This window comes from Chenopodium quinoa, unplaced genomic scaffold (genome assembly GCF_001683475.1).
Source record: "Chenopodium quinoa cultivar QQ74 unplaced genomic scaffold, ASM168347v1, whole genome shotgun sequence".
Lineage (NCBI taxonomy): Eukaryota > Viridiplantae > Streptophyta > Magnoliopsida > Caryophyllales > Amaranthaceae > Chenopodium > Chenopodium quinoa.
The window spans coordinates 4,289,856-4,434,034 of record NW_018743920.1 but is presented as its reverse complement, the minus strand read 5'-3'; the positions used below and the strand labels follow the sequence as shown (position 1 = coordinate 4,434,034).

The 144,179-nt window shown below is 34.3% G+C and overlaps 12 protein-coding genes across 20 annotated transcripts; 4 read left to right on the top strand and 8 right to left on the bottom strand.

Annotated features, from left to right (window-relative positions):
* Positions 1–4,545: 4,545 nt before the first annotated feature.
* On the bottom strand, positions 4,546–6,607 carry LOC110688048 (trihelix transcription factor ASIL2-like). Its single transcript, XM_021864724.1, has one exon. It carries the CDS (start codon positions 6,275–6,277, stop codon positions 4,775–4,777), a length of 1,503 nt encoding a protein of 500 aa, XP_021720416.1. The 5' UTR covers positions 6,278–6,607; the 3' UTR covers positions 4,546–4,774.
* A 6,695-nt stretch (positions 6,608–13,302) lies between these two features.
* LOC110688047 (dormancy-associated protein homolog 4-like) lies at positions 13,303–15,773 on the bottom strand. Of its 2 annotated transcripts, none has more exons than XM_021864723.1 (3): positions 15,266–15,773; positions 14,620–14,716; positions 13,303–13,830 (listed from the first exon to the last, which is right to left on the bottom strand). In XM_021864723.1, the coding sequence occupies exons 1-3, from the start codon at positions 15,555–15,557 to the stop codon at positions 13,803–13,805; spliced, it is 417 nt and encodes a 138-aa protein (XP_021720415.1). In that variant the 5' UTR covers positions 15,558–15,773; the 3' UTR covers positions 13,303–13,802. The 2 variants fall into 2 exon arrangements, with proteins under 2 accessions (XP_021720415.1, XP_021720414.1); XM_021864722.1 differs by having other exon boundaries at positions 14,620–14,719; positions 15,266–15,767.
* A 5,650-nt stretch (positions 15,774–21,423) lies between these two features.
* Positions 21,424–26,483, bottom strand: LOC110688045 (dnaJ homolog subfamily B member 7-like). Of its 6 annotated transcripts, none has more exons than XM_021864721.1 (7): positions 26,038–26,479; positions 25,752–25,845; positions 24,918–24,991; positions 23,497–23,553; positions 22,537–22,776; positions 22,304–22,344; positions 21,424–21,873 (listed from the first exon to the last, which is right to left on the bottom strand). In XM_021864721.1, coding segments are annotated over exons 1-7 (615 nt in total). In that variant the 5' UTR covers positions 26,146–26,479; the 3' UTR covers positions 21,424–21,872. The 6 variants fall into 6 exon arrangements, 5 of the variants coding, with proteins under 5 accessions (XP_021720413.1, XP_021720411.1, XP_021720408.1 ...); XM_021864720.1 differs by having other exon boundaries at positions 21,751–21,869; positions 26,038–26,478; XM_021864719.1 differs by lacking the exon at positions 22,304–22,344 and having other exon boundaries at positions 26,038–26,472.
* A 24,388-nt stretch (positions 26,484–50,871) lies between these two features.
* On the bottom strand, positions 50,872–51,249 carry LOC110688538 (auxin-responsive protein SAUR41-like). The gene has a single exon (XM_021865309.1). The coding sequence runs from the start codon at positions 51,247–51,249 to the stop codon at positions 50,872–50,874; it is 378 nt and encodes a 125-aa protein (XP_021721001.1).
* Positions 51,250–60,294: 9,045 nt separating this feature from the next.
* LOC110688044 (17.4 kDa class III heat shock protein-like) lies at positions 60,295–62,018 on the top strand. Of its 2 annotated transcripts, none has more exons than XM_021864714.1 (3): positions 60,295–60,425; positions 61,171–61,402; positions 61,517–62,018. In XM_021864714.1, the coding sequence occupies exons 2-3, from the start codon at positions 61,202–61,204 to the stop codon at positions 61,769–61,771; spliced, it is 456 nt and encodes a 151-aa protein (XP_021720406.1). In that variant the 5' UTR covers positions 60,295–60,425; positions 61,171–61,201; the 3' UTR covers positions 61,772–62,018. The 2 variants fall into 2 exon arrangements, with proteins under 2 accessions (XP_021720406.1, XP_021720407.1); XM_021864715.1 differs by having other exon boundaries at positions 60,298–60,425; positions 61,179–61,402.
* Positions 62,019–62,096: 78 nt separating this feature from the next.
* LOC110688042 (CCAAT/enhancer-binding protein zeta-like) lies at positions 62,097–74,986 on the bottom strand. Of its 2 annotated transcripts, XM_021864712.1 has the most exons (18): positions 73,839–74,986; positions 73,436–73,572; positions 72,126–72,872; positions 71,808–71,883; positions 70,880–70,999; positions 69,863–69,938; positions 69,622–69,690; positions 69,413–69,493; positions 68,059–68,130; positions 67,622–67,714; positions 67,271–67,411; positions 66,597–66,680; positions 66,295–66,438; positions 64,581–64,670; positions 64,232–64,314; positions 63,755–64,135; positions 63,290–63,512; positions 62,097–63,080 (listed from the first exon to the last, which is right to left on the bottom strand). In XM_021864712.1, exons 3-18 carry the CDS (start codon positions 72,862–72,864, stop codon positions 62,364–62,366), a joined length of 3,189 nt encoding a protein of 1,062 aa, XP_021720404.1. In that variant the 5' UTR covers positions 72,865–72,872; positions 73,436–73,572; positions 73,839–74,986; the 3' UTR covers positions 62,097–62,363. The 2 variants fall into 2 exon arrangements, with proteins under 2 accessions (XP_021720404.1, XP_021720403.1); XM_021864711.1 differs by having other exon boundaries at positions 73,436–74,986.
* Positions 74,987–76,676: 1,690 nt separating this feature from the next.
* LOC110688043 (40S ribosomal protein SA-like) lies at positions 76,677–78,945 on the top strand. Its single transcript, XM_021864713.1, has 5 exons — positions 76,677–76,928; positions 77,402–77,664; positions 77,785–77,982; positions 78,084–78,297; positions 78,552–78,945. Exons 1-5 carry the CDS (start codon positions 76,802–76,804, stop codon positions 78,638–78,640), a joined length of 891 nt encoding a protein of 296 aa, XP_021720405.1. The 5' UTR covers positions 76,677–76,801; the 3' UTR covers positions 78,641–78,945.
* A 736-nt stretch (positions 78,946–79,681) lies between these two features.
* On the bottom strand, positions 79,682–86,466 carry LOC110687616 (phosphoinositide phosphatase SAC2-like). The gene is made up of 13 exons (XM_021864255.1): positions 86,209–86,466; positions 85,480–85,663; positions 85,209–85,374; positions 84,895–85,114; positions 84,678–84,754; positions 83,540–83,727; positions 83,366–83,463; positions 83,142–83,275; positions 82,645–82,773; positions 82,089–82,353; positions 81,475–81,596; positions 81,262–81,381; positions 79,682–80,870 (listed from the first exon to the last, which is right to left on the bottom strand). Exons 1-13 carry the CDS (start codon positions 86,389–86,391, stop codon positions 80,741–80,743), a joined length of 2,016 nt encoding a protein of 671 aa, XP_021719947.1. The 5' UTR covers positions 86,392–86,466; the 3' UTR covers positions 79,682–80,740.
* Positions 86,467–89,697: 3,231 nt separating this feature from the next.
* On the bottom strand, positions 89,698–98,455 carry LOC110688041 (phosphoinositide phosphatase SAC2-like). The gene is made up of 15 exons (XM_021864710.1): positions 97,818–98,455; positions 96,902–97,106; positions 96,653–96,818; positions 95,820–96,042; positions 95,346–95,422; positions 94,675–94,862; positions 94,501–94,598; positions 94,262–94,395; positions 93,722–94,139; positions 92,817–92,938; positions 92,590–92,703; positions 91,638–91,826; positions 90,801–90,977; positions 90,495–90,561; positions 89,698–90,261 (listed from the first exon to the last, which is right to left on the bottom strand). The coding sequence occupies exons 1-15, from the start codon at positions 98,022–98,024 to the stop codon at positions 90,178–90,180; spliced, it is 2,469 nt and encodes an 822-aa protein (XP_021720402.1). The 5' UTR covers positions 98,025–98,455; the 3' UTR covers positions 89,698–90,177.
* A 19,069-nt stretch (positions 98,456–117,524) lies between these two features.
* LOC110688039 (berberine bridge enzyme-like 3) lies at positions 117,525–119,436 on the top strand. The gene has a single exon (XM_021864709.1). The coding sequence runs from the start codon at positions 117,561–117,563 to the stop codon at positions 119,136–119,138; it is 1,578 nt and encodes a 525-aa protein (XP_021720401.1). The 5' UTR covers positions 117,525–117,560; the 3' UTR covers positions 119,139–119,436.
* A 1,174-nt stretch (positions 119,437–120,610) lies between these two features.
* Positions 120,611–122,227, top strand: LOC110688537 (berberine bridge enzyme-like 14). Its single transcript, XM_021865308.1, has one exon. It carries the CDS (start codon positions 120,611–120,613, stop codon positions 122,225–122,227), a length of 1,617 nt encoding a protein of 538 aa, XP_021721000.1.
* Positions 122,228–136,142: 13,915 nt separating this feature from the next.
* LOC110688038 (GDSL esterase/lipase 2-like) lies at positions 136,143–140,779 on the bottom strand. The gene is made up of 5 exons (XM_021864708.1): positions 140,217–140,779; positions 139,997–140,118; positions 139,015–139,248; positions 137,796–138,048; positions 136,143–136,784 (listed from the first exon to the last, which is right to left on the bottom strand). The coding sequence occupies exons 1-5, from the start codon at positions 140,443–140,445 to the stop codon at positions 136,552–136,554; spliced, it is 1,071 nt and encodes a 356-aa protein (XP_021720400.1). The 5' UTR covers positions 140,446–140,779; the 3' UTR covers positions 136,143–136,551.
* Positions 140,780–144,179: the final 3,400 nt, after the last annotated feature.

The following is a 144,179-nucleotide window of genomic DNA, read 5'->3' as shown; positions in this document are numbered from 1 at the left end:
ACCCTTTAATTAGTACCCACTTACCATATTATACTTTATTCAACATTGATCCTTTACACTTCCCTTAAAATAATGTTTCCTAACCAAAAACAATGAAGTATATATTTAGCATCATTCAATTCTCTAATGTAAGTATATACTTCTTCCGTTTTTTTTTAGACGACACAATTTGACTTTTGCACTATTCACAAACAACACTTTGACTAGTTTTTGTGATTTGTAGCTATGATAAAATATAATCATGTGTGATCTTGTTTGAATCGTCATAATGTATATTTTATTAATATTCACTTTTTATAATTTTACAATGTTGATAATGGAAGATATAAATCGTTAAAATTATGCGTTGACAAAAGTGATAAAAGAAACGTGTCATCTAATTAGGAACGGAGAAAGTACGATAATTTGGTAAGTTAGAAGTTCACACAATGCACCTCTTCAATTATTAATTTCTAAGAATACCGCAATTGCGACTAATACTTGTCATGTTATTTTTCCTTGTTGAGGACCCATCAACATTATATTTCAAAGTATTAGGATAGGAGGTGGTATTAGTCCAATTATTGCCTTGCAATTTCTTGATTCGTTGCCTACTTCAAAGACACATCTTCAGGAATCTAGGCTGTGCATATTTTCTACATCCAAACCTTTGATCCAAAACCCAAGTCAAAGTTTCTTTATGATTCGTAAGCCAAATTTACGTCTCATTTGTTTCTATGTTCACAATGTATGAAGTATGTATTAGGTACTTACAAATATACAATTTTACATTTTTCTATAGCAAGCATAACACATAATAAATACATAATACAAGTAGGAATCTGTCATAGCCTAGCTCGATCCTTGGCTAAGTTACACCTTCATCATTTGGGAGCTGGCAAACAATAATTTAATGCGTGATTAGTTTCATTAGCGTCTTTAGTGATAATGACCTATGATATATGCACAAAAATTGTCCCAAAATCTTACTGTTTTTAATATCCGAATAGATCAATTTGATTAGTTTAATGTCCTTGTCCTAGAATTCAAACAATGAGCTTGAACCTCAACCCTCACGGTTTTTTTTTTTTATCCAATATTTACAGTTAAGACACTTTGAAAGTGAGGGGGGAGGGTAAGGAATTCTCACCCTCAAAGTGACCTTAATACGAAATAGTTAAAAAAAGAAAATTGTAAAAGTTAATTGGAATAGAAGGATAATTTAAGTAAGACCCTGTTTTTTTGAGCTGTTGTGGTCTGCTATGTTGTGCTGAGTATAAATCTGCTATGCTTTGCTCTGCTGACACCTACTCTGTTGTATTTTGCTTAGAAGCTCAAAAAAACATAGTCTAAATCAATTCAAGCATTTTTGTGTTGCGCTTAATTAGTAAGTTAAGCAATGGTGACAAACTGGCAATACAATGCATTGGTCGAGTTGGGTAGAATAAGAAATAGAATTTGACTCTCAACCATTGGTCGGTAGCAGGAGACATAAATGGTTTGAGACCTTTTGTCGCAAAATTAGGAAGATAGGTGAAGATTAAACTAAATTATAAATTCCATCAACAGCTACGAGTACAATATAAGTAAAACGAACACTGTGTGAACTAACAAAATTTGGCGCCACAAATTTAACACATTTTCTTTGACAGTCCATTTTTTAGAGATCATATGTTAGAAGGTTACTATATGTAGAAAGTGGGGAGATCATCCCCTTTGTTCGTCTACTTATGTCTTTTTATACTGTATTTAGATGTATATTTTATAGTATCAAATTTAACCTATCAATGGTTCCAAATGTATTACAGTTGGAAATGTCATTTAAAAATCTCACTATTTAATAAACGGATTAGAGGAATGATTTATATAGATATATACAGTGTAGTTTCCTATCTATTGTTGGCATGCATTTAAAATTATAATGTTTATACACCCGAAATCCATAACCTTAGATGCCTATCAAGTACGTATTAGGCCATGTTATTTTGAGTTTCTGAGCATAACATAATAGAGCAGATCAGATTTCAACAAAGCAGAGTAGGTGTCAGTACAGTAGAGTATAGCAGAGTAGGTGTTAGCATAGCAGATTAATACTTAACAGAGCAGGGCTCAGCAAAGCAGTGCAGAGTAGCATACCACATCAGCTCAAATGAACAGGGCCTAGTGTATCACCATTATCTAATCCACCATTCAATTCATGATCTCCATCTTTGTTTGTTTATCTGTATTTCCTTTAAGCTTATGATACTTTTGTGTTTGTCCATACTTTTGACTACTATGAGGAACCTTCATTTTAATTACATTCAATATATTCGGGTTTTCACCAAATAATTGTTATCAACTCCATCCAACCAAAAATTAATGAAATAACAATAGCTCAAGAGGACTAACAAAAGTGTACAAAGACTACTCGTATTAGAATAGGCATAACGTATAATGAGCCACTACACATACAATCTTGAACTCATACAATCACACGTAATTTAGAGCATTAGCAAATCCGAACCGCAATTACTTTAATAAACCACTTACACTATGTTTAGATAGAGAGAAATGGAGGGAAAGGAGGAGAAGAGAAAAGAAATGCATCATCCTTTGTTTGGATACCTATTGTAAGGAGAGAAGGGAAGGTAATGGGAAGGATCCATTTTCCTTCCCCTTTTAATAAAACAAATCTTTCTACTGTTGGAGAGATTTCGAGGGAAAATGGAAGGTCACCTCCTCCCTGCCCTCCCTCTTTTTCCTTTCCCCCCTTTCCTTTCATTAGTGTTATCCAAACATAGTGTTAATCAAGCCCTTTCTCGTCCCTACTCCCTATATAAAATAATCCCATCAGTCTTAGAAGGTTTCTTTGAATGGCTAGTAATATTATAAAAATACAAGAGGCCTTTGATTATTTGACAATATTTGAATGTACCCTCCCCCTAATTGAAATATAAAGATTAAATAATTCAGATTAGACATTTAGACCTTAGTATTAGTAGGCAAATGTACATAGTTAAAGAAGAAATCAGACAAGATTTGTTGAAATTAAGAATGGCCCAAGTCCATGCTTTTGGGCTCCACATACGCTTTTCATCCCATAACTAAGCTCATCCAACAAGAAAATCAATTGCCTTAAGTGTTTTTATTTTATTTATTTATTATTTATTTTTTATAACTCAGATCATTAGATCAGAAGGTCAGAACTAAATTAATTGATGGGATATTTACTTGATAATTAACAAGAACCAAAACCAATCTAGAATTACAAGCGTCAACTCTTATTTTTAGTATGAGCAGGGCCTAAATTTAATATACTCCATGCCAAATAAACTGTATTCCGAAATAGCATATCATATTCTAATTCAGTTTGGGACTTTGGGCGGTAAAAATGTCAAGCTGATGGTGCGGGTGCGAGTGCGAGTGCGGATGAGTCCCCCACACCCACCTAAAATTTCTATACCAGCCAGTCGGCCACCTACCCCAGTTTGGGGTACACTTTCAAATTTATAGTTCTAAGTTAAAATTTCCCACTCTCTCTAATGACGGACAAAGGGAGTATTATTTTGGATTTTTGGAATATACACAAACACAAGCTATCTCTAATTCAGTAGTAGTACTTCTATGTTTTCCTCATTCTGGTAATAAGCAGAAATTCATATATAATAGATAAGATGACCAGCTTCGAGGGAAATCACATTCAATAATTTCAAATAATTCAGTCCCTCAACACAAACACAGTTTGTTAAAAACAAAACCCAGTGGACCAGATACAGATGTAGGACTGTATGTTGAGAAAGCAGTGGCCAAAACAAGCAGTTTTCATAAAGCAAGTTAAATGAATCAAATTCCCCTGAAAAGAGAACAGAATCAGTAATACAGAAGAGCAAAGACATTCTTCTAACTTCTAACCATCTTCCTCACATAATTTCAACATATTTTCCTAGTCCAGGGCACTAAATGCAACCTTACTAATCACAAAGACTTACCATATCATCCAGGGTGCTAAATGCAACCTCACTTTACTAATCGCAAAGACTATAATGGTTAACAAATGCTGCTTTCCATCAACTCTTAATCAAGTTTCTGACTTATCAATGCACTTACCATAAAATTCGGGCACTAAATGCAACCTCACTTTACTAATGGCAAAGACTAAATAAATAATACAGTGCTTAACAAATGTTGTTTCTGCTTTCCAGCAACTCTAATTGTACTTTCTGACTTATTAATGCAGTTTTTGCTTACCATATCAATTGGGGCGGGTGCCGGGTGCTAAATTGCTAATGCAACCTTACTTTACTAATCGAAAAGTCTTAATGATGCATAACAAATGCTGCTTTCCAGCAGCTCTTCCTCAAGATTCTAACTAACCAATGCACTTACCATAACATTCAGGGTGCTAAATGCAACCGCGCTTTACTAATGCAAAGACTAAGTAATGCTTAACAAATGCTACTTTCCAGCAACTCTTCCTCAAGTTTCAGACTTTCTAATGCATTTACCATATCATTCAGCTCATAAATTAATAAGTTACTGTAGTAAACAACATTCATAGATTTAATTCTCTAAAAAGCTAACAGATAGACAATAAACTAGAGTTTCTCATATAAAAATCATCAATTACAAAATACTTTAACCCCCCTTTTAATTTTCAAATCAAATGATTATATCAATCAGAGCAAATAAATCTTTTCCCACCAAATAAAAACTTAAACTTTGATCATCTTTAGCCCATCAACAAACTACTAATATAAAGAGATGTGATCTAACCTGTCCTCTGCTTTTCTCTACATCTACCAACAATGAACTACTAATTACTACTATCACTATTAGCATGATTCATATGATTCTCATGGAGATGATTCATATGATTACTTTCGCCGCCTCCAACACCGCCACCACTTCCACCACCAGCACCACCACCTCTACTATCACTATTATTACTACCATTATTATTCCCATTCAATTGCGAAAGCTCGAGTTGAGTCTTCATCATAAACTTCATCCTCTGCAACTCCAATTCCTTAGCAAACTTCATCCTTTGCATCTCCATCTCCACAATGTGCTGCAATTTTGCGCTCTCAGCCGCCTCATACGCCTCCCCGAACTTCATAATCGCCCTCGTTAAATCCCTCACCGAGCTCCCCCACACCCTCACAGCCTCTTTCTTATCCCTGCCCTTACCCTTTGCCTTCCCCCTTTCGCCTCCCCTGTTACCATCCATCCTCGGCCGCTTCCTTCGATCAAACCCCGTCCTCTCCGGTGGTAAACTATCCCCTGAATCATGCGACCATTCCTCCGGATCAGAATCGGATTCAACCGGAGGCGGTACCCTCCTAAACTGTTGCTGATGCTTTTGTATTTGCTCTAATTGTTGTAACCTATTAACATTACTAGTAGCACCAGAAGCAGGAGTATTGATGTTATTATTATTATATCTCATCTGTGGAATTCCACTAGGAGGCGTAAATTGAAGACTCTGTCTCAATTGCTGCTGCTGCTGCAATTGGTGCTGCCGGTGTTGCTGCTGCAGTTGTTGCTGCCGTAATTGCGGATTGGGAGACTGTAAATGGGGCGGGGTCTGTAGGTAGTGGGGCGGGAAGGGGAGCGGTAGGGGTTGCTGATGTTGTCTAACCCCTACCGGAATTCCAACGGGGACCGGCTTCCCGTGGGGAGGCGGTCCGCCGGTGGAGACTGTCGCAGTCGTTAGTGGCCCCAAACCCGAACCCGGCCCCTTAGCGGAGTTTGGGGTTGCAGCGGCAGGACCAATAAGCCGATCAAGGCGGTCAAAGAACGGCCAGCGGCTAGGGCCACAGCCGCTGGCAACCTTCTGTTTCTCAGCCTTGTACTTCTTCTTGACCGTATCGATTCGATTCTTGCACTGTATATCCGTCTTGGGAACCTTGGTGAAATCCTCCCTGCTACTAACAATATCCGCCACTTCTTTCCAATGTTTCTGCTTCAGATTCCCTCTGCTTAACTCCATGTACCTCTCCCCCCACGCGTCGATCAACACCGATGTCGCTCCTTCGCTCCAACAATCCTCTCTCCCTCCTCCTCCTCCTCCACCACTACCACCGCTTCCGCCGCCGGGAGCAACGATTGCGAGCGGCCGAGGGAATTGCTGGATCGGAAGCGCGAGAGTAAGCGAACTCTGCGACAATTGAGGCGGCGGTTGCGGAGTTGAAGACGGTGTCGTTGACGGAGGTTCCGCCGCAACGGTGACGGTGATTTGACCGGACGGCGGTGAAGGCGGTGAATGAGGTTCGCTCCCAATCGACGTGTGGGACCGGGTTTCGTCATCTTCGTCCATGGATCTGGTGGTGAAGAAAACAGGAGAGAGAAAATTAGGGTTTTTTTTAGAGAGAGAAAGAAAGATGTTGTTGGTTTGATTGATTGAATTGAAATTGCCGTTTAGGGTGACGGAAAAGGAAAGGAGGGTAAGGGGGAATTTGACGGCGTGTGTTCGTCAAGACATAGGTAACCGAGGAAGGACACGTGGCAGGAAAGAGTCGGAGAATTTGGTGGGGTAATGTAGGTTTGGAGACTTGGAAGTGCCGGTTAATCGGTCATCGGAGTCATTAATAAGAGTCATTTTGCCGGCTTTTAGGTAGATGGATGGATGTGTGAGAGGGTATTTGGTTTTAGCTTTTGCCTGTTTTGATGGAGTTTTTGTTGGTTTTTTTTTTTTTTAACTATAGTTTAATTACGTTAATACCCTTGTGTTAATGTGGTTTTAATAATGTTGATTAAGGGAAAAGGAAGGTGATTTGTGGTTAACAGGATTGGAAATTGGAGAAAAGATGATTTTGTCTTTTTACTCTTTTATTCAACTTTGGATTAGTATTGAGTATTCTTGATTTTAATATACCAAGACACCAATAGCGGACTACTATATTTGCTTTTATATTTTATACTATGGGGTTAATGTCTTAAATTTCACATGGATGGGTTTTTAGTTGTCAGCTTTAAAGATTGTAGCTTTTTATCAATACTTGTACATAAGTAGAGGTGTTAAAAACTAACTTAATTGGTTACAAAAAACTCGATTTGAATTTGACTCTTAATCTCTTAAGGACACAATAATTTAACATGACTCAACTTTGAAATAGATTTAGCCCAACCCAACTTGAGTACTCGAATAGACACCTCTATATACAAGTATAAAAAAGAAGGGTATAATGGTTGATCAAGTGTGAGGGGGTTGATAATGCAAATTGCAAACATTCATATACCGAGTGTAAGGCAATTCCTTGTCATCTACTAACAAAGGTACATTTTAAAAAAAAAAGAAAAAAAAAAAAGGTAGTGTTTAAATCTGAAGTGTTAAGGCATAACATAAACTCTTTGGTCCATGGAAAAAATTGTCTCACAATCTCGCATTAGAAAATAGATTGAAAAGTATTGTAATAAGTATATATTACGTATTTTTAAATATTCTCAATGTATCATTTTAATTCATTATGACAAGGGCTTACCTCGTAGCCCAATACTTTGAACTACACTAAGGGGACGTTTGGTTGGGGGGTTTCAAGAAACGCAATGGGAATCAACTGCCATAATTCCCTTTAATGTTGTTTGGTTATCTAATTTAATCATTCTCTTTCCCCTTTGATTACCCAATTTTCTTCCGTCATGATTCCCCAACCTTGGGGAATCATCCATTACCCCAAAATCCTCTACCCCCAACAACCATAACCAACTTTGACCACCGTTAAAACACACACCACCACCTGACTTGATCTACTAGCAACCTCCCACTGCCACAACCGCCCCACCCGACGACCCCACCGTAGCCGTCACCACCACCGGCGACCACCACAACCACCTTCAAACGCCCCCAAAACTCAAATGCTCCATGAAACCACTTTGAAATTACCATGATACCACCACAACCATTAATCAAAACCACCACAACCACCCGAAGCCCCACCACCACCAGAAAAAACCACATACAACCTCCCAATTACTACTAATTTTAAAATTAAAAAAATTATAAGTGAAAAAATTACGTTTTTACATCATCAAATATGGCTTTAGATGGTCAAATACACCCATAAAAGCTCCAGATCTAGAGTTTTTAAGGGTGAATTTGATCTTTAAAACCTTAAATTTTACATTTTATGGTGGAGGTAATAGAATAAGATGAGAGAGAATGTCGGTTGTGGGGCCTTAGAGGGGCAGCGTGAAGGTGGCGGCGTGAAAAGTGGCGGTGACAACAGGGAAGGGGTTCGAAAGCGGCGTCAAGATGGAGTGGGTGGTGCTCCATTAATATGAGGGAGAAGTTTTTTTGAAAAGTTGGTGGAAGATGTAACTTATTACTTATGTAACCCAAACAACATACTACAACAAAGGGTATCATTTCCTTTCCCCCTCAATCCCTTTCTTAATTCCATTCTGTTTACCCCTTCTTAACCAAACGACCCCTAAGTCACTAACCGTTTGTAGCGATTTCAATTTGTTTGCGGTTATGCAATTCATGGTTTGATTTCAATTGCAAATAATAATAATTTACAAAGGTCAAATAACACATACTTCGTACTATGTAACATGTCACAAGTTGTATTGACTTTCAACTAGGGCCGTTCATCGGTTCAAGACCGGACGGGTCGAAGAATTGAATTTCAAGAACCGAAGATCGGACCGAAAAAATCGATTCAAAACTCGGACCGAAAAAATCGGTCAAGAAGACCGGTTAGGATCGATTTTAGAATTTTTATAAAAAAATTCCTAAATTTTAAATAATTTATGGAAAATTCGAAAAAATATAAAGGAAAAACAATATATTAACGTTTTTTTATATGTTTAGTATAAAAAAGCTCATATGACTAAAGTTTCAAACCTTGTTAAGGATAATCTTAATTATTATTAAAGGTTTTATGTATAATTTTAAGCAAAAGTTTTTATAGGTTTTTGGACCGGACCGGAAAAATAAATTTCTCGACCCGGAGACCGTCCCGATTAATTTGGTCCGATCCGGTCCATTTTTTCGGTCCGAACCAATTTTTGAACACCCCTACTTTCAACTATGTCCCACTACTCGTAAATCACAAACCAAATTTTATTACACATTTATATGAGCTATGTACTCCTTATTAAGTTATACTCCCTCCATTTTATAATTAGAAGCCTATTTTCCATTTTTCACTAGAATTAAGGAAATTGGTTAGGAGTACAAATATGTATGTGTGGTTAGAGAGAGATAGAGAGAGAAAAAGTGGTTGAGAATTATTAAAGAGATGGAGTGAGAAATTGTTGAAAATTGATGCCAAAAGTACAAAAAACAAAAAGAAAAAGGATGACAAATCATCAAAAAGAGGGTATTATTGTCAAAAAGTACTATTTATAAATAGAAACATACTTCTAATTTTGAACACCCAAAAAAGGAAAATAGACTTCTAAATATGAAATGGAGGGAATAGCAATTAAAAAAAATAAAATTATCAGCTATCAAATCGAACCTCGAACACCCCTATGGGCTACGGCCCTGTCGTGTGGTAGATGGATATAATAAATATAAAGCCTTGGGCAGCATTCAACATTTCAACCCATGAAAGAAGAAGAGTCAATTAGACTAAAAATCAATAATAATGCATAGTACTCTTGTAAAACAGCAGCAACTACTCATACCAAACGAGGTAAAACAATTGGATGAAAATTATTCTGTTTGAGAAATAAGTCCACCAATTTAACTAACTAATGTCGGAATTACTTGAACTACTACCAAGAAAATGAGTTAGAAACATATAAGTGTTCAACTTAAAACTTAAAATGTTACTTTTAGAACAGAAAAGTACTGCTGAATTATTAGGTTGCCAGCGTATATAACATCAGCAAACTTCTCAACCTTATCTTCAGAATTTCTCACATTTTTCCAATATCTTTATCAGCCATATATTCTGAAAAAATTAATTAAATTTCCAAAATACCGTCTATTATCATGAAAATACCTAGTGACATACATTCAAAAGTAGACTCTTTAATCCATTACAAAGGTGTTGAGAAACCTAGCTTATGAAAACTACGTAGTTTAATTCTCCCAAAAAATACAGTACCAAATCAACAACATTGTAAATTTTGTGAAAGTTCCTAGTGTATTTTAATTTTTAAAGAAGAAGAAAACATGAGACATGCTTTACATATGAATCCTGCTATTATTCCCTTATTGACTGTTTCTTGGAGCTTTTTATACAAAGACAAATTTACAAGTTTATAAGACCACTCTCAATAGTGAGCAAAAAAAATGTTCACTCACTATTTCTCTACCCACTTTCGCTCTCAACAAATCTGTTTTGCCCATGGGCAATTTTTTTTTCACAATTTCTCTCCCGATGGTGAGCAAAAAAAATGCTTGCCCACTACTCTCTCTCTCTCTCTTACTTTTTCAATACCCCACCATTACTTTCTCTCTTCTACACAACACTTCTTTATTTATTAATTTCATCTATATTTTAATAATATTACTCCAAATAAATAAAAACTAGTCTAAATTTGTGTAACTTATTTTTTTTTTATTTGTGTCGTTTTTATCGTTATAATAAAGAATATGGAGGATTTATAGTATTTCTGAAATTATACCAAAATATACCAAAATGCATGTCTATTTATAGAGAATTAAATTTTATGACCGTTGGTAATTTTAATTTTTAATAAATATTTATTTCAGAATTTGCATTACAAAAAATATAACCATTGCAAATTGTGGGGCCACCAGAGCACTATTCATCCTTTATTTTGCTCATCTCATGGGCAAAATAACAAATGCCCATGGGCATTTTCACTTTTGCTCACCATTGCAAGACTACTTCTACCAAAATGCCCATGAGCATTTTATTTTGCCCACCATTGTAAGTGCTCTAAGGATTGCCAATCAGCTAAAATACAAGTAACCCTGACAAAAGTAACCTCTGACAGAGTAACCCCTTCGACCAAGTAACCCCAGACCTAGGAACCCCTAAATGGACCATCAATTCCATCGCTAAAGCAGCCACCAAACCACCAATTCCAACCACCACAACAATCAAACATCTCCCCACGACCAGTCGCCCGCCTCCAACCACAAACACGACCAGTTCAGCCACTATAATTCACCAAATCGCCACCAGTTGCTCGGATTTGCTTGAATATAGGGGGTTTTGCCTCACAATTGCATTTTTTTCAATAATTACCAACAAAATTGTGAAAATTAAAAATTGAAAGAATTGAAGAAGATGAAAGTGCAAAGGAAAGAGGTAAGAGAGAGAAAGCTTGAATGGTGAAAGATTTTTTTGAAAAAAAAAATAATTAAATAAAATTGTGGCTTGGATGAGGACCAAGAACAGAAATGTTCACTTGGAGAAGAAGAAAAGAGGAGAGAGAAGATTGGTGTGTGTGGCCAGCCACATATGAAAGTTTGTGTATGAAGTATATGGACTTGTGTGAGGTATTGGATCGTAAGGGATGGAGGAGGAAGATTTTTGTGGACGATTACACGGAATAATCATTTTTGGTTCATGTAACTGACCCCATCTATGGGATTAAGGCTTTGATTGATTGATATAAGGATTGGCTAAAACAATTTTCATAATTAGGGGTGTTCAAAAATCGGTTCGGGCTGAAAAAATGACTCGGACCAGACCAGACCGGACCGAATTAACCGGTGTAGTTTATGGGTCTAGAAATTTATGTCTTCGGTCCGATCCAGTCCAAAACCCCATAAAAACTGGTCTTGGACCGGACCAAATTTTTCCTTAAATTTATGCATAAAATCTTAGATAATGGTTAAAATTATTCTTAATAACCTTTGAAAACTTTAATTATATGAGCTTTTTAGTACTTAACATACAAAAAAAAGACGCTAAAGTAGAGTTTTTCCTATACTTTTTTTCGAGTTTTTCATAATATAATTAAAAATTTAGTATTTTTTAAATAAAATTCTAAAATCGACCCAAAGCAATCCGGTCCGGTTTTCGGTTCTTGAAATTAAAAAATTCGGTCACGGTCCGGTCCAACCTTGGACCGATGACAGCCCTATTCATAACCATCAACCTTTTTCAGTAAGCCTTAGGGTTTGGGCCTAGCCCACTTATTTTCATTTCAATGAGGCAAATTGGGCTGATTTGGGCTTAACACACTTATTTTCAATTTTTGAATTAGTTTTATTTCACATCCTGCTTTATTTCTAAATCAAATTCCAATTTTTTTTTTTTCAAATCGGGTCAAAATATGAACGTCTAGTTGTGACCCTTTCGTAATTCATGTCTACCTATTATATCGATTTAATTAAAGCCCAGTCAACAACTTGATCGTTTGAGATAAGGCATCTAGTAACTAGATTATCTTATTTCTTCATGAAAAATTAAAAAAGTAACTAAGATTATCTTCAACTTGACAACATGGATGTGACACTTTTGAGCTAATCATAAACTCTTCCAGCAAAAAAAATCTTCAAACATGTAACCATTTAGCAAGAAATCCAAATTTATTCAATAAACCTTGAAAAACCCCGCTTGGTTGTCAAAATTTCAACGTAATACTTGAACAAGTGATTTGCGTTTCATAATTGGCTAGAAGAGGATCAATGTAAAACTAGAGTTATGATATCTCCTATGGTTTCCCAAAAAAAAAAAAAAAGATATCTCTTATTTTTATTTTATTTTTGACAATGAGAACTTCATAAAGAAAGAACAAATTACAACCTAAGAGCTACAATACTAAAAACAACCAAACGCCTAGCTAAACACACACACCAAAAGAAAAACCTTGTGTAATGTAGTTGAGCGATACACCCAAACAAACCCACATACGGGGAATGCCACTTACCAGTATATAAAACCCGAAGTGAATGAATAAACCATAGAAGCCTTGCAACATACCAAATACCACTGGACAACACAAAGGTTTTTACAAAAACCTTAAACCTTTTCCTGGACCAATATCTCCTATCTTTGTTTAAAAGAATAGTTTTGATTATATAAAGACGAACAAAACAACAGGTATAAATAACCAAATATAATTCCAATCAAATTTGATATAATTTAGATAGTTGTGCTTATTACTCGTGGTGTATTGATTTGTGCGCTCTGGTTGTGAGTTTTGTGACGAATTCACATGTTCTGTCATAAAAGGGATGTGATTTAGACATGTTTTTAATGAGTTGTCGTTAAATGGTTAATTTTTGTACAGATAGATAATTTCCACAACAATTCACACCTTTATAGTTTATACGTCATCTTATATTCTTTAAGTACATTGTGTTGTTGGAAAGAATTTCTGAAAATCAAGTTGTAAAATCTTAATATCTACCAAGAACAAACTTTTTTTTGACAGGATGATAAAATAAAAGGAGTTGAGATAAAATTGTGAAAATAAGTGGGCTTCCATTAGAATTGAAGAAAGGTGCAGAAGATGTTACAACATTTTTACAATACCTAAAGCTAAGGAAATAAAGAGACAAATATGTACAAAACTACAAATTATAAATCTAAAACGGGGTCCATAAAATATATACATTGGCCCCCAAAGAAAAATTTACAAAAAGAAAAAAAAAATCCAAAAAAAAAAGGGGCACATTTCTTCTTTTCCTATCAGAAGCCCAAAAGCCAAATGGTTGAAAAAACCCTAAAGTGTCAACCATCTTTTTATTGACCCTTGTATTAGTAGGGAAACTCCATCTTTTTATGAAGATTAAACTTCATACTGCATTAGTACCCCAGTTAATTGTATCGTAGTATTATACGCACCATATATAAAGTGATTATATATCGTACGTATATTAAACTATATAATACTTCTTATAGAAGGGATGTCCAACCAGCAAAAAAGAAAAATGTCACTCTGCAGGGTCTAGGCCATTGTTGTTAACGGTCCAAAGCACTTATCATGATCCTGTACCACATCATCACAATATAATTTATTAATTTATGAAAGAAAATGTTCAAAATACATACTCCGTACTTGGTAATACCATTATACGTACCAATTTTATTACGAGTAATTAGCAGTGCATATATTCATATGTTTAGTATAGCTTTGTTCTTTCTGTAATTCTAAGCACTCCACATTTTTATGTCGGTATGATGATTTATTATCTCTTATCTTCACCTTATAATTACACTTTAGAAACTTAGTCTATATCTTTCATTTTGCTACGACATATTAGATAGTTACACCGGTCACTTCAATACCTTATTAGTATCAAATCGCGTAAAAATAAATTAGAGTTTAATTTCATACTAGATCAAACCATGTATTATCGTTTCCATCTACTCCATATTTATTAAGAAACATCGATCTTTAATCGTTTACTCCAACATACAGTACTAACAAATAAGAAACCTAAGCTACACCTATCGCCTACTAGCTATAAGTATTTTATTGTAACATACATATGTATTGTTTGGTTTGTTTGGTACATATAAATAAAATTATCATGTTTGCGTCATGTCACGAGATTAGATCCGAGATGTAGACTAACCTAATCCATTCTTCTAATTAACTCATTAATTATTTATAACAAATACGTATGCATATCAATATTTTTTTCATTACGAAATTTAATAAGAGGGGACATAAGTCTAGATTACTAACGAATATATCAAACAAGCAAATAAATAAATTAATTATAGTGAGTAAAACAAAAAAAAAACAAAGATGTAAAAGAGATAGAGATCGAACCAGTCATAAACAGGGCTAGTCGGCTCAGCATGTTCCGACGGTTCAAACGTCGGTTTTTTCCTCATCATCCGTCGCTTCATATCCGGACTCTTTCCCGCTGCTGTGGTATACATGCAACACATCATGCATGAATTATATATAGCTTCAATACATATATATAATTTTTACCACAGCCTAAAATTAATATTCCTTTTTCAATATTTATGCTACAATTAAAATCAAATATTTAGGCAGTGAATGAAATAGTCAACACATTAAATATTTTCCAAAATAATTGTATATATATGATGTTTGTAAAAGTATTATTTTATTATTGTAATGAAAATTACATCGAACATGAATCATTATCCTGCTGAGATCGATCTACCTATACGTTTAATCGGACACGTTTATCGATTAATGAAGCATATTTGATTTCATAGAAAAAATTGTGTTGCATTGTAATAGGAGTACACTAAAATTAAAATAAATTCGTAATCTATTTTTGCTAAATAAGTTGTAAGAATTGTATTTGTTAGTTTTAAAAATTAATTAATGTAGATATCTTACAATTTTTTATTAAATAATAAATAAATTTTAAATAAATAAAAGAGTAAAACAATAAATAATAATAAAAACAATAAATGTAGGAAGAGTGAGGACTTACGTGAAAAAGGGGAGGAGGGACCACTAGAGGTAGAAGAAGGAGAAGAAGCAGCAAATCCAGGTTCAACCGTGAGACTCTTGGTACGAAGGATGGTAATGCTACGAGAAACGGGAACCGTCTGATCATGATCATCGCGACGATCATGATCTTGATAACGAGTAGTATTAGTAACAATCGGATGATCGGGTGATCGTGCGGCTGATAATGATTTATACTTCCGGAGTTTACCTAAACCCTTATCGGGTGCAGGTCCGGCTAATGTTTCATCCCATAGTCTATCTAGGAATCCCATCTTATTTTAATAGCGCGATTTTAAGAGGAATAATTTATTTTCTCTAAGAAAAGTTACAAAATGTAGGGAGAGTTTGGGACAAATTAAATTTGGGGGGATGTTTGGTTATTAATTTTGGAGTGAGAAATTTTTAGAAAAGTGTTAGAATGAAGAGTGAGAAAGGGGTTTTATAGAAGGATAAAGGGTATTGAGGGGGGTAGTGGATAAGATTTAGTTGGATAAAGAAACTCCTATTTGTAAGGAATAATAAAGAATCAAGAGCCATCTAAATATTTAGGTAAGTATGATGTGGAGAGGTAATATAATCTTTTTTTTGTGTGATTCATTCTAGTCCAATTATTAGTATGACACCTAGATGAGTTTTATTTTATGGTAAATATATGATATCTTCTTTTGACTAGTTATGTAATAGCGTGTTATCTTTACTATGTGACAGCGTGTTATCTTTACCTAAAATTAATACTCGATGGATTTTATATGGGGTTTAAAATATTTGACATGAGTCATTCTTGTAAATTGTTTAAGATAAATTAGCTCAAATGTACATTTTAATAAAGAAAAAATCATTCTTGTAAATCGTTTAAGATAAGTTATCTTATATTCGCATTTTAATAATAAAAGAAAAATTAGTTTAGGTGTAACATTTTCACCTTTCATATGCATATTGTTGCATTGACTATAAAAAGACAAAATGCGATGTCACTGTATAATACGTAATATAAGAAAGAAGACTAAGAAACTATCTTAATAGCTTTTTAATTTAAAAAAAAAAAGTTAATTTTTGATTCATATTCATTTGCACAATATTAGTGTTTAGCCCTTTTTTAGACAAACATCAACCACAGTATTACAAATCTACAATTAACACTCACTCATATGATGTTTCAGGGGGAAAAAGAAAAAAAAAAGTGAGAATGTACAAACATATAAGTGTAACGTAAATTTTGGGGACAAAAGGAGGGCAATTCGTAAATAGTCATATTTTGTATTTCATTCAAACCAAGCATAATGACATGGTCAAAACTAACAAAATATCTTCATTGATCATAACATTCATAAGATTAAAAACTTTATTATATAATAAATCTTATATCAACATACGCATTTATATAATACCACGAATATTAACTAAATTGATCACATATATTATTTTAATTTAATTTCATTAATTAAATCACATACAGATATGAATTCCGAATTGATGAAATTAAAATTTTAAATGTTTGATGCATTCTACTCGTATTATTTTAAGATGGTAACACTATTGTACACTTTGTAGTACAAGTATTACGAGAACATAATATACTCCGTCTAATAATAATAGTAATAATAATAATAAGACAAGTATGATATTATCTTGTACAGTGGTGTTAAGTGAGTGACTAGGACAAATGAAAGGGAGCATAGCATAATGATAAAAACGAGCAAGTTGGAACTATTTTATTTTACGAAAAGTCATTAAGATGACACCTACCCCCATTTTTTAGGATAAGATCGAAATGAATTGGTTAGCTCCATTTCTTTACTGATTCATCTACGATCTTCCAATTGTAAATGTCGACATTTCTTATTTGGACCCACCAAATGCTTTAAGGTACGTACATACATACGGTGTACTCATTTCCTCATACATACTTTTTTATATAAGTACAAAACTTTCCCTATAAATTAAATTTCAAGTGTATAACAAAGAAAAATACAAATTATTAAAGAAATCGTATTGTGTTTTTTTTAAAGAGGATGAAAAGTACAATACAAATTTTATTACTCATCATAAATTTTATATATTTACTCTCTTATGAAGTACGGAGTATCTTATGATTCTAAGTATTCCATGACTCCATGTAAAATACTCATTAATTCGGTCTCCATGTTTCTAAAATTTTATATAAAATTGTCTTAATTAATTTGGATTTTTGCATTGATTAACACTATAGTACTATGTCTTATATTCAACTATTTTGAATTTTTGATGAAATGATAATGATAAGTTAATTTCTTTGTAGCGGCCGGACCAGTGCTTGCTCAACTCTCCCCGCTTACTCACACTCATGTTACAAATGCGTAGTAATACTCAATGCAAAAATGGAATTATACTTGATCAAGCCAAACTTAATACGTAGTTGTTAAAAAAAAAAAAAAAAAAAAAAGGAAAGGATTAGCCCTTCTCGCGAGGGGTGACTATTACTATACTCACTATTTAAAAGATACCGGTTATAGAATCAAACCAACAACAAGAGACAATTCATAATTTATCCTCCATATCTGCAAAATGAAACTCGTAAAATTTCTACTTCAATTCATAATTTCAAACAACCTCTCAACCATATCTTAAATTTCGAGTGCATGCAATGGAAGACCCTACCAACACCTAACTTGGTTAATAGCCGCCACCAAAATAGAAATGTAGTATCATTACATTAAGATATACTATCAAGTAGGTTGCATTTGTCAACTTTTGGAAAGACGAATTCCTGAACGCATCAACTCTTCAAAATAATTAACTTTTGTCTTTTGAGAAAGTTATGAATGTAGGGTTTCCTCTGTTGTATTGTATTTTCCATTATTGTAGTGTTAACGTTCATTTTATTTTGTTTTGCTTTATCTAGGTCGCTGATTTCTATATTTGTTTTTTTTTATTTTTTTTTTATTGTGTTTTAGAGTATGTATAACATTAATAACTATAATTATTTGTAGGCAATAATAAATATATAGTGACAATGATCGGTAAGGCAGTAAACATGTCTAGCTAAATTTAGAGATTATTAGATTTATTACCCTTACAACTAATAAGAATATATGATAGACATGCATGCATAACAATACTCATGATGTTGAATTAATATGTAAGTTTCATCAAAATGTTCATGGTTTAATTTAATGTAATTCAATCCTAAAAGTAAATTTCTACTCTGTAACATATTCTATTATCACTTAGAAATTATTGAAATAATAAAAATCACTTCAATTTGTATTTAATATTGATAGAGTATAAAACATATATCTGGGCCTCAACCATCAGCTTAAACTTTTGATTGAATTGGTCCTCTAACATAGTATTAGAGCATTCATGAGCCTCAACCATAAGTTTAACCTTTTGGTTGAATTGATCTTCTAACAAATATGATTGGCCATTTTTTTTTAATTACAAAATTATACATGAATTCATTATCATTACCATATTGTCTATCAAATTAGTCGCGATAGATATATCCATGGGCCAGCGAGTGGGGCTTGGGGTGGGTGAAGTGCTAATTAATCAGTTGAGCTCCTGTCACTTCCACGGAGGTCATCATCAGATAAATCTTAAATTCTTTGCTTGCAGTGCTCTTTATGTTGACTATTAAAGCTTATACTCCATAGTTGTTACTATGGAGTATCTTACTAAGGTTTCCACTAGGCTAAAGAGTCAAGGTTAAGAGCAGGCTAAGTATAATTTACTCAGACAGTGTTGCTTTCAACATTGACCTAATTTCACTGAAGTTGATTGTAAGATAAAGCAATGAAACTAACGATTATGAGAATATAATATCCATGATTATTGTTTGTTGGATTAAACACAACCAAAGAACATTGGGCCGAGTAGGACAAGCATGATATGCTATTTTACATGTTGGGCCATTGATTGTGCTAGGTCACATATTTTGAGAGGAGCCGTGATAATCCGCTACCCGATCCAACAATAACAAAGATTTTTATAAACTGAAAGCAATTTTGTTAAAACGATAACATTTGAATCAAACCCACAAAATCCCAGAAAACAAAATCCATATAAACTCAGATCAGGTATGCAACAATTGTATACAAATCAACAATAACAGAAAAAAAATAACAACTACAATATTCAAATCAACAATAGCTATCACCGACAAACAATTTGCGCCGTCATCTTCAACCCCAAATATCTAAATTCAACTTATCTACAAAAGCTTGCAAATTCAAGCGAAGGGAGATAGATCCGAGCTTTACGCTTAATTTCGCTTTACATGGGATCCCGCCTCTCCTCGAGATCTCCGCTTAGTTTTTCTTTGGTGGTTTCCGATGGTTGACTTATGGGTTTCATGAATTTGAGCTTAGTAATGATTTTATGGATTTGGAGTTTAGTAATGGTTCATGGTTTTCCGGTGGAATCCTTAAAACACCCCTACCTAGATGCTAGATGCTATATGTTCATAGTATCATATCAATATATCATTAAAATATACAAACAATTTATGTATCTGAAAATATGTACATCACCCATTCTAGGTCTCCTCTTGTACCTTAATACTCCGTTTTTGTTCCCTCAATTAGATTACTCGGTAGTAATTAAGTACAATTAAAATTGGGCCTGAACTTATCATCTATTTACTGTTTTACTATCAATGTAACGTCTACTTTAAGAAACAATTATTGGGCTCAAACCATGACCCTTTTATACCTATGGGCTCAAAATATGGTCCAATTTTCTTGAAAGTTGTTTCTACAGATATAATTTCATTTTAGATACCAAGTATTAAGACTTATTCAATGCCTATTGCAAGAAGCCGAGAATATCTCATAGGTCAATTCGGATCGGGTTAGTGGACTAGACTCTTTGGAAAAACTTAGTATTCGTACCATCATATATTTGTATTAGAATTATTAATGGTCGCAGGTTCCAAGTTCTGCTATACCCAAAGCATCTAATTAGAAATTTTTTTAGACATTCAGGTAATTTTTCAAGATACAGCTTACAGAAACTTTGGACAAAAATCTGGCGAGTGCCCAATTTGTGAAAATTAGAACGTGCTTAAAAACAATTCCAACTTGCCAATTAAAATAAAAAGGTGTATGAGTTGAAGTACAACTTGCAACCCCTTTATTAAAAAAACAAAGTACAAGTTGAGCAACTCTCAACAATTTGGAGACAGAATATATTGTTTGCCACACCAGTGATCATCAAGATCTTCATTACTTTATTCCATTTAACAGAACAAACATGTTATAGCACATTTTTTATACTACTACTAGTAGTAGTAAAAAAAGTTATAATTAGGTAACCTTGACTCTTACCTGAATAAGAACTAAAAAGTGAGAGATGATCATATGGATTATAGAGTACTCGATTATGACACCGTGTTGGCATGTAATTTGACACAAATTTCACAATTGTTAATATATTGAAACTGACACCGTGTTGGCATGTAATTTGACACAAATTTCACAATTGTTAATATATTGAAACTCAATTATTCAAAAAACTAACGATATACTGATACATTACGGAATACTCCGTAACATTTAATTTTGTTCATGGTTAAAGATACTAATATGAGTAGAACTTAATATAATATTGTTATACGTCTCATCAGATTTACGTTGAAATTAGAAAGTGACTTCATAAAAAGGGCAAAGAGAGGAAAAAAAGGTGACAAATATAGAAAGTGACAAAGGAGCATAAATAACACAAGGGGCCTTCATTCACGTGCTGTAGGACCAATTTCTCATTCGGTCACTTCCAACAGAAAAAAAAAAGGCTCAAATCTTTACATTCCATGTTTCTTTGCATTTAAATGATAAAGTTGTTTATTAAGTCAAGGTGGTTGCAAGCTTGCAATTATTGATTTTCATGATATTTTTGGCTCTTTCATGAGTGTTTTAGTAATCAATCTAATCATAATACTTGTTGCACTTTCTAAACTTAGCTTGTCACTCTCATTACAACAAGTAATACTCTCCCGTCCAATTTAGTTGCCAAGAGAGAATATATTATCCTCGAGACTGGTCTTGCTGTTTATAGCTCAACTGCTATATCGAAATGGAGTTTCAAACGAAATTTTAAGCATCGCAACTTATGAATCACCACTTGATAGTTGATATTAGGATAGAACATTAATAAGTAGGCTTTTTGAAGCATTGGAATAGCACTATTTGCTCGTGATTCATATTTAGTTATGTAATAGATTCTAGTACAGGAATAACAACGTCGCATAATGAGATGTTGGTAATGGCTTAAATAAGTAACTCTCCTTACCACTCTAAATCACATGATGACATACAAAACATAAGAATGCCAAAATTTTGGACCCTTTTTTCCATGAAATGGTATCAAAACCTCTATAGACACATCTCTTGATGCCAATTTCCTAAACTGAAATTCACCAGTAATTTGAATCAAGTGGAAATGCCGGAGTAATCATTTGAAGAAACATCATGGCCAGGTGCAATCTTTTGTTTCCTACCATATCGTCTTCTACTATTATCACGATTGCTGCTACAATTACTACCACCGCCTCCTTGAGTTCTTGCGATTGTTCCCTTTATCCTTCTCGAGTCTCCCCTGCAATCCATCTGTCTTCACGAAACCATCCATAAAAACACAAGAGAGGATTAAAATTAAGCTAAATGTCACAAAGTAACAGTTAAAACCTTAAAACCCAAGATTATCAAGGTAAGAAAACATGTGTAATACTAATACCATCTATTGACATAAATGGAGTGGATGACTATGAGCTAACTAGAAGTCAGCACTCCTCACTTTGCATAATATTGGGTCTATACACATAGATGTGTTTAACGAACATCTACCTAGAAGACGGGCTAATTGCCCAAGAATTAGGCAACATGAGGCAAAATGTCGATAGTCCCTTAACTAACTCACCCAAATTTAACTACACTTTGCTCCTTGGAATTGTCTAGGACATTTTGCCTCTGGTTAGTTGCCTAAATTGTAAGTCACTTGGAAATTTTCAATTACCTAGTTCCTCTATAAGTATTTTACTCACCAGAATGAAGTAATGATTTTCCAGGTATCATCCAATCCATCCTGAAACAAAAACAGCTCTCCGAACAATCAAGTTGAACCGTTCAAAACCCCAAAAGAAAAAATAAAAAAGTTCAGTCATTTCACTACCCAAAATAATATCGACTCTAATCAATGACCTTAGGGGCTCTAGTATATCATACTAAGAAGGGTAACCACTCGAAGAAGGAAATATTTTGTGATGCTTGTACTTACCCCTAAACAGAAACTCTCAAAGTTGATATCATTGAAGGATGAAGATGCGTCTGTTCTATTCATTCCTACTGAATTCCTCTTGTTATTGATGCATGAACCTTCAATAGAACTGCCATACGAAGATGAGCCAGAAGAGTTCATCCCCTGAGATGAGGTTGAAGCGAATGCATCACAACTGTCCCTCTGAAACATATCTTCAAATAACTCCTGTAATTGTTCAAAGCTTTCTTCGCCATTTTCCTGTCAATTTCATAACCAAAAAGAATCACTTCTCCTACATAAATTGCTGTTTGTCATTAAGAAAAAATTATTAAAAGTGCATATTGGAGAATTTAATTTCATAGTTTCTCAAAGGCATCAACAAACATTGATGTTCAACATTATGCAGCCACCATTTAGGAATGAAATCCATAGAGACTAGCCCTACACAGCAAGTTGTCTGATAAAAGCGGCATCAGTTGTCAGAGCAGCTTCAAGTGTAGACATTGCAGTATGCGTCACTAATATTACTGGACCACAAAACTGAAACATCTATTACAGTAGTGAACTTACTAGATGTCAGTCCTTGTTAAAGGGGACACCGAATCTTTAATGGAGGCCGGCCTAGATACTACTTGCCTATTATGACCCAAATCAGAAAATAACTCCAGATGTGAACAAGAAACTGAGATGTGTATCTTATCCACAACCACAAAAGTAGTAAAGGAGAAAAAAAAGGCGCAAATTAATTATTAACCAGAACAAAACATATTATCAGGTGTTGAACCCACTGAGAGCCAGGGAGGGGGGGGGGGGGGGAGTGGCTGAATGCATATAAGCAAATATTTATGATATAAATGTGAATACAGTGGAGCATATAATTCTATGACCAAAAAGCTGGCAGTGACAAAGTAAAAAAATGGCAATGATTAAACTTAACGAATGTTTTGTAATGGAAAACGATTAGACTCAGAAACTCACACAGGGTTTGTGTTCGCTCATCATGGTTACCATCTCATTCAGAAAGTCGCCCATTCCCTGCAATTAAGCCAATGTCAAGACTCAGGAGCTCATCTAAAAACATGAAAGACTCATATCATGCAGGTGTTCAATCATAGCTTAATTAGATCCCTAAAAAGTTATATGAGGTTATGGCGGATTTGTGGCACTTGATTAACTTGTCATAAGATCATATCATTACAACGACATAATAAAGGTTGCATGTAGGATCACCCTAAGGCTAGCCCTAGAGACCTACAAGCACTACTCAGTAGACATGAAGGGGTTAGTAGTGAGTGATAAATGCATTCCTTAAATTTACAAGGACACGCTCTTGCTCACTCATCTAATTAAGGAACGACGTTAATGCACAAAACATCAACCATTTGGTAAGGTCCATGACCATTCAAGTTCCAGCCCATCTTCGACATTCTGGACATCATAAAGTCAGAAATGAACTATATACAAACAGAGAGAAACAGAGAACAAACAGAAAAAAGAATGCAGGGTCAAATATCCCCTTATTTTGGGAAAGCTGGTGGCCGCGCCCATCACATCAAGGTGACAAGATTCGAACCTATGGCCCTCTGTACCCAAAACAGATGCGCTGACCAGACTGCGCTACACCTCGTTTCACCCTCCGAAGCATATAGATCTACCCGATGGATCAAGACTCGAACCAAACTTGCTCATCCTTTTTGGACCCTTCGCCCGCTTAGGTGGACATCTGAGAAGGTATACTACCTTACGTAGCAGGACGCGAGGCAAGGCAGTCCACAACTGATAGTTCTTAAAACAATTGAGTGACACAATCACAAAGTATAGAAATCAATTTACTCCCTCTTCTCAAACCCCATCTCAACCTATATTCAACTTTTTGAGCTTAAATTATATAAATTTAATAATTGTTTAAATGACTAACATGTTCACCATGAACCATAATATACAATTTATACAGTTTATATCATTATATGTAAAGTGCAGGAGATCATAAAGCAAGACCAGCTGGTTCCGCAATATGGTATTAAGTAACTAACAGTTAGGTGAACTCTGGCTGAGGATCTCCCTTCCCGACCCTGACTTAAAGCTCGGAATTTGCCATATATAGCAATTATTGAGAAAAATCTTCAATAGGTACCATGAGCTTATTAATTCAATAATTCCCAACACATACTAGTGTTCTGCAAACGACACAAATTTAGATACCGGGGTCTAATCTTCCCAAATTTGGGCTACAACACAAGTGAACGATGTAATAATGTGACATTCATAGCTAATTGGCATCAATCATGAAACTTAATAAATCATTCCATATTTTCTTTCATCCACCAAATTATTAAACCATAATCCATACATAGAAACTAGAAAGCAAGAATAGCAATCAAGGACAAAAGAGGACTCACATTATTGTTTTCGTCATCATCATTGTCGTAAACTCCAACGTCATACAAAAACCTTTTAGTCTCATCGGATAGAACTGTTCCAAAGCACAAAAAAACACCCATAAAGTAAGCTCAAGCTGCATATTCCTGCCCCCAACATGTCCCTATTTTTTCAAGGTCCAGAAATTATTGCACGATCCAAAATCACCGTATCATATTGCTAATTTGGCTCCATATTATTGCCCCCAAAATTGTCCCTTGCTATATTTTTGAGGTCTAGAAATAATTACGTGATCCAAATCACCGTATAATTACTGATTTAAAATATGCATAATCGTAAACTATATTCTCAAACTATATCAAATAACGAACACAAGGGTACAATTCCATCTATAAATAAAAGGTGCACAAGGTAATTTTCCTACTCATACAATCCTAACACATACATGTACTATAGTTACACACTAGTGCACCTAACTTCAAATATATCACTCGTAACTTCGTAAGTCACATTTGATTTTAATGGTCAACATAAACTTCATAAAGATCAATCTACCAAACAAATAGCGATCTAAGTGAATTGATCGAAAGAATTCATATACGAAGTACCTAATATATGAAGTATTACTAGGATATTTACTACCGCGATTAATTTATTAAAAATAATCGAGTAACAGTGCAAATCATTAGTCACGGGTACAAGGTTGTATAGTTGTATTAATGAAACATTTGAGGTCACCAAATGAAAAACTATTTTTTTTTTTTTAATAAAAATAGCCGAATCACTAACCAACCCACCAACAAATATAATACTGTAATTTTTTTTAAAAGTTGGGAAATAAACAGTGAAATTACCAGAATAAGCCTCTTGAATAGCTTGAAATTTCTTATTCGCTTCTTCCACAAACTTTGAATTTCCGGACGCAGAACAACGATCCGGATGCCATCTCTACCAATATCAATCCACAAAACAAAATTAAAACCCGGGAATTTTATTAATTCAAATCAAGTTCCGCCAAAGTAATAATACTTCCCGAACTAACAAAAACATAATAAAACATCCCGCAATATCACAAGATGAGCTACCGTATTACCCGCCAAACCCGTAGACAAAAGGTAGAAAATAAGACATCAATCTAACCTTAGCAAGCTTCTTGTAAGCATTTTTGAGGTCAGTTGGCGAGCATTCCTTCTCTAAACCAAGTATCTTATAAAAATCAACGCTATTTCTTTCTCCTCCATCTGCCATTGTTAAGATTTTTTTTTTTTTTTTATTGTGACTAATAAATTGTACTAGCAGAATTTATATATTGTCGACAAATTGGATTGAATTTGGCCAAATAATATAAAAAAAAGGCCAAATAATAAAAATAGAATAATTAAGTTGGAAAATGTCGGAAGTAACTACATATTTTTTGGGCACGGAAGTTTAGGGAAGAGAGAGGAGAGAGAAAGAAGGAGAAGATGATCTCCTTCTCTAAACTTGCTGAAACACAAGAACACTCCAGAAACCGCCACTTTATATACTTTTTAAATTCTCAAAATTAAAATTAAAATAAAAAAATTATGATAAGAAAAATGTTGGGTTTTTTATTTATTTTTTAAATTACCTCTTTTTTTAAGGAAGAATGAAGGGTTGGGATTGAAAGATGAGAGGAGATATTTTAATTTTTATGGTGGGATTTCTTTGTTAAATTGCAAGTTGAGATTTTTCTTTGTGTATAAAAAAATGTAATAATTAATTAGGGGTATATCCAGAAGGTTCTGTTTCAACTGTTTTGGGTGAGCTAATGGTGGTCCTAAATTAACTTTGGAAAACTTTTAATTTCCCATTTACGTTTCTGTTGCTTTCCCTAAAATACAAAAAACGTTTCTATTGCTATTTTTAGTTGGTAGGTCCAACTTATTAGTATAAATAATCTTTGCAAATGTAAATTGCTAAGATTTCTCATATGTATATGATCTTATGAAAATCATACATATGAAATACGTGTACATTAGGTACTTTTTTAAACCACAATTGAGTATCTAAAAGATATTAGAATGAAACACGTAAAAATACTAATGGCGAGATTATTATTACACGTAAAAATACTAATAATCTTTGCATTATGTAAATTGCTAAGATTTCTCTTATGATCTTATGAAAATCATACATATGAAGTAAGTGTGCATAGGTAACTTTTTTTAACCCACAATTGAGTATCTAAATGATATTAGAATGAAACATGTAAAAATACTAATGGCGTGTGTAATGTAATTTTAGAATAAAACACCAATCATACATTTTGAGCTAAAGTTCGCAGTATGTTTACTTTTTTTTTAAGTAAGGAGCAGGATCATTTTGGAATATAACACTTCTCACAGATAATTTGAGTCGAACTTCATGAAGATTTAGAGACTATAAGGAGTGGAAGTTTGTAAAACATTTTCTATGGAGGAAAAAAATTAATAATCATTGGCTATTTTTCTTTAATATTAATTCATATATTACTCCGTCTGTAAAAGTGATTGAATGAATTATAAACATGTTTATCGATTTTGTACTTTCACAAAAAATCTTTAATCAATCAAACCGATACACTAATGTGACAAATAATTAATCAAGGAAAACACTTTGTAATATGATATTTGTATGTATATCACTACTATTTCAATTAATCAATCAAAGTGTCCATGAGAAAATTATCAACACGTATCGACACGTTCTTTTTGGAAAAGAAAAAAAAAACACAAATAGGGATACGGTGGTTATATAAAAGCCTTAAAATCCAAATAAAGCATGGGATATGGGCCTTGAACTTATAACCAAAAGTAGTGATCTGAGTTTTTGGGTGCTATAAAACAATATCAACCTTCAAAACTTTGATATTTTTGTGACAATATTCAAATATATACCTTTCATTTGTGGTCCAATAATATACAGTTCGTATATATAAATAGTATGGAACTTTAATTTACTTGTATATATATAGATTAATATAGTCCACGTGATTTTCAGCAACACATCATAGCTATCATACAAAGGAAGGTGCTCGAAAAATATACCCTTCCACTCTAAGATCTTAATCTTAGGGTGATCCCAAATCTAATGGTTGCTAAGTGAACACACATACAAGAAAGATGGACCTTATATGTAAATCCGGGGTTAGAAGAATATATGGACTAAAGTTCGGGATTTATGGTAATCTTTGAAGGTTTGCAGCAACTATAAAGTTTAGATTTATTTATCCGTGAGATTGTTCTTATTACATGTCGAATTATGATAATTTTTGTAGTTAAATTATTAACGAGGTGTAATACTCTCCAATCAAAATACGTCACGGGTAATGTTGTAAGTATATCTGTGGGTGTGGTGTTTTTGTCTTACAAGCTGTACACAACAACCAAGCCCAAAATAAATTTTGTGTTGTTTGATGAGTACCACACTCTAAAGAATAAGATATTTCTAATTGTTGGTTTGTTAATTTAGCATTGAGTATTAGATGTAATTGTATAATCTCGGTTTCTAGTAATGAGATAGTGAGAACAAGTCACTTTAAAAGTTCTAAGGCACCTACTCGCAAGCTGAGGGAAAGAAGAGCCTTTTTTCCTGTTAAATACAGCAAGATGCATAATCCACCATTATCCTATCTTAAAAGCAAGTTGTTGAGTGAAGGAAATTTGCTTGGTGAAGGATCAACCTCAAGGCAAGGCTCTAGAAGACGAAGCTCATCCTCATTAGATAACCATTGTCAAATTATCCATGGTATGAATTTAAGATGTTATGTGTAGGGGGAGTGTATGTAAGGAAGGATGTTCTAGTATGAGCATTGATCAAAGCTCAGTTGGCCAAGTGGTAGTTGTAGTGTCATATATGTCATATATGAGAAAATTAAAATCTTTGATCTTTAAATAAGTTACAAGTTGTAATTAATTAAGTAATAATACTCCTAAGAAGGTACTGATATAGTTGTAATCAACTCATAAAGTAGATATTTAGAGCTATTTAGCAACAGCTTGCACAAATTGACCTTAAAAAATTCCTTTTATTATTTTGATTATCAATGGAATTTACCAAATTGACCTTGTGAGGATAAAATGGTCTTGAATAACGGCTGAGTTTGAGGATCAAGTGGATGAAGAAGCTGACAGCAGTATACTTTGGTTGTAAGGGGTTGTATCCAATTTTTGAGTCAGATTTTGTTTGCGACATCTTGTAAGTTTAGATCAACCTAATTAGATTTGACATGTCCTTTTGATTGAAATACTTGTACTCTTCTCCAACTGTCGATTGTAAGATTAACCCACTTGCTAAAAACGTCTTTACATATTGATTACATACTCCATCATTTTCATAGAGGTATGGGGTAATAGTTTAGGGATGGATAAATAGTTTCTCTTTGTTTGAATTTTGAAGTTAGTACTCCGTATTCATTTTAGACATTTTAAAAAAGTTATTTTTGTTGGGGTGTTCATCTCAAGTCCCACATGAAAAGATTAAGGAAGTGAAAAGCTCCTTATAAATGAGCGGCACACTCCATTAGTATGAGACTTTTTGGGAAGATGTCCAAAAACAAACCCGTGCGGGTTAGGTCCTAAGCGGATAATATTATACTAATGTGGAGTGGAGCGTGCATGCGGCCCAGCAAGGTGGGTGACCAGGGCCCGATAAATGGTATCAAAGTCGGACGGTTCGGTCCCGGGTAGGTGGCTACCGTGGAGTATGTGGGGTGTTCCTCGTGTGTCCTTGAAGTTTGGTTATATGTGCCCTATAACTCGTGTGTTTAAGTTGTGCTCTATGTGTCGGAAGTCCTCTTGATGGTGTTCAAGCTGGTGGGACCAGGGGTTGTCCTGTAACCGGTGGGGCTACCCTTGTAACTCGTGGTTGGAACGGGTGGACATGGTCTGATGGTTTGCGAACCATGGTAGCTTATGGTGTAATCAGGCGGCGGGTTCTGATGGTGTATCAGCGGTACTGAAAAAGGGGCGAGTAACAGATCAAAGTTTATTGTTCGAAGGAAGGCCATGAGTGGTGATGTTGTCCTTGATTTGAGGGAAGGATTGTTGGGAATTTCATCCCAAGTCCCACAAGGAAGAAATAGCAAGGTAAGGAGCTATATACATTGTGTATATAGCGAATGCTCAATACACTAGTGCAAGGTCTTTTGGGAAGGAGTCCAAAAATAAAATTGTGCGTGCTTGGCCTAAAGCAAACAATATTGTACTAGTGTGTGTATGAGTATGCATCGGCGGCCCGACAAGTTTATTTTAAAATGCTAGATTTACAGAGTATTACACTCTTACCATTTTAATATATGAAACAAAATCTTGTTTTCACCCAACTCAATAACTGTTGTTTCGGGGTTTTTGATGTGTCCTGCGGGAGAGTTACAATTCCAAGAATGCCCTTCGACCGCCTGTACCTGCAAAACCATGAAGACTCCGGTTGGGTGGAGCTCCGCCTCCGACGATCAAGTTAGTGATGTACGGGAGGAAGAAAGTGCGTAAAAGAGTAATTACTTCTCGCGTAATGGGAGAATTCCGCAATTAAGATTGCTCGGTTTTGGTGTGAGTGTATTTATGATTGTATTGAATGCCCTTTTGAATCCCCTATTAATGAGGATTCTCCCACTATTTATAGTGGGGAGCATTGGTTCCCATTTAGGGTTCCTAGGACACGTGTCAGCAGGGGATTGGAGCCCTGCTGACCAACGGCAAGGTGCCACGTGTCGCTCAGCCATTGGGCCACGTGGCTGGGGTAATTTTACCCCAAACATTTGCCCCTCTCAGGTGCTGACGTGGCAAGGTGCCACGTGGCACCTGAGAAGTGAGCTGGCGATTTTTTTTTTTTTTTTGAAGCCCCTTCAAATTCTAACTGAAGAGGGAAAAGCAGAAGGGGAAGAGTCGCGCCCCTTCACCTTCCGGGACAACCCCTATAAATAGGGGAGGAAGCACACGAGAGCTCATTTACAAACTTCGTGAATTTTCTTGAATTTTGAGAGCATCCGGCATTTGAGAGCATCCGGTACTTGAAATTCAGAGCACACGGAGACTTGATAGTTTTAAGAGCAGCCGGTTTTCAGACCGCCTGTGCAATAGCATGCAAGAAAAAGTTTTTCGAGAGGGTACCTCAGAGAACCCAGCCGGTATTCAAACCGTCTGTGTCTTCGCAAGCATCCCCAAGAAATTTCTTGAGGTTTTCAACACTCTGCTCTAGGTACCGTCTCTATTCCTTCTCGCTTTTCCATGTATTTCCGTTTGCGTCTTTTGCTTGCATTTTTGTTTACAAGTCCCATAGGTAGATGGACCCTTTATACCCATACCCGGACCATAGTTGTGAACTCAGCCGGTCAATTAGTACGGCTGAGTCTAGAACTGGATCTGCCGCCTCTGATCTTTGGAATTTCCCCTTTTCAACGCCTGTATCGACCGACTCTGTGTCTGTGCAGGACACCATGGCTAGAATTAGGGGGACAGCTATGGACCCCAATTACAGAGGCGGAGACTCAAACGAGTTATTGCCTGAAAATCAAGGCCTAGACGGGGAGGTTAGAGAACCATCCGGCGGTACCCCCTCCACCCCAAGCGATAGCATTCTAGGCTCCTACAACGAGGAGACCTCTCCGGCTGAGGAGGCTGAGCAGCCAGAAGCTGCCAATGATGCTCCCAACTCCCCATCCGGCTCTGATGACGGTCGGGTTGAAAGCAGTAGCTCCAGCTACTTAACCGTGTCAGAAGATAGCGAGGAGGCGGAGAGGCCTTCGTGGCAAAGCCAAAACGACCCTCTCATGATCGCCGTCTCCTTGAATGACCGCGCCCTCATGCGGTCTTCTCTACAAGACTTTATCACTAGGCGGCCGCTTGGTGAAGGATACAAGATGACCGTGCCGGGGGAGTTCGGGACGGTTGTATGGGAAGATGACCAACCTAACGCTAACGGTTGGTTTGGATGCTACGAGGCGGCTTTCCTAGCCGGTGTCCGCTTCCCCCTTCACAACACAATCAGGGCCATACTTAGGGGGTATGGCCTAGGCGTTTGGCAACTCACCCCGAATTCTTGGGTGAATAAATTAGGGTACATCGCCGCCTGCGAAATGCAGGGTCTCAACCCCGGCTGGGAGGCGTTTGCCCATATGCACTATCTGAGCCGGAGCCCAGGTAGCTGGAGGGCCCGGTACACCTTGACAACTCACCCCCAATACATGATGACCTTGGACAAGCCGTCTAAATGGTCGGACTGGAAGAACCGATTCTACCTGGTCAAGGCCCCGTCTGAGGAGGAAAACAAGGAGTACCGGACCTACAACCGGAAACCAGAGCTTATGGGGCAGAAGTGTCGGCTGCCCCCAGTTCCTGATAATGATAGGAGGGCCATTCTGGACTCCGGATTTTTTGAGTTGACCTCTACCTCTCTCTCAACCGGAGAGATAATAAGGGTACCCAAGAACTGGGTGCCCAAACACGAATTTTTCAAGGACGAGTGCTTCTTGTCCGCCTGTGGGCTTAGCAGAATGTTTAAGACTAAAGGTTACGAACCCTAGCCGGTTAATTCGATGCCGGCTGACCTTTTTCTCTTGATTGTAATACAAGATTCATATTTCTAACCGGGTGTGTTTTCGTTTTGCAGAAGAAGCTAAGAAGATGCTACCCACCGCCAAGACACCCGCAAAAAAGGCTTCAGATATCCGAAAGGAGAATCTGGAGAAGAAACTTGCCGCTCAGGCGGCTAAAAAGGTTAGCCCGCCTGACCTTCTCTATATGTTGGCTTTGATGTTGTTTTAGCTAGTTATTCATCTAACCGTTTGTGGTCTTGTTTCAGGATGGGGGTGTTATTCCCCGCTCTTTGCAGAAACAGATCCGGCAAAGGCCGTCTGTTGAAGAGCCTGCACTCAAGGTGCAGAAAACCACTTCTACCGCCCGGCCTACAACCGGCGGTAAATCAATAAAGACCCCAGGCGGGTCAAACTCTGAACCGGCCTTGAAAGGGGTCGTTCCAATAAGGACCGCACCCGGTCCATCTTCTGCTGGAGGCCAAACGGCTTCCCAAAAAGGTACAAACTCCTTCAACCTCACGTTGCTCGACCTACCCATGCGGGTAAAGTCATACTCCTCGTCGCAGCCGGGGGATTCTCCGATCATCCGGCTGTCCGTAGGTGGAGCATACGCGGCATTCTCACCGTCTGTTTCTGGCGCAGATAACTCACCACGCTGGCCGGACGCTGCTCAATACGCCCGGGCCATGCTGAAAGCCGTCCCTCGGGGCGAGAAGGAGGCGATTCCTGGAATCAATACCTTCAATGCCGACCGGGTGATGGTCGACCTGGCCGATGTAAGTCATTGAGTACCCACCCGGCATTTAATTTGTAACATACCCATCCGGTCTTTCAACTAATACCGGTTGTGTTGTTGTTGCAGGCACTGCTTCGCGTGGAGGGGCTTAAGAAGGCCTACATCCGCAAGCAGGAAGAGGTAAGAAGAGCCAAACGTTATGCGGATGACGCACATAGCGTTGCTCACTATTCCATGATTGTGCATGACTTAAAAACTAAAGCTATAATCATGCAACAGGCGGATCAGGTCAAGTCCCTCCAACGGGCCCTCTCAGAGTCCAAGCTCAAAATCGACAACCTCCAGGCGGCCCTGGATAACGCTGAAGATGAGCTAAAAAAGCATGAAGAGCCCCTCAAGCGGCTCGACCAGGCGAAGAAGAGCAGCAAACGACTGCAATTAGAGAATGACCGCCTGGTCAAGGAGGCTGCAGATGCTCAGCGCAATTTCCAGGCCACCCTAGAAGCTGATCAGAGCCGGCTCATTGAGGAGAATGAGCAGGACTGCCAAAACAGAATGAAGAGGGCGTTCTCCATCATCCACCCGGGTGCAGACTACAACGTCTGGGAGCTCGCCTACAAATACGCAGACCTGGCCATTCTGGCTGAAGAGGAGTGCCAGCCGGGGCCCGAACCGTATGAGCAATGGGTGGACGCCGAGTTCCAACGAATGCAGGCGGAAGCGGCTGCTTTGAAGGCGACAGTCGAGGATGAGGTTGCTCCCGGCTCCGTCCCCAACACCGACCCATCTCATCCGGAAGGGAGCCAGGCTCAGGGCGACCGGGTAACAGTGCAGCTAGAGTAGCAACGACCTCCCGGCCTGCGCGCCGTGCATTATCTTGTGATAGCGCCGGAAGGGTCGGATTACTCTGCTGTTGTTTTTTATTTTGAGTATTGATATTTTCACCGGCTGTGCCGGTTTATTCTATAAAAAGTTTTAACATTTTCACCGGCTGTGCCGGTTTATTCTGTAAACAGTTTTAACATTTTCACCGGCTGGGCCGGTTATTTCTGCTACAATTCTATTACAATTCTACCGGATCATCCGGCTTTGAATGAGTTTGTTTCTTTCTTTTGTTGTTTTGGATGTCTTGAATGTCGCATCTTTCTAGCTTTGATAATTTTTGCGAGGATAGCCAAGAAAACCCAGCCGGCATCACCGCCGTCTGTGTCTTCGCAAGCTAGGCAAAGAAATTTGTGAGGGTAGGCAAAGAAATTTGCGAGGGTAGACAAGAGAACCCAGCCGGTATCACTGCCGTCTGGGTCTTCGCAAGCAATTCTATTTTTTTGCCTTGTGTAAACCATGGTGGTAGCAACCATGAGTATTGGTCTTTTTCAAAAGGCAAGCCATGAATGTTTTTCCGCATGCTTTTTGAATGAATGTGTTTCCGCATGACTTGTTGGGGTTAGGTTAGGTAATTGCCCCTGGATAGGGGGCTGGCATAGACAAAATGCTGCCAGGCGGCTATCCATATGCTATAGCGCAAATGCTAACGACTTTAGCTAAGTGCTAAGTGCCAACCGTTTTTACCGACTTGCCGGCTGGAGTTTTCGGGAAGACCTTTTCAAATGATTTAGGGTGCCAATTTGCCGGTTGGGCTTTTGCAAGGACACCCTTCATAGGTTATTGGCCTAACCCAAATTTTTGAGGCCCGCCTTCTCTTAGACGATTAGGCGGCATGTTAAGTACCGGCTGTCTGTTTTGAGATCAGCCTTAAATGGTACTTGATCCAAAGAGGGGGCCGGTTGCATGTTTGGGAATGCTAACCCGCAATTCTTTGGTGCCATGGATCATTCAGGCGGATAGGACCGCCTGATTTTTGATCACTAGAACAATTTTCCACCCAAATGGGAGATGTTCTCTTCGATGAATTCACCCGAATGGGCGTCACCGGCTGGTTCATTAGATTTCCGGGCCCGCTTGTGTTGGGCACAAGACAGGGCGTATGGGAAATAAGTAAAGGGGGCCGCTTGTGTTAAGCACAAGACATGGCGCATGTAAGCACTATATGTAGTAAATATTTCTCATTAATTATACAGAAACATTCAAAAACTATACAATTTTCTAGTAGTAGTACTTTTTGAGATTATCTACATTCCAAGTTCTAGGCAGCTTTCTACCGTCTGGGGTTTCCAGGCGGTATGTGCCGTCTCGTACTTCTTCAAATATCCGGTAGGGTCCCTCCCAATTTGGGGTTAATTTGCCTTGTTCATTGGCCCTACCGGTTGCTTCCATTTTGCGAAGCACAAAATCTCCTACTTTCAGGGGCCGCTTATGAACCCGCTTGTTGTAGGCTCTTTCCATTCTCAGGCGGTAGATCTCATGACGTAAGGCTGCGTTGCCCCTTCGCTCTGGAAGAGCATCTAGTGCAAGCCGCATGGCTTCCCAGTTGGTCGCCTCATCATATAGCATGATGCGAAGCGTTGGCTCATAATGTTCAATGGGGAGCACCGCCTCAGTGCCGTATGTCATGAGAAATGGGGTTTCACCGGTTGCCCCTTTTTCAGTGGTCCTGATGGCCCAAAGGACATGAGGTAGTTCCTCTGCCCATAGTCCACCGGCTCTTTCCACCTTCTTTTTTATACCGTCTGAGATCAACTTATTGAAGGCCTCAACTTGCCCGTTTGCCTGGGGACGGCCAACGGATGCAAAACAATGGGAGATTCCTTGATCTCCCAACCAGCTCTTGAGGACAGGCGTTTCGAATTGAGGTCCATTATCAAAGACCATAGACATTGGAACCCCAAACCGGGTGATGACATTTCTCCAAATGAAGGAGATCACGTCTTTTGTTTTTATGCCTTTGACCGCCTCTGCTTCAACCCATTTGGTGAAGTAATCTACTGCCACCAAAATATATCGGCGACCGCCTGTGGCAGGTGCATACGGACCTAAAATATCCATGCCCCATTTTGCAAACGGAACCGGGCTACGGATGGCTGTCAAGTCAGTTGCCGGTCGATGTATCAGCCGGGCAAACTTTTGCCATTTATCACACCGCTTCACCAAATCCATGGCGTCTGCCTCAAGAGTGGGCCAAAAGTAACCCTGCCGTCTGGTTCTTCTTGCCAAGGACTTGCTGCCTATGTGTGAGGCACAAAAACCCGCATGCAGATCCTCTAGAACCTATCTTCCCCTTTCAGGGGTTACACACTTTAGAAACGGCTGTAGATAACCCTTCCGGAGAAGTTCTCCATGATGCATAACAAAGCTCAGAGCACGTTTCTTGAGCGCCACTGCTTCGGAAGGGTCATCCGGTATGGTACCGTCTGCCAAGTAATCCCGGATGGGGTCCATCCAGGTGGCACTTCTGTCCAGGATACCTATGGGGTCATGATCAATGCTTCTTTTCTCAATGACTTCCCAAAAAACCGTTCTAGGTGCATCACAGGAGGCGGATGATGCCAATTTGGAAAGGGCATCCGCCTAATTATTCTCGGACCGGGGCACCTGACTTAGATGAAATTCATCAAGTGACACAACCTCTTCTCTGACCGCCTGCAGATATTTGATCATATCCGGATGGGTGGCCTCGTAGTCACCATTGTACTGGCTAACAATCAATTGAGAGTCTGAGCAGGCGCTGATTTTTGCTGTCCCTGCTGCCTTACACATGCGTATACCGGCTAGCAGGGCTTCATACTCCGCCTCATTATTAGAGGCTTGGAACCGGAACCGTAGTGCATATTCAAACTTATCCCCTTCCGGAGAATGACTTATGACACCTGCACCACAGCCGTTCACCGTAGAACTACTGTCTACGAATAACTTCCAAACCCGATCAGGATTTTTCGGTTGCACCGGCCTAGTCATCTCGACAATGAAGTTGGCAAACGCCTGACCTTTCACTGCCTGCCTGGGTTCAAAAGTTATTTCGAGGCTCTGTATTTCAACGGCCCACTCGATCATTCTGCCGGATGACTCGATGGTAGTCATTGGGCGTTTGAGCGGCTGGTCTGTATATACAATCACCGGGTGAGCCAAAAAGTAGGGATTCAACCGTTTGACTGCGACGAACAGGGCCAACCCAAATTTTTCTATCATGGGGTACTGGAGTTCAGCATTCTTAAGAACATGGCTGATGAAATACACCGGGAGCTGATTACCGTCTCTCTCAGCGAGGAGAACGGCACTAAGGGCATGATTAGAGACGGCTAGATACATATAGAGGACCTCCCGGGGCAGGGGGCTCACTAACCTTAGCAACGAATGCAAGTGTTGCTTTAGCTTCTGGAATGCCATTTTCTCCTCTTCTCCCCACTCAAATCTGGACCTCTTCCGGATGGCCTGGAAGAAATAGAGGCACTTGTCACCTGACCGGCTGAGAAATCTTCCCAACGCCGCCAGGCAACTGGTCAATTTCTGGGCTTCCTTTACAGTGCGGGGAGAGCGCATGTCAATGACCGCCTGTACTTTTTCCGGATTAGCCTCTATGCCCCTTCGATCGATCAAGAATCCGAGAAACTTCCCAAACTCAACACCAAATACACACTTCTTTGGGTTAAGCATGACCCGGTGCCGCCTGAGTGTGGTGAATGTTTCTCGGAGGTCCAGTAGGTGATCCGTCTGAAGCTTGGATTTGACTATCATGTCATCAATGTACGCCTCTACATTCCTGCCAATCTGATTGACGAAGACGGTGTTTATCATGCGCTGGAATGTTGCCGGTGCATTTTTTAACCCAAACGACATCACTTTGTAACAAAATAGCCCCTGATTAGTGACAAAGGCCGTCTTCTCTTGATCCTTTTTCCATAGGGGTATTTGGTGGAAACCTGAGTAGGCATCCATGAAACTCATCAGAGCATGACCGGCTGTAGAGTCGACCAGATTGTCGATCCTTGGAAGCGGGTAACTGTCCTTTGGGCATGCTCTGTTCAGATCTGTGTAGTCTACACACATCCGCCAGGTACCATTCGGCTTTTTCACGAGGACAACATTTGTTACCCAATCCGGGTAGTAGCATTGCCGGATGAACCCAGCATCTAACAATTTTTTGACCTCAGCCGCTGCCGCCTGAGATCTCTCTTCACCGTGATCCCTCTTTTTCTGCCTAACCGGCTTCTTTTTAGGATCCACGGCAAGCTTGTGGACAGCTAGATCCGGGCTGACGCCTGACATCTCTTCCACTTCAAAGGCAAAGATGTCTTTGAATTCTCTTAGAAGTTGGAGCAGGTCTGCTCCCAACCGTTCATAAGCAACCGTCCCAACCTTGACAGTTCTGTCAGACGGCTGTCGTCAAGGACGACATCAATGCAGTCACCAGCCGGCTGAGGTCGTTGATCATCTGACCTTTCCCCGGCTAGTGATTGCTATTTTTCTTGCTTGACAGGGTCCGTCTGGCCCGCCTTTATTTTCTTACCGGCTGCCCTTGGAGCCGGGACTGCTGTATCGCAGTTATCAAGGTCTATGGGGTTGCCGTCTCCGGCTGTACCCATAGTAGGTCTGACTCAGAGAGATAGCACTCCCTAGCCGTCCTCTGGTCGCCCTTAAGGGAACCGACTATATCGTCGTCTTTTTCAAATTTGACGAGCATGAGGGAGGGAACGATGACAACCTTGGATTCGTTGAGGGTCGGACGGCCAAAAATCATGTTGTAGGCGGCAAGCTCTTCTACAACCAAGAATTTAATCACCATGTGGCGTCCTTCCCCCTTTTCACCCAGCCGGATGGGGAGATCTATGCTTCCTACCGGATGCACTACGCCTCCCCCCAAAACCAACAAGCGGGTGGGGCGCCTGGTGCATGCTACTGGATTTGTACTTGAGCTTGGTCAAGCACTGATAACTAATTAGGTCAGACGAGCTCCCGGTATCTATTAGGATCCGGACAACTCTCTGATTGGCAACCTTGCATTCGATGACTATGGGGTCATCGTGAGGCCGCCTGACCTTGCCTCGGTCCTTTTCAGAAATAAGGACCTCAGGGAAGATGTCTTTCGACGCCTGGGTCTCCTCCACTGAGTTAACCAACTTCCTGATGTTATCTTTGGTGCCCCGGATAGTGGGACCCCCTCCGGCAAAGCCGCCTGCTATTGTGAAGATGGTCTCTTCATCCGTTTCTGAATTGGCAAGAACAACTTTTGCCGCCTGCCCTTTCTTGGCCAGGGTGCTGCCCTTGGCTTTGGGCAGATAAGACTTTAGAGCCCCTTCATCAGCCAGACGGTCTAATAGCCGCCTGAGGCTATAGCAACCATTAGTGTCATGGCCAACATCCTCATGGTACTGGCAGTATTTGCTTTTGTCCCGGCTGGTTACGGGGCTTTTCATCGCAGCCGGTTTGTCGAGAAACATCCGGTCCTTGATCTCCATGAGGATGGATGAGCAGTCCTTCGTGAACTCGTACTTGGGAACGTACGGTTCAGATTTCCGTCTGAGCTTCTGAGCCGGCTGACCAGATCGATCAGCCGCCCAGACCTCCTTCCTCTTCTTTTCCTCCTTTTTAGCCGGCTGTTGTTGTTGTTGCCGGCTGTCTCTTCTGTCGGATTTTTTAAAATCCGACGGCTGCTTTACAGCACAAAGCTCTGTCGCCTGTATGTAGGCTTCAGCTTCCATTAACGCCTCTTGGAGGATGGCTACCCTTTTCCGGACGAGGTCAAACTTGAAGGTTGACCCATCCTTCAGACCCTTAAAGAAGTCTGTGTAAGCAACTTCGTTAGACAGCCCTTGAATCTGAACTCTCATCAGATTGAACCGCCTGACATACGACCGGAGCCCTTCTCTGTCACCCTGCTGTATTGCCCCAGATTGAGGCTTGTCTTTTTAGCCGGGATGTTCATTGAGAAGTTTGACATAAACAAGTACGCCAAGGTCTTGAAGCTGTTGATGCAGCCGGCTGGTAAGTTACCGAACCACCGTTGGGCAATGCCCTTCAGGGTAGCCGGGAAGCATCGGCACCAGACGGCATCATCCAACCCCTGTAGGTACATGAGGTTGGAATAAGCCATTAAATGATCTTCTGGGTTGGAGGTACCATCATAGGCCCCTACCAACACGTTTTTGATCTTGGCCGGCTGTGCCGCCTAGGTTATCTCAGGGGAGAACGCCGAGGGCTGTTCTCCCAAATTCAGCAGGCGTTGCTGCCAGTCCATGAGCTGGAACGGCTGCTGCATATTTCTGCCAAACGGACCCGTTTGGGTAAAAGGGGATCCACCCAGCCCATTCGGCGAACCAAATAGACCAGGCTGGATCACTTGGGGTCCAGACCGGGCGGATGGTTCACCCGTCTGACTCCCTAGACTCGTTCCCGTACGCCTGTTAGAGGTGTCACGGAAACTGTCTGGAAAGGTTGACGTTGAAGCCGACACAGGCGCCAGACTCCCCTTTTCTTGGAGAAACGTCCGGGCGTCAGAGAATATCTTTTTTGAGCCATCCGGCTGCAAGTGCCGGATAGGTTTTCTTGGTTCCGCTTGTGGGAAACGGAGTCGGTTTTGATAGAACCTGAGGCCCTCCCCCTCCTTTGGCTTTGGATGAGGGGTAGGGACCCGGTCTTTGATTGCCTTCTTGTTAGAAGGCTTCTTGGTCGGCTGACTCTTCTTGGGAGTAGCTGACCGAATAAGGCTCTGGATTTCGCCTTTGAAACTATTCATGAAGGTCATGAGTTCGTTCCTTGTGACGGGAGTAGAGCCTTCTGCCGCCTGTGCGGCTCCAACCGGTTTTCCGGCTGGGTTGCTTGGAGCAACTTGGATGTTATCCCGTTCCTTCTTATCCCTGGAACGGGTGTGCTTTGTTTTGAAGGACCCGTCTGGGGCCACATAAGTGTCGAGTCTGTAATCGTCACCGCTTTCATGGTCCGTATGGACCTCTGGCTCGGCTGATGGCCGCTTGTCCTGATCCGGTGGTACTGGGTTAGAAGCCATCTCAGAAGTACTCTCCCCACAGACGGCGCCAAATGTTTCGGGGTTTTTGATGTGTCTTGCGGGAGAGTTACAATTCCAAGAATGCCCTTCGACCGCCTGTACCTGCAAAACCACGAAGACTCCAGTTGGGTGGAGCTCCGCCTCCGACGATCAAGTTAGTGATGTACGGGAGGAAGAAAGTGCGTAAAAGAGTAATTACTTCTCGCGTAATGGGAGAATTCCGCAATTAAGATTGCTCGGTTTTGGTGTGAGTGTATTTATGATTGTATTGAATGCCCTTTTGAATCCCCTATTAATGAGGATTCTCCCACTATTTATAGTGGGGAGCATTGGTTCCCATTTAGGGTTCCTAGGACACGTGTCAGCAGGGGATTGGAGCCCTGCTGACCAACGACAAGGTGCCACGTGTTGCTCAGCCATTGGGCCACGTGGTTGGGGTAATTTTACCCCAAACAACTGTTATAGTGGTTTTGTCAATATAGACTCACTTTAGCATAACTGCATAAGAAGAAAATTGGACGCGCACTATGGATTTTCTAAAATCGGTACATATGTTAATGCAAGCAAAACCACTCTGAAAACTCTTGGACCATTTTGCTCTTCTCTCCTCGAAATTAATTATTTTGTTTTATGCAAGCATTCCTGATAATGCAGAGTATATTATACACTGATTGATTCATATTTAAGCCAGGTTAGGCCCCAATTGGAAGGAAAACTTTCCACAAATGTTGGTGTTTCCAGATTGCGGACCCAAGACCTTAGTTATGTTTAGAACAACTCATTTACTAGTTGATCCATCATTAGTTTCTTAAAGTAATCCCAATGGCCAAGGCCCATTAAGAAAAAGGAAATTTACTTATTTTATGTGAATCATGTCTTAAGGCTTACTAGTTGTTAAGCTCTTTTTTTCGAACGGTTTCTTATAGCGATTTATGTTAGCAGTTTGGATTAAGACTTTGTTGTTGTAAATCATGTCATAGCTCATGGGCCAATCGATGAACGCCAGCAATGTAAGAGCCAGTGTTCAATCAGAGTAACGGCAATGGGTCACATCTTCTTGGGCTGTATGATCCAGATGTTATGATTCTGGGCTTATTCATATGATTACAAAACAAGTAACAGGATTTTAACTTCACATCCATGGACCCATCCAATCACTTCCCACCCACCAACAGATGGGCCATAGGCCTGTCAAGTAGTACTAGTTAGACCTAGATTTGGGCCAACCTTGATTCACCTATGGATTCTGTCAGACCAAAGCTGCATCTATTGTGGGCCTGGTTTTCAAACGATCTCTATCTCAAGAAAAAATCACTTTAATCAATTCACTATTTCACTGCTTGAGTTGTTGTTTCACATTACATCCTAACATCCATATTACGAGTGATGTCTAATTGTCTATGTCTCTATGTTAAACTGACTGTATTATGGACATGATGCAAACTCCTCCACCCCCCCCCCCCCTTAGTTCATTTGTTTGTTTGGAGTTTGTGCAAATGAGCAAAGAATAGTCTTGGCCGTACAAAATTCATGGTACGGCCAATATGTAATGCTAACTCTGTTAAAAATTGTTGCACCATATTGAATTTTTGCACTGTTCTCGTACATTGTATTAACAATGAGGTATGCCTTTTTTGCTACTAAATAAAACATAAATGTTACTTAATAAAAAATAATTAGATTAGTCGATCTCAATATCAATTTTCAAAACTTTTCTTAACATTTAAAAATAATACACAATGGTCAAAGTTATAGCAAACGTATATATACATATACATATGATGCAACTATATCTAAATGAAGGAAGTATAAATTATCATACTCATGTACAAGTATTTTGAAGCAAAAGGAAGTTGCGTGATATTCTACTAATATTTTAATACATATCTCTTCTAGTCGGCTAATCCTACGACATTTTGAATATAATATATGAATTGATACGGAATAACAAAATGTCAATATTTATCATAAATTTATATGTCATCCTATCAATTATGAGATAGTGATTTTAAAATGAATTAAGATAATATTTCAACAATCTATTATAAAAAATATTTTAAAATAATATACTTCATATATATGCATGCCTCTCAATGGTAAAATAATAAGTAATTCAATGATGGTATTGTTGAAAGCCCCCAATTTGGAATTGCCTAATCACAATTCACAGGCCTTATTCGCTACAGTTCCCTGTCCATCAGGGTATTCTTGCGTAAACCAGCAGCGCCCCTTTTTTCGATTTTTCTTTCGCTAATTGTTTTGCATTTTCTTGTATCATTTTATTTTTTTTTTATTGAAAAATTCAATGAGAAACGAAATTGTTGGAATCATTAATTTGTAATGTAGTGAACAAATCTAGCTGTTCTTTATATGATTCATTTCTATTTGGTCTTATCAATTTTGTTTATCTACAAGTATAAATGATCATCATGATAATGATGTTCTTCCATAGTTCCAAATTTCCAATGCCACGGCCTATTCAGTCGATAAATGTAAATGATGATGCTACCAAGTTTTTTTCCGAAAAATGCCGAATTTTGCCTTGATATATGTCACCATAAAGTTACTGATACACGTTCAAAAATTAGTCATCACATATCGAGAACGATGAAATAAGTTAATATTTATGTTCATCTTGATCTTACATACTTTATTTTATTAGATGATCTCCTATACATGAATCTTAACCGAAACAACAAATATAATTAATAAATGATTGTCTCAAAAAAAATAAAAAAATAATAAATGATGATCTTAAATTAGTGTTGTATCGATCAAATATGTAATTAATTAAGATGAAGATGTAATTATACTCTCTTATTTTGACGTATAAAATGTTGGGTTTGAGAAGTGTGGAGAACAGTTCAAGAAGGCTAAGGGGGTGCATAGCTTAGGATTTTAAGCTATGGGCTATTGCTTGGTGCTAAGCAATGGTGAATGGCAAAGGGCTGACTTCAAATGGGAATATCTCAAGATCTAGAATTGGTATTGAGATGATTCAAGTTGGAGGTGATAGCTCGTCTCAAGAGCTTTCCAACGACTGGTCATAAGCTCGATTTGGTCAAGAGTCGAGGGAGTTATGGCCGTTTTACGAAGAGCAGTCTGTGCAGTGCGAGGTTCGACCGAACTGTTGAAAAGTTCAGTCGAACCTAGTTTTGAGGCAGACTCTGCAGGTCTTTGATTTCTAGAGGAGGTTCGGTCAGACCAAGAAAGAAGTGTGACCGAACCACTTCAAGTTCGACCGAAGCCTGGGTAGGTTCGGTCGAACCGACAACCCCTGTTTTAGCAACACGATTTCTTTTATTTCGCTCGGGATGTAATCTTAGCCGTTGATCTTCTTGCACTATATATACTCTTGTTTTGTCATTGTAGAGAAAAAGAGGATGAAGGGAAAGATGTAGAGAGAGAGAGCCTCAATGTAAACCCAAACACTTAGGGTTTGAGTGTTTGAGTGGGTGAGTTTGGGGTGGAGCTTTCATGGTGATTGAAAGCTTGTAAACTACATTAATCTTCGTCAAATTGTTACTCCATAGTGGATTGGTGGGTTTTTCTCCCGGTTCTCGGGTTTCCCACAATTAATTCTCCTTGTCTTTTTTATTACTTGTTTTTCCGTCTTCGTTGTTGTTAATTGTCGTTAATCGCAAACTAGCTAGCACATTCGGTTAATCCTTTCATAAAATTGTTGATAGAATGCGAAAATTGAATAATTAATGGAAATATGTAATAATTAGATATAGAGTAACAAAAGTGGTAAGAACAAACAAAAGGTAAAGAAACAAAAAAATGACATAGTAATGATAGGAATTGTAGGTCTCACCTTAATGGGTAAGACTTTTGATTATGTTCCCAAACATAGTTAGCATAAGTAGTGAATTATTTTGCTTGACATGATATTATTATCTAGTTGCAAAGAACATTATACATATTAACCTTAAAATACAATACTGACAACTATCATGATAAATCTTCACTAGCCATGTAATAAGCCCACGTAGGAACGAGGAGAGTAAAACTGCAAAATAATTCAAATATGTTTCATCTTAATCTAAAATCAATTAGTGATAAATGGAGTCGTAAAGTAGCTCACTAGAGTTATGTTAGTCATTCTTTCTATATCCTAGATTTGACGGTATCCACGAAGAGACTAGTTAGTTTGATACTTGGATTGCCCCTAGTTATGTTCTGTTATTATGTACGCCCACTGAAAAACGAAAATACGCCAAATAAGAACCCAAGCGAACACTTCTAATTTTCTACTCTTTTCATTGTAAGGAAATAAATTGTTGGTCTACAACTCTACACTCTACAACTGTACACACGCATCCATTGACTTACTAATATAGGCTATAGCTGCGCATCATAGGATATTTTATAAACCGTTTGGCAACTACCTTATCTCATCTATATAACTTTTGTCATTATATATCTTATTTTTGATTTATTCTATATATATATATATATATATATATATATATATATATATATATACAATTAATGAAGATAATTTCCTATTGATATTGTAATAGCTTGCATATTTATATTGTTTTACCGTCAGCTGGTAAGCATGACTTTTGAATGATTATTGGGAGATGTCAAACATTGAAACATTACTTAGCTTGAAATTATTTTTACCTAGGTAGTCGTATTACTTAGATATGGCCTTCAGGACAAACTTGCTATCTACTACTGTGTAGCCAAAGAAATTCAGATCAAGTACTCATTTGGAATTGTGTGCTTGCTCTTTTAGCATCATGTCGCGACTACAATCCTCCTATATGGATTACACAACAGTACAATATGCATCGATAAATGCATGGCTCACTTGCCTCCAAGATTTTGCTATAGTACTCCCTTTTTTCAGAATAACTGGCACATTTAACTTGACACGCATATAGATACACTAGCTAGTTTGACTATAAATACATATAATTAATCAATATTAGTAAAAAAAAATTAAAATAGTTTATATTAATACTTAGAGCAATATTAGCGCAGTCTTATTTTAAGACTTTAATCCATTGACACATCAGTTATTATCAAATTTAATTTTTTTTTTTATATTTATAATTATGTGAAGACTCCTTAAGACTCGACCAGATTTATCTCTTCATCCTTCAGGCTTTTTTTTTTTTTATATAAAAATCAAATTATTAACATTTTTTTAAAAATAATAATAATAAAAAGGTTAATTGAGTGTTAAATTGAGTCTTAAGCTTCTTAAGTTGAGTCTTGAATTTTCAAGACTCCACTTCAGATTTTGTTAAGACCAAACTTCATAAATGCATAAAAAAAATAAAGTCTTATCTTAAGACCACAAAATTAGAATTGATGATGTCACCATTAGTTTTAAAGCTATTCTTGCTCTTATCTAATAACATATTTTATGATAAGATTTGTTTTAATACACTATTGAAAAATTACGCTTAATTAAAATTAGTATATAAATAGTAAAATCAAACAAATATGACAATTAATCTGAAAAAAAGGGAGTAACATACATTTTGTCCGTGCACATCATTAAGGACGATCCTTACTCATTTTTTCACTTCACTAATAGTAGTATTGAGCGTGTAGGTATATTTAATTTTTTTGGGGAAGTGATAATCGAAGTAGAGAAGGGTAGAAGAGATTGAACTAGAAGACATGCCATGAATATTAACAAAACACTAGATAGTCGTATGGTATATTGCAATAACCTAAGGATGGTCTAGATCGAAAGAAAAGTGAGGCAGTATTTTAGGGTCTAAGAGTGTACTTGGTGTTATTTTTCTACACCATAACAAGAAACAAATCAAAATTTACAACTTAATCATACATTCTATAATAATTTGCCAAGACAATAATCAAATCATTATACCAAAACCACAAATTAAAGTCGAACAAAGTGATCTCACATAAAAAGTATATAACTCAAATCAGTTTCATATAAATTATTTTTGTATACATACTAAAATTCAACCACTCAGACTTTTATTTGAAGACAAAGAACGGAGAGTGCTTGTTTACGTACAAAAGTTAACCCATGAAAGCAATTAAATTCTAAGGAATCATTCTCATCTCATCTCTCATTATGTACCACACACACTAGACATAAGACATACATACTCAACCACTAAAATCCCCCACTTTTTATTCCCAGATCCATTCAAAACTTCAACAGGCAATTAAATCATTTGCCATTTGTCGAGGAACACTACAATTTCATGTCCAAACTTCCTGTTTTTTGGTTTGTTATTTTCGTTGTTAATTAATTACATTATTTATATTCTTTCAGGTCTCCAAATTTGGTAGGTCAGACAATAATTAAAATTTTGGTACTAGGTTCATTGGACCACGGTCAGACCCTTGGCCGTATTATTTTAGACCACAGATTCATGATTTACCTAGGTGAAATTATATGAAAAAAAATTAAAAAAAATTCATATTATTCATATATTATATTATTTATATATTTTATTGTAATAAAAAAAAAATTATTATATGGTCATATATATATGATTGATAAGTACAGGCTGTTAATTTTGGAATTAATGAAAATGTATCCGTAATCAAAACGTCCTCACCATCGTACGTGCCTACCAGCTTGCATGGTGGCCTTTGTTTGTTTGTAAACCCCACTATTCATAATTCATGCTATGGTGTGGGATATAATAATACTTTGCAATTATTATTTTTTATTTTTTGTTTTAGCTCCACTTTTTATGATTTATATGATGTTGATGCTTGGCTATTGGTAGCAATAATGCGTAAGCTAGTCTTATCTTGATATTTATGGTTTCGTTATCTTCCATGCAAGGAAAGTTGGTGTTGTGAAAACAATAATGTGTAAAGTGAGCTAAGTAAAATGACAAAAATACCCTGGCGCTTGAGGGTAATGAGAGATTTGGTCACATCCGGGAGAGATGAGTGCTCGTGAGGACCGACCTTTGCCGTACGTGGTGGTCAAAGGTAGCCATAACAAGTCGAGCATGATCGGAATGTGAGGGAGGAAATACATAGTACATACAAGCTAGTTTATTAGGTTATTTTAACGAAGTATTATAGTACATTTGACTTGTACGTTATACAACTACCGATTAATAAGGTCTCATTACAAAACCAATCGATAAATAATCTCATATTTTGTATGTTAGTGATCACTCTTTCAACTTTTTAAATGTGGAACAAATGTTTACAACTCACATGTTGTTGTTTTCTTTTAGGCGTACTCATTCAAATTAATTTGTTTAAAGTTTAAAATACATTTAAATTAGGAGGGACAATATAATTAACCTGCTAGTATATATTAGTTGTGAGCTTTTATTAGGGATTTTCTTTTATTTATTTATTTATTTATTTTATATATTTTTTTTCCTGTAAATAATCTACCCTTACAATGCAAAAGTCTGCATTTCTTTAATTGGTGGGCACATCATAAATAAGATTGGGTATTTATTTTAAATCATCATATTTAGAATAGTCTGAATTCTTTCTGTAATTGGTGGGCACACCATAAATTAGATTAGGATGTCTGATGGTTTCGTGATCCTATAGCAAATGCTTCTTTCATCCCTTACTTGAGCATTTATTAGGTGCAGACTTGTATGCTTCTAATCTGAGTGATCGAATTCCTATGTTTATGTATACATTGTCTTAATTGAAGTAATTTTAATGGATAAAAGTTCCGATTATATCCCTTGCTTAATTTCGTACGATCGAAATTGGTGAACTAATGACAAATGGAAATATAGATATACATTTTTAAAAAACTCTTAGCTTTACAGTATTAATTTTCTAACACCAATTCAAAGTTCATGAATCTATGATGCTAACATAGCTTCAAGCTAATTAAGTCTAATAAGGAGAGTTTTTCAGGAGGAGTAGAAACGTGATTATTTATATGAAATTATGCTCACTTGGTAATTACAACAAAGTGTGGTACAACCAATGAAGTGACGACACTCTCCAGATTTCATGTGTTATGTAGGGAGATAGAAATAACATTTACTGTACAAAATGTGAACAATATAAATAGTGACATGTAAAGAAGTACAACTTTACTTAAAGACAAGCTAAGTAAATAAAGTACTTCATATTAATAGTATCGGTGTAGGTGTTATTGTTAGGATCATCGTGAAAGTGTGAAAGTTTGCTATTTAGACTTTAGAAAAAGGGGGCCAACATATGTAGTTGTATGCAAGCATATAAATCACAATTTTATTTTGGTGTCACAAACTTAAATGATGGTGACTGTGACTTACAAAATAGACCACATGCAACTATATGTGAATATGCCTATTTTGATAATGATCGAAAGAAAGAGAGAGTAACGTAAGTGGTCCTATGTTTTTTGGTCCTTACTCAAGGAAGTGGTCGAATGAGCTAGCTAATATCCCAGCCATCTAGCTTGCTAGCTAGCTGCTCTTGCTTTGTTCTGTCTATCATTTCCATTCTTGTGCTAAATCTAGCTAATTTAATTTGTGCTTCAATTTGACATGTTAAGTTGTTGGACCCTATTGAATTGGTACGTAGTTCAAAGTTCTGACAAGTCAATGTAAATCGACTAGAATTGTAAGCCAAATTCATTAGAAACCGGTGAGGGGGAAGAGTAAGAGATGTTCTTACTCCCGAAGATCCCCTTATTGGATCCCATTAATTTTAAATCTTGACGTCAACCACTTATTCCGTACCATTATGCCAAGTTTGCTCAATAAAGTAACCTGGGCTACTTGAACCTTGAGAAGACGAATTATCTAAATATATAGGATATTCTCTTTATCTGTACTTAAAGGTGTATTTAAGAAATTCAAAAACATCGGCTAACATTTAGAAAACAAGTAAATTATTATAGATCTTTTTTCGATAATTTTACCTTACAACAAATTCTCATTTTATTTATAATACGTATGTATTTTGAAGAACGCTAAAAAATGTAAATCGACAAATTTATCAAAATAACTTGAACGCATACAACAGAAGAAAGGCCGAGAGCTGGAATTTGAGGTGTTTAAGTAACTTTGATTAAAAAGTCCTTTCACATTATCAAAGTAAATCTTCTTCCACAAATTGCATGCCATGTGAAACATTATTACTTAAGACTAGGAGTAAATTCGAAAATTATGGTAGTTTTGCTCCTTAAGGTGAGGCAACCGTCCTCGATTACAATCATATGTACTGATCCAATGAATTACGTAGTACAATGCATGTCAAATCTCCCAAGACAAGCAAACTTTATACTAAAGCCATATTTGGATAACCAAGTAAACATATTTTTTTTTTTTTTTTTTTTTTTTTGACAAGAGAAAATGTTTGTTATATGTAAGTGGAAATATTAATATTATATGAAATTAAATAAATTCTGCATTGTATATTTGTGTTAGAAAGGCGGCTACTACACATGTAGGAGATTGTTTATACACCCATCAATTTCCAAAAAATGGTTAATACAAATCAAATAAGGCAATGAATTGAATTACAAAAATGATATGAAAATACTCCAATTAATCAATATTGGATACCACTAATAATAATGCATACAATATGGTAGCAATACAATAATAATCTTTTAATCACTCTAGTAGGAAAAAAATCCAAAATTCTTCTGGATTTTCTTATTTTATTTTTCTTTTTTCTAATTTTTTCTATCCTGCCTAAAGCTTTTTAATCTCTAATAAAAAAAAAAAAAAAAATTCTTTAAGCAAGAATAATCAAATAAATAAAGCATAATATACATTCTAAACCCCTACTTACCCCCCAAAAAAAACCCATTTTTAAATAAATGGGATTTTTTTTCCCTCAAAAAATATAAAAAAAATGATGAAAATATAATTAATAAGCATATAAGCCAACCAAATCTTCTAGAGACTCAGATTTTGTGTCAATATTTTGCAACATCCATAACAAATGTTCAAATAAAACGACCTCACAACCAATTACTATGGTCTCTTCATCACAGCCGTCCGATCTATCAACAAGCTCTTGGATCACCGGATGATCAAGCACCTCAGATGTGACGTGGTAACGTCTGAGTGACTTGCCAACGTACACTGTGTGAAGCCCACCACCAATATTGTGGGTTGATGACACGTGGCAGTCATCGGAGGGTGCGGGTGTAGAGTTTACGCTGCTATCGCGTCGCAGCTTACTAAATGAGTTCATCTTCTTCAATGCTGACCTTAGCTTAGTTAGCTTTCCTGCTTTTGCCATGTTCTTAAGGGCCGTTTCTGATATTTTGGAGAGCGGGGATCAGAGAATGTATGGAGAGAATAGAGGAAGTTGGAATATGAGAATTGTGTGAAAATGAGAATGTAAGAAGAAGTAAAGTTGTAGATGGGTATATATAGAATGTGAATTTTTTAATTTTATTTATTTATTATTTTATAATTTTTTTTTTATTATTATTTGTTGAATATGAAAATGTGGACCCAATAAAGGGATGTGTGTTGGGATTTTAGCTGGATACTTAAGGGGGGACCTACAGGATACACCCAGCTGGTACTTGTTGGGCTAAATCTTTGAGGGGATTATGATTTATGATACTTGTTTTTATTGTTTTAGGCGTAATTTGTTACTCTTTTGGTTATCTTGTTGTGATAAATGGATGTGAAAGTGTGAAACGATCTCGTCTAAGAATAAATTCTAGTTAGGAAAGAAATTGACAGTAGTATGTTACTTCACAGTTCATATAATCATATGCAATGTATTGTACATGATCCATATTTTGTGGGTGTGGTACTAAAATCCATGATTCGATGCTGATTGGAATCAAATTTATAACCTAATTAAGCTGAATTGAGGGATAGGGTTTGAGAATGTGAGTATATAGATGAGATGTTTTGAAATATATAACCAAATTAATTGAATCTTGAAAATAACTAGGTTAATTGTTTATAAGCATATTCATTGTATCTTAGCTCTTTTCTCAAAATTTAATCCTAATGACTTGCTTACAAAATTTACAAATTTTATTCAATTTTCTTATGGTGCGTTTTTATTTACTTTATCATTAATATGAATTTATCTGAACTCAAATGAACTTTATTGAACTTATCATAATTTTACTCGTATATTTTTTTTGAGGATAACTTATCATAATTTATTACTTGGACTTATTATTTCAATGAATCTATACTTATTAGAGCTTATATTAGTTGTAATTAAATAAATAAAAAAGAGTAATTTTTATCATATGATTACTTATTTAAACTTAGCAACTCTTATCATAATTGATTTTTCCTAAAATAAGTGAAAATAAGATGAATAAAACACTAACTTAGTATTTGGGAAGAACTAAGGAACCTCGAAAGTACATGCACTAATAATGACCATTGTTTCGCTTAAGGCATATTCCTTTAACGTCTAAAATGTGCATATATACAAGGAATTTCATTGTCTTAATACCAATGCCTGATTGCGTGCCCTATTAATTGGGGTACATTTGGTTCGTCATAATGCTGATCTATTATTTGTTATTCTACTAAGTCATTGGAATGGATTTGGAATTTGCATATTGCATCTAAGATTAATTATATTGCTTGGCTGAAATTAAAGTTTCGTTGTAATAAGTTTTATTAATCAAGTTTTGTGGTGGATAGGAAGCTACGAAATACAAGTAAATCACATCATTTAAAATAATTAAAGTTGCTCTAAATTTTAACATTATTTAAAAGAACAATCACATTCCCATGTTCATATTTGTATAAAACTTACTTACAGGATCTCATTTATCATTCTTACTCAAATAATTAGAATTGTTCTATTTTTTTTACATTATTTAATAAAACAATCATATTCCCATGTTCATATATCTATTTAACTTATTTACAGGATCTTATACATCATTCTCAACAGCTAGATAACACTAACATTATTATTATTATTATTATTATTATTATTATTATTATTATTATTATTATTATTATTATTATTATTATTATTATTATTATTATTATTATTAACTAGTTACATATAAGAATTTGTGTTAATATTATTATTATTAATTCGCAATAACAAGAAACTAATCATCATGGATCAATTTGATACCAAGGTCAGATCCTTAATACAGTCCACCAATCTTAAGTTAGATACTCAATCTTCAAAACCTTAGTTGGCCATGCATTATTGTTTTTCTTTATAATATTAATTTTGTAAAAGAGAAAAAGTGTAATTAAGTGAAAACGACCTTATAACTTTAAGATAAATAAGTCAAACGTAAGAAAGCAAAAAAATGTACAATTATAAATTCATGGTAGTGATGCATCTATCTGTCTTTCTCATGATCTGATCCCATCAATGGAATTACTAACATACGGTACACCTAGCTGGCTGTGGTACACCCCATATTTTCCCTTCCATATATACCATGCACTTCTTTTATTTTAGATATTTGGTTACAATCAACTCAAACAATCATCGATGGGTCAACCTCTCCACAAAAAACTATTCACGTTAATTTCTATGTTACGTACTCTTTGTATGACGGTTTAAGGTCGGGTATTCAACTGAGGTCACATGACAACAACACATTTAATAATTAACAAATAATATACGAAGTATATATAAGTATTGTGACTAGTAAAGAACGATTGATAATTCTTAGACTATTAAAATGATGATTTGATGATAATTAATAAAGAAAGTCACTAACAATATAAATAGTCTAAGACTCTAAGTATGTAATTAAGAAAAGATTAAAAACCAGCATTATGCTAATTGTAAATTCTTTTTAAAACTTTTTTTTTCCTTTTATTTATCAATTTTGCCCTATTAGTTATTATAATTATTGGTTATGAAGAATATGCTAAAGTCGTGGTCATCGGTGGTCTTACCTTGCTTGTAAGATCGTCTTATTACATGAATTAATTAGGAAATCTTTACTTTGAAAAAGATAAACATGTTTTGGACTTTTGGTATTTGGAGTCATATATCACATATATGTTGATCATCTTCTTCTCAAAATAATAATGAGAAAAAAAAAAAAACTTTGGTCAAATTTTGTAATAATTCTTTAATTGACATGTATAGAAGTTTGTGTTGGAGGAGAGCCGGATAGTTTTATCTTAAAACAATAATTAAAAGGTGGATCGGAGTAACCCATCATAATTAATCAACGAAATATATATATATACTATGTACTTCTTTGTATTAGTATTATTCCTTTTTATTCAATGTGAATATGATTTACAAGTATCAATCTTCTACTAAATGATTTATCATCAAGTGTACGTTTTCTTGATGTGAGCTTAATCATCGTAACATGCAAGAAATGATACTTCAAGTCAATTCAATATACAGATGAAAACCAAAAAAAATTGTGCTCCTGCTAGTTGTCCCTGATGCGACAATTCCTGGCGTCACAAACTTACAATGCGCTTTATATAGCTACAAATTTGTGATACACAACATTGCAAAACTAATCTCCTTGCATGTTAAAAAAAAAAAAAACAAAAAAAAAGTTATGGATGATTAATCAGAAGATTACCTGATTCATACAAAATTATGCTTAATACCGATAGATTTAGCTCCATAATGACAAGCAATAGGTGTGCAAAAAACGTACAAATTAAGTAACTTTATAATTTTGCTTCAAAACCTTGTACCTTACTTTGAGACGCATTGGCAAGCAAAATATAATTGCATCAATAGTTATTAAAGTGTCAAAGAGACGCAAATGTATTATGTCAAATGACATATAATTACAAATTTTAAGGCCTTTGTTTATGTGATCATCCATCATCAACATGCCTAATTCGAGTAAATTGAGCCACAAGCTACAATCTTTGTTTGGATATAATAGTCATGTTAATCCGTTTAAATTGTACATTCAATTTGACTATTGATGTCGATGCACATCGAGAGTTGTTACTATATATAGGGTAAACTAAAGCGACATTATTATGTGATTGTTTAGAACAAATAAGTACATATAGAACCTTACTTAAAGTAAGATACTAATCCACATAATAATTAACATATAAAGTAATTAGTATTACTAATTATTCATCATGTTTCTCAACCACATGACATTGAATGACATTATACTGTTTCCCCCTGCCCTCTATATATGGGCTCTATCCAAATTGAAAAAGGGGGAGCAAACTAGCTAATAAATAAAATTGTATTCAACAGATTAAATGATTATGATTATTCTACCTCTTTTTTGATATGTAGTATAAATAATTAATCTGATTCATTTGATTATATAAAATTTTCTTTTAAGAATCATTTAAGTTGTACGGTCCAAATGTTATTGATACAGATGTACAAGTATTGAAATAAATACAAGTATGATATGAGAATATATAGGCCATAGGTAATTTTTCATTTTTGAAGAGAACCATTTAAATTAAGCTAATAATTTATAGAAATGTAAATAAAAACTTATAAATTTTTCATAACGAAAACATATGGAATATAGTGCATTATCAATTTAGATTATGGTTTGCTTATTTTTCATATAGTTTTTATGACTTAAATTAAAAACTAAATGATACGTGCCTATACATATACTGAGTTTTACTCTTTTTTATTTTATTTTATTTTTTATTTTTTTTACGTACACGACATATCTTTCCAAAAAGTAGACATAATAAAAGGAAGAATTACTCAATCATATATGTACAATTTCGTTCTCTAAAATTCTTTGTTAAATTCGGGTTTCTCAAACGGTCAAACACGTTACATAAGCAATTATATTCAATGAGAAAATAATTAACTTTATCAAAGCTTAATTCCCACTAATATATATGCCACTCAATTTTATTAGTAGATAACAGCCACACGGCATATCCCACCACATAATTTTACACTTAATAAAACAACCAATCAAAATCAATATCATGTTACGACCTGAGGCACGTACAAAGTGGTACAGTGGATTTTCATCCCCGCAAACTTGTAACGTGTGACAAATGTCACAAATCACATAATGCATGAAGTGAATATTCGGGGAGCCCTCTCTCAGCTCATTCAATTCTCTTCTTAAACATATAGCCAATAATAATCCTACGTTAGAATGATCTACACTGTTTCTTTCTAATGCATGGTGATGGAAAATATCCACAACATTATCGCATGTAACATCTCAATCTCTCAATTTATCACTGTTTATCTGTACTCCGTTAATTTGCAAAGGTGATGACTGATCTTGAGGGCTTTATAACGACTTGAAGAGTGAGTCAAGACATGATCAGACAGTACAAGTGTACAACTACATTCTTCTCTAATGGCTCTTTCTTCTTTACTCTCCCCATCACTTGATGTTTGCTACTTGAATGTTTGCTACTTTGCTAGTGGTCACACCCCGTCGTCTACGTATGCACTCGAGTTTGATAGCCACGAACTAGGTTTTTATTTATGACCGATTGATCGTGACAATTTTTATTGTATAACCGTATCAATAGATTTACTCGTATAATATATAACCACATACATGATACGAGTGAGTATTGTACATCCAATAATGCTATTTCATCTCAATCTTTGCTATATTTTGATTTTTACATTTACTAATGTACATTTTTAAAATGTTCAAATACATAGTTATATATTAGATAAGGTTATAAAATAAAAAAATTAATTGTGAAATTATGCATTGAGATTAACCCATTAATTTAAATTAGTGACATTTGTTATTTAAATTCTAATAATGGAATTTTATTAAAGTTAATAACGTATTATATGAACGATGCAAAAGGTTAAATTGTTGCACGTATTAACATAGGAGATAATGATATAATAGTCAGAACGCAGGTGATGCCTGAAGGTCGCAAATCTAAATGATTGGATTCCTAGTGGTTTTGAATATCTAGACTAATTAGTCAAGAGAAAATAATACAGTTTTCTGTCAATACTAAGAAATCGGTATATATTAAAATTATATAAAATTGTGGAAATGCTAAAAGGTAGGTGTATATAACCATCCAAGCAGTTATTTTTGGTCTATCACAACCATGTGATTAGGTGTTAGGTCCATCGTTGCTACTCTTGCTAGTCTAGTTGCTACCTAAGGAATCTTTAGTAATCGAGTCTCAAATTATGGTAAGAATTTCATCATAATTGAGTTTACTTAAGGTCTTTTGCCCCTTTATAACGTTCTAAAGCCGCTTATGTTAAAGTTATACTCTCTCCATTTCTAAATGCCCATCTAGTTTGGACGATGATAGTCTCAAAAAAAAAAAAAAAAAATAGAGGCGATCGAATTATTATCTAAATTTCCATTTCAAATAATGATGGGCAGGTCGTATAACTTAGTTTGTAGATGTAGAGATGCATAAATTGAATTGTTGTACGTTTATGATCCTCAAATTATCCTCCATCCTTCCCTGAGTTCCTCCCGTCTCACCACCAAAAAAAAAGGAAACCAATTACCGCCTTTGGCAATTCTTTATGAGAACATAGCCTTTGAATATGCTTGATCAATATGTAATTGAGTAATATATGCGTACGATGTACAAATTATTAAACATGCTCTTGTGCATTCAACAAATAAATACGTACAAAGAAATGGTTATGTTAAGCTAGAATTGGCATACCAACCTTACAAGTATGGTTAAACAATGGAAATCCCCTTATCTCTTCCCCACTACCAAGTGTCTAACTCGTAAATATTGTACTAAAATTTTCGTGATGGGTCGAAATCTCATTAGAGTCCTCCTCACTCAAAACAATGGTTTACTAATTACTACTCCCTCCGTTTTTTTTTTTCCATAAGCTAGAGTTGGATTTGCACATTTGTCGAGACACGACTTTGACCATTAATATCTTTAATTAGAGATTAGGAAAAATTACGTAAAAATTAATTTATAAAAGTAGATATTATAACAAATCCAACAATATATTATATGATCATATTTATTTATTATATATTAGTAAAAAAAATTAAGTCAATGATGACATATAATAAGTGTAAAATTCCAACTTTACCTTATAAAGAAAACGGAGGGAGTACCATCATGGCATCATATATCATGTAGCAAATGAAAGTGCTCGTACATCTAACAATTATATTGAGGTTGCAACTTGCATTTTGGTGGTGGTCAAGAAATTCAGAGTAGAGTTGGGTTTTGCTTTACCAAAGTCTTTTGTTCTTCGACCACCCGGCCCACCAAGTGTTCACTAGTATGCCGGTCCAAAGAGTTAGTACCCTAAAAAGATTTTATTGTCAAATTGCATATTTGCATGTCTTCACCAAAAAAAAAAAAAAAAAATTGCATATTTGCATGTGGAATTACAACTTCTATGTTGGGTTTCTTTGTTTGCTAATCTTGTAATTAGTTTTCATTTTCATCAATGGCATTTGAATTATAAGTTGAATAATTCATTAAAGGATAGTATTATTAATTAATTCGTATATTTCAACCTTAACTAAGTATGTCAAGTGACCCAACTTAAAATCTAATATCAATGGTTGTCAAAAAAAAAAAAAAAAATCTATCAAAGTAAATGAGGTTTGAACAAAGTTTTGCAACTAGACTAGATACTTGAGTTTATCCATAGGTCATCAACTCAATGAGTTTTGAGTCAAACTCGACATGGCCCATTTTAGACCCCAATGACCCAAAAACTATTCCAATCAAATTGATAAACTACGACCATGTAATCAATCATGCGATAGAGTGCATATAAATCAATAATGAGCTATAACATCAGTTTTGACTTTTGGTTGATTTGATCCTATGACAGGGTATCGTAGTTTAAATTTTACTCATTCTAATAGGTTCTAATGTAAGAGGGGCATGATAGAGTATTTTAACCAAAATTGGGCATCAAGAATTTCAAAATCGACTGATTTATACCTTAAATATTATCACGAATGACATAAATCGAATTTAAAATAATTCAACCGTAATCTAACCCTACATACTTATTTGACCGTGTCCTAACATACAGAATATCATTATGTCCACACATGAAGCTCAATGCTTAAGCCATACCGCACGGTGTAGAATAAAGTTGGTATGTTTTAGAATGAAGTTGATGGTGATTAGCATAAAAGTTTTCAATTTGGTAGGAGACACAATCTCTCTACACATGGATTGCCTACACCCAATAAGATATTCTCAAGTCACTCTTCATCAAAACCTACTGTTTTCTATTTTAATTTCTTCTGCGTATGGTCAATTTATCAATTATCAACCCCTTGATTATGTCTTCTTGTTCCTCTTTTATGTTAATTTTGCTCAATGCATGTGTATTTAATGTAATGAAAATAACAATGCAAAATTGCATGAAGTGTAGGAAAGTATTAGATGTAGTTTTAAAACATGTCAGGTATGATTCATAATTTCTCAATTTAATAAGATAGGATAATATGAGTTAAAAGCAGATAGAAAGATAAGATGATAAATAGTCGTACTTTGATAAAAGTATGAATGTCATGTATGATTCATAATGTTTCGATTTAAGAAAAATTGCCTACACGACTTGACAAAACGCATTTTTTTGTTAGCATCCAATTATCGATCGTCAGAATTTGAAAAGTGACTCCATCAGAATACGAAATATAATTATAAGGAACTAATACTCTTACTTATTGCGCCTTAACTATGGTTATATTGAATACCGAGTAGGATAGAATATGATTTTTAACGACTACCAGGTACAACTCTTTATGAATTTCATTATGTTATCAAAAAAAAAAAAAAAAAAAAATTTACCAATATAAAATACAAAGTATATAAATATGATCACATAATATATTGTTGGATTTGTCATAATGTCTACTTTTCTAAATTAAATTTTTTTAGACAAAAGCTAATGAGCGTCCCTGAGGCGTTAGATAAGAGAATTAAAAGTAGAAATATTAGAATAAAATTAACATTAATTACACCGAACGACACGTGATTTTATCATATTTTTCTAACTTAATATTATTTTAACCAATATAATTATTCCTTATCTAACGCCCGGGACGCTCGTTAGCAAGATCCATTTTTTTCATAATTTTTACTTATCTCTAATTCAAGATATTAATAGTTAAAATTATGTTTCGACAAATATGCAAATTCAACTTTAAATTATAAAAAAAAAAAAAGGGGTTTGCGACGGGATTCAACATTAATCTATTTAGCTAGATTATATTGGTCCATTTATTTCTCTTTCCTCTTTTTTTACAAGTAAATAATGAAATTCCGTACAAATTCACTCTAAATCCAAAAAAATAAAATAAAATTGTAATATGGAAAACAAAACCTCGAGACTCCATGGGACACGTATGAGCTCCACAATGTTCCAGATGTTTCGAGAAAGAAGGAGAAATGTTGGGAAAAATATCCAGAATTTTCTCTTCCAATTATTTAATTCCACCATTTCCACTTCAACTTCACTCTTTGACGCGCATCTCACTTTATCCACACCAATTTCAATCAAACTTTCTCATACAGGTTAGTCCATCATTTCTTCACTTTTATTCTCAATCAAACATTAATCTTATTAATTTATGATCATCAAACCTTAATTATTGTTTGATTGTTAAAAATAATTATCATGCTTTTATTTTTAGCTGAACTTGTTCTTGTGATTTTTGTCTCTCGAGTATTTAGTGAGTTTCGTACTCTGCTTTAAATTTTATTTAATGGGTTATTGCTGAAAATTGAATTGTGTTACGGAGTATTTATTTCAGTTTATATAGTGCTAGACACTTGTAATAGATTTTGGAGATTTTGTTGTTTGTACCTAGTGAGCTAAATTTTTTTTTTTTTTTTTTTTTTTGTTCCATCCGGTTCACCCTTTGGGCTAATCCGGATTTTGGGATCAGTTTTAGGTGGTTAGGTTCCAGTCTCCTTCTGATTGTTGTTGCGTGAGATCGAACACGCGGTCTTCCTTACCGAGTGTAGTCTCAATCACCACTGCATCAATAACCAATTGGTTCTACCTAGTGAGCTATTGTCGCTTTGATTGTGTGAATTGAACTAATAATGTGTATTCGGGGCAAACTTAGTAATTTGTTTGTACAGTTATAAGGCTGTATTAAGAAAAATTACGATAATTAATTTTATTGTCATGTTGATAGTGTAATTTGAAATACTAATGTCAAATTAAATTTAAGCGAACTTATATGACATTTAACTAAAATTTTAGTGAAAAAGCTGGCTAATTTTTGAAGTGGTGACTTTTAATTTGAAGCAGCTTTTCAGGTTCTTTCGAGTAACCAGAAATTATGGCACTAATTGAGGAAATGGGAGGTTTTGGAAGTTTGATGAATGATCACGACCTTTTGTCTAAGATATTGAACCAGTTTACAAAGGGAGACATGAATGCTAAGGATAGGACTACTACTCCTCTAGCTGACATCCTTTCCAACCCCAAGGAGTACGTTTTCTACGTCGATGTCCCCGGCCTCTCCAAGTCTGATGTTCAGGTACTCCCTGATCTCGAACTACATCGTTAAATTCGATTCGTGTTGAAAAGTACTTTCGAGGCGTTATTGCAATTTACGAAGCATTGTTCTGATGTTGTTATGTTTGTAATGTAGGTGCAACTGGAGGATGAGAATATACTAGTGGTCAAGGCAAATGGGAAGAGGAAGAGGGGAGATGGAGAAGAGGAAGGTTGCAAATATCTCAAGCTCGAGAGAAGTCTTCCGCAGAAGATGATGAGGAAGTTCCGATTACCTCAAGATGCTGATGCTTCTACCATTTCGGCTAAATGCGAAAATGGAGTTCTTACTGTCACTGTCCAGAAGATCCCACCCTCTAAGCCTAAGACTGTTCAAGTTGCTATCTCCTAAAATTTTCATAGAGCAGCACGAATTCGAGTAGGATGTAATGAGTTTGGAGTTTTAGATTTGTAGGAGCTGGTAGAATAATAACTTTTGCCGTGTGTTTAGATCAACTATGGCTCAGGCAAATGTTAGCAGTTGCGTGTTTGGCATTTTGTTGAACTAGAATTAAAATGCCATTTTCATATGAAAGGCAAATTGTAATTAGTATCTACTGTCTTCCAAGTGCTAATTAATAACTCGTGTGTTTTATTAATATGATGACCAACGAGTGTTACTTCTGAGTTTTAATATGAACAAAAAAATGCATAAGAAATTGAGAATCCAAAAAATGTGAAAACTTAAAATTAACTTGATATTTGAACAAAATTACTTTAACAACTGATGAACTTTTTTTTTTTTTTTTAATTTTTTTTTAATACAATTGATGAACTTTGAGCCTACAGAAATTTCAGTAATTTCACCTCTTTAAGTTACAAAATTTTACCGCTGTGATGGTGGTTTTCAATTGAAATTTGATTTTTCATACCCATGGCAAATAATTCAAAAATCTAATATGATAAAGTTACAAGATTGCTTTAAATAGATCAAAATTGGCACCTTATTTATGGGTTTTGCTCTTCTTTTTCTTGTGTCTCTTGTTCTCTGTTTTTCTACCTTTCTTGTTATCGTCACTCTGAGCATGTTTTCTTTTCTTTGGTGACTTCTCGACCTTATCTTCCTCGTCTGATTTTTCCTCCCCTGAATCATCACCATCCAGCAAATGCTCATACTCTTCAAGGCTAGCAAAGGGAGAGGCTGAAGACTTCTTCCTACCCTTCTTCGACAAAGGTGCATCGTGACCAACTTCATCATCACTAACATCGTCCATGTCACCAATCTTGATATCATCATCACTCAAATCGTCTAAATCACTTATTTCATTAACACCATCACTATCACCTGAGTCCAAACTATGGGCATCAGCTTCACCATCGTCCATGTCCATCTCATTTTCACTAACATCACCAATTAAATCATCATCTTCTTCATTGGCAATCCTGTCTAAATCATCATAATCATAATCTCCATCTTCTTCCAAGGGAGGATCATTGGAATCCAGTAAGTTGTCAATCTCGTCATTGTCACTATCGTCACCACCGTATAAATCTGCTGCTTGCTCTTCTTCAGCCCCCTTCTTCTGCTTTTTCTTCTTCGGTTTTGTTGAAGCAGTCATCTTGTTTGCATAGAACTTGTGAAATACTACGTCCTCTGGGGGTACGTCGGCTTCAGCCAATGCAAGGATTTCAGGCCCAATTACATGCTTGTTCATGTCGAGCTGCACGATAATCAGTAATGAAGACCAATTAATTCACCACTACTTCATCCAAACCTCAAACTTCCATAAAAATTAATGCAAACTAAAACTCAGTGAAAAGTATGAAGTAGCTAAACTAAAAATGAAAAAAGTGATGAAAAAACTAACAAACTCTCTACCAAGTCAAGAATAGGATAAAGTAGGTTTTAGGTGCAACTTAAAACACTGACCTTCTTAGCAGGTTCAATCTGAGAACCACCATGCCATGTGCTTTGCTTAGGCTTCTTTTCCATGAACTTGTCCAGAAAAGCAGTCAAAGCAAGATCATTCAATGGGTTTCCATTGTAGACGATGGTTGCTCCAGATAGAAGAGTCCTCGCCATGGTTGAAACTGATGGGTGAGTGTGAGAAGACAGTACAGTCAGCTCCCACCAGCTAGTATGGCCGGCATTGCTGTAGAAAAGTTTACATCAGCATTATAGTGGGAGGAATGGAATTGAAAGACAATGAATCAATAATTAAAAAGAAAAAAAGAGAGTAAAAAGCATCATAACAAAGTAACAAGTACTTGTCATTTTCAACTACACCGGAAATACTCACTGGCTCACTGCTAGCAATCACAAAGATTGTTATTGAATACACCAGCAATAATTGCAAGCGTAAGAAAAGCATAAGATTATTTGCAAAACACATACCAAAAAGAGGGCTCCCGATGTCGAGGATCGTATCCACCAGGAAGTAATTGCTTGGTCAAGAACTCAAGCTGGTTTCCATTGTTCTCAGACAACTTGCTAGAGCTAGATTCCTGGGGTTTCTCAACATTCTTTTTCATGAGTAAATCTTCATCTTCATTTGACACATCTTCGGAAGAATATGCTAAAGAAACTTCCTCGTCTTCGGAGGAATCATGGTCTGAGTCCATTTCAATGTCATTTTCGGCAGACTTTCCCTGTTCATCACCACCATTACTGCTAGGCAAATTAGCTTCAGTACCAGGTATATTTTCGGTATCATCAGGAGCATCTTCAAAATGTTCAAGGTCTTCATCTACTGCCTCGTTTTGAATTGCCATATTCCTGCATCAGATTGCATCACAAGTATCTCAATTAGATCTTCAGAAATGCAAAATTCTACAAACAAAACAGGATAAGGACACAAAATCTGATCCTTACCAGATAGGTGGCCTTGATTTGAGGACTTCTGAGAGAAGAAACAGGCATCCGCAAGCGTACTGAGGTGGCTGTTGAAGTGAAACCTGCAGGAGGAGTAAAAGAATCAACCTTTGCTTATTGAGCAGACAAGTAAAAGCATTCAGTGCAAGGCGACTCTCACAACTCAGAAATTCATTGAACGCATCAAACAGACATAGGATGATAAAGTGAGAGAAAGAGTATTGGAGAAACTCCATATGGATGTGGTTTTGAGCAGAACCAGAGTGGGAGAAACTCAAGTTTCAACGTAAAGGGAGCTTCACAGGAGACAAATGAAAAAATTAAACAATCAGTGAAACTAACAGCTAACCTGTAATAGACGCTTTGAAAATGCAGCTACACGCTTTAAATTTACATCACTCTTCATAGCTCTTAGTAGTAGTCCAATAAACATTTCTGCCTGTAATACATATTAAAAACAGAAAGTCACTTCGAGTAACATAAATACTATATGAAGTTTTCTACATTCTGAGGCTATCCAATAAGTATGCTTGTGAGATGATACAACGAAATAAGATATAAGGCTACATCTCAAAATCACAAAGAGCACTATGAGGAACAAGACCTCTATGCATTGCTAAAAGTATCGTCACCCAAATCATTATGGCATCACTATTTGGCAAGCACATGCATAGACAAAGTTATCCATCTTCATTGGCAGTAAGAAATTCGTCGTATCATTAAATTGTGCACTACTTACATATGAGCATCATAAAGTAGCACACAGTGGCCTTTGGATCAATGGTCTTGAAGAAATCTCTTTGCTATTTTAGGGATAAGATTTATGCATCCAACTTCCCAAAACCCTTCCTAGGGCAAGCGCAGTTTCAAAGGCATTGTTGGTTTTGAAAAACTGAAAAAGCTTAAAAATGATTTTCACAATCAATTTAATCATCGCCTGCTGCATTCTTCCATTCTCATGTTTCCATTTTCACTACTCTTGAATATTTTCTTTTTTAGAGTTTGTCAGCATCTCCTCAATGCCTACGGAAGCTCACATCTATTGTCTATACTAGATTGTTTCCAATTGAACCCAACCCAATACGATCATAGCTCCACAATTTTATTTTATTTTTTAAAAAAAGAAGTTTATGCAGTATTACGAGGAAATTTTTAACTTTAGCATGTCTTTGACTACAATTGGATGTAAGTTCTTGTGAAGTTTCTTGGGATTTAGGTCATATTTTCCAGCTTGGGTTTGGCTTATGATGATGTGTTTGAAAGCACTCGAGATTTCAGAAAAACAAATATTTGACAGCAAGACAGCAAGGATTCCACTAAAAACTGAGAGTTTTGATTTATTGAAACAACTTGATGAGTTAAATAGATTCTTTAGAAGGGCCCATGACAAAATTTAAACCATAATTCATACAATAAGCCTTGCCACTGCAAAGCTCCAGGCCTTCTCTTGAAAACTTTTTACCTCCACCTCCCCTTAAACCCCAAATTATTTCACTGACACCTTAAAAAAGGCGTAAAATTCTCTGCAACCAGACTGAATTAGCAATTGTATCCCACCACAGTCCACTCTAAGCAAATTTCCCTTTCTCAACAAAATGGCCTACCTAAGGCATCTTACATAAGGGTTTTTTTTTCCCCTTTTTAGCGAATCAGCTCACAAAATTCGGTTTCTGCTCAACCAAAGTATAAATGAGTGAGATCATGTCCAACTGAAGCTCATGGCTACTCAGAAGACAAGCTAAAGACCAAGGCTATCAGTTCAAAAGTTAACCAAAATCATAGAAGACCTCAATACCACAGGGAAACTCTGCTTGATTTACAGACCAATGAACTTTGCCTAACATTTGCAAAAATTGTTTGCCCCGTGATAATTTTCAAAGTCGGATGTTAATTGTCAGTAGTCTCTACTCATCATTCAAACAGCAGATCACAAGAAGTTAATTAAATAGAGAGCGAGGCTGCAGAGGCATATATGATAAAAAAAAGACAATCCTTCTAGGTCCATCCAGGTGTATAATAGCAGTTTTGCATTAAAGTTAAGAAAAAAGTATGAGACCACCTACCTTGGAGGTATTAAGAGCTGCAGGAAGTAACAATTTTGCATACAGAGCACGATAAAAACGATCACTGACAACTTGATTCTTGGAAGAAAGTTTATCCAGAAGCATTAATGCTTGGATACTGACATTGAAGTTTTGTGAATGAACCTGCAAAGTAGTGACATGTTTAATTCTTGACACAAATATTTCAAATTGCTAAAAGTCTACCATAATTATAAATGTTTCTATCATGAAAAGACAAGCACAAGATGATATATTGATAATGATATTTTTAAAATATCATATAAGTGGATTTATGAACTTACGAGACGGAAAAGCATTGGAGTCTGGACATCAACAATTTCATCTACTTCATCCCCAGAAACAAATGGAAATGCCCTATTTACTCCCTGAGAAGAGCAGAAAAAATGTGTGACATTAGTGAACAAGTGAGCAAGTCCAAAAACTTCCCAGAATTAGATACAGAAAGAAACACAAGATATAATCAAGCAGAAGCATTTGTGATCTTGAGCAGAGAACAGTAAAACTGTGGGTCTATTGACACAAATTCCACAAACCAGGAATAAACTGAATATCAATGCCAGCCACCAATTAAGAACTCCAAGTCTCTAAGATATATGTAATATTTAGTCTCCTAAAAGTCTCTGAAATAGGTGCAATAAGTTACTCAGAAAATGCTCATCATTCAAGCATCGACACTGAAACAATCAATTTCACAGTTTGCAACCATGGGAACAACCAATGCGGGAAGCCTGCAGCATTTTATATCCCCCAACAAACATGATAAAAATATTGAAGTCAGTTTAATGAGCAATGTTTTCCTGACTTGCAAGTGAAATTTTAACTCAATGATTCAAGAATAAGATAGACCCTCAAAATACCGGGAAATAAAAAGTGAAAGCAGGCCCATAATAAAAATGCTTAAACATATAAGTAAACATTGTGTAGCCAGCCACTGGTATTTCTTTCAAATACTTACTGTCAAAAGAACAGATAAAAGCCGTGAATCCAATTCCACATGAGAATCTGAAGAATGCACTTCATTGTCCTCATTAGTTGATTTTTTTGTCTCTTTACTTGCATCATTCTTTTGACCATTTGCTGCCCCGGAGATCAGTATCTGAAATTCAAAGTCCAGATCCGCAATTTAATAAATATAAAAGCATGAAGTGTTTTTTTTTGTTTTTGCTTTTTTTTTTTTTGGGGGGTGGGGGGGTGGATTTAAGTAAGAACTACAAGATAATTAACATTTAGAAGTGCAATCTTGCAGATTGGAACTAGACTGCTATAGCAGAAGGTGAAAAATATTACATAGTTAGCAAATGTTTACCTTAAATAGTGCAAAGTACACATCTACCAAACGTTTTGCTACCTTAGGCCCATCCCCCTTGTGACTTAGGCGGGTTTTACTCAGAAAAGTAACCTGTAAACAAGGGAAGACAAGGATTAGATTAACTTCCTTCTTCTGCTATAACTCCTCTAGCTGAATATAACTTGCACTGATAAAGGTAATGACCCATAATGGAAAAATAGTACAACCAATTCTCAAGAGACTTAGAGCTCAATTCATATTTTTAAAGTGTTAACATCTAGTAAGTCCAAAGCCTCACTATTTAGAGCTTCAAATTACAAATTAGAAACCAGACTGCTCATGTTCTATGATATCATGGTTAAAAAAAATAAAAAAAAAAAAAAAAAAAAAAAAAAACCACACTAGAGGTTTAGATTTCAGGTAAACTTAGTCAAACAAGTAGGTGGAAGACATACCGCACGATACTTGGTACGCAACCCCAAGTGTGGGCGGAATAAAAATGAGTCCACTTCATCAATCACCACAGCCTGAAATTGCAAGGAGAAAATAAGTTTTCAGGCATCTAGTGAGGCAAAGAAAAGATGCAATTCACAAGTCAATTGAAAGATAGCATGAGCAATTAAGTAAATTACAAACACAATTACAACAATTTCAGTTACATACTAAGTATCTCATGGACCTAAACAATACATAAACATGCAAGAGAAAAGTCTCAAGAAGTGTAGAACTTCTACACAAGTAGATAATTGCGAGTATGTAGATTCTTGTCAGACATCTTGACACCATGAAACAGTTTAAAAAAAATATTGTCACCAGTAGAGTATTAGGCTAACCAATAGATCTGCAGAAACTTGTCCTCATTTAATAACTGAGATTTGCTAGCCAGAATCAGAAACACGTGATACTAAATTAAACACCCACATTGGCCCACTGTTTTTGGGTGATGAACCAAGGCTTACTCAAATTAACATCTCCATTGACCACGCGTGTTAAAGCCACAACTTTCACAACCATCTTCTAATACATCTTCTCTAATCTAAATGCAATTTAGAGAACATGAGTTTAAGTCATTTGCTCATGCTAATGGTACTAGAATCATAAATATGAATAAAAAATACAATATCTCTACACTTCAGGTTGGCAGTTTCAAAATTGTTGGTTTACTGGGATTCTATTTTAACATCAACCATAGTCCATAGTACCCGCCCCTTCCATTAACCTATGCCTTAGATGTCCTGCCTGAAATCTGTGGGGAAAGGGTTTTATTACATATGTATGGCTGTTACATCTGTGAGGCCTTAGTCTTACTGCTACAAATACGAAGAGGCAGATTACGCGATAAATCAAACCCTCTAAGAGCAATCAAATGATAAGAGCACAAAATAGGAAGCAGAGAATCACTCGGGCCTAAGATAAGAAATGATAGAAACACGAGTAAGAGATAAGTTAAAGGGGGAAGGAAGGAGAGGGTGAACCATGGGCATTGCAAAATAGTAGAAACTACATGAAATGTTTTTATCTGAACAGCTACTTAAGTACTAAGTACGCATTAGGTGTTCTGGCTTCAGCATTTGAGACTCGATAAACAACTCTTCTTTGACTATGATCCTTTTCTCAGCCTTTTGTATTTTCCTCTTTATTTAAAATATATATAATAAGTTCTTACCAACTATTTTCTTGTACGTTTGTTTAGTTTGGACAACAAAGATAAGCTTGTTCTCAATACTTTTTCCAACAGCAAATTCACTTTTCATAGAAAAAGGGAAGCAAGGCCCAGTCATGTAAGAAAAAAATTATAAACAGCTTTACCTTCATGTTTGGATGATCAGACAAGAGGTTAGTCAAGTAATAATCAGCATTTGATGCAGCCTTGCTGTCAGGATCCCCTAGCTGTAGATCATCAAATCAATGAAAAAGATGTCAAAAAAATACTTCGTATATAATAGTTCTTCTAAGCTCAACATGAGTATTGAGAAATGAAGTTTGGTTCATCAGAAATAATATTATTGCAGGCTTACTTTGTTGACTAATGCAGTTAGCAACCTCCGTTCTTGCTCTGATTTACTCCGCAACAGGGCATACATTATCTACATGAAATAAGAGAAAACAAATAAATTATAGAGATTATACATACTACACATCTGGATAACAATGATCTGATAGTAAAGAGTCCCAATGGAATAAAGGTGATAGGAGATAACAGAACGCGGATACAAAAAATTAAAAAAAAAAAAATCAGAAACAACTAAAACCCCTGACCTTCAATGCCTTGTCTTTAAGTACACGCAACATGTCTTTTGATGCCTCCTCAAGAGCAACAACAAAACGTTCATACCTAGCATGACAAACCAATGAAAGGAATAGCGGTAACATAAGATGAGGGGGGATAAGATAATAGATCCATAAGTCCATCGCTAATTAAGGTTCGTTTGGCATCACAGTGGTTTTCTGTTTTTTGGTTTTTTGTTTTTCAAAAATCATATGATATATGTCATACAATGAATAAAAAATTAGTCAAACTTATTAAAATCATGATAATTTTGAAAACTGACAATATAAAAGTGGAAATACCTTTTTCTTGTTTCCTGTTTTTGGTTTTTTTTTCAAAAAAACAGAAAACTAAAAATAAAAAACGATGTCAAACAAGCCCTAATGATGACCGTCTTTTATTCTACTAGATAACTAGAATAAGTCAATTTGATAACATGTTTATCGCTGATAATCATTATAAATTAATGCCCTAAAACATAATGGTAATTTTCCTAAAGTTGTTTTGATTGATGATAAGAGCTTATATAGTTATATGTATTTAGTCATGAGTTATCTTTCAATTTAGCTTGGTAATTATATATCCTAATAAAATGAGGATCCCTCCCATCCCCCCCCCCCCAAAAAAAAAAAAAAGGGAAGTCAATTATGAATAATTAAAAATTAACATTCAAGTAATCTAAAACAAAAAATGAAATATAGTGATCTATAGAAGTTATAAGCAACTTCTAGATATACCAATTCAATATTGTAATCAACACATTTTTACAGCTGCATATTCATTATAGTAGGAACATATGTTGAGTAGAATTGACTATGTATGACGATACAAGTCATAAGAGGAGCTAAAGCTCAGGCCAAGTTGTTCGAGTTTGAGGTTTAGGCCATGGAAGAGCAGTTAAATCACTGAGGTATACCATGTCCCAATTTTCTCATCTTACTAAAACTATACATATATCATCTAAAATTTTCTCTAAACCAATCATAACTAAGCAATAGACAAGATACCTTGACTTCAAGCATTCCTCCCAATACCAGAACAGCAGAAGAGAATAACCATCTTTTGTTTCAGGAATATGGCTGAGGGGCCTCTGTATAAGGGTCTTCAACTTACGATCAGGCAACAGACTGCAACATAAAGAGTTTTCAACTACATTGAGCATATAAGACTTAAAATGATTTCAGAAGCTTGACATAAATGAAGGCAATTCCATACCCATGTTAAAAACAACAATCTATAAGCATGTGTCAAGGGAAAGTGACATTGAGCCCAATGGGATAATATACAAGTATCAAAGAAAGAACCAAGAAACAGGTTGTGGATAAAACTATAAAAGCCTGCCAGAGGTATCCCAACTCTTCTCTACTAAGATCAGAAGTCAATCATCTGGGACCCCCTCTGTCAAATAAGCACAGCCTCTAGAGCAGAAAGAAGAGTGAACAGTTCCACTTTGTATAACAAATCACAACAATTTAACAGTAACTTAATTTGAGTTATAACAAGAGTAACTTGTTCCGTTCAAGTGATTTATTTTCTATGGTCAAGCCATGAGATGGAATTTTATGTTTCATTGATTCCTCATAACATCATCTAAGGCCCTGTTTATTTCACCATAAAATAGAAGGTTCCAGGTCTATTAAATTTAGAATAAGAGCTGATAAGTTCATAATAGTTCAGCTAAGGGCCATTTAGTTAATTTTCCCTTTGAAATTAAATAAGTTCGCATAATACAAAGTAGGGCTAAAAAGTTCAGAAGGGTCCAGATCAGGTCTTCAAAATTTTGATAAAGTTGAACGGTTGAAGGTTGTGAATTACTCCAAAAACATGATTATATGTAAAATCAATTATCAACCACTTTCTAGTTGAGCAGCTCCATCAAGTATGACATATTTGGAAATTAAAGAAGATTCAGGACACCAAAGAACAGACTTAGACCTTTGTATAAACAGCTCTTTAAGAGCTTCAAAGCCTGAAAGTGCATGACGCTTCCCAACTTTCGATGTCACCATTGCTGCAACGGAGAAAAACACCAGTATATATGAACCGGTTAAAATTGGAAGCAACAATGCATTAGAACACCATTCTCCTTGAAAATGTAGTTTATACTTATAAAAAAATAAAGCAAGAAAGCATCATGCTACTCAATGGACCACACCAAACTACCAAAAATCCAAATATGACTACTGAGCAAAAAGTTCAAAGAAGAAATTAATACAGTATATAAAGGCAGCATGTAGTGAACAAAAAAATTACCTAGAAGTGCATCAAGTGCTCGCATATTGGCAATCGGGTTATCACCAATTAAAACCGAATAAGCCGAAACCTTATCAGTAGCAGTTCCAGACCTTTGTGTGGCAATAAGCATTTTTATATCTCCATTTTGACCCCTAGAAGCCTCATAATCCAAAGTATATTGTGCCAATAACCTCTCTCCAAGTTCCTTCTTATTTGCCACCAGACTCTTCCACTCCTCAGCATTTCCCATTTCCACCCTCTTTTTCTCTGCTCCACCCATCACCTTCTCCTCCAGTTCCCCTTGGTCCACATGCCATGTCTCCAATGCACTTGCTTTCACCAACGGAAGTTTTGGGAGATTCTTAAACTTGTCAAAAGATTTCTGATAATTATTACTAATATTATTATTATTAGCGGAAACATTGTCATTCTTGTTAAATTTTCTACTTTTCGGGTCATTATTGAAATTAGGTTTTTGGGCATTGAGATTCTTGTTTTGGTGCTTTTGATTTTGGGGTTTTTGTGTATTGGGATTCTTGTTTTGTGGCTTTTGGGACATGGGGCTTTTAGTTTTAGACGAACTCTTTGTTTCTTCGGGTTTCTTTTTCTTGGGTCTGAAATCAGAATCATTGAAGCCAGACGAGGGCAGAGAAGATGCAAGACCGAGAGAAGACGCAAATGATGCAACATCTGATTGGATGCTTCCTACATCCTCTGGTTTACCTTGGGAATTTTTCTTGGTCTTTGGATTCCCCATAAGCACACCTAAAATAGATGAAAAGATTAAAGTTTTAGGATTACAAGTGCAATTACAAATTGAAAAGAAACAAAAAAAAATTAAAAAAAAAAATCAAAATGTTTAATTTAACATTTTAACAAACACTTTATGAGCAAAGAAAATTTCAACCAGAAAAACATCAAACTGCTGCAAAATTGCCATATTTAAGCTAAACTCATTCAAATTATAACCCAATACTTAATCTTCCTACCTCTAACATCACTCCCTTGCATAAAATTTAAGTGATGAATTATCAATAAGTATAGAACAATCATGTTCAATACCAAATTAACTTATTTTCCAGCCTCCAAATACAAGTACAATGCCCAATATAATACGAAGTATCAATTTCTAACTAAAAAATCAGAAATGTCAAATTATACAACTTTCCCATGAATTTGAAACCCTGATTGTGTAGAATATATAACAAATCATCAATTTGAAGCAACACCAATTTGATAAATTAAATAACAAAAACAATTAATTTAAGCACAAAATCAACCCAACAACTCATGGAGAATAACTAATTTAAACATGAGTAATGAATTACCTGAATTTGAAAGGTGGACGACTAGACGATCGGACGAACTGACGGAGGGCGGAGGGTGCAGGACTGCGGTGCGCGGCTGAGCAGAGGCGGGACGGCAGTGAGCAACTTCCTGGGGTGAGTGAGGAGAGCAGCGTTTGCTGTAGTAGTTTGAGGTTAAGGGGTAAGAAGGAAGAACGGATGAAAATACGAAAATTAGAAAAGGGTATAATTGTCAAAGTAATTTTTTTTAATGAAAATTAGAAATTAGGGTTACCAAGAAGAAATTATATACTGCTACTTAGAAAAAAAAAAAAAAAAAAAGGAAAAGTTGACAAGAATCATCCCACTAATTAATAATTAACTAATTATTTTAAAACTAACAATTTGAAAAATAATTAAAAACTAATTATTTTAAGAAACCCACCACCAGCCACCTTCCCTACCCTCGACCTCCACCGCGCGCCCGCCCTAACCTAGCCTGCCTAGCCCAGATCATCGCCCGCCCCTGTGCCGCCTAAACTCCTCCCGGGCGTCCCCCATCACCGCAGCGACTCTTTAATGCAACCCTAACCTCTCGCTTTCCCCGCAAACCCTTGTTGCAAATAATTAACTCCCACTCACAACCCCCTTCTGCAACCACGAAATCGGAAAGGGATGGGGGGTTTGAGTAAGATTCCGACAAGGGTCGCGTTTCGCAAGAAGACTGAGGGTTGTGGGTGGGTTCTTTGGTTGATGGAGAATTGGCGAAGTGGATTCGAGGAAGGGATCGGTGGGGCTGTCGGGATGGGGGAAGGGAAAAGAGGTGGTGTCGTCGGCGCGGGAATGAGGTCTGGACGGCGGCCTGGCTGGACGGAGACCTGGGTTGGGCGGCGATCTGGGCTGGGCAGGGCGCTGGTATGGTGGTTTTAATTTAATTAAATAATTATTTTTTATTTTTCTGAAAACAAATCTTAAATTTGTTTTAATTTTTTAATATTTAAATTTTTATTTTTAATTTTTTTACCAAATCATATGCTGATACGTGTCAAATAATTTGTTATAATAGGTTAGATTGCCGGTTGGGACCATTGAAAACAAATTCATGTAAAGGTTCGGATTATTAAAAAATAATCCAAAGTTGGAATTATTTTACGCGAATGAGGCAAAATTGGGATTATTCTTGTCAATGTTTCCAAAAAAAATTAGGAGTACTTTGTACATTGGTTTCAAAAAAAAAAATACTACTTTGTACATTTTGTTAAAAAAATGACAAGCTAAACGACGCCCTTATTTTACCAGGTAACGCTCACATTTAAACATGAATGGACAAACATACTCTCGAGTGTATTCCATGTTTTTCTTCCCTAGCCTCTAACTCAATCTAACATTCTCTCCTCCCAACAAATCACCACCAACCAAGGGCAAGGTCATCGGACACATCGCCGGAATTAAAGTCATTTTCTTTGGGGTGGAGGCCAAACGCCTAATTTTTTCAAAACTCTATCTAGGGATAAAACGCCTAGAATTTTCAAAAGTCCCTATGAGATTCGAAAATTCTAGGCGTTTCCCCCCAGAATTCTCCAGTTTATTTGCGTTTTTTGTTTTTATCATAACTTTTGATCTCAAACTCAGATTAATACAAATAATATATCGTTGGAAAGCTCTGGAAGTCTACTTTCCAACCCAATCAGAATCGAGCCAATATCATTTCTAGATCTTAATATATGGTTGAAATAGTGAAAGGGTGTTGATTTTAGACCAAACTTAGTATTTTTGCCAAACTTAGTCCCAAATGAAAAATTTTGGTTATTACATGTACTAATAGCTTTTGAAACTTATTTTTAGTGTTACCATTCGTTCAATAATTCATTCTTAAACATGGCTTGTCGTGATTCATTCAATTTGTCTTATGACTTTTTATGCCATAATTTACTTAGAAGAAAGAGATGTGATTTCTTGTTTTTTTATCTAGGATCTAGCCTATTGATCAATTGTCATGTGCTTGATTTTTCTTGGTTTTAGGACCCAACTATTTATACCATACAATAAAACTAATGAGATTTTTTTTTTATTTATTATTATTTTTTTTAATATTCTTATTACTAGGGAGGACATTCAAAAGGATTTTAGTGCTTGGAAGTAGACAAACAACTAGTTAAAATTATGATCTATCAACAATGATTATATTTTTGGATAGACAAAAATACTCTTTTTTAAGCACAAACTAGAATCATATACTAAATTCAAAAATACTATTTCATTATCACATAATTTTTGAAATATTTTATACATGGTTTAGCATATTTATGTTTTAAATTTAAAAATTTGACTCTCAAAACGAAATTCTCTACACGGTCTATATTGTTTAATCACTATATTAAGAATCATACAAGCTATTTGCTCAACTTCTCTCACTAAATGCAAAAACAACTACCATCCATTGGTGTATATCATGCTATATTAACAATTTAACCTATAATTACGTATGATGATTCTCGTTGTTGTTGATAATTCACATGATAACTACTTGAATTTTGTAAGTGAATTGAAACAAGGGATATAAACGTTATTAGGTTATGTCATTTGCATGCTTGTGCTATGCTGTTGGTTTAAGCTCGTGCAAACACAAAACACCTATCGACCCCCAAAGCAACACACTTTACCTATATATCACATTAATCTACTTTTTATGTGCCGAGTCAAGCTAACATGACAAAGTAATCATCAAGTTTGTTGCAAAAATTCAAGGCAAAGCCTGGTTCATGCTGTAAAATTGGCTAGTAGATTTGGCTTCAAAAAAGTGATATTTAACATCCGAGTCTGATAATTTTTTTGTTGTCTCGAAGCTTTCTAAGGCATCTATACACTTGACTGATCTTGATTCAATCCTTGAAAATATTATGTCTCTCTCCCATAGCTTCGATTATGTCTTTTGGTCTCATGTAAAAAGAGGTGGGAACTTTGTTGCTCATCACTTAGAATTATTTCATTTGGTCATGAACAAGTGTAGGTTAATCATTATCCTTGTGAGATTTCCCCTTATGTTTTGATGGACACACGATGTCCATAAATTAATATAATCGGCTTTTGATTGTTTCAAAAAAAAAAAAAAAAAAAAAAAATCAAAAGGCCACACACTTAAATTTCATAATCTTTGGGCAAATTGCTTTGGCCTCTTTGTTCACCCCTAAAATTAAAGACCCGAATATAAATGGAATGACCCGAATAACCAAAATGGGTCAAGTAGTGATGATATAAAAACCCTAGGGTTTACCACTTCAAAGCCCTCTTTTTAAGATTAACAAACAAAGGCCGCCTTCGCCTGAATCACTCTCATTTTCTCATCTCTTCTCTCTCCTCCTCTCTCCTCTTCACTGAAGCTTCGAGCTTTCTCAAGCATAATCGAAAATGGCGGCGAAGCAATTAACCCAGAAAGAATCTGACATTCAGATGATGGTAGCTGCCGATGTTCATCTCGGCACCAAGAACTGTGATTTCCAGATGGAGCGTTACGTCTTCAAGCGCCGTTCTGATGGTATTTTATCCTTTTTTCTCTCTTAATTTTGTTTGGATTTCTGGGTTTTATGTTTAGATTTCTGGGTTTTATGTTTTTTGTTTGATGGTATATAATGCATCTCAATGATACGAAATTATTGAATATAATTGGAGATCTGTAAATGGAATTTTTTTCGCTGGTAAATTTAATTTTTTAATGATTAATTGGCTGAGTGATTAGGGTTTTTATGTTCATTCAAAATTTGGAATTTTTACGTTTTAGCAATTTTGGTTTATTTGAGTTTATGGTGTTTATTGGTTTGATTGGAAATTTATGTTTTTTTTTTCATCGGGAATGTCTAATTAAGGATTAGGGTTTTCATTGTGGTAAAAGGATTAAGAGGAATTTCGTTTACATTGAATTTTTATTGATTATAATTATTCATGTGGAAATCTAGCATAATTATAATACTGAGGTCTAAGAATATGAATGTGTGGAATGGTTATGGATAGGAATTCACATCATCAACGTGGCTAAGACATGGGAAAAGCTTCAAATGGCTGCTAGGGTTATTGTTGCAATTGAAAACCCACAGGATATCATTGTCCAATCTGCTAGACCATATGGTCAGAGGGCTGTCCTCAAGTTTGCTCAGCACACCGGAGCTCATGCCATTGCCGGCAGGCATACTCCTGGTACATTCACTAACCAGCTTCAAACCTCTTTCAGCGAGCCCCGTCTGTTGATCCTTACCGACCCCAGGACTGATCATCAAGTAATTTGCGGAATTATCTCAATTTTGTTTGATTTTATGTTTTGGTTTATGTGTTGTGATCTGTATGTACTGATTGAATTATATTCTGAACTTGTATTCTCTGAACTCTGTGTCTTACAGCCTATTAAGGAAGCTGCCCTTGGAAACATCCCCACTATTGCCTTCTGTGACACAGATTCTCCCATGCGTTACGTGGACATCGGTATCCCTGCCAACAACAAAGGCAAACACAGCATTGGTTGCTTATTCTGGCTCTTGGCTCGTATGGTGTTGCAGATGCGCGGAACCCTCCGCCCAGGACAGCAATGGGACGTCATGGTACATAAGCCCCTTTTCTTCAGCAACATGAATCTAGTCTTGAGATTACCCTGGTTTTACTTGTCTCTATGTGTTAATCATTGTTTGGCTGTTCTGGGCAGGTTGATCTATTTTTCTACAGGGAACCTGAAGAAACCAAGGAGCAGGAAGAGGAAGAAGTTGCTCCTGTGGCAGATTTTGGACAGATAGAATATGGTGGTGGTGCAATGACTGCTCTTGCTCCTTCTGATCAATGGGTATCACTTCCCGAATGGGGTGCCGCCCCTGAAGTTGCACCTGTTGCTCCTGTTGCAGATTGGACTGCTGCAGTTCCAGGTAATACAGTTAATTCAAATTTTCACTTGTTTAGAGATTAGACAAATTTGTTTTTTGAATTTGCTTAAATAAAAATTGACTATCTTGATTTTTTAGAGATGAACTTACTAGCAGTTCATGTACTGTGTAATAATTGTGGACTGTTGTATACTTTGAATATATGATTGATTCAATTCTTTGTACTTTGCATGTATTACTTGTTTTTGGGAATTTTATGCAACTATGGAGGAATTGATTTATGGTTTATTATGCAGCTGCCGGTGATGGATGGGAAGAGGCTGTTGTACCTCCTGGAGCTCCTATTGTTACCCCAGACGCTCCACCAGCCACTGGTTGGGAGTAAGATTTGCCTTTTTGGGTTTTGAAATTTTGGTTTCAGAAACTGTTGGGAAAGCCAGACAATGGAGCTTTAGTTTTCAGTTGAGTTTAGATGTAGATGCTTAGTTTAAGGGCAAATTCTGTTTGTTTTACCCTCTTATCTTTTGTTTTATTTTTCGACCAATTAACGGGATCTATAATTTTCAACAGATAGTGCTCTGCGTTATATTATTGTTCCAATGTTCAGCTTTGTTCCATGTCGTGTTATCGCTTAGTAATTTGCTCTTTGCATAGTGATTGTTATAAGGACATGCTCTTTTGGTGATTCTATTCTGTCCATGTCCAAGTCTCCCAACTGATTTTAGTTTGTGCTCTTTCTGGTTTTTGTGATTGATCAAAAGTTGTTTGTTATGTCTTTGGCATATGTAATCTGATTGAGTCTTCCTTTTCAATTATAAATGGTGCCTGTTATTTTTGAAGACTTTGCTCCAGTTGAATACTGGTGTCTGGCAATAGGCAGGCTGCACCAAAATACACCTTAGGTTTGTATTGCTCTACGAAGCCCCCTGGCATGGAATATTTCTACTACCTCCCTTTTATAATATATCTCCGTTTTATAATATATAGCGTCTGTTTTGTTTGATTGGTATTCAAGATGTACTTTGTATACTTTACCATCAATATCTTAGATTCTTAGTTTAAGTATAAACATAATTTATATAAATGTGAGACTAAAAAAACTACACGACTAACCTTTTGACATCTCACTTGACTTTTTATATTTTGTGAAAATTTTAGTCGTTTTTTACAGTTTGACTGAGAACATAGAATTAAGTACTCCTTATTATAGTATGGAATAGGAGTGCAAAGTGCAATAGTAGAGTTTGGATGTCTCTAATAGTTTGATTGTTTCTATAATGTTTTTATTTTGCAAGAAAAATTGTAAAATGAAGCTGTTTGGATGTCATTAATATAGTTACACCGAAGCAAACTTATTCTATGGCATTTTGGGAAGTATTGGAACAACGTAAGGGTATTTGGTATTTTTTTTAATAGGGTTTAATTAATTAAATGATAAAGCATCAAGAAGTGACATAACTCTACACATCTACTGTATGACAGTATAATTTATCCAAGGAACAACGGTCAATGTATGCAAAGATGGCAAAAACAATATTCAAATTCTAATTTTCTAAAGTTCAAAATATGTAGCATCTGTGTTCCTCTTGTCTTGTAACATAACTTCTGGATATAACTGGCACTTTCAAGACGTTCATACTCCATAGCATCTTTCTGTAAGATTCAACCCTTCTCTGGGGTAATGATGACGTTGCGATCATGTATTCATCCATGGGGAGGAGCAATCCATGTGTTGGCACAATAAACCTTAGGGGCAGTAGACAATGATGCCCAAAATAATGACGATGTAATGCTCTACTATTTATTGTACCAGTACGTGAAACCTGAAGTGTGCCTCTACTGTTCAGTGTTTGTTTGGGTATGAAATGTGAAGCAAGCCATCTTAGCATCTGGGTTTCTGATTAATTCAGATGCCAGAGCTGAGCAACTGTATTAGTTACGGGTATTTGCTCAAGAGTTGGACTTTAGATCTTTTGTGTTTTGATAAGTCAAGTAATGTGACTTGAGTATTTGATATGAAATGTATAATACTGAGTACGTAAAATCTGAGATGTTTCTATTCTGTATTTCTATTATACCTTCAATTCTCTGTATTCGGAACTACAAACTGCGTATGCGGAACCAGGGTACAAAGATGCCTGCATAAGATGAATATCACTCCACACTTCACCAAACAATTGCTTCCTTCAAAGGAAGATAGATCCTCTCTTCTACCAGGGCAATGACAAGATCTTTGCGTTCTGCCAAGCTTTCCTCTCTTTCTACCAGGGCAATGTCAAGAATTTGCGTTCTGCAAAGCTTTCACAAAATTTAAAGGGCCTCAATGGTTAAAAGTTCAACAAGCGCTGGTTCTTGATTCAGACTAGACACATTATGATCCAGCAGGAAACTGCACCAAAGGAAACCTGCAAATATGATATGAACTTAGCACACTTAAGCTCAGCAGCAGGTTCAAATCCTTTTTTTTTTTTATCATGAATTTCTGTCAAACATACCCTTCTTGCGACTCATGCTGCGGACTTCCAGGTGGTCCTGTCAAGCATTGATGACCAGCTTCGTCAGCATTGCTTTCAAACAATAGCCTGTCGAAGTCTGAATAGATGCATGGATTACACCTACAGATCACAGTGGACATCAATTTCCCTGATTGTTTGCAACTAAATCGAAAACTTCAATCAACCACATTGCTTTCAAACCACAAATTTCTAGACCAGCAGGACATACTTATACACTCCGTAATTACTTGGCAAACAGCTATTCAGTCTTTTCCTTTAACAAACTATGATTACCAATGTTTTTTATAGCTATGCATCAGTACACTTAATGAAAGGAAAAATCTTTCGGAAGTAAATCTACAAAGAAAAAGCTTACACGATGCGTGTTTAACATATCAATGGCGATTAATAATGTGAACACGCAGTCTGTCCTACATTAGCCTAGTAATGATAGCAGATGGTTCGTTGTTAGTATTGCAATAGATTAAAAAAAAAAAATACAACACTTGACCTGGATATGTTATGCAAGTAGGTGTAATTCATCCATCCACACTTGTCTATCTGATCTGAATTTGTTTCGCAGGGAATCAATTCACCACCTTCAAATTCAGGTTTATAATGTCCCAAGAATCTGAGCAAACAGCAATATGCATAAATTTTTCTTCTGCTAACTTATAGCATATGAAGCTAGTCTGCAGGGATCGGATATCCAAAAATTACTTACAAATCAATAGCATGTTGCTTAGCACCATCTGTGAAAGAATTACTGCAATGACGCTGAATGCTTTTCATAAACTCTTGAAACTGCGATGCCATTTTGTATTGACCCCTGATCTTGGAGAATATCTATTATATAACATAGATATAGATTGGTATGTTACTGAAAAAAACCTAAGAAAGAGATGCATAATGGAGAAGGAACATAACAGAATATCGTGTGTACATATACATTTATCAATCCTCGGGTGCATATACATGAGATGAGAAACTAAATTAGAAGACATTAAGAAATTTGATAACCATTAGTTTCATCAAAACGCAATCCATCCAACGTTGTAATTTTCTCAGCCGCTGAAAACTGAAGAATAATGAAAAAGTAAAGCCTATGTGACTTTTATTGCTCATTCTACATGCCTTACTATAGTTCGGTATAATGAAGTACGAGTATAGATGCATGTTATCCTTTATAGTTTACATCTGCAAGACTGCAACATCAAACTGATATTTAGGTAGCTAGATCAAGTTTGTTTAATAGCCTATGTTCACCTTAACCAGCTATTTTTGTCGAGTAATATAGTAGAATGATAGAACAATAAGGGTAAAACCAAGCATATATACCTTATGGTGCGCTGGAGACCCACCATATTGCCGAGAAAGGGCATCACCCATGGCCTGATAAAGGCTCATCAAGTCGCATGCTAAAGGGTCTTCAATGTTGATCACTTGGGATTCAATTATTCCTAAAGTATGGAGCTGATGACCAAGCGAAACCAAGCCATACACATATTGAGCAAAGTTAGTGCGATCTAAAGAATCGAGGCAATTTACTCTTATGATCCCCTTCTGGTTATTACATATGTTGTTGCTATCACTTGAGTTGATCCTACATCACAAACGGTGTAACTCAGTCAATACAAGCAAACAAACATGAAAAATGAAAGTAGTCTCTCCAGCTGGTTTCAAAAGCCAATTCTGATTCATGGGTTTGAGGTATGGGTTTAAAATTCATACTTTTGACAACCAAACATATGGTATGAGTTTTAGTCATCTAAACCCATACCTCATACCTATATTCCGCGAACCAAACGCCCCCTTATTAGGTTACACGAGTATTCATCACAACATTTCATCAATTTTACCGTGGGATACAAAATAATAGATCACATGAACTAACCCGACATATGACGAGTCAAGTGAAGATTTATTGTTTACATTTTGAGCCATTTGATAAGAAAAGATTCCAGTTTTACTTAGTGCATTTTCAACTAAACCTTGAAGTTTTTTCAGTTCATCGGTTTTCTCACTGCAAAATAAAGTGAAGATTGTCATTATATCAATATAACTTAATTGTAGAAATTATAAATAGAGATGAGAGAAGGGAAAGAAATGCTTTTATATATTCAATTCATTGAAAAACGTACTACATAACAACATATATATATTGCAAAATAACTAAGCTATAAGTAAGGAACATGATCCCATGATCATTGATCATGCTAACATTAACCCACTAAACAAACCCACTACTATTATGACTCCACTAACGCAAACTAATACTTAGTAGAGCATATTCCTATACATTAGGAGTTAACTAACCACTAACAATTTGAAGCAAATATTCCAACATTAATGCCATCTTACAAAACATTAAAGAGAGGGAAGCAATATTACTCTCGGAAGGCGGCATCGAGGTCTAGGCTTACAAAATCCACCCGATCCTCAACATCCAACTCCGCATTGACGAAATTCACTGCTTCCTCGAATTTCTTATGCAAAAGATATTCACGGTGGGTTTCTTTGGACGACTGCAATTCAAGAGCCATCATAAGTACAATATATATAATTCTCATGCAACAAGAAATACAAGATGTCTATATGAGTCATACTCAAAGCACCTTAATCAGATTCAGAATAATAATTGGCACTCCATATCTAAGGCGCATATTTTTGAAATGAAGTTGTGTTGCATCATAGACGTGGTTGCCTTCTGAAACTACATATAGAAGGAAGTTTTGGTCAAACTATTGAATATTATGAGCCAAAATTTAAGTTATAGGAATTGAACTTACGTAGGATATCAGGCTTTAGATTAAACAATGAAGGCTTTTGTGACCAACAAAGAGGTATGGAAGCACGATTTTGCACAATTGAAGTAATTTCAGTTGGGCGTTTGCTGTTAATAATTGGCCAAACTGTCTGCTCAACCTCGACATCATTTGCAGCTTGACCCTTTTCATTGACACCCCTTTTCTCATACCTAGGCCAGATTATAAGAAAAAGAAAATCAAAATTGGGAGAAGAAATTAAAATAAGATATTAAAAAAATGTCAATCAAGATGTGCATGCAAGCTAGCCCTTCAATCTAGTGATTAACAAAGAGAACTAAAGTGGCAAGTTACAAATATAATACATGAAATCAGTAGAGATTTTTGTGAAGGCGGGAACAATCTCTAATATATAGGAGCCATAAAATCTAAAAATTAAGTCTTGTCGTGACATATACGACCCAATATAAAGCAAACCACAAACTTTTATACGTGGCTAGCCACACCGTGTGGCCAACCATTATACGGGTTACTATGTTAGTGTTATAGGGGTTACTCGATTGGTTAGGGGTTACTCGGTCGGTCAGGGGTTAATCGTCGGTTAAGAGTTAATTGGTGTATGTCAGCTGGCCACATTGCCGCTCACAAAAGTTGTTGAAAACAAAAACCAAGTCATTGGCAATTTGGAAATAATGAATGTGGATGGCACACTTGGTGGGCAAGGGCAAGGGTGAAGCCATGGTAGAGGCCTGACCCCCACTGCCCAACTCTACAATCATTTTTGTAATGAGCCCTTATATTTTTTTTAAAGGATTACTAAACAAATATCTACTCTACTGCATTAACAGTTTAGTTATTAATTCAATGGTAAATTCCTACACATAAAAATTTGCTCACATTTTGAACAAAACTAAAATTTCTACCAGTATTATATATACCCACAAATTTTTGACATTTATGTATTAATGACACAATACCTTACCAATTTTTCTTAATTTTCTTGTTCATTATTCAATTAACAACTTTTTTCCAAACCAAGTTTTTAGCATGAATAAATACAGATAGCTCAATTGGTGAAAACACATACATGAAACCAAGTCATTGACATGAAGAATGTTGTTGGTTTAGTGGTAGAATGTGAAATTTTGAATGCACTACTAACCTGGTGCCTGCAAATTGACATGACCTTCTAGCGATAAGGGTTAAAATGAAATTCTTTCCACTAGTGCACAACTCAACCTGATACAAATGTATATAGTATATTATCGAGAGGCTTAATATGAAAAGTATAGAAAGTTTGAAAATGACGATAAAGAAACAAAATAATGACTAGAGATTTGAAGTTTTGTTTATAGGATTATTGTACTATTTATTGTTACCTGTTTGAAAAATCCATGTATTAGTGCAACTGTCCAAATAGTAGATTTGATACTCTCCCTAATTTGATAACTTAAATATTCATTCCAAACGAACATGTTATCATAGGAAAATCTCATTTCTTGACTATTTAGATTATGTTGTACCCTATGCATGAGAGGGTACGAGTAACTGAAGAAGAAATTATCCCTGATATCAACCAGCTGCAAGAGTTTCTTGTACCTATTAAATAGGTGAATCGTATCATCTTATTAGAATGATAGGAATCAAAGCAAAGAGAAAATATAGAAGTTAGTATATAAAATGACCAATTTACCTATTCTCTTTTGAAGAATTATACATGTAGGTCAAAGCAGTAGATTGAGAGATGGAAATCATCCTGTATTTAGTTATAGAATATATCGGATGACCCCAAATCTTCCCAACTTCTTTCCTCTCAGTTATAAGAATGATATGATAAGATTTCACAAATTTGATGAAACCTGAACGGGATAAAATATAATATAAGATGAAAGGTATTATGTGAAGTGATTTAAATGTAAAAAAAAAAAAAAAAACTGATTTCTTTTGCATTGATTTTGACTTACCTACAATTCCGTAATAATCGGTAATACATTTGAGGCCAATTATGGTGGCCAATAACCTCTTGCATGCCTCATATGAATAAATTTTGGGATCTTCACAGAAAACAAGCTCACAAGGTTTGGATCTGTCAATTTTTAACACTCTCCAATGCTCTCTTTTTGCATCTCTTCCAACCATGTAGAAATCCTATTCCATAAAACAAGAAAGAAATAAAGTATGTAAAAAATGTTGCCATAAACATTTTACAATCATGGCTAAGATTTATTAGATCAAAATGCCACTATCAGATTATTCTAAAATCTGAACCTTGAATTGAATTTACTCACTATAAAATTCCCTAATTCATTCAATAATGTACACGTACATTTTCAATGCGATTCACTTATGGACATTTTACAATCAATTTCGCATAATATAAAGAACAACAATTTTCTTTAAAAAAGATGTTCAGTACATTCGTTTAGAGTACATTAGCACAAGGTTTAATTGTTTAGCATTCTACCCCATTATTGAGTTTGGTACAATAAGATCCTAATCACAGCAGGCTAATTCAATTAAAAAAAAAAAAAAGAAAATACTTGTGGAGGTAGTATTACTTAACTAAATGTTCTATCTCAATTATATTCTCAAATAAAATCATCTACCATTTACAATAATGTGAATTATGCAGAACCTTAAAACAAGATGATTATAAAATGGAGGTAGTAAAAGTAGAGTAAAGAATAATTTACCGTTGACGTTTCGTAAAGGGTGAATTTTTCCAAATAATAAGGAGGAGAGCTATTGCTGCTCTCTCCTTGTTCAAGAACAATCTGGTTTAACCCATTCACAATATTTTGATTTTCTGACCCCATTTCTTCCAATCTACGGAATCTATAATTCACCTCTTCTTCACCCCTCTCTGATCCAACCATTTATCTGCGCCTGGAAACCCGAAAACAACCCCACATAAAACCAATGAGGACGTCAAATTCCAGAATTTAATCGATGAAAATGTAATTCACACAAAAACATCAACGCTAAGCAATTGATCAACGAGACATACGAAGATGATATGATATACGTCGAATCGATGCGTCAGAGTATAGAATTGTTGTTGAGCACCTGAGGAGGGAGAAAGAGGGGGTGGAAGGAGGAGACGGAATCAAAGCAAAAAAGAGTGAGGAGAGGCCGCCCACCAAAAACAATTGAACTAGCCTCAGTTATACTAAAGCTGTTTTCTATTTTCTAAATAATTTTTTTTTTTTTTTTTTTTTTGGATATTTTCAAAATGTACCCAAAATCCCAAAAACTAGGTACAGTACCCCAAAAAATAAAGTACCATTCAGTTTTTTCTGTTTTCTAAAGACAAAAGGTCGTTACTACTGTACTGTGTTACTGTTGACCTAGTACTCAATAGCCAGTAAAGATTGAATCCCTATTTTTTGTTGATGTTTGTTACTGGGTAATTTTTTTTTGGGTTTTTTCTATTGCGACTATAGGTTGTTTATTGGGTTAATTACTATTTACCTTATTAGTTAAGAAATAATGTTCATATCAATTAATACAACAATACTCGACAATTTAAGATGCGATTATTGATATGACTTAAGTAAAGATAGTTGATCTATACTTAGTCATACAATTATATTGACGGCTTGATGAAAATAAATGATCTAAATAACATGTAAAAGTTTTGAGGAATAAGTTGTCGTTTTAGGTATTTTGTGGTTTATGGAAGAGGATGATTATGAATCTTTTCATTGATATGACAAAGATAGAAGAATATGTAGTTGAAGGTGAAAATAAATTGGTTAGGAGTGTATATGCCTTTGATTGTTGTGGTAATCTTTTTTTTATTTAGGATAATCTGTATTCCTATATTTTTGGGAAGCAGAAGATAATTAGAATTATTTAACCAAAAAATAATCATTAGAGAGTGACATTATGCCTAATAATATGGGAAATGTACTTGTCAAAAAAAAAAAAGGGAAATGTAAATAATTAAATGGGATAAAATTGAAAATTTCAACTAGCTATAAATGAAAATTTTAAATACTACTCTACTATACAACAAATTGTATATAAACATTTTTGATAACATTTTGTACGGTCCTAGTAACTAGTAACTATCTTCCACATGTTAAAGTTTCATACGGTCCTCGTTAACAAAATATCATAGGTCTTTTTATAATTTGATGAAAACTTCTTGAAAAAAAAAAGAATGAAATTAACATAAAAAGATAGATTAAATTTTAATAATTATGAAACTCACGCGTTATGCCTAAGCTACATGTTAATTGTATTATGTATTAGTAGTAGACTTAGGAATATTAAATTAACAAAGAAATGGTTATTAAGTTTAGATTATTATGATAAGCTGAACTAGTGAATTAGATAACATATATAATTTTTGATAAGTTGATGACTGCTTGCCCATTCTAGTATATATATGGATTTCATCAATGGAATGAGTCTTCTGTCTTATTATTAAAATTAGTTCAATCATTTGCCAAATAATTTTAAATTAATGCAATAATATTATATTAATACTAGGAGCATTAGTATAATACATGAAGAGGATATTTCATGTGAATTGATGAACCCCTTCACTTCGGAAATGATAGGAATTGGTTTAGATTGAAGAAACTCCAAACTACTTGAAGATGATGTAACATTTTACATTCACTAATTATGGACTGAGTACGAATACACTTTTTATGGACATATATTAGATAATTATGAAAATCTAGTGACTAAATCATGAAGATGTATACGTATATATTATATGGATTAATATCACATTCAACCCCTCAATATTCATCATGGATTGAAAATAATTTCTGAATGAAAAGTAGTTAATTAGGCTTATTTCCCTCCGTATTTATTTTCGTATATTCCTATAATATAAGGGGTTCATCTCACCTATAAAAAAAGGGTGTAACATGCAAATACTACGATATCTTGTAACAAATTAAAGGATAATGTAGTACTTCGTATAAGATATGGCTTAATAATAACTCACCTGTGATCTTAAACTCCATAGTAAGTATTTGTTTATTTTTATCAAAAAAAATAAAATAAAATAATGTACGAGTGACTTTTGATACTTCGTATAATTTTTTAAGGGAGACTTTATACTCTCACTCAATCCATTAAAATAAGAGTATTACATCTAAAATTTGTTGTAAATAGCTAGTTAGCTAGTGAAAGATATGATCAGTAAATTTATTGGTTGTTAAGACAATTAACTATCTTAATATGTGGTAGCTAGAGACAAATATTATAAGTGCAAATATTATAAGGCTATTTGCCGATCCACGAAGAGCAAATATTATAAGTGCCCCAGTAGAGACTCATGGAGCCATATATATGAATAGTTTATAAAGTGTCTACTCTTCTATCATACTACAAGTATTAGTATGAGTGCAAAAGTCGGAAAAACGTCCTCATATTTTGCATTCCTGTATAAATAAATTAAAGATTACTCCGTATCTTCTAAATCCAAAATTTTATATATCGATATAAATACGACCTTTAAAGTTAAATATCTTTAATTTGAAACATTTCTACCAAAAGTGAATTGCAAAGAATATTAAATGGATTCATATAAAAATCTAATGACATCACGCACATACGAAGTAATAATTGATTGAAATATTATTTTATGCTCCCATTATATACAGTTTTTTTTTAAAAAAATACTTCGTAAATAAAATAGGGTAAATAGATGGTTAAAGTAGACTTGGCACCCTACCAAAACCCTTAAAACATCCTCAACGGCCAATCTTCTAGGGAATAGGGTAGAGAAAGATGAATGAATCTCCACCCAAAAGGCATCTAAAGGGGTTTGATCTAGGTCATGAATCCAAATTTTTTTTATTAGACAGAGTTTTGCTAAATTCAGGTGCCCTAAGTTGAACTAGATGGTAAAAAGAATGTATGATACTGGTATCAAAAGTTCTATTTTTATGTCATATCCTTTGAGTAGCACAGACTTGCGAGTTGCGACAATCATTTTCAGGGCCGAGGGAATAGGGAAGAGTGGTAGAGCTGCTGCTGCTGCTTCCGATCCGATTCATAAGTTAGTGAATCAGCCAGTCTTTGATGCTTTATCCACCGCTTACTATAGAAGATTCTTAACCAAATTAGCAAACAAAGAAATAGTTAGATCAAACGATAAAGATTTTGACATATATTAGAGCATCAATGGTTCAAAGTTTTAGCCAGAAAACAAAAGAGAAACAAGAAAACTTATTCACATTACACAAAACAAGTTGCAGATAAAAATAATACTACTAATTGCATAGGAGGAAAGAGCAACAACTTATTCGCCAATGATCAAATATGTACGGTGATAAAGCTATATACGAAATGAAACAGGAGAGACCCTAGAATGTCAAAAGGTAGCTGGTGCAACTAGCAAAAATATGTTAAAATTCAGATATTTACAAGAATAATGACTGCTGCATTATAATTTATACTGTAACTTAATTTGGTGTGGAGATAACAAGACCTCCAGTAAAAGAATTAGCTGAATTAGCTGTCAATATCGACTCTCGGTAGTTTCTTTGTTGTGCCATTATAATAGTATGATTAGTGCCAAGGCCTCTTCCTTTTCATTCCATCTTCTGATACTTATTCTGTTTGCACAACCCATATCCTTCGGAGGGGTTGATTCAAAAATGTTTGAGATAAAATCTGTGCAGTTGTAGCAAAGACTAAGCTAAGATTGATCCAAACTCGACCCAATGCTTGAAGCTATCAGGAAAATCTGCAGCTTTAGGTGCATCTCGCAATCTCCCCTGCAGGTAACAGAATCATCAGTACATGAAATCTTATCCACCCAATAAGCTATTTTTCAGACAAAAACAGGACAAGCCAGCCAAAATCAGATAGTTGCTCATATGACAGATGGGAAAACAGCACACAGGGAATCAGTACAGACAACAGGTCATCAGCCAGAATTATTTTAGAAAATACAGCATAACAATTAGTTAACAGAAAAGGCTTAAACAAGGATGTAACATAGACTGACCTGAGATGCATTATTTACAGAACTGCCATGCAGGGAACCACCAACTGGAGAGTTTACAAGTGAGGATCTGAATGCACATAGAAACCAATTTAAAGTTATGGTTGAGCTTTAAAAATGTTCATAACTCGCAGCGGTTATTTAGATTTAAAATTTCCTCCTTTTTTTGAAATATATGTAGTGGCTAAAAACAAATTGCTCAAAAAAATCAAAATAACATTAGGCTACAGAGCAAATAATATAACCGACACCACATACAGATTGCTTTTGGAAATTTCAAATGCAGGGAAAGAAATTCAAGGGACTTACATATCATATGAGTCCTCCTCACATGAATTTCCCGATGAAGAAATCCAATCAATATCAAGAATATCTGAACAATCAAATTCACTTCCATGTTCGATGTAACAACTACATTCACCTCTCATATATTTGGTCTCTGGCATATCTGTGAAAAGTCGACGGGCTGACATGGATGGAGTGAACCTAGAGATATAGACCAGAATCAAAGAGAGCAACAATATAATTTAGGAAACATAATCAACTTGGTCATATTGACAAGTATTTTATCGAAAAATTAACAAAATCATGCGCGTTTAAACATCCAATTACGTTGCATATCATGGTATTAAATCTCGGCCACATCACCACATCGTGGACACATTTTTCAGGATTTGAGCTTATCACGACCGAAATTAGGCCGCAACAGCTGCATTGCCCGCGAAAGTGGTTATGTGACCGCATCCGAGATTCAAAACCATGTTGCACAGCAATTAAACAATGACAAATTTGTGCACCTCAACTGAATCAGTGAATAGCATCTAGCAATTTCAATGCTCAAATCGTGTTTCTTAAATCAAATGGACGATTTAAGAAAAATATTTGAATGGAATTGATTGAAAGTGTAAGATAAATTCACATATTTTAGCAATCTCCATGGGCTGAAAGTGTAATCTGTTTCTATATAGAGAACTCCCCATTCACGCTACAGCTATTCAGTTTAATTTATGGCTAAACTAATGTGGTACTGAAACTACAAAAGGCAAAAGCATAAATCAAACAGAATAATAGATGTAGCTAGCTAAAATTCTACAACGCCAAAAAAACCCTCAGATTACCAGATGTAAGAAAGAGCCATAGCTTTACCTTGTATAAGATACATTAGCATCGCTGACGTCACAAGTTGGCATCTCAGGCGTCGAATCTGAAAGACCACTCTTGTCTTCTTTTAAGTCAGGTAAAGTATGGTGATAGTTACTTGCTTCAGCTGGTGTTGTAGGCGAAGGGCTCTCATACATAAGAACTCCATCCGACATAGACCTTTTCAAAAATGACCTAAAAGTAACAGAAGAGTGAGAACCCTAAAGCTGTTTTGACTTAAAATTCTATAGAATGATACTTCCTCTGTTTTTTCATTTTTATTTTACTTGCAAGACATTGGCACGCTATTTGAGGAAGTGATTAGATAAGGTAAACGGACAAAGCAATCTAAAAAATTTAAACCGTAACAAATTAACACTTTCTTCTTGTGGTAAAAATAATTTAATTAATTTGTCCGTTTACTTGGTCTAAAATCCATTTTCAATTGTGTGAAAAATGGTGTTGCAAGAAAAAAATAAAAATAGAGAAGGTACAAAAACCTAGAACCAAATTCAACTGTTACGGCTATCTTTATCTTAATTGAGTAAACACCTTGACAATGATATTTCAGAATCTTAATGCCAATAATTGAGATCATCTAACATTCTGTGTGTCTCAGATAAACAGTTGGGCACTCTAAACTAGACCATAAGCAATTATGAAATATCCCCAAGATCATTAGGTTGTTATGTAAGAGCCCACCATGAATATGCTCTTAAACAGCATATAAGATTATCAATCCATTATCAATGTACATGACTAAATTGATTCAACAGTTGTGTAAATCCTATCCTGTTGTCCAAATTGTCAGTTTATCATACAACTACAAATATGTTCTAACTTCTAAACTTGTTTTTGCTTTTGTTAATACGGAGTATTAGATGATAACTCTTCAGACCGCTTTTTGAGCAAATCAATGTAATCTTACAGCCAATGTAAGGATGCAAAAAAGGTATACCCAGAAATATCATCTGTCAAAGATGAGGTGAGTCTTCCAATACTATAGTGCTGATCTGAATCAAGTTCCCATAACGCAGGTTTACCCACTTCTGGTTGAAAGTGACCTAGGAACCTGATTGAAAAAGAACCTAAATTATTACCAATTAAGGAAGTCTTTCTTTGGGAAGAGTTAGAATAAGGAAAAATTTAAACACCGCAATAGTAATATTCAAATTAATAACTTACAGATTAATGGCATCTTGCTTTTCCGGATCCATGTATGCATTGTTCAAGTAACGCTGTAGAGTCCTAATAAACTCTTGGGATTGTATTGCTGCTTTCCAATGACCTTTTCGATCCGAGAATATCTATTAGCATCACATCACAAAAGAACACTGAATTTATGGGAGGTAATGGTGACATAATCCATAATAAAAGAAATGGAGACATCACAAGATGCTCACAAGTATAAAAGAATACTGATTTTATGAGTGATGATTTTACTATGCTTAAAATATGGGTTTATATGCGAGCTCTAATTTTGTTAACAAGGGGCCATATAGTATAGTTGGTTTTCAAGTTGTTTAATTAGACATCGTGCTTTACACCTGATAAATTTGGGGTTTATTATCACAAGTATGAGACATAAAGAAGTTGTAAGACTATGACAATCTCTATAGTAGACCTTTATGAGAAATAAAATTGTGTTACTTAAATTTTGTGTTTTAACTGATTCAAGCATATATTGTATTGATAAAGATCTCAATATTAGAATCCTTAGGTGATTGTAATCATATTTAGATTTATTTTTCTTTCCCAATCACTTGTAATCTTCCATCTCATTAATCATAACAAACACTAGATTCGGGTTTGCCCTATTAAAAAGGATTACTAGATCCTTATCAAATGAAGAAAGCAAACAACATAATAATTTTCCATCTCACTATTCATTACAAACACAGAATTTTGACAATCCCCAAGTATAAAATATAACACATTTCAATAACTTCATGAAAGAAAATTAAAACTTAAGCCAAGTTCTAGATCTGATAAATAATAAATTATTAATGAAACAAAGACAGAATTTTCCATTTTAGGAGCACAAGAATACACTTCATTTAGATTGGCAGTCATGAAGTTAAGAAACCTACCTTATTGTGCGCTGCAGATCCTCCATACTGCAGCGCAATTGTATCACCCATGGCCTCATAAAGCCCCATTAACATCTTAGCCAAAGTGTCATCGGGATCAATTATTGGGGTGGGATTGATACCAATTGCATGTAACTGATGGCCTAGAGCAATTAAACCATATGCATATTGTGCAGCATTTGTACGGTCTAAACAATCAATGCAGTTAGTCCTCAACACCCCACTTTGGAACCTTGTAGTCTTTGAAGCAGAATATTCTGTAATGTCAGTTGAATTCACATGCTCTGTAGTGGCATCAGAAAAGCCAGATGACAACTCTGAATTCATTAACGAAGGCACTTGGCAATAAAAGAATCCAGTTTGATCCAACGCATTCTCAGCAACTCTACTTAGGAGCATCAATACCTTGTCACCTTTACTGAAATGTACATACTTCCGATCAATATTTTTCCTCATTCACATCACAGAAAATACATTCATACTATGTTCCAAACCATCTGAAATTTGGGGAAATAAGAAAGAGAGAAAAGGTCAACTTACATGCTATATAGTCTCGTAAGATCCACTGTCCGAAACTTCAAGCGAGTATCCTTATCCAAAGTTTTATTGATAGAAGCAACTGCCTTAACAAATTCTGAATGGAGTACAGATTCACGAGGTTTCTTTTCCTTAGTCTGCAAGTAAATCACCATTACTTCAACCATCTGAATACTATCAATAGCTAAATTTGACAAAAATTAAGCAATTTAACTAAAAACAGTAAAAAAGTAAAGGCGCACCTTAATGAGATTTAATATGAATATCGGATTTCCATATCTGTCTACAAGATTTTGAAAATGTCGTCGAGTTGCTTCATAATAGGGGTCCTCCTTTGACACTATGTTGATAAAATTGTGTCACATAAATTATCATGAAAAACATACAAAATAAATATCTGTATTGAGCGAACATACATATGATGTCAGGTCTAAGAGTCATTCTTGAAGTCTCTTGAGACCAAAGAAGTGGAATTGAGCCCCTAATTTGCACAACTGAACTGATTTCCGGCATGCATGTACTAGGGATCTCTTCATAAACAATTTGCTCTGTTTCCACATCATTAGCGGCTCGACCTTTCTCATTGACACCTCGTTTCAAGAATCTGTCAGCAAAAGAAAAAGGAATTTTTATCCAGGAAATGAAAAGAAACACACATCTATTATCAATGCTCCCAAACTATAGAAAAAAGGTGGTAAGGATCAGGATTTGGATGAAAATTTTAGTGCATAACCTCACCAAATCAAGCAAAAAAATTTCTCATCGAAAAAATCGTGGGGTTATCTAATCTTGAAGAGTGCTCAGGTGTAGTGGCTTAACTTTTGTAATTAGAGCTTCCAATAAGCTACTTAGTATATTATTGATAACAGTTTCGTGAAATTCAAGTTGTTACAAGAAAGGCCTCGAAAACATGGATTAAAGGTTTTAACTATTGAAATTACGAAATAAATTAAATGCTAGGTTAAACATTTCCAAAACTAGCACATTTAAAGATGTTGTGACTTGCATATATTGGTAAGGATGTTTAAATGTACTAACAGTAGCAGCCTTTTAAAGTTATTTGCCAATAGTAAACAAACATATATACCTTGTTCCAGCATAGTGGCGTGATCTTCTTGCAATTAGGGTCAAATTGACAGTACGGTCAGACCTTTGAAATTTGACCTGACAAAATCACGATAGTCAGTACCATTTGAAATAACTTGATCTTACTTGCATATCCTCTATAAGAATGATAAGAATGAAGTAGATGGTAGTAGATGCCACTAATCACTATTCTCCATGAAAGAGGGAAGAATACCATTATATTATCAAGTGACCAATGGGACTTATAGACAATTCCTGCCAATAATATTAAAGAAAAGAAGCAACAAAAGAAAAACGGAAACACAAAACACTGAGAAATATAAGGACAAAGAAACTACTACACACTCCATTAGTATATACTTGGTTAGTTCATTACTAGTTACTTCGCGTATATCTCAACGGCCAAGCAGGTAAGCAACAATTATTTATGAAAGCTTACACAAGATAAGAAATCAAAGATACTAAATTAAAATACCTGTTTGAAGAAGCCATGTATCAATGCCACTGTCCAAACACTATTCCCAAGAAGAGTCCGGATTTCCCGAGTCAAATATGCATTCCAAACAAACATTGTTTCATATGGAAGTATTTTTTTCTGCTCATCACATAAATTCTTTTGGAGACTATGCATGATACGGTAGGAGTAGCTGAAAAAGAAGTCCTTTGTAATATCCACTGTGCCTAAGAGCTTCTTGTATCTAATGAATTTAGCAACAAAGAAAAAATGCAAAACAGATGAATATATATAGAGAAAAATAATAATAATAAGGGATAAAGGAGAATAAAAAGGGAGAGACATTCAATGAAACAATAATCCACAACAAAAAAGACAACATTAATCGGGAAGAAACTGTGTCTCCTTGTGCAACCTGACAATACCTTGTATCACTCTACAAGTTATCTTAAGATCAAAAGATCAATGAACTTTGCCCTCTGCATGTTCTGGATAACAACTTGCAGTCTATAGGAAAGGCATCTAATAACAACATTGTCTAGTATGTTTAATAATAGAATGCAAATGATTATACTTTACACGAATATTATACAAACAATGAAACGACACTACCACACTAGCTATAGAATAACCATCAAAGACTAACCAAATGAAAATAGAGCTTGCACCTCCATATAAAATGAAGTTTGTAAGCAAAATACACCAATATACATACTAGAAGACTAGACAATATGTCAAAAAAAGAGACAGGGGAATGACAACAACAAAAAGATAAGAGCACGATTCTGATAGAATATGCGTCTCTTACAAGAATAAGGTACATTTTACATTTACATGCAGAATAGACAAAAGACCTTTTTTCATTCTTAGAGTTAATCGAATCAAATCGAGCAGGAGAATGAGGGATTTGAATCATTTTTCTCTTTGACACGGCATATATTGCATGGCCGCAAATTTTCCCCACTTTCCTTCTCTCTGTTATAAGAATCATATAATACGGCCCCAAGAATTTCACAAAACCTGAATACCAAAGTAAAACAAAAATACTCAGTCATTTCTTCATGAAACAAGATCATCAAACATAAACCATGCAATATACTCACCCACAATTCCATAACATGTGGTGACAATTTTCAATCCACCAGCATGCTTATTTCCTTCATCTATCCTTTTCAGAATAACTGAACACTCATGAGCAGAGTATACTGTCGGATCTTCAAAAACAACGAGATTAGAAGACGCTAATCTATCAATCTTGAGTATCCTCCAGAACCTCTTACTTTTATCACTTCCCACCATGTAAAAGTTCTGCTCAACAACAAAAAAAGGTAACATGTAAAGATTGTGAAATAAGGCATAAAAATTTGAAAAAACAATAAACCCCATCCCTCATATCCAAGCTAAGTCTGATTGGATTTAGTTCAATTCATTACAAGAATCTGTTCGATCATCCTCGTGCATTCAATGAAAAACTGCAAATTACTTAACATTGCTGCCAAATGACCTAAAGACATTGTATTGCAATCATTATAAGCAGAATTGACAATCAAACAAAGGCAACAGGTTGAGCTATAAAAGGTCACATCATCATTAATTTATCGCAAATTCGAGGATAAGACACACGTAAAACAAAAAGGAAGATCAACTTCATCCCTAATCTAGAACAAAACACTCAGCATATGATGGTAGGACTAAAATTCTATACAGCCAAAAATTCATACAATCAACAAGCAATAATTGAAATCAATACTTCCTCTGTATCACCGATTCACCACACTCAAATTCAAAATTCATACCTACAAAATCGATAAAATCCTAACCAACAATAAATTCATTTTCACACCGTTACCATAAATACGTAGATGCTGATTATCTCAAATTACCAAACCATCACTTCCAAAAATCAAAATCGAACTCGAAACAAGCAATCATACAATCAACAAGCAATCAAACCACGATCAATTTTACATAAGCAATGGATCAATGGTAAATTAAAAAAAAAAAAGTCAAAATCAATACCGCGCGAGTTTCATAGAGTTTGAATTTCGCTAAATAATGTGAAGAAGTCGTCTCCAATTGCTGTTCATCAATTCCAGTATTTCCAGCACCAATCAACGCCGTTTTTTCGGCGTTGCTGCAATCATCGCCACCGTTGCTATTGTTTTCGTTGCTGTTGCTGCTACTGCTGTTGCTATTGCTATTGCTGTTGTTAGTTTCAGAACCCATGACTACTACTACTACTACTTCCGATCCCGAGCCGACTCAGCCCGGGTCAACTCAGTTGAGCATACAATTGAATTAACCAAACACACAACTCAAAACACTCTTTATCGTCGATTCTCAATCAATTTACTCGACGAATTCAAACATTATTATTCCAATCAAATCACAAATTAAAATTCTAGCAAAAACAAAACAAAAACATAATTTAATTTACAAAAATTGAATTGAATTGAATTGAATGGGAGTAATGGAAGCTTCGAGAATGAATTTGTGAGTGAGTTGGGAAATTGGCGGAGAGAGAAAGAGAGAGGAGAGATCCGAGTAGCAGAGAAATTCAAAAAGAGGCTTTTTTGAGGAGAGAGAAAAACAAAGGAAGAGAACTAGAGAAGAGAACAGATCATTGGAGAGAGAAGACAGACTATGCTGAGATAGAGAGAGAAAACTACGGCGACTACTGTGATACTACGTGTACCACATAATTATGCCCAAAACCTCTAATTTAATATTTCAGGATATTTTCCTTTTTTTAAAATAAAAAATAAAAAATAAAAATACCCTCCTCATATTATTGATTTATTCAAGTTTTTTTAGAAAATTATTTTGGTGAAGATAATACTCAAGTCTTGACAATTATCATTTCTTTCTAAATGATTTACTATTGACTATAACGTAACCCTAATAATCAAATACTCTATTTTCTTTATCATTCTAATAATAGTTCACGAGGTATATTAATATTAAAATAGGTATGATAAAAGATGACATTACATGATAACATAATACGATCTGAATGTGAAAAAGAGTTTAAAATACGAATTAATGTTAATGGTTTATGACCGGTTTAATTGAATGGGTCAACATGAATGACATGTCAATTCAAATAGGTGAAATACGTATTGAGATTCCCAACACGGATTCGACATAATTCAGCCTGCTTAAGAAAAATAATTAATAATATACGTAGTAATTAATGTTAAACCGTTAGAACAAGGCCAACTCTATATTATATGCAACGTGACAACACAGTATGACAGGAATTAGACACGAATAAGGGGTTAGTGTCAATGGTTTCTGATCATTTTACCTGCTTAATTACCCGAGTCGGATTAGTGTTGATGTTTTCCAACCCTTTTATCTTTGACATGAATACAAATTCAACCCCACATGACACATTTGCTAGCTCTAATTTAAGTTCAATTTCATAGTAGTTAAAAAAAAATAATAATAATAATAATAAAAAAAAAGTCTATCTAATAAGGGTCTAATATGATCACCTTATTTTCACTTTTTTTTTCCTTCAAAAATTTCAAAAAAATAAATAAAAATAATTCACTTGTTTTAGGTCTAATAAGATTAGATAAGCTCATTTAAGTTTAAGTAAGATAAGTTCAGGAAAAATAAGTTTTGATAAGGTTACCAAATACAAATTACAACTAAAATAAGTTTTAATAAGTTTAATTAAATTCAGTTAAGTTATGAAAAGTGAAAATAAATAGTATGCACCCAAACTCGAAAAGAATTAATTTGTAAGATGTTGCAAAACAAACTCGCTTAAAATAAATGTTTTAAAAAACCCGGTCTACAATAATTTACTGTATGACAAGAAGAAAAAGGAAAGAGATATGGGTAACTTTTGTGACATTATGGATAACTTTTGATAGTTTATGGGCAATTTTTTATTGTTTGAGTGTAATTTTGCGAGAATAAAATAAAGTAATTGGGTAATATGGGTAACTTTTAATAGTTTAAGGGTAATTTTGTGAGAATAATAGTAACTGGGTAATATGGTTAACTTTTGATAATTTAAGGGTAATTTTGTGAGAATAATAGTAACTAGATAACATGGATAACTTTTGATGGTTTAAGGGTAATTTTGTGTGAATAAAAGTAGCTGGGTAATAAGGGTAACTTTTGATAGTTTAAAGTAATTTGGTGAGAATAAAAGAAGCTGGATAATAAGGGTAGCTTTTATAGGACCAATCAAGGGTAACTTTTGGGATAATATGAGTGACTTTTGGTTTACATTAACCGAATGTACAATAAATTTATTGTACACCCGATGTATGCAAAAACTTTTGTAACTTGTTTAATAAATTAAAATAACACGCTTTATAATAAGTTGTAACTCTTCTAACTCATACAAATTAGACATTGTGACTGTTTGAAAAATCAAGATACTCCTTAAAATAATACTCCCTCCGTTGTTAAATACTTGCTCCACTTTTCATTTCTAGTCGTTTTTAAACACTTGCTCCATTTCCTTATTTGAAATTTTTTATAATATTTAATTCATTTCTCTCAACTAGTGGAACCAACATAAATTATATTTTATTAATTTCATATTCTCTTTCCTCCAATTCAATCAACTATTTTTGCTTTTTACAATTTTTTATTCTTCTACCAACCCCACTACCTCCATATTTTATTACTTTCTTCAATTTCTCCTAAAACTCCGCGCATGGAGAAATGGAGCAAGTATTTAAAAACGGAGGGAGTAATATTCTGTAAAAATAATAATTTTAGTTCAGTAGAATTAAGTTTTAATTCGTAAAAATCAATAACTTTAAACAATAAATATAATAGAGAATCAATAAAATGAAGTATGCTTAAATTAATTTGAGTTAATTATATACAAGTATGTACTAATTAGAAAGTTTGCAAAGGGGAAGGGTTCAAACTTTGTTGGTGTCAAGTTTTTCCAAAGATTATATTTTTATGTTGTGTAAATAAGGTGATAAATATAAAAAGGAAAAGGCGTTAATGATTGCGTTTACTTGGATGTGAACCCGTGTATTAAAAAATTAAAATGGTGTTTTGCTTAGCTCATTATGCCGACGATTTAATAGTAAAAAAAACGTTTTAACACGTTTTGACTTCTTCTTACTAATGTTTGATTGGAACTTTAGAAGGTTGTATGACATGGCTACGCAACAATGTTTGCTTATATTGTAGAGTATTGTTTTAGGGTGTGTTTTATTCACTTGATTTTACTTATCTGAATTTATCTTATTTTATTTGAATTTATTTAAATTTATTAGACCTTATTAAAACTTATTTTACTAGTAATTTATACTTAGGTAACCCTTATCAAAACTTATTTTTCCTTAACTGAACTTATTACACCTGAAATAAGTGAAAATAAGACGAACAGAATAGACCCTTAATCTATCAATTTATTAAGTTTATTAAAATTGGTTACTGTAACTTAGCTATAATAATAATAATAATAATAATAATAATAATAATAACAATAATTTTTTTAACTATATCGAATTATAATTCAACACAATTGAGCTTATTATATTGGTAAAGTGAACTAGTAATTAGGTTGTGTTTTAATCCCGATTTTCAATTTTGAAATTTTATTAAACCTAAAGTGAACTAATTAAAGAAAAAAATAGAGTAAATGTCAAATTTATGAATATATGTTCATTATAATCTTTGTCAATATATTTAAAAATAGAGTAATTAGGTTGTTTTATTGATATTTCTTATAATATACTCCCCCTGTCCCTTTATTTTTGCTCCATTGCTATTTTTTGAATCAAATTTTGAAAACTTTGACCATAATTTACCGTTAATCTATAAAAGATAATATAGTCATGAGTGGTCTTGTTAGATTCGTCTCATTGTATATTTTATTAATATCATGTTTTTATAATTTTTACGTATATGAAAATAAAGATCTAGATGTTTTAAGACGCGTCTGGAAGACCGCGCACAGTCAAATGGGCCAAAAAAATAAGGATAGAGGGAGTATATTATAAGAAATATCAATAAAACCTCTTACATGTGATATACAAATCTCATATTGTCAATAACTTGTACTCGTACTTTAGTTTATGTCATTAAAATCTGTTATAGAAAAATTAAGCATAAAGCTGTATTTTTCTTAATTATCAAATTTCAATAAATAAAAAAATATATATGGGTTTTTATGTGATAGAAAATCTAGGTGTTGTTTTGTTATTTTTTATAGTTCGTGATTCTTGGGTGGATTATCTTTTAATTTTAACGTTGATATATATTGATTGTGATACTCTTTGAAGTATATATTTTACTTATTGTTTACTTAAATTGGAACTCACTTTTATAGTAGCTTTTTTACATGGACTTATAAAATGTGTCCACTTATTTATTTATTTATTTATTAATAATTTATAATCTCTATAAGTCAAATTTTAAAAGCGGCAACTTATGTCATATATTTCTTTTTATGTTATAGAGAATTTTCTATTGATAAATTTATTGTATGCAAATTAAAGATTGATAAATGTTTACAATACATAAATTTATTAGGATATTTAACTAACAATAGTATTAAAACAAAAAGTCATTTTGACAAAATCTTACAAGTATATATTTTCTCCAAAACCAAAAGCTAGTTAGCATACATGAGATAATGAGAAGTATACTTCAATTTGATGTTGTAAAATGGAAAGTGATGCATCTAAAATGTAATTGATAGACGGGGCCTAGGCCACACCCGCTACGAGTGCCCACTTTATATGACCAATCAAGGAAGTTCCACCTGAAAACCATATGGTAATGAAGGGAGTAGCCTCTTAACCTTATAAAGTGGAAACGACTTTCATATTTCTTCAATGTGGGATACACTTCCCAACACTTTTACACTTTGTTAATGTAGAACAACACTTTCAGTCACATGTGAATTTATTCATGGGCTCAATAGTAATCAAAATCAAAAGTGGAATACGGCTACCTACCCAATGAGACATTTTTGTAGATACAGTAAAATAAGTGCATGTTTGCATGCTATAGATCCAAACAACTTGTTTGAAACATAATATGAACTAAAAATAGAAAATTATAAATTATAAATACTACTATCAATAAAGTAAATTGGACATTTTGGTACAAAATGAGTACTTAATTAAGTTCACACTAATACCATTTTTAGCATAAAAAGTGAAAGAGGTATGCTATAAAACAAATAGGCAGGCAGTAGATCCAAGCAACTTGTTTCGGACAAAACTTTACCTAAAAATAGAACATGCTACAATCATAATTAGCTAGCCTACGAATCTTACCAATTACAGGAGTGAGGAATATAGAAAATGAGAAAGATGATATTCATGTTTCCATTACTATGTCATTTAAGTAACGTCAATTCAATATTAAGGTCTTGTTTGGTTGACATGCAAATTAAATTCCCATAGAAAATTGCAATTCATGGGAAGTTATTTCCCTAATGAAATTCTTAGGAATTTCCTTAATTTGTTTGGTTGGCAATGTGGGAAATTTAGAAATCCCATGAATTTTGATTGACCTAGGGGGGCTAGGTAATTTATTTCCCTTATTTTGTAGAAAGTTGAAATTCACATGAATTTCCATTTCCCTCATTTTTGTTTTTTTGTGTCAACCAAACAACTCCTCAATTTATTAAATCTCATGAATTTTCACTTTCCCCATTTTATATTGTCAACCAAATAAGGCCTAAAGCTGTGGGGTTAGATTCATTGGTTGATCACTATTGAGTTTATCACAATGATTCATGTACTCATAATTTATCAAGATTATTAAAACGTACGTACCTAGTTTTAAAATAAATAGTGGATAGATGGTTAGATACAAATCACACAATCATACCATGTACGAGAAGTTGTTATTTTGAAACTATCTATTTATGATTGTATTTTAGTATTAATGTAGAATTGTAAGGATAAGGTTTTGGAGGCTTGTGGGTTATAAGTGGAAATTAGATTCATCTATTATTAGATTGATTTTTAGGATTCAATAACTACAATTGCATACAAGCTAAGTATATATTTATCCCTTTGTCAAAAAATAAAATAAAATATTTATCCATAATAAAGATTGTATACTGAGTAATTATTTGAAATACGGAGTCGTATTTTGTCAATATTTTTTATTAAATCTAAAAGGGAAATACAAATATAATAATCCATATTAATAGAGTTTAAAACCTATTTTTAGGCCTCAACCAGCAGCTTACTCTATCACATAAAATTATATTTAATCGTTTCATATATGGCCACGTAATATCCATGTCAAGATGATTTACTCAAAGTTTTTTTTTGTGTCTGAATGTAAATAATGACTAGAAGAATTGAATATTTTAATTAGGTGATGATCATTTTATAATGCATCACAATAAGTGTAAGTCGGAGATTTGCTTTAAAATAATACTATATATATTAATATAGAAGTCAATATAATTTTACGATGATCACAACTTGGCTACGAATATGCTAATATTCTTTGAATTTATATATATTCTTGTTGGCTTTTACTAAGAGCAGACAGTTGCCACAAAGAACAATCAAAACAAAAGTTCATTTGATTGAGTTGGTTGATTCTCTGAGCCCAAAATTGTCCCATGATTTTATAATTTGGAGTACAACTTAGTCTTAACTGAATATAATACTTATTCGTTTTTTTTTCTTTGATGGAATTTTTTGATTCCTTATTTGTATGATTGTATTTTTCTACTATGAGTGTATAATTTACACTTTTTTTACCATACTTTTTAAAAATTGATCTCCAAAAATATACAAGCATAAACTAATACCAATTGTGTTGACAAATCCTATGTTGTTATAAATAGTTTCAGTGAGTTTGTCATTTGTTTTAAGACTAAATAAATTTTGTTTTTCTTTTAAGTACAATGATTTATAACTTGTAATTTGATGTGATGAGCAATCCCGAATAAGAAAGGATTAAGAGGTGGTTATAAAAAACAGAAGACTTTTAGAATCCTTTATTACAAGGGGATTTTTTAATGTATCGGAAGAGAGAATGAGAAACAAAGAAGAGATTACAGAATACAAGGTAGTCGTGTAATTTAAATGGAATAGACAGAAGAGGTGATATTTGGCAGGCAGGTTGCAGGTAGATGGGTTGTAGACTTGTAGCAGAATGCTGTCTGTTAATGTGGGCTGTGGACGTCAATGATACATGTGGATTGGGCTTAATCATTGACGGCCATATGATCATATACATACTGATATGCGCTTGCCATATCAGTGAGTGCGACTATATTTTCTGGAACAACAATTTTTTGGTGCAGCAGGTCACATCGTGTGGCGAGGGTTATCCGAGTTATTTTGTTAGGGATAACCTGAGTTATTCAGTCAGGGGTTACTTGAATTTTTCAGTCAGGAGTTACTCGATCAGGGGTTACTTGAGGGATTCACTCGGTCAAGGGTTACTTGAGGGATTCACTCGGTCAAGGGTTACTTGAGGGGTTACTCGGTCAGAGGTTACTAGAGTTGCTAGGTTAAGGGTTACTCGAGTTACTAGGTTAGGGGTTACTTGGTCATGGGTTACTCGAGTTACTCGGTCAAGGGTTACTCGGTTAGAAGTTATTTAAGGAGTTCAGTCAAGGGTTAATTGAGTAATTCGGTCAGGGGTCACTTAAGGAGTTCGGTCAGAGGTTACTTGAGGTTTCAGTCAGGGGTTACTTGAGGGGTTACTCAGTCAGGGGTTACTTGAAGGGTTACTCAGTCAGGGGTTACTCGGTCATGGGTTACTTGAGGGGTTACTCGGTTAGGAGTAACTCAAGTAACGCCTGACCGAGTAACTTGAGTCACCCAAGCAACTCGAGTAACCCCTGACCAAGTAACTCGAGTCACCCCGACAATTCGAGTAACCCCTGACCGAGAAACCTGAGTAACCTCGACAACTCGAGTAACCCCTAACCGAGTAACCCTTGCTGCATGGTACAGCAGGCCGCGTACAAAAAATTGTGTTTCTAGAATTATTTTCTTCGGTCGTCCTTATTTATTGCTCCATAGATACTATTAACTTTTGATTGGAAAAAAAATGATAAGAAATAAAAAGGATGAGACAAAATTAAATGAACCAACTAAAAAGAAAATTGAACAAAACTTAAGAGACAGAGAAAGTAATATTGTTAATAAAATAAGTTGAAACTCAATAACTGTGATAATTGAATATCAATCATAAATTATCATTGTAACACCTAACTATAGGACAACGACTCAAATAGTCAAATACTCAAATCATAATATTTATCAAAATATTATAATTATCGAGGACTCATAATGACTAGAAGATAATACCCCTCGCGAGAAGGACTTTCTAATGAATTTTAATTTTACCTTTTTAAAAATTAATGACCAAAAGTTGAAGGGGATTTAAATTCACATAATCAAATAAACAACCAAAGTAATGGAGCCAGCCTACTTATGACTAGTATAGTCTATAGTAGTATCAAAAGTTGATGAAGAAGGCAACTCAAAGATGTGATGAAGTCAATTAGTTAAAGAAGAAAGAACAATGTGTCACATTGTCACAATTCACAAACTACAAAAGTCAACAATCTTTTTTGAGCAATAGTCAACAATTTATTTGGTTTTCCCAATTGCCAGCTTATGTATGAGCATGAAATGATGATGGGACTTTATATTTGCTTGAGAGAAAAGGTTATAGTTGCGTTACTGCTGCGGCGCCGGCATTTTATATAATTGTTTGGGTAATATCATATCCTGCTGGTTAAATATTATTCCCTATGAAATCTATCTATTTATTTATTGCAATATGCAAATCATTCAACAAAATAAGTTATTGAATTGTAAAGCTACACCACACAATATTCCCCTTATCTTAGGGAATTTCAGTCAACAAATACTTCTGTAGTATAGAGACATCATAATAGGAGTTATACTAGTAATAAGAAGTTGAGAACAAGTACCAAAAAATTGCTAAGCTAGGGAAAGAGAATGTGAGAATTTTAGTTACTCTTGAGAACTATAAGGGGCTATTGAAGCAAAAAATCACTCACCATTAATTAATTAGATATTCTTACGAGTGATTATTAGATACAATAAGTCTTGAGTAAGACGGGTTTACGTTAATTTTAGTGTAAAACGGTCAATTTAAGGTAAATTTAACAATTTTTATGGTAACTTTAACCCCGTTAAAGGCAACTTTTAATTTTTATAAGTGTGATTGCATTTTAATGTGTAATTTCTAATAAATACGACATGATCTGTAGGCTAATATGATTAATATAATACATTATAAATATGATTAATTGGTGATAATATGAGTTACAAATATTATCACCAATTGGTTTTAGTATGGAAACTCTTTTGACATTGTTTGTGGACCAAACTCTCCTCCTCCTTGTTTATGTTGCATATGCCCATTTCATAATATCTCAAAAAGGCGAGCCATTAACTTTACTTCTTATATGCATACTCCTTTGTCCCCTAATGGCTGCTCCCCTTTCCTCTATAGGTTGTCCCTTTGAACGTGCTCCATACTATAAGTAGATATAAAGACCTCTACTTTTACTCTCACAAATAATGTTTTGACTCTACCATTATTATCGCTCATCTATTAAGAAGCTGATAGCAATTCTAATGGTCATGTGTCTTGATAATGAGCAAGCATGGGTTTATGCTTCCTCTACTTATGTATCAAACTCATACAGTTTTGTGTGCCAGTAAGCAAGTCCAATTTGCAACATTCTGCCCAGCAGCTATATACGGCCCAGCTAATCCACACATATTACGCGGCCCATAATGTTTAGCACAGCCCATAATGACCAAACTAGCCCAATAATTAACCACAGAACTACTTCCAGTTGCACCATAATCCCAAATTCAAGTTTATCTCCTTTATGCTTATCTAGGGGTAATTGTGTAATTTCGTCATTTAAATGAGTGAGACTAACGGACGTTTATTGACAGAAGCTGATCATGGGTCAGCTAAAGTAACCATCCATTATTCATTATAGGGGAGAGGAGAGAGAAAAACTCAATCAGAAAAATGGAGGAGAGAGAAAAATTGAACCAGAAAATTTTCACTCATGGACGAAGAAGACGCATTCAACTCTTCAAGTTGAAACTGGGACAAGAAGAAGACGAACAAGAAAGAATCGGACCGCCACCACGACCATTAACACCACCGCAAGATTGTTAGCACCACCGCACGAGCAAATTTCTTTCCCTAAGGGGTTAGTATGGACCCACTTTATATGCTTTGCAATTAGGGTGTCGTTTGTTTAGCCGGTCAACTTTAGCCGCGAAGGACATTGTGCAATGGTGGTTGTGCAACTGAGAGGAGAGAGAAAAAAATGCTTTGGACAAAACCCAGCTCACCTCTAACCATGGGTTAGTTTTAGAACCCAAAACTAACAGACGTTTATCTAGGAGAAGGACCCACACTTATTACTTTTCACTCACCCTTTTCAAGTTTTATAATATTTTATTCTGCCTTCCTAGAGATATACTTCCTATTTCCCTTCGTCCCATAACACAGTTCATGTTTTCCTATTTTAGAGACTTAAAATATTGTATCTGTTTTTATTTTTGGATAGTATATAAAGATCATTATATCCTCATTTTTTTTTATAATTCATTCATTGTACTTTCTACATTACTCTTGAATTTTGTACATGTCTTGTACTTTTTTCCACTTTCTCTCTAAATACTTTTCACTTTTATTAATGTACTTTATCTATTTTCTCCTCCTATTTCTTAAATACCGTGATAAAACACAAACATGAACTGTATTATGGAATGGAGAGAGTACAACTTTTGTTAATCTAGAAGATAAACTAAATTAATTAGATATTCATAGTTGAAATTGTAATTTACCTATATATAGTTTTTTATTTTTAAAAGTATATACATATTTTTTTAATTTTAAGGCAAAGAGAATTTCCTTGCAAGAAGGGTGGAAATTTGGGCTCATTCTTGTTTGGGGTGAGAATCGAACACCTCTCAAAAGGGTGGAAGAAGGGCCTCCAACCATTAGGTCAACCTTGATTCTCATTTTACCTATATATAGCTAACAATATAAGTTATTCAAAGTCAAAATTATATATTCATGTAAACGTCCAAATCAACAACGACGCACAATACAAAACAGAGGATTAAATAAATTACTTCGTACTTCATAAGTACCCACTTGCATTCGTTTATGGTAGTACTAAATTAGGGTTTCATTGGCCGTATTATTTAGGTAAAAAATGGCTATTGCAACACTAAGTATGGCCAAAGAGCATGCAATATCACAACCTAATGCAAGTGCATGTGACACCAGAAACATACTAGAGATTCCAAGCAAAATTAGTTACAACACTATAACTATAGATTGTAATGTCTAATTACTTATTATTAATATAGTTTGATTTGATTTGGTTTGAAATTAGTAAAAAGTTAAAATAAATTCCTCTTTGTTTGGAATGGAAGAGCATCTTTAGCTTCCACTTGTAGAAAACATTATATATAGTATTTTCCCCGAAATTGAAAATTTATTTATCACAAATTCTTATATGTGGTTGGTCATACCAATCATTATAGGGATTACTTTATTAGTGTAATAGGGGTTATTTGGTCAGTGTTAAAAAAGTTACTCGATCAGTGTTATAGGGGTTAGTCAGTTAGTTTTATTGAGGTTATTACTCAATCAGTGTTATATAGCACTGTCAAAACGATTTGACAGTTCGGTTTCGGTTCGGTTTGAAATCGGTTCGGTTTGAAATCGGGTCGGTTTGAAATCGGTTTAAATGTCTAACGGGTCGGTTTCGGTTCGGTTTAAATAATTATCGGTTCGGTTCGGTTTCGGTTTATTCTTGAACGGTTTAAATTCGGTTCGGGTTCTAAACGGTTCGGTTTGTAAACGGTTCGGTGCAAACGGGTTGCGGTTTGTTAACGGTTCGGTGTAAACGGTCTTTAACCCGGTTTAAATTCGGTTCGGGTTGTAAACGGCCCGGGTAGTAAACGGTTCGGTGCAGACGGGTTGCGGTTTGTTAACGGTTTGGTGTAAACGGTTTTTAACCCGGTTTAAATTTGGTTCGGGTTGTAAATGGTCCGGGATGTAAACAGTCCGGGTTGTAAACGGTTCGATGCAGACGGGTTGCGGTTTGTTAACGGTTTGGTGTAAACGGTTTTTAACTCGGTTTAAATTCAGTTCGGGTTGTAAACGGTACGGGTTGTAAATAGTCCCGGTAGTAAACGGTTTGGTGCAAACGGGTTGCGGTTTATTAATGGTTCGGTGTAAATGGTGATTTTACCGGTTCAAACAGTTTCAGGTTGGAAACGGTTCGGTTCTTTTTTGGTGTAGTTTTATTTTAGTTCGGTTATAACTGGTTCGGTTCGTTCACGGGTTTGGTTCTTCTATGATTTAACATTATTTAGATCGGTTTTATTTCAGATTTACTAAATTACGGTTCGAGTCTAGATCTGTTTTTGATTTCAAAAAATTTTGTACTACTTTCTAACTTTTTGCTAGTTAACAAGTTTTATATCAAGCCGAGACTTCATCACTTCATATTGAGGCATCATATTATATGCAAATTCTCATTATTTTTATAAATACATATCATGTTATGATTCAAGTTTAGCCATACTGATCTTACTAGTTTATTACGAAGTAGATTATAAAAGTTTAGTGCATTAATGTATTATTGTTTTACTATCAGATTATTATCTGCTTCTGATTTGATCATTTAGTTAACAGTGTCATAATCATGATTTGATGAGTTGTTGTAACATCAAAATTTGCAATTTGGTATTCGATTCTTAATTAGTCAACAAGACTGATAATTAAGGCTCGTTTATCATTATATATTTGCATAAAGTTATATATGAAGATATTACAAAGTAGTTTGATTTATACAATATAATGAAAGAACACATTAATGAAGAAGAAGGTAATATTGATTCTATATCCTTTACTGGTTTACCCCTAAGGCTTAAGTCACTAATTAGTAATTAGTAATTATTTAATTAGACTAACAAGTTAATAAGAAAGACTAACTTTTAACTTAAGTCTAACATATCAAATACTGAAATGGTATTAGTATATTACCGAGTAGGATAGTCTAGTACACTATTATTCTATTATGCAGCTATGCTAAATTGACAATTGCTTATATACTATATAGTCATATTACGATATTAGTCAATCACTCATGTAGTCATAACACATTTCTAATTAAGTAATTTGTATTTATGTACTAATCTACTAGTCAATTATATCATTTATAAGTTTACACGATTACAAGTGTATTGCTTATACGTACAAATCCGTAATATTACTAGCTCTCTAAGATATGACGTCATTATATTATTAAACGGTCTTCGATTTTTTTATTAATTGCAACGCTAGACATTTACACGCTAACTGATTCACATTTTATAATCTAAAGAACTTAATATTTTAATGTGTGTGTTAAAAAAATTTATAAAAAATTAAAAACTGATATTATGTAGGTGTATATCGTTTTATCGGGATTCGAGAAATGTAATTAGTTTTTTTTTTTGAAACCATGTAATTAATCAATTGTATAAAAGTTTGTTTAATGTTGTTAAACAAAAATTAAAAATTTTGATTATTACAAAGTGGAAAATTGATTTTATTTTTTGGTTGACAATTTCTTCAAAATATGAATGGTGGGAAATTTCCCTCCAAAAACCAAAAGGAAAAACAAATTTTAGATTTAGAATTTAGATATTTTGAGTTAGAATTTCCCTCCCAAAATAAGAAAAAAACCCTAGCTTCCTTCTCTTCCTTGATTCTCAGCCGTCATATATAAGTTTTTTTTTTTCCCATCTTTCTTTCTTCTTTCGTTCTTAGCTTCTTTCTTCCAGTTCTTTCTTCCAGTTCTTTCTTCCAATCTCCAAGCTCAGCACCTTCTTTCAATCTCTCTCTAGCTACTCTCAAGCTAAGTTGAAGGTAAATTTATACTTACTCAAGCTAATCTCGATTTTTTTTCCGATTGTTCATGATTTTGATTGTTTCCGATTTTTTTTTCTGTTTTTTTTTTTTTTTTTTTTTTTTTTGTTTTTAGCAATTTATACGATTTTACAACCATACCATCCCAGCTATATGATTCTGTGATATACTATGCTTCGTATTAATCAATTACATGTATTTTTTCACTAATTAATTTCTTATACATTATCTGTATTCTAAAATTGTTTAATAGCTGAGATTAGTGGTGTTACTGGAATCTTATTGGTAGTAATGTGTTAAAGATTTCCTCAAGTTTAATCATCTGAAGAAGTATTTGTGAATAATACAAGATGTGAGATTGATCCTTGTTAGAATTTTATTTTTAACAATCTTCTGCTGCATTTAGACTTATAGATTAGGAAACTCTTAGCTAGAACGAAAGACCACTTACTGAAATGTAAAATTCAGATGTAAAATAGAAAGACCACCCTATTATTCAGATGGTCATTCATTTTAAACTCAGATGTGAATTCCACTGCTGGCTTTGGTTATGTGAGGTTATGGTTATGTGAGGTTAGCAGTCTTGTTTTGGGATCTTGGTTGGGGGTCATATATTTCTGAATTCTTGCTGTTTGAGTGGTTTACACCAATGTCTGTTCCTTTTATCTATTAAATTTCATCTTTTCCCCCTGCTTTCCTATCTCAGACGTTATCTTGACATTTTGTTTTTTGTTTTTTGTTGTTGCTATTTTTGTAGTATATCAATCCAATTGTACAAAATTCACAGCATCCTCTGAAAGCAAACTTATTGTATGCAATTGAAAGGATTTTGAAGCTCTCAGTGCCAAATTTGTACGTTTGGCTGTGCATGTTCTATTGCCTTTTCCACCTCTGGTGAGTTGATTGCTGGTTACGTGGTTATGATTGTGATATTGAAGAAGACGTCCTTGAAATTGGTAAACAAGTGATAGATGAAAGTGTTGCATCTAATTAAGAAGACGTGATGTTGTATTGTAGTGAACTAGTGATGTTTAATATATATTGTGTTGCTTCATTGTTAAAATGTTTTAATTTCACAGAACAAGTATTAATAGTTTTAGTCACATTACATATTGATATGTTGTTCCTTATTTGTCTCGAATTATTGGTTATTATTTCTGTCCCGCTAAATATTCATCTTGACCTGCAACCGACTCGCCCCTTAAATGATTTGCATCGACCCACACTGACACGCCCAATAACCACTATTAGTAGTAAGTAGTTTGTAAACGGTTCGATTTATAAGAATTCGGTTCATAAACAGTTCGGTTTATAAGCGGTTCGGTTTATAAACGGTTCGGTTTGTAAACGGTTCGGTTTGTAAACGGTTCGGTTTGTAAACGGTTCGGTTTATAACGGTTCGGTTTATAACGGTTTTTATGACAGTTTAAACGGTTTCGGTTTGTAAACGGTTCGGTTTATTTTCGGTTCGGTTTCCTTTCCGGTTCGGTTTAGATTTGGTTCGGTTCTAAAACGGTTTAACGTTATTCGGATCGGTTCGGTTTCGGGTTTACTAAAATGCGGTTCGGGTCGGTTTTCGGTTTAAAAAAATCGGTTTTTAATCGGTTCGGTTCTCATTCGGATCGGTTTGAATCGGTTCGGTTTCACCGGTTCGGTTCGGTTTTTGACAGTGCTAGTGTTATATATAGGGGTTGCTTGTTCATTTATAAAGTGGCCATACGGTGTGGCCAGCCACACACAAAACGGGCTGTTTATCTATTTATTTGCGTGTGTAGAGATTGTTTTGTATAGTGGTATAAGAAATTATGGGTTTCCATCCATACTGTATAACTTGACTTATGGATGAGCATAAGTTTTTTATTTGAAAGAGATATGAGCATAAGTTTTTGTTTATATTTAAAGTTTTGTTTTGTTCAACTCATAAACAAACAATTCTAGATAAGCTATTATGTAATAAAATAAATATGTAGATAAGAATAAGCATAATTAAATTTAAATAATCTAAATCTAAATAAATGTTGTCAACTATGACTAGAAGCACCGTGTGGTCAGCGATCAAGGAGTTACTTTGTTAGTGTTATGGGGGTTACTGATCAGTGTTACAGAGATTATTTAGTTAGTGTTACAAAGGTTACTCGATCAGTGTTATAGGGGTTACTTTGTTATTTTACAAGCACATGGTGTGATAAGCCGCACACAAAACACGCTATAATTATTTTAGGTAGTTTTTTTTTTTTTTTGAGAGAGAGAGTTACAAGGGAAAATGATGTAGACGGAATTTGATCTTTGATATTTAATTATTACCACCCCTTAATAGGATTGAGCAAAACTATATCAAATCCGATAATCGGATCCACATCCGATCCGAAAATTATAGATAACTGATCCGAAAAATTCAAATATCAAATCGGAGATCAGATATTCAAAAATTGAATTCCGGATATCCGATATCCCAAAAAAAAAAAAACACTTACGGATTACTTTATTATAATTTCATTTTTATTTCATATGTACTACTCCCAGGCCCAAATCCAAACCCTAACCCTTATGTCATTCCCTCAAACAACCCCCCCCCCCCCCAATCACCGCGCTCTCTCCTCTCTTTCTCCTATCAGATCTTAAACCCAATCCCACTCTAGAATTCTATAAATCATCAAATCCCACACTAAAGTTTTGATAACAGTAATCATCTCTTTCTCCCGCAACGATGACTTTCTTCCTGACGGATCAGGGGCGGAATCAAGGTGGGGCTGGCGTAGGCCATGGCCACCCCCATGATTCTGTTTAAGTATAAATTTTGCTATTTTAGTATTCCCTTGATAGTTTAGTTGGTTTTAAATTTTAGAATCCAAGAGATGTTTTCCACTTGACCAGAGTTCGACAACTGCTACAATATTTTTTTCACCCCTTTTTAGTTTTTATGGACATCACATCAGCAGACACCACCTAGAGGGCTAGAGTTAGTATAGAATTAATTTATGTTCCAAAAACTCTTAGCTTTGTAAGTCTTTAAGCTTTTATATATTGTCCAATGAAAAATTGAAAATATATTTGAGTATAAAACACATTTGTATCTTTTAAAAAAAAAAAAAAAAAAAAAAATTGATCTTGACCCCCTTAACATAAAAGTTCTGCTTCCGCCACTGTCACGGATGCTCCACGGCTCCACCACCAACGACTTCTCAGCGGCCGTTCTATCTCACTCTCACAGTCTCACCCCGCCTCTCTTTCTCATCCTTACCAACGAACTTCCCTACACTTTTTCTGATTTTTTTTCTCATTTACTTTAGTTTTAAATGATTTGTTTTATAGGAAAGTGTTACAATTTTTTGGTTTTTGTTATTATAGATTCTGATTTTATACCACATTAATCTTTGGTTTTTGTTAATTTTTTTTTTCTTTTTTTCTTTTCTTTTTTTTTTTTTTTTTTGTTTTTTTTGTTTTTTTTTTTGTTTTTCCCAATTAGTATGTGTTAATCTCTGATTGCTATATTATGAAATTTGTGGGATTATTAGATTTAAAATACGAAGTATATGTATAAATGTAGCTTGTAAATGTTGTAATTATGACAAAATGGAACCAGCACCCTGATTTTGCGGTCATGATTGTCAAGATACAAGAAAAATATGAAATGTATCCTACATACTTTTGTTTTTCTTGACAATTTTTTTTTAATTTTTTTAATTTTTTTTTCTGTTTTGCCATAAAATATGAAGTATCAATTTGCCTTTTACAACAAATAATTTTTTTGCTATTAAAATAGCATTTTAACCATATTAGTAATAAAATATTAATAAAAAAAATATATTATTAATAGGGTCGGGTATTGGATATCGGAATTATCCGATTCAAAATTTTCGGATATCCGGATATCGAATATCCGAAACATTTTGGATCGGATATGAATATAATAGCGTTTTCGAATACGGATATCCGATCTATGCTTAGATTGCTCACCCCTACCCCTTAATAATTTACCCAGCTAAATTAATTGATCATTCACAATGATTTTAACTAGTTAAAATAATATTTCGTACGAAGTAGTTCAAATTGATCACTAAAAAAATAAAATAAAAAATCAATTCAAAAGAATCCAATCTGGAAATAGAAGTACCTACTAGGCAGAGTGTCAGGTTGTTTTTAAGGAACCTACCTTGGTAGATACTCTATCTAGTTTTTTAAATAAAAACGAAAATATTAGGATATTCTAAAACTGAACTTGTCCCCATCTCATGAATAAATTAATGAAGTCAGTGTTGTGTTAAAAAACTAAATTGAACAGTAGTATTCCCTCTATATATATTCTCCCTTCCTTCCTAAGGTTCCTTATTTCAGCAATCCAGTATACACTCATCCATAATTATACATGCTTTTGCAGGGAAAACTTTAGAGCATTTATGAAATATTTTGCATATTTATAGTTCATTTTATATATAAAAAATTAATAGAAAGGTTTGTTAGGAATAAGGGTGTAATTGTGTTTGATTGATGCGGAACAATTTAATGAAAAATAAGAACGAGAAAAGCAATAAAGAAGATAAACAAACAACACAAGGATTTACGTGGTTCGGTCAAATCAGACCTACATCCATGGGTAGGGGATTCGAGAGCTTCTTCACTATAATGGAGAAAGAACGAGAGAATAATACAAGGAGTCCTAAATCTAATGGCTCAAAAGGTATGATCTAATTGATCAACTAAAGGGTCTTCTTATAACACAAGGAAACCCTAATAAAAATCCTAAATTGTTACCCAAGTATACTCAAATAGCTGTCATAGAAAAGATATAATTTTAAGAAATATCCCATAAATTATCCTAGAAGAACCGAACTACCGAGCTATAGCTCGGCAGCTAGTTCAAGCCTGCCGCAAGTCTTCATCTCGCCTAGAGCTATAGCTCGCCTGCTCGTCACAATTTTCCAACTTTGTCAGGTTTTCGTAAAACGACCATAACTTTCTCGTTTTTTACCGAAATTGGGCATATGACCTACCGTTGGAAAGATCTTGAACCAAACTATCACATCCAACTTGAATCACCTCAAAATCACTTATATTTTGAGAGAAATTTACATTCAAATTTGGCCCTACTAGATTTCGAGTCACAATCTAACAAGGTTGATATAGCGAATTTACTAATTTAAATTATGAATACTACAACGCATAAACTACTGGCAAACCAATCTCAAAAACTCACGTAATTATAGTCTATATATAAGATAGGTTACCGTATTTCCTCATTGTTTAGTTACATGTCATGAAAACATTCATATACTCTTAGCTAATTAGTTATCATCATAATCATGTCTTATATGTCCTATATTCCTTATAACAAAACATTAAAAAACACTTTTTTTTTTATTTAATTTTTTAAATTTTTTTTATATAAACAATCAAACATTATACATAGTATTACAAATTTAGATTGATTAGATTGACAACTCACATTTGATATTTTTATACAATGAATATTGACCGATGACAATAACCTCTATTTTTTCTACAATTTTTTTTGTTATAATTTCAAAATTAAAATATATAATTACTTCCAATTTCACACTTAAAAATTTGAAAGTTGACTATTCGTCATATATTTATGAGTAATGACTAATGACTAATGAGTACGTTTGCACTAATCATCATGATACTCTAACACGACATAGTTTACAAATTATTTATTCACAACTTGTATCTATTCGTATCTTATAACACGGCACATCGATCCCGCAGTCCAAATTGACCAATAACTACATCATGCATTATCCTCCATTATATAGCTGTCTATCTCATCAAAATTTCTATAAATTGACTTAAAAAAATATTAGAAAGCACCAAAATTAAAACAATATGAAACTCCTATACACTAATGTTCTACTATTCACATTTCTCTTCTTAATATTTGCTTCTAATGAAAGTTCTGCTTCAAATTCATCAGCCATTGACAATTTCCTTCAATGTCTCCCTTCTCAGTTGAATTCAATCTCGAAAGCCGTCTACACCCCTACAAATTCCTCATTCTTAGATGTTCTTCATAACTATATACGAGACAGTAGATTTAACACGTCTACTACTCCGAAACCTCTAGCCATAGTCACGGCCTTGGACGTGTCCCATGTCCAAGCAACCGTGATATGTGCTAAAACAAGTGGGATTGAAATAAGGATTAGAAGTGGAGGCCATGATTTCGAAGGTTTCTCATACGTCGCAAATGTTGCCTTTGTTATCCTTGACATGTTCAATCTTCGATCAATTGATGTTGACATACCAAGTGAGACTGCTTCGGTCCAAGCCGGTGCAACTATGGGTGAGCTTTATTATAAGATAGCCCAAAAGAGTAACGTACATGCTTTCCCTGCAGGGGTGTGCTTTACTCTTGGCGCCGGAGGTCACATTAGTGGGGGTGGCTATGGGAACATGCTAAGGCAATTTGGCTTATCCATCGATAACATTATCGATGCACAAGTTGTCGATGCCAATGGTAGAATTCTTGACCGTACAAGTATGGGTGAAGACCTTTTTTGGGCCATTAGGGGTGGTGGAGGTGCTAGTTTTTGTGTCATTTTATCATGGAAAATCAAACTAGTACGCGTACCAGAGATTGTGACGGTTTTCAACGTTCAAAAGACCTTACAACAAGGTGCTACCGATATAGTCTTGCAATGGCAACAAGTATCTTCTACAATAGATAAAAAGCTCTTCATTCGAGCTCAACCACAAGTAATTCAACAAGGAAGCACCAAGACGGTCCAAGTTTCGTTCATTGGACAATATCTAGGACGTGCCAATGAGCTTCTTCCATTGATGAAAAAGAGCTTTCCGCGTTTGGGTTTACAAGCACGCGATTGCTTAGAGATGCCATGGATTAGAACAACATTATTTTGGAATGGTAACCCATCCGGTACTCCTCTTGAGGTGCTACTAGACAGGTCACCTTCTCCGTCTAATTCCTTAGCAAAACACAAGTCCGATTATGTGAAAACGCCTATTCCAAGGGCAGGGTTAGAGGCAATATGGAAAAAAATGATCGAAGTGCAATCGAATAACATCCTACTTATGCAATGGAATCCTTATGGTGGGAGGATGAGCGAGATACCAGGGAATGCAACGGCCTTCCCTCATCGAGCAGGGAACCTTTATAAAATGCAATACCTCGCGCTTTGGTCAGATGATAGTGCGGAGGCTATAAATAAGAATATCCAATCTCTTAGAGATCTTCACGCTACATTCACCCCTTATGTGTCTAAGAACCCAAGGGAAACGTTCTTAAATTATAGGGACATCGATATTGGCACCAACATGGACGGGAGCTTAGATTTCGCTATGGACTTCTTTAAGGACAATGTGAAGAGATTGTTGCAAGTTAAGGCGAAGGTTGATCCGAGCAATTTCTTCAGGTATGAACAAAGTATACCAGTATCAAGTTGATGCAGGGGAAAGATAAGAGTGCTGCTAGGAATATGCATGGATTTGGAAAACTGTTAGACAACTTAAATTGTTTGATTTATAAAATTATGTAGCTGTATATTGTTATTGTGTTCTTTTGTGCAAAACTTGTACCAATTAATAAAAGACAGTGTGCATATTGTCTATTACACAATGCAACAAGGAACCTATGCAGATCATATGTATGTATCGATGAACTCGCAAAATAGATTGTAACAGCCATCTCCCCTGAATTATGAAAAATATAATAGAAAATTGATTAATTCTAGGAAGTATGAAACTTATAATGATCATCATTAATTTGATTTCTTTAAATATGTCCAAGGAATTTAGGATGGTCTAACTTAACAGTGATCCAACACTAAATTTGAATTAAAATTTTACAAATACTCTATTATATGATTTGAGTTTCGATAATTCACAAATTCACGACTCCATGTCAATTGAACAAAAGTGTCACAAAATTTTACTATTATTCACGACTCCATATCAATTTCTCAGCTCCGATACAGGCCATGTCGATAATTCATAGAATCACTGCCTCCCAACCCACTATGTTAGTTTGTAAATGTGCCTCATTTTGACCGGTACATTTGCCAACGTGAAACTTTAACTAAAAATATCTTTAATTATCAATTAATTAAAATATAATAAAAAGGTGATATTTAGGAAATATACATTGAGACGAGTTTAATATGTACCTACATAACTATGTTTAATCTATAAAGCACAAACAACTAGCATTGGCCAAAGTGATTTACCATATCTCGCTAGGATACTTAAGGAATCAAATTCCACATAACTAATTAAAAATATTACACATTTTATTATAAGTCTTTTTAACATATGTATTTTAAAATGAATGAAATAATATGCTACTAAAGATTTGATGTTTGTGTTTATTATAAACTCTATCAACTACAACCAACTTTTTCGATCAATTATATCAGCCTTTTCTGTTCAAATCTCTCTCAACCAAACACTACATAAATAACTGTTTGAACTAGTCAAACCTCTCATTTTTACCCCGAACGTCTTCCAACTAAACATACCCTATGCCCCTTCCTTTCCCTACGAAATTCCTATATCCAAACGTACCCTATGGTACAGACTACGTATCATTTTTTTTGGGCATGCCATCTCTATACATTGATTACTTGCTGTCATGCATGATTACCGTTTATAATATACATACCTTGCTAAATGTATCAGTTTGTAGTTGGAACATCTTTAGTAAGATTACAAATTCGCTACGTATATACTACTAATATCAATCAACTATGTCGCACCTTCACTAAGACCACCAATCCAAAAATTAACACTATACATCACCAATCACGAGCTCCATCATTAATGGCTTCCTATATTATCACAACTAATTAATATTATGTTGTGATAAATAGATCAAAACAAGTCTTTAAAGAGGAAACAAAGAAACAACAAAAAATTTAAAGATGAAGGCCTTATACTCTAATTGGGCAGCCTTGATCAATATTATTCTAATCTTTTCACTTGTATTCATTCTTATTAGTTCCAAATCTTCCAATATTGTTAGAGCTGCTTCATCATCTACAATCATTGATGATTTTCTTGACTGCCTCCACTATTCATCAATTTTAAATCCATCACTTCCAATCTCTAGTGCAATCTACACTCGTAACAACCCTTCTTTCTTACAAGCTCTTCAAGCCTATATACGAGAGAGTAGGTTTAACACATCATCTACCCCGAAACCTCTAGCCATAGTCACGGCCTTGGATGTATCCCATGTCCAAGCAACCGTGATATGTGCTAAAGAAAATGGCTTACAAGTTAGGATTAGAAGTGGAGGCCATGATTATGAAGGCCTCTCATACGTTGCACATGTTCCTTTTGTTGTCCTAGACATGTTCAACCTTCGATCAATTGATATTGACATACCAAAAGAGACTGCTAGGGTTCAAGCCGGTGCAACTCTTGGTGAGCTATATTATAAGATTGCCGAAAAGAGTAAGGTCCATGGCTTCCCTGCAGGAGTATGCTTTACCGTTGGTGTTGGAGGCCATTTCAGCGGGGGAGGTTATGGGAACATGTTACGGAAATATGGCTTATCCATCGATAACATTATTGATGCACAAGTTGTCGATGTAAACGGTAGAATTCTCAATCGCAAAAGCATGGGTGAAGATCTTTTTTGGGCCATTAGGGGAGGTGGTGCAGCAAGCTTTTGTGTTGTTATATCATGGAAAATCAAATTAGTACGTGTACCAAAAATCGTTACACGTTTTGATGTTCCAAGGACTTTAGAAGAAGGTGCTACGGATATAGTTCTTCAGTGGCAACAAGTGTCTTCTACAATCGATAAAAACCTTTTCATAAGAATGCAACCAATGGTATATAAACAAGAATGTAACAAGACAATACGAATTTCATTTTCAGGGCTATATCTTGGACGTGCAAAATCTCTTGTTTCCTTAGTAAACAAGAGATTTCCTCTTTTGAGATTAAAAGCAGAAGATCTCACAGAAATGTCTTGGGTAGAGTCAACTGTATCTTATTTTATAGGCAACGGAAATCCTCTTGAGGTGTTATTGGAACGAACACCTACACCGCCTCACTCGTATTGGAAGCACAAGTCCGATTATGTAAAAACACCAATTCCAAGGGCGGGGTTGGAGATGTTATGGAAAAAGATGATCGAGTTGGAAAATATATTTCTTCAATGGAATCCATATGGTGGGAGGATGAGTGAGATTCAAAAGAATGCAACCGCGTTTCCTCATAGAGCAGGAAACATATTTAAGATGCAATATCTTACAAATTGGGTAGATGATAGTGCTGAGGCTACAAGTAGGAATATTGAATCGATTCGAGATCTTTATGCTACATTTACTCCTTTTGTGTCTAGGAACCCAAGGGAAGCATACTTGAATTATAGGGATATTGACATTGGGACAAACAAAAATGGGAGCTTAGAATTTGCTATGGACTTCTTTAAGGGCAATGTGAAGAGATTGTTGCAAGTTAAGGCCAAGGTTGATCCTGATAATTTTTTCAGGTATGAACAAAGCATTCCAGTTTTAGTCACCTAGCTTGATGGATTGTTTTAGCTTGCATTAATTTGTGAGATCGTTTTACTCTGATTGTATTGTTTGATTTAATTCATTGCATGTAACATTTTAATCCATAGTTTTAAAATAATGTGTGTGCAACACGTTGTATACTTGTTTTAATGATCTCTTACGTTATACAAGTATGTATTGTGTTAGAATTTGTTTATATTCATGTAACATGTACTCTGATCTTGGTTATTAGTGCAACAAGTTGTATTATGAAATTAAACTGACATAAATTAATGTCCTATTGCTTGGTGATTAAGTGATTTATTATAGTATGTACGAGAGTGTACACAAATACAGGATTTAGAACCATGCAACGTCAATATCAAATGACAAATTGTACATTTTTTTCAAAGTACAATTCCGTTGACTTCAAAATTTAATTTTTTTACTCCATATTTTGTCTTAGAAATGTACGATGCATTGAGACCATTCTAACTAATACCAATATGACTATTAATCTTATATATTAAGCATGAACATTGGTTAAAAAAAAAGTGGTGTATATATGTATATAAATAGCGTAAAAGTACCGTAAAAAAAAAGGCGTAAAAATAAAAGAAAAGAAATTGGAGATATATCATATTATTTTTTTTTCATTTTCTTTTTGTTTCTCTTAGAGGCAGAGTTGAAAATGCCAACCATGACAATACCTTTGTGCAACATTAAAAAACATGACCTTTAATTTATTGTTTCGAAGATAGATACGATTTTATCAACAACAAAACTTTATGAAAGTAACAATTTTATGATAAGAAACTAAAGGTTAGACTAGTAGGATCAATAGTAGCTACAAAAGCCAAGCGTTGTAAAAAAAAAAAAATTCACAAAAGCCAACCATTTAACCAGGCCATGGCCATTAATTACATATTTTTTCTTTGTATATAATGATGAAATACTAAAGTTTGGAGCTCCTTTTATAAAGGCCCTATATAGTCACTTATCCTACTCATGCAGTCATGCACAGAAACATCCCAGGCCCCTCTCACATTAGAAATGGACTTGCAGTCAATTAGTTGAATTAAGATGAGGACCCGAGGTTAAACGTACATATATATATATATCTTGTATCAAATATTATTATCGTTAAGGACATTTGTACAAAATATTAAGAATTAAGTGAAGAAAATCAAATTTATTCTCTTAAAGAGATTATTGCTAAGGACGTTTGTACAACAACCTTACGTTGAAAGAAAAACAAACATATCACATTATATTCACGAATTTTACTTATTTTAGATATTTTCATTAATAATAACTTTTAAAAAAAAATAAAAAATAAAATAAAATAATAATAATAATAATAAATAAATAAATAAATAAATAAATAAACTCATGACAAAATAGAAGTCAAACTTTTGAGTTGTCGGCCAAAGAAGTAGTACATTCGTTCGTTAATCACCTACTTTGAACCTTTTTCTTCACCAACCTACCACACTTAGGGTCCGTTTGGTAGGGCGTAAAACATTTTCAATGTAAAATGACTTTCCATAAAAATCATTTTACAATGGAAAACTCATTTTTAAAAAAGTTTTCCATTGTTTGGTTGAATGGAAAATGATTTTCCATCTTAAGCATTTTCCATTGTTTGGTTGAAGTGAAAATTCAATTGTGAGGGAAAATGTTTTCCCTCCACTTGTGATGGAAAATGTTTTCCTTCTAAATTGGGGGGAAAATGTTTTCAATAGGGTGGAAAATGATTTTCCACCTCAAGTTTTACATTTTAATGTTTTACACTAAACCAAACAATGTAAAATGGGAAAACACTTTTCAGTGAAAATGTTTTACGCCCTACCAAACGGAGCCTTAGTCTTTTTTCTACGACTAACTACAAAAAAGAGCACCAAACCTTATCTTTTATACCACTATAAAACATCCACTCACCCTTGTAATACTCCAAACCACTTAATACTATGAACTTCTTAAGCTCTTCCTATACTCGTTTTTATCTCCTTACAACAATTCTTGCCTTGTTCTTGATTACTTCTACTCATGTAAGCGCCTCGAATTCGGCCATCGACAACTTCCTTCAATGCCTCCCTCGCTACTCGAATCCGTTATATCCAATCTTCAATGCTATGTATAGCCGCGAAAGTACTCCTTCTTTATCCTTCTTACAGTTCTACATAGGAGATCATAGGCTTAATGACACGAGTTCGACCTCGAAATATAGTATAGAGACCTTGGAGGAAAATTATGTTAAAGCTATTATAGTATGTGCCAGGGTTTGTGGGTTACAAATTATGATTAAGAGTGGTGAACGAGATTTCGAGGGCCTTTCTTACGTATCGGATGTTCCTCTCGTGCACCTATGATATTGCAAATTCGCGGTGTTTGGCTTGCATATAGAGCTTCGACATCAATCCTTAGCTTAATTGGATGGTTGGGTGTTTCGCATTGGAGTTGTTCAAGGGGTTGATTCCTTATTGTTTTTCTTTTATTACCTTTTTTTTTTTTTTTAATTTTTTTTTTTTTGTTTGGAGAGAGGGCGAGTGATGAGAATCGATCCCAGGATCACCTTGAATCGGGAGGTAAACTCTTTTATTACCTTACTGTACACAAAAAGTATATAAAAAAACAAAAGTTGTAGATAAATTAGGGTCCCAAGTTGATATAATAATGTTGGGTATAAAATGTGAGTCACTCGATCGTTTTGTGAATATTAAAAGCATCCCTGAAAGTGTCATCTGAAGTGCAACAAATTCAATTGTTTAGATACAAAGTATCCTAATAAATTTACTTTGTATGAAGTTATAATTGTCACCCCTACTAGAATCATATGCTGTCATTTTATTTTTTTATTTTTATTTTTTTTCACTTTGTTTTCCACGGAATACTTAAATACTTTGTAACTCTTAAAAAGTACATACCTTTGAATTTCTCTGAATAACTTTTGTAAATCAAATACAGAGTAAATAAAAGTTTGTTGTTGTACTAAATCATTTGTATTCTATAGCCAGCAGAGAGATGGGGAGTACGTGTAGCTTGCTGAAACGTACTGTACTTTTTTGGTGTACAAGTGTCAGGTGCAGAATATGATGCAATTATTGACCAAATGTACGACTTCATTATCGACAAATGTACGACCTAGTGCAGAAAATGATGCTGTTAACTTTCTAAAATACTCCGTAAAATCTTAATAAGTACTGTCATCTTAAAAGTCTTGTCATGATTATTTATAGAGCCCTCCTAGGCCCAACTGCCTAAATATATCCAAAAAATTCTACACCAAGAAAAACTATACAAGGCCCAATACTGTTTCACTATTGCATCTAAACGTGTCCAAAGAGCATCAGAAATATCAGAGGGTCTAGTGGTTTTTGGGTCGATGTGATCAAGAACATTGTAAGCACACACATGATTCTCGAATAATTTGACCCAATTGGAATACTGAACATTCTCATAGTCTAGGGTAGGAGGGATCGCATTCTTGATATTATTGACCGTGAGGGCCGGGTGAAATTCGTTCACTGGTGGTGGGGGAGGAGTGGGTTCGCCATCTTTAGTCATGGTTGGTGGCTAAAGACCGTCCAGTGAAGGGAAGAAGAAAGAGGGCAGTGTATTTGAGCTGAAGCAAAGAAAAGAAAAAAAAATAAAAAATCCTAGGATTGAAACCTAAAGCTGTGATACCATGTTAAAGGATCAATTCAACCAAAAGCTTAATTTGATGGTTGAGGCCTAGGAATATGTTTTATACTCTATCACTTTGTATTTTTAAGCTATTATTTGCAGGTCATCATGCATAATTGCAAGTAAGAGAATCTCCTTCTCCAATAGCAAGCACCCTCACCTGATAAGATTTGAACCTCAGACACACGTGTCTAATATGTAACAACAAAGTGTATATGTAAAATGTGTGACTACATGCTAGATAACCACCCCTTCAAGTATAGACATTATACATAGAAGAACAAAAAACATATACGAAGGATAGATCATGTATGTCAGAGCTGAGTGTTAAGGATTTGCTACGCTATAACTAAGACGGAAATCGCTAGGCTAGTACCCTGGCCTGTAACATTATAGGTCACAGAAAATGACGTAAATGAGTCGGTATGAATAGCAGATCTCCTTCAAAGTTGAGTGAAGAGAAATAGCAGGAGTATCATTGTCGTAATAAATGTTGTATCTTAGCTTGCTTTGTGTTGGTTGTGTCTTACATTCTCACATGCTTCCACCTTCCTGCCTATTGTCTGCCCTATCATGTTTAATGTTGTAACATGCTGTGGAAATGGCTTTGGGTCCATTATAAGGATTAGTCCCATCTGACAACTAGCCTAGGGTTGTACATTTTTTTATCTGGATCAAGATATCCTTAACGTTTATTTAACGACATGTTTTATATGTGGTAATAACTAATACGATTAAGTATATCTACGAATTTAATATTATTTAGTTAGTTTATAGCCGCTTATCAAACAAAATATGAAGGCTCTTGAAAATTTGAAGTTCGTTTTTTTTCCTTTTTTTTTATTTTTTTTAGGAAAATTTGTCAGAAAAAACCTAATAAAAGACACTTTTTGTCAGGAAAAACCTAATAAAGCGTTTTTGGCTCAAAAAAGCCTAATAAATTTTTTTTTTTTTGTTCAAGAAAACCAGACTCCCTATTCTGACGTCGACTGAATGTTTTCCGGCGTTGACTGATACATGTGCCATGCACATGACCCTAAATTGTCTATTTTACCCTCATTTGTTATTTACCCCTTTCCCTAATAACTTTTCTACCCAAATTAAATTCCCCCCCTTTTTATTCACTGTCTTCATCTCTCTCCATTGAAGAACGTCTCCATTGAAGAGCAGCGCTTATCTCAATTGAAGAACGTCTGAGCAGCAAGGTTAGTTCTTGAAATTTTTGCTCCAAAAATCAATTAATTTTGCAATTCTTAGTTTAATTGTGGATGTGGTACTGCGTTTGAATTTTTTCACGATAAATTTAGGGTTTCCCCCTAATTTCGTTTTTTCGTTTTTTTTTTCTCAAATTTGCAGCATAATGGTTGTAGTGAAGGGTAAGAGATGCGATTGTGGGTTTCCTCTTGCCATGAGGACTTCATGGACTCATGAGAATCCAGGAAGAAAGTTCATGGCTTGCAAGTTTTACAATCCTGAAACAAGGCACAGGGGATGTGAAAAATTTGAGTGGGTTGACGAGGGTATACAAAATTTAAACCCAAAAATAACCAAAACAGGACCCATTAAATAATTAATTGAAACTTACTGTTTGGGGAGCATGAACATTCAAAGCTCTGTAATCGCAGGTGCAATTTTCTTCAGAGATGGCAGCCTACAACTAATGAAGAGAGAGAGACAATGACGGACGAGACGTTCTTCAATGGAGAGAGATGAAGACAGTGAATAAAAAAGGGGGGAATTTAATTTGGGTAGAAAAGTTATTAGGGAAAGGGGTAAATAACAAATGAGGGTAAATATAGTCAATTTAGGGTCATGTGCATGGCACATGTAACGGTCAACGCCGGAAAACGTACAGTCAACGTCGGAATAGGGAGTCTGGTTTTCTTGAACAAAAAAAAAAATTTATTAGGTTTTTTTGAGCCAAAAACGCTTTATAAGGTTTTTCCTAACAAAAAGTGTCTTTTATTAGGTTTTTCCTGACAATTTTTTTTTTTTTTTTTTTTTTTATGTACAATTAACATATAATTGTCAATTGATGAATGGAAATGGAATTGACAATTGGTGGTTGAGCATAAAATCAATTAATGTCTTCACTTTTTGAGTTTGTCATGTCAATATTTGTGCATGAACCACATTAGAGAAAATAAAAATGTAATAATTACTTTATAAGAATTTTGTTTTAAAAAAATTACATTATCCTTCACTTTTGGTATGTAATCTCTCCTACTTATTGAGTTGTCGATATTATCCCCAATAAGAAATATAGAATTTATCCATGTGGATTTATGATTGCAATTTAAATACAATTTGATGAGTTATAAATTTGGAAATCCCCTTCAAGGCAAACACAACCTTAAATAATGGAAAATATTTCTAGTGTCTACTAAACATGTTTTAGAAGTCAGAACACAGCAAAAATGACATCCATTCCTATTTTGGGCCTTATTTCAGCCCAATAGTTGACAGGCCAAGATATTGGAATTACATTACATACTTATATTTGACCATATCTATTCAAGAATCAAGACCCTTCGTCCTCGTTCATGTTTATTTCATAACTTACCCATCAAAATTCAACATCCAGTATGACCTATTTGGGTATTTAGAATCATTTTTTTTTTCCCTCTCTTTTTTGATGCCTAAACTCATTAATCTCATAAAGGCCGTGTACAATGAACATCAATATGGTTATGCATTTATGATCAAAACACATTCACATGAGATTGTTTTTGAATCGTCTCAATGTAGCTTTTCATATATGCAATTTTTATAATTTTCTATTTATTGATTACTAGAGATATCAATCATTGAACTTGTACGCAAATAAATATAATATAAAAAACAAAATCAAGAAACTTGTCATTAAGTCTTGAGAAATCACTTTCACTCTACTTATTGTAAGAAATTGCCCTTCACTTCTAGCATGAACGCACAAGTAAATTGTAAAATTTGTCAATACTCTATTTCCTATTAAGCCATAACACGTACCGTTCATACATCAATCAATTGTCAAAGATATTTTTAATCGATACCAAATGTATTAGTGTGCATTCCTTAACCAGCCATCATATAGGACCCTTTAAGAGGGGGGGGGGGGGGGGTGTCGATTTCTCAATCGTGTTTGTCATAACCTTTCAATGAAGTGTAACATACACTAAAAATTCCACAAAGCACTCAAAATTAATAACTTAGGGACAAAAAATGGAAAGATAGGGTCCTTGATTCATTAACATATAAATAATTGAGTCAGATTATTCCATTTGCTATTACTTGCCTGCTATATGCGTCCAACGAGGGGCCGATCCATATCTCATACAAGTATTAATCAAATACTATATCATATACCTAATTGGCTAATTGATCTTATATTTATTTCAACCTCATTTATATTTTAATAATTCATACTACACTATACTAGTACTACTTGTCAAAGATAAAGACGTTGAGTTTCATTGGTTGAAAACAACTGCCCTACTACCAACTTGGACATCTTTTTCTTGCCAAAAGCTTAGGGCTTTCTCGAAGAAAATTTACAAGAATCTTTGCAATTTGTTTGATGTTTAATTATAAATAAAAATAAATAATTATAATTATTACTATTAATAAAAGGCATTGTAATTATTAGGGTCCTATTGAGTTAATTATAAAAAGTAATTGAATTTAGTGCCCAAATATATGTAGTTAATTAGCTAGCTAAGGGCCAAAAATGTAGGCTCCAACATTGCAATATTTTGAAAACATAGGCCGGACAAGGCTAACTGGCTATGGTATCTACATTTTGAAGGAATATTATTGCACGTCAGCCGCGACATGTATAGGTTAAAAGGAAATGTGCCTAGGTCTGTATCAGCAATTCAGTATAATTTGTTAATGTTTCATTGTTTGTACATTTACAATTTCATTAATATGATCCGATCTTTGATGATATTCTTAACTACAGAGTAAATTAAAAAAAAAACAAAAAAAAAAAAGGAAGATTTGTGTATTATAGACATTTGAAAATGTTAAGATCGTTTTTAATAATTTGCATGTGAGTAGAAGTTTTATCCCATGTTAAAAAAGGATTAAAGTTGATTAATTATAAGTTTAGGAGTTATTCCTCTTGTTATTTATTGGTTTATAATGGAACCTTTTAGTGGATTTACTTTCCTTCTCATTAACTAAGGAGTAAGGAGTGCAATCCAAACCATTCTAAAAGTTACTGAAATTTAACGATGAATTTAGGATTTTAGCTAAGATTTAAAACTCCTCCATCCAATCAAGTGATTTATTATCTAGAATTGCATGCATGGAGTATGAAAATTCTAATATAGTCTTATGACTTTTGACAACCACAATTTTTTTAAAATGGACGGCTAAGATTATTTTACTTTTGATTTATCTTTAATGAGTAATTTTAATTAAAAAATATTTTTTAATTATTATATATATATATTTTTTTTTCTAGAATTTCGAAAATATTAAAAAAAAAATAATTTCTGAAAGATAAAAATATATTTAGTATAATTAAAATATTATTTTAAATTAAAATTACTAATTAAAAATTAATATAAAAAAACAAATAATCTCAACCGTTTATTTTAAAAAAATTTAGTACTCAAAAGTCATAAGACTTACATTAGAATAATATTTGATCTTAAAAGAAAAGTTATTCGCTAAAAAAAAATGACTCGTGAATAAAGTAGGATAGTACAAAAATGACTTCCTACCTACGTTCATATCAAAGTTAACAAAGTCAAGTGTACAACGAACCACTCATAGCTTATAGTCATACACATATAACTCTCATAATGTCAGAAATTTATATATATATATATATACTAGTTTTGTGCCCAGGCGATGTCTAGATAGTTGATAAAATTTTAAGATGACAATTTTACTTGAATGTTAAATACCAAATTATTTGTTATGATAATGTAGGATATTTAGATATACGATATCATATGGAGTGTACTTTGTGTAGTCTTGTTTGTAAATAATAGATATCTATGTTATTATTGACTTGAAATTATTCTTATTAAACTTAAAATATTTTCACTGAACTGATAGTATTTTATCAAACTAAAAATATTTTTGGTTAAAACTTATTTTACTGATTCTCTAATATTTTTTTAAATAAATTATATAATAATGCATTTTGTATGCGACTAACCACACTATCTAGCATGATAAAGTAACCCCTATAAAATCGATCGAGTAACCCCTGTAATACTGACTGAGTAACCTCTAACACTGACTAAGTAACCCCTATCTATAACACTGATTGAGTAACCACTATAACACTGACCAAGTAACCCCTATAACATTAACGAAGTAACTCTGATCTTGTAATAGTGGTGACGCGGTTTGACCAGCTACGTATAAAAGTTTGTGATTAAATATATTATAAATGGAATAATATTGAGTTATAGAATATTTTTTAAAAGTGATGATTAATTTTGTATATATGAAATATTAGAATTTTATCAATAATAAAACTTATGCAACAATTTTATCTTAAAAAATCTATACAAAAATCGCTTACTTAGCATCATATGTGTTGCAATAATATTTATTTGTCGCCTACGTGGCTCGACACTTGGCGAAAAACTGAAATGTCAAGTGTCGTTATCTCGTGACCTGACTGCGAGATCAGCTTTATTTATTAGTGATATGATATGATATTAGATTTTTAGTTACTAAGTAGTTTGTTATCTAGTTACGAGTATATTATATTATTTAATATATATTGTAATATATTGACAAAAGGCTATAGCTATCATATTTAATTATGTAGTGTCGTACAAGTCTTTGCAAACAATTAAAAGTGTGAATCCCATTTATGAGAAAGATTATATCCAAGCCTCTACATTTTTGACAATTTTGTTATCTTTGTATGATGACGCAATTTACGAATTTAGTAAGAAATTACTCGTAACTAACATTATAACGATAAGTATTGTTTGGGTACTAAAATGGTCATACCCATTTTAGTCTTGGGTAACTCTACCCATATAAGCCCAAAGGGCATAAAAAAGGTATAAAAGGCCCCAAATAAGTCAAATACATCAATATGGCCTTCAACGGCCCACATATGTAATTTTAGGGCTCATAAACCCACTTATGTACTCATATAAATACCCCTCAAAGGGCATAAGGTAAAGAGAGGTCACTCTTATCATCTAAGATGACCATACTCCTCCACTCTCTCCCCTAAACTCCTCTCAAAATATGCATTGTTTAGCAACTAACTTGGGCGTCGGAGGCTCCGCCCCGGGTTCAACCCCCGGGGCTCGGGGTTCATTTTGCAGGTTCATTCAAGGCCCAAATTCGAGGTTCTCAGACACCCCTCCAAGGCCCGGTTAGCTCATTTTTTGCCGAAACAAGTATTATTGCTTTTCTTCAATTCATCCTCGAGCATAATATTGAAGTCAAATATGTTGTTTTCGTTGACAAATAATTAGTTTAGTTGAAGAAACTAGGCTTTGTCATTACGCCACCTATGTACACATAATACATTATCTGAATGAAGATTTCAAATACTTATCCTCACTAAGTAAATATTACAAGTACAATTAACATGGAATACTTACTTGATTCCTCAAAATTTTATATAGTTTTTTGTTGGAAAATGATAAACATAACTCTTAGGGTTATGAATAAGGAGTCAAAAGTGGTTATATAGTTTATGTGAATTTGTCATGAATTCACAAATTATTTCTATTTTAGGAAATATAGTATTGTCTTAAACATAGCCCTAATTAACCTTTTTGAGTATATGCATTTTAAAAAACACATTGAAATGAATTGATCTAATTAACAAATTAAATCTCATATTTTTGTATGTTTTTGTGAAAATTAAAGACCACATATTGTAATGTATACTTTTTTAAAAAAAATAAAATAAATAAAAAATAAAAAATAAAAAATAATAAACTAAAATGAGACAAAACAAAGTGTTCTAACTTAATTGATAAGAATAATTAGATGTATTCCGCATTAATAAAGGCTATAATTAAATTTGAGTATAAGGTACGAGTAACATAATACTTCAATATGTAAAGTCGTGGTATATAAACCCTATGATAATACTCCATAAGACATTAATAATTAGAAGAATTACACAGTACGAAGTACAACAAATTTGATGCGCAATTATAGCTAACCCTTAAAAATGTCGGCATATACCAATCTGTCTCTATAAATCAAAACTGTAATTATACAAGATTATGGATTAATATAATTAATTCAGATCATAAAGGCAATATAAAACTAGATTAGGTGATTGCAACCTACTATAACGGCATTGAGTACAAATGTTGCATCATCTAACTCCTCTATGGTCACAAAAGTTGATTTTGGTGCAAAGTTGTTACAATTGTAAACGAATTTTTTGTTTTTCTTTGGCATAAAATCAGGGTGAGGGCAGATAAACTTTTGTATCTAGGTAACAAACAGTACAGTTTAAGTGTGTATACATTCTCTTTGCTGTCATACAACATAACTGTACATGCAAATTTGATACTCTAGATAAAATTGACAACGCAAGCAATCTAGTCGTCACCTTTTACTTTAGTAGCTTACATTCATCTTGAAATGTATTCAAGCACGCAATAGTAGATTAGTAGTCTTAGAGATTAGAGTTTATCTAAACCTTGAATGTTCAATTACTATCGATGACTTGACTATTACTCGACGCAATAAATTTGTCCTAATATAAATGTATGACTGTTATCTATACGAAGATAGATATTATGTACATTAATACAATTACAAGCATATACTTCAACACTTGACATTCTCTATTGTTTCTTTTCAATTTATACAAAAGGAATCTCGTACAATTTGATCCTTAAAAACTCAAAACACTAACTTAACAAACTTTTTATAAAGATCACATGCAACTAATTATAAGTTAATAGAGACATAACGAAAAATCAAAAATGACGAGCATACCCTTAATAGCCTCTAATTATTTGTACACATCTATAGTTATTCAAACCATACACAGATTTACACTTTGTAACTCTACTTTAGCTGCATTACTTTGACATTAGCTTTTTACTACTAATTAATTAAGTAGCTGGACATCATGAAAAAGAAAGAAACAAATACAAATTTCTAAATTCAGCTTATAATTTTGACACGGACATGCCAGCTGGACCATAAGTGAGCTGGCATCACCCTAGTGGTTTCCATCTTTTCAAAATTGATTTCGTTTTGTTTTGTTTTCTTATATTTAGTTCTGCACTTCTCTTATCAATTCATAATATAAATATTTCCCAAATTTCTTTTTTAACAAATTTGACCACAAATTGACTTTTCAAAACCTAATAATTATGCATGTGAATGACTCAAAAATGCATATGAATGTGTTTATGTTAGTTTATCGTTAATGTTTCATTTCATTTCAAATATTGAGAACGAAATAATGCTGTATTAAAGTAGATAATAACTCCTCTTTATTTTGTTTCATCATTTATACACAATTTTAAACTATGCATGTGTATGACATTTGATTTAGACTAGGTTTGACGGTCCAAAATTATTTACTACTCCAACTTTGCACGAAGTAATTGCTATGTCCTCTTTGTATTTGATTGGGTGTATTTATTATTGGGATAATACATATGTTCAGAATTTCATGTTATTTTAATTTTACAGCAGAAGTTAGCTGGAAGTTCGTGCTTGCCTCTAGATAATATGGTGGATCAGACGATCATAACGAGAATATTAGAGCTCCCTAATAATGAATAATTATAATTATCCATGTAAACGTTACAAAGTACGAGTATTTTGTACAAGTATTTAAGTATGACTTATACTACATTATATATGGGTCAATTTTTTCCTTTTCTTTCGTATACTAGTCCTAATATTAGTGTGATTTTTATCTTTTATTAGTTTGTTTATTAATCACAAGTTGTAATTTAATCAATTTTGTATGTATCCACACTTCGCATTTTGTGTTGCATTGCCGTAATGCCATTGATCTCTATTACTTACTTTCCCTCGAAAAGCAAATCAGTCATGAAAAGAATACAATTATTTCTTATACTCTTCAAAAAAAGTTTGTATCTTTCTATTAAGGTTGCTGGTCTTGCTACCTACTCTCTACTTTAATTTATAAACTTGTGACTAGACCATTAAACTTGACCTAATATAAAATGATAGGATCTAGATCAATAATGTGTTTAAAATTAATGTGTTAAAATTTATCTGATCATTGAATCATAATTCAAATCTAAATGTTGTAAATTTGATTTGATCCAATTCAAAATTACATACTGTATAGCCTAATTATATGTTTTCAAAACCCAACAAGTTAACTAATCATATTTATACGCGATTCGTAATAAGTTTCTATCATCATAATATGCCCCGACTCATATTAGCCCAACCTAAATCCTTATGAAAAGCTTCCTCACCCAAATAAACCCAATTCAACCAAACGACGCACCTCTAATTGTGACTATATAACATTACATAAAATATTAAAATGTCTAGTAGGTGAATTAGTGATCACTAATTAAAAAAATTTAAAAGAAAAAGAATCTACTTGTATGTTATAATGTTGCCTCAATTGTTTTGTTTTTTCGGGTAATTTTAAAAAGAAATTATACAATTAAAAGGTGTTAGTTCAAAATAATGCATATGGAGACAAGTAATACTGTACTACTACTAGGGCGCTCATAAATATTCAAAAGGTCAAAGTAAATTAACTTTCAAAAACTGTAGATTATTACTCATTATTTACAGTACTATCAAGTGCAATTAAATCATACAGATATACCTGCTTACATATAATGCTTGATGTATTGTTACTTTTTTTTGACAATAAATTAAAGACATACTTCAAGTTATTGCATTATACCGTTACAACTTACAAGTAATACTACTATTAGGAGTTTTAATTACTGTACGACATTTGAATTATAGATACCTATAAATTAGCTTTCACCTTTATTCATGAATATCATAATTGACACCAAAATGTAGCATAATAGACTTCATTCCATCAACAGGTTCATTACTTATAAAAGTTTTTGACTTTTTGTACCCTTCAAAAACACACTCTTGGCAACTCCTCTGTTTTCGCCTTTTCGGTCCCTTATATATTACGGAGTAGCTCATTTTCATTTTTTATTTTTTTACTTTATGAAGAGTTATATTAAGCAAGTAGATAAATTCGTCCTTGTATAAAATGTTAACTAAAATAAGTGACTAATTTTTCCGTAAAGAATTAACATGGGACAATATTAATTAATGGACAAAGGGATTATTCTAAACCACAAATATACATGTGCTCTTGCCTTTGAGGGGCTAAACAGGAATTCAATACATGTATTTCCAAATTCAAGTAAAATTTTATCAACATTTGCAATTTCTTTTTGACGTTTTATTGCTGATTACAATATTTCGTCGTACCACTTTACCCCTCACTTATTACAGCCTACAACTTCACCTTTAATGTCCTCCCAAATTTTCCAAGAAGAAAAATGTAAAAATTGAAAAAAAAAAAAAAAAAAACTATTGGTGTGTGTAACATACAACATGTACCAGAAATAATAGTAATAATAATATTAATCAATAAAATAAAATAAAATAAACCCAAACACTCATTTTATCTTAGATCACACTTGAGTGTAAGAGGTAAATATATATCCCAAAAATCCCTATAAATTTCCTCAATTGGCGGCGAACAAATTTTGCAAATTGTAAGGAGCAACAAGGTTAGATCCTCCACTCCAGAACTCTTTAGAGAAGGCTTGATTAGCCTTGTCTGTCGGGTGCGCAGCGTCGAACCACAAGTACTCACTTGGGTTACTACAAACAGTGAAGCTTTGGTCTTTCTTTTGGCAAGTGAAATCACCATTGTATGATCCACTTCCACAACAAGCTGTTTCGCTTTCCCTAAAACCTGTTATTATCAATTTGACAAATTAAATGTGATTAGATTATGAAATCACCTATTTACCTACTAAACATATAATATATCTATCATATGCTAATGTTTGTGTGAATAAACAAAATTTAATGTCATTTTCAAGGACAACTTACTACAATTTATAATGTCACGTTCCATGAAAAACTTGACTTATGCATGTAACAACTAGCATTCAAGCAAATGTAATATACAAGGACCCACGTCACATGATCTTATTGAACTAGCTAGACATTTTTCAAATCGATTTTTCTTAATCAAAGCCGATTTCTTAGGCTTTTATTTGTACTATATGTAGTATGTACCTATATACCACATTCTATCACTAATCATCGAAACAAAAGCACCGACGATTGCATAGTCTAATTACTACTACTATATTTATAAAGGAAAACCTAACTACGATTAGTTCTTTAATAATAACGCCTCTAGAAATTTACACCCTTTGCCCTTGACTTTATCACGGTCTTCAGTAAGTGCAAATTAAAACAAATCTAACAAAATTTTGATCATTTAATAAATTGTTAGAATAATATGGGCAATAATACAGCCAAAATTAAGAATAGTTGCCCGTACATTAACTATCATAAAATTTAACAGGACATAGAGAAAAACTTCTTGTTGGCTTGTAATAGATCTATGTGAATATGTGTAAGTAATAACCTGTCTCTATGTAATTTTTTAATCGAGGGTCATTAATGTAAAAAAAAAAAAAATTCAAGATCTTGGGACTCGATTTTGTTCATTATAAAAAGAATTGATACACAGCAAGCTGTAAAGGACATGGTGACAAACAATTAAGGTTTAAAGAAACATAGAAAGAACAAGGACACATTAGTTGAAAGCCACTACTTAACCCATTTTAGTGCAACTATACAAGTGTGCATAAAATAATTGAAGGAAAGGGAATCAAATCATATGATTATAACATAAATTATTACTACTAGAACGTACCACCCGTCGAAAATAAAAATTACTAGAACGTACCGTATCTACTTCCGTATATAACACGGAGGTATAAGGAGGTGTAGAAGTCGTAAATTGAGTATTTGAACCCTGGTAGATTGTTTTGCAATCTCTTGGCCAATGCGGCGAATTTTGCATTGTGCATCTTGGCTAGTTCTTGCGGCTCCGGTGCGCATGTTCCTTTGAACGCGAGCATATACTTCATTGATGGCATACACCCAAGAGGGCCAAGGTTTTGGAATGCAAATTTCCTTCCTCCTTGGTTATAGATTGTCTGTATCAATCAAAATCAGATAATGTTAATTTAAAATTAATTTTAAGTAGTACGAGTTTTTAATTAAAAAAAGGATCCTCTTCTTAGAAAGAATCCCATGTTACACTAACTTCTTGTGAGAAATTTACACTTTGTTTGGATTGAAGGAAATAGAGGGAAAAGAAGGGAAGGGAAATGGAGGAATTGATTAATGGAGAGATTTGAAGGAAAAGTAATCTTTCTTCCCTCCCCTCCCCTTCACCTCCCTCCCCTTCTTTTTTTTTCCCATTTCTTTATCCAATCACACCGTAAAAGTCAAATTGTATCACATGTAAGTTGCTACGCATCAAAAAGACCTACCCTAACAAGGTGTTGAAAAACCGTACGTGTTGCCATCCCTTATTCCCACCTTGTATGAGACCACTTCTAAAGGAAAATACTCTTAATATCTAAGTCAGAAGATGATTTCCCAATTTGTAATTACCAAGTTGCTCCGTAAAGTTTATCTTTCATCCAAGGCATTACTTAAAATGAACTAGCTAATCACTTCCTTTGTTAGAGAGAATCCACATCATATCCCATTAGTTCAAAAACTCCAAATTTAGCAAGACAATAAAGCTATGTCACATCTACTAGAAAGTACGCAAATAGAGCGGTGAATTGGTTAGCTAATGTCTAGCACGTTCTTAGTCATCTTTTCTCATGATATGTTTGTCAACGATGCTAATCTTAGTTTTTGTAACATTCTATTATCATAGTATAGCATGCCATGTACTCCGTATTCACAATTCGGGTTAGAAATCGACACCGCTATGTAAAACCCAATTCAAAAGTATAACTTTAACCAAATTTCGGATTAGAAATTGACAACGCTAGTAAAACCCAATTCACAAGTATAACTTTAACCAAATTAAAGTTTACGATAAAAAAGCGAAAAAGTAATTAAAGACGAAAAATAAAAAAGCAAGAATAATCAAGAATTCTTACTTTAATATGTATAGTGAGGTTGCCAAGAATCATATTCATCTGGCGATTCCTTTTGAAATTGGAGAGAGGAAGCTTTTTAACATTCTTCTGAAGAAGGGTAACATAGTCATTTCCAGCAATGTTAAACAAGTATACAGCTTCAGATAACAGCTTATTAGCTTGCGCTTCTCCAACCTGCTGCTTCAATTTTTGCACCATTTGGACAAAATAATCTATTTGCCTCTTCAAATTTATCTGGACCCCCAAAAATAAAATAAAATTAATATCAATCCATAAGATAAGCATACAACATAGAAAAGAGGATCCAAATCCAATCACCCCAATTAAAAATTCGTATGATCTAATGAAATTTCAATACCGTAACCAATTAAGCTAATTGACATTGAAAAAATCTTAAAATATATGGCGCGTATACAAGGAAGTTGTCACATCAAATAAATTTCTCCTCAGATTTGCCACAAGTGCCAGCTAGCTAGAGAAGTTGAGCTCATGATATGCATTAAGTTATACTTATATCAAAGATGCCTAAAGTAGTGATTTTAAAAAAAAAAAAACAGATGCTAAAGTTGGCATTTACTTCAACTTTTTCACTATTAGCTTGTGATCTTTCGTCAGAAGGGGTAATAAATGGACTACATTTTTTCACCTACCAACCTTTTTTTATTATTTTCTACCAATTAAATCTCGTGATATAAGTCAATAATCACAGTAAAAAAAAAAAAAAAAGTTCAGTTTCAACCAGTACTAGATTTAACTGATCTCAAGCTAATTTTCACTAATTTCTATTATTATTGTTGCTTCATCTTCACTTCAATTTCTTCAACAAATTCTATAATTTCAACCTTAATTATTTAGTAGGTCAGCTTAAACTTTTATTCAAGTAATTTTAATTTTATTTCTTTGAAAAAGTACACCGACAGAAAAAAAAAATGATTGAAATTGTCAGAGAAAAATATAATTCAAATGAATTGATATGACATACCGTTTGAGGACGAGTTTCAACAAGAACACAAGCACCAGCTGAAGCAAAATTAATTCCTTTGGTATAATCTTTTAACCCAGGTAACAAATAGGGTTGCAAAAAAGGCAACCCAGCAAATTGAGCTGAAAAAAAAAATATATATATATATAAGCTTAAACTTTTGGTTGAGTTGATATTAACTAAAACAATGGTACAAACGTCGTGAATAATAATTACTGACCAATGAAATCGGGGATAAGACGTCCATCAGAGTATCGACCAGACGGTTTTTTAAAATAAGTTTCGCCATAAGGCCAGTACTCGGCCCCCGCGCCTTTGACACCGTTGTATAAAGTCATACCATCGTCGTAAAGCGAATCGCCGAAGACATAAAGAGGGGGTTTTTGGGCATTGGAGGGGGATAAGGAAAGAAAGAGTAGTGTGGTGAATATGAGCAATGTAGGAAACATTTTGGTTGTGATCTTAGGAATGTGAGATTCAATGGAGAAGTGAAAGCTGGGTTGATTTATTTGATTTAAGTAGTGAGTAATTTATTTATGTGCAACCAAAATCTAAATGAAAACCAAACCAGCTTTTGTGTTGGGGTCTTAATTATTTGGTATTCCAACTGTTTGAGCTAAAGGTAAGGGACAGGATTTTATTGTATTTAAAGGAGTGAAGGGGGGATTTTTTTAATATTATTTTCTATTTTTTTTTTTTAGAGTGAACTTATTTTTTTTTATTTGTAACGAGGGAAGTTATGTACCGCGTTGCTTTTTTGACACTTTGTTTTTTGAAACATTTTTTTATGAGGCTGTGATTTTTTTACTACTCCGACGTATTAATTTTGAATTTATATGAATTAAAAAAAAAACACTAATGTCAAAGTAGTCGTTTTGTTTTAAATAAAATTATTGTAAGCTGGTAATTGAAGTAAAAATTGAAAATGATACTACATTCGAAAAAGATGTTAACCTATTGTATTTTGTCAATAATTACAAATTTTACTTTAAGAATTGTTTGTAGCTCTTATTTAAGGATTTTTTTTTTTTTTTTGAGGAACTTATTTAAGGAAAATTTAATTATGTAGGCTATTATTAAATGTGTTTTAAAATGTATTTTTAATGTAACCACTTTGTATTACTTTAACAATAAAATACTCTTTTTGTTCTTTTGGTTGTTACATTTGAAATCTTGAAAGATTCTATTCAAAATGGTTTCTATAAATCTAACGGTTAGTTTATAATTCAATATGTAATCATGTGAGATTTTATTAAATTTGTTTTGATTTTTTGTTTTCAAATACATAATTTTATAATATTTTTTTATAATATGTAACTTTAGATATTTTAATTATAATTATATGACATCTAAAATGTGTAAAAAGTAAATGGATACAAAAAACAATGGGAGTATTAGAAACACTAATACTCATCATTTTACATAGACAGGATTAAGAGTTTACGTATTTAAGAAACCAAGCTAGTGTAAAAATATCTATATCTTATATATTTCTTCCCTTTTTTTTTTCTTTTTTTTTTTTTCCTTTTCTTATTTAGTGTTGGGAAAAAAAAGTGAAAATTCAATCTTAAAAGTTAAATGGAACAACTACGTTTGAAAATGATTTAAATGAGGAATAATAATGAGGGTTCTTATTGACTACCTAAATCAAAGGACCTTCTTTTGAAATTTCACGGAAATACCATAAAAGGTGGAATAGGTGGGTGTTGAGGTTAGTACTTAGTACTCCTATACTAATTACATTTAATTTTCTGAAATTAATGAATTGATGATACATTTTAGCGTCCTCTTTTAATCTAGGACATTCAATACAACTGCGCATAATATTAGGGTTTTGCTAGATTTTTATGAATAACCATCGTAATTATACTTTTAAATGACATTGAATTATAAATAATAATGGATATGATTATTATGTTATGTGTCGACATGTAGTTCATCAATCAATTAACTTTGACCATTTTATACTTTTATTAACTTTAATATTGAACATTGACACCATTTAAATTTATGGCCGGAGGCCGGGTTTTATGAGTAGTACTAATATTAACATTAATATCTAGCTAAATGTTACACTACTTATTATTGGTGGTCTTTAAGTTTGAACCTCTAGTGTTGACATATACATCCTTCATTTAAAAGTAAAAATGCATTATTTGAGACGTTTGAAATAATTTATTATCCTTTACAAAATATTAATGATACAGAATTTTATACGATCAAGACCTCAATTTAATTATTTAGATTGCGTGAAGATAGAATATGATCGATCATATATAGACATTGTTGACACACGTCTTTCTCTTCTCATACCATCAATCCTAGATTTTAGGTGATAGTATCTTGCATGGTTTATGTAACCGATCTCACACTTTTGAGTAAGACTTTATTTGTCTTTCTCTTTCCATCATCACTAAATTGAATACTAATCAAAACAGAAAATCTTTCTAAAAATGTACTCTATACCGTGTTGATTTCGTAGTAATATACTATAAACCCAACATAATAAATTAAAAAAGTTACTCGTTATAGCAATAAAATTCTTATAAACTACGTTCTATATTATAATGGAACAATATATAAGATCAAAAGTACAAAATTAATATAATTAAGAATTAATTCTTTTTTTTGACAAATTAAGAATTAATTCTACAAATACTATAATTAGCAAGTTCAAGTAATCTTATTATAATCCTAAAAAAGTAAAAGTGGTAAGTAATTTGACAGGGAGCAGAGACGAAATGATCAAAGGTAAATAGAATCCAAAAAATCGATAGCGTGGCCAGCCAAATTTATGAACCTAAACTCATCACTAAAGGAGGTTATCAAGGCATAATCACGCTGTCAAACCACATTATTTGAATGATTTTATTTTATGTAAGATTTAGTTTTCGTACATAATGTATATATCTAAAATTTATGTATGTATCATACATCTTCCTGCCTTAAAAAATGCACTTTTTTTTTTTTTTGAAGGGATCCGTCCTCCTACTTATTGGAGTTATTATTGCTTGTGATTCAGTTTTGGTACTTGTATTTATCGGTATTCATGCCATAAGAAATGCAGCTAACTCTCACCTTTTGCTTCTACTAATTACTATGCATTATATATTGTCCATGAGTATCGGAATGGGAAACAAATGTGTTATACATAACCTACCAAATTAGATCACGCTCTCCTAAACAATCTACCTATACGGTTATTTTGTGGATAAGACTTTGCAGGCTAATTTTGGTTTTGCTCTTTTAACTAGCTACTAGACGGCTTTTATTATACTACTCATAGTGTTCATACAAAGTACTTGCCATACGAAATTATTACTATGTGACGGTATAATAGTCTCAACTAATTGCTCGATTACAATTGAACGTATCAATCAGTAACTACGAGTACCAATTATATATCTAAACGCGTTATATTGAGGATTGACTTTACTGTGCAGGCTTTACATTAAAAATAAATATTCATTACTTTTTTAGAAGTATTTATGATAATAGTCATCAATATATTTATGATAACTAGGTTAATAAACATGAATACATAAATCATGGATCATAAAAACCTGGATAAATAGTTGACAATTCATGTAAAAAACTTGTTAATTTTTTTACGAATGGAACATAATCAACTACTACACTTAATCAAAGAAGAGGACTTTAAACTCAATAAATAATACGAAGTATTTGGTTTAGGCTTCTCAAATTCTCATTTCCTTATATTATAGTGTACGAGCAGTCTATTTTGTTAAAATCTTAAGAATTGCTAGACCTAAGAATAAAAAAGAGATTAATTTGCGCCCTCGTCTAATAATCTTACGTATAGCTAGCTTAATTAGCTACATTTAAAACTTAAATTAAAAGATGACAAATTTATAATACATTGTTGATTGTACATGTCAAACGTTTAAGTACAATTAGCAACAAAATCAGGACTCAAGCAAGAATTGGATTACGTAAGTTGATTGCTACTGTATTAATTAAGATCATGAAGTATATATCTTGCATAATTAGTTTAAAGTTAATATTGTATAGTAGCAGCATACGTAACTCAAATAATTATAAATTATAGGTAAATGAATTGACATACACCCTCTATTCATGGACATATAATTATTAATAATGCATTAGTTTGTATAAGCGAGTTTTGTCGGCCAACGACAATTGTCTGTTCTCCAACTTTGAT

Bases quoted from the DNA above. Each gene is read 5' to 3' on its own strand.
- LOC110688048 (XM_021864724.1), bottom strand. From the start codon at position 6,277: ATGGACGAAGATGACGAAACCCGGTCCCACACGTCGATTGGGAGCGAA.
- LOC110688047 (XM_021864722.1), bottom strand. From the start codon at position 15,557: ATGGGATTCCTAGATAGACTATGGGATGAAACATTAGCCGGACCTGCA. The intron at 14,720-15,265 runs GTAAGTCCTCAC...TGTATACCACAG, and splicing joins TCCCTCCTCCCCTTTTTCAC to CAGCGGGAAAGAGTCCGGAT. The intron at 13,831-14,619 runs GTTCGATCTCTA...GATGTGGTACAG, and splicing joins ACTAGCCCTGTTTATGACTG to GATCATGATAAGTGCTTTGG.
- LOC110688045 (XM_021864716.1), bottom strand. From the start codon at position 26,145: ATGGCAGATGGAGGAGAAAGAAATAGCGTTGATTTTTATAAGATACTT. The intron at 25,846-26,037 runs GTTAGATTGATG...TGATATTGGTAG, and splicing joins CTTACAAGAAGCTTGCTAAG to AGATGGCATCCGGATCGTTG. The intron at 21,870-22,536 runs GTAAGTACAAGC...TCGTGAAGACAG, and splicing joins TTGAGAGTTTCTGTTTAGGG to ATGGATTGCAGGGGAGACTC.
- LOC110688538 (XM_021865309.1), bottom strand. From the start codon at position 51,249: ATGGCAAAAGCAGGAAAGCTAACTAAGCTAAGGTCAGCATTGAAGAAG.
- LOC110688044 (XM_021864714.1), top strand. From the start codon at position 61,202: ATGGCACTAATTGAGGAAATGGGAGGTTTTGGAAGTTTGATGAATGAT. The intron at 61,403-61,516 runs GTACTCCCTGAT...TTTGTAATGTAG, and splicing joins TCTCCAAGTCTGATGTTCAG to GTGCAACTGGAGGATGAGAA.
- LOC110688042 (XM_021864711.1), bottom strand. From the start codon at position 72,864: ATGGGGAATCCAAAGACCAAGAAAAATTCCCAAGGTAAACCAGAGGAT. The intron at 71,000-71,807 runs GTCTAAGTCTGT...TTTATGTTGCAG, and splicing joins AAAGAGCTGTTTATACAAAG to TCTGTTGCCTGATCGTAAGT. The intron at 69,494-69,621 runs GTAAGCCTGCAA...GATGATCTACAG, and splicing joins TAACTGCATTAGTCAACAAA to CTAGGGGATCCTGACAGCAA.
- LOC110688043 (XM_021864713.1), top strand. From the start codon at position 76,802: ATGGCGGCGAAGCAATTAACCCAGAAAGAATCTGACATTCAGATGATG. The intron at 77,983-78,083 runs GTACATAAGCCC...TGTTCTGGGCAG, and splicing joins GACAGCAATGGGACGTCATG to GTTGATCTATTTTTCTACAG. The intron at 78,298-78,551 runs GTAATACAGTTA...TTTATTATGCAG, and splicing joins TTGGACTGCTGCAGTTCCAG to CTGCCGGTGATGGATGGGAA.
- LOC110687616 (XM_021864255.1), bottom strand. From the start codon at position 86,391: ATGGTTGGATCAGAGAGGGGTGAAGAAGAGGTGAATTATAGATTCCGT. The intron at 85,375-85,479 runs GTAAGTCAAAAT...TATCCCGTTCAG, and splicing joins CGATTATTACGGAATTGTAG to GTTTCATCAAATTTGTGAAA. The intron at 83,728-84,677 runs GTTAGTAGTGCA...AATCTGGCCTAG, and splicing joins TGTCAATTTGCAGGCACCAG to GTATGAGAAAAGGGGTGTCA.
- LOC110688041 (XM_021864710.1), bottom strand. From the start codon at position 98,024: ATGGGTTCTGAAACTAACAACAGCAATAGCAATAGCAACAGCAGTAGC. The intron at 97,107-97,817 runs GTATTGATTTTG...GTTGTTGAGCAG, and splicing joins AACTCTATGAAACTCGCGCG to AACTTTTACATGGTGGGAAG. The intron at 94,396-94,500 runs GTGCGCCTTTAC...ATTTACTTGCAG, and splicing joins TCATATTAAATCTCATTAAG to ACTAAGGAAAAGAAACCTCG.
- LOC110688039 (XM_021864709.1), top strand. From the start codon at position 117,561: ATGAAACTCCTATACACTAATGTTCTACTATTCACATTTCTCTTCTTA.
- LOC110688537 (XM_021865308.1), top strand. From the start codon at position 120,611: ATGAAGGCCTTATACTCTAATTGGGCAGCCTTGATCAATATTATTCTA.
- LOC110688038 (XM_021864708.1), bottom strand. From the start codon at position 140,445: ATGTTTCCTACATTGCTCATATTCACCACACTACTCTTTCTTTCCTTA. The intron at 139,249-139,996 runs GTATGTCATATC...TTGGGGGTCCAG, and splicing joins TTGAAACTCGTCCTCAAACG to ATAAATTTGAAGAGGCAAAT. The intron at 136,785-137,795 runs GTACGTTCTAGT...TGATAATAACAG, and splicing joins TATATACGGAAGTAGATACG to GTTTTAGGGAAAGCGAAACA.